The 139514-nt window shown below is 56.2% G+C and overlaps 2 protein-coding genes and 2 long non-coding RNA genes across 11 annotated transcripts in view; 1 reads left to right on the top strand and 3 right to left on the bottom strand.

Moving 5' to 3' along the window:
* Positions 1-50707, bottom strand: part of SLC9A5 (solute carrier family 9 member A5) — a 56777-nt gene extending 6070 nt beyond the window's left edge. For 2 of the 7 annotated variants that reach the window (XM_043526354.1, XM_043526357.1), the window contains exons 1-14: positions 50511-50707; positions 40152-40454; positions 30787-30950; positions 29929-30007; positions 26011-26188; positions 14972-15192; positions 14534-14736; positions 11938-12027; positions 11697-11767; positions 8743-8872; positions 7921-8009; positions 6179-6305; positions 4030-4200; positions 585-653 (exon numbers count right to left, since the gene is read on the bottom strand). In XM_043526354.1, coding sequence (XP_043382289.1) covers positions 585-653; positions 4030-4200; positions 6179-6305; positions 7921-8009; positions 8743-8872; positions 11697-11767; positions 11938-12027; positions 14534-14736; positions 14972-15192; positions 26011-26188; positions 29929-30007; positions 30787-30950; positions 40152-40454; positions 50511-50664 — 2049 coding nt within the window. In that variant the 5' untranslated portion in view covers positions 50665-50707. Of the gene's footprint in view, positions 1-576; positions 654-4029; positions 4201-6178; positions 6306-7920; positions 8010-8742; positions 8873-11696; positions 11768-11937; positions 12028-14533; positions 14737-14971; positions 15193-26010; positions 26189-29928; positions 30008-30786; positions 30951-40151; positions 40455-50510 lie in introns of all 7 variants that reach the window. The other 5 variants (XR_006285240.1, XR_006285241.1, XM_037878080.2 and 2 more) reach the window with 5 other exon arrangements.
* A 22063-nt stretch (positions 50708-72770) lies between these two features.
* LOC119563690 lies at positions 72771-75323 on the bottom strand. The gene is made up of 2 exons (XR_005222219.1): positions 75208-75323; positions 72771-73974 (listed from the first exon to the last, which is right to left on the bottom strand). It is a non-coding gene; the product is annotated as an uncharacterized LOC119563690 (long non-coding RNA).
* A 147-nt stretch (positions 75324-75470) lies between these two features.
* Positions 75471-137931, top strand: FHOD1 (formin homology 2 domain containing 1). 2 transcript variants are annotated; one of them, XM_037877676.2, is made up of 23 exons: positions 75471-75691; positions 98402-98508; positions 99291-99355; positions 108729-108796; positions 110385-110490; positions 111784-111878; positions 114077-114188; positions 117472-117566; positions 117831-117974; positions 118890-119119; positions 119621-119728; positions 125710-125843; positions 126513-126629; positions 127261-128102; positions 129332-129484; positions 131212-131394; positions 131908-132027; positions 133093-133254; positions 133470-133660; positions 134079-134271; positions 134359-134521; positions 136222-136398; positions 136911-137931. In XM_037877676.2, the coding sequence occupies exons 1-23, from the start codon at positions 75515-75517 to the stop codon at positions 136991-136993; spliced, it is 3825 nt and encodes a 1274-aa protein (XP_037733604.1). In that variant the 5' UTR covers positions 75471-75514; the 3' UTR covers positions 136994-137931. The 2 variants fall into 2 exon arrangements, with proteins under 2 accessions (XP_037733604.1, XP_043382099.1); XM_043526164.1 differs by having other exon boundaries at positions 75472-75691; positions 125710-125836; positions 126509-126629.
* Positions 81068-83504, bottom strand: LOC122462540. The gene is made up of 2 exons (XR_006285152.1): positions 82756-83504; positions 81068-82066 (listed from the first exon to the last, which is right to left on the bottom strand). It is a non-coding gene; the product is annotated as an uncharacterized LOC122462540 (long non-coding RNA).
* Positions 137932-139514: the final 1583 nt, after the last annotated feature.

The raw sequence follows: 139514 nt of genomic DNA, 5'->3' as shown, positions 1-139514 counted from the left end.
TCTGGGGTTGGAGGGACAGAGTCTGCTGTAGCCACCGCCTGGTCAATTGCAGCACAGTGCCCAGGGTGCCAGGGCCAAACCTGACTTCACACCCCCTGGCACTTTCTGGCTGGGATTTGGGGGCCTTACACCCCCACCCTGCCCTAGATGGGATGTGACAGCACCACCGCCAGCCACTGGAAATGCCCAGTGAGGCAAGCATCCCCGGACCAGCTTCTAACACTGTCCCTGCTGAGGAGCCCCACTCTCCAGGGGAGCAGCCCGCCTCCCGCCCACTGCTCCCTCCCAGCTTGAGCTGTGCCAGTCTGCTCGGGCACATCGACTCCTGCTCTCCAGAGACGAGAGCTGGCAGGAGGCTGGGCATGGGGACAGGAGGCTACAGGGATAGCAGGGAAGGGGGCATGTTGCTTTCCTGTAGGCTCCTATTCTTACCGGTCCCTTAAGGCCCTTCCTCCTGGGAACACATTGTGCCAAAAATCAGAGGCACCACGTTCCAGGGACCGATCCTAGTGGCACAAAAAGCCCACTGCCCTCCCCATGCCCGGCTCTCCCATGCCCCCCTGCTGCCCCTAGGCCTTACCCGTCTGCTGCCAGGTAACGCTTCTGGGTGGCTTTCCGTTGGGCAGCTCGGTATTTGCCACACTCTTCTTCTGCTAATGACGAGAAAAGGTCTTGGGTCAGATCCCTGCTCGGGAGCCTGGGCTGAGTCCCCCATTCCCTGAGTCACTGCAGAGCCATGCTGCCCACGCGGCGCTCAGCAACTCGCCAGGGGCACCACTCCCAAGCCGCCCAGAGTCGGCTCTAGAGCATACACAATGCTCATGCACTCCCCCCACACCACAACACTCACGTGTATGCACGCGCACACAGACAGCCCTCCCGTACTAGTGCGCAAACACATGCACACGTTTAGCCCTTAGGGGTCAGATTCTCAGCACCACTCTAGCCCCTTTGCCGTGCTCCGGTGACGTGAACAGGCTGGAAGGGCAGTTTAATTGGCTGTGATGAAATACACCCCTGTGTTCACACCCTATGCGCTGTTGTAACAATCATAAAATATCATCTGGAAACTCATAGTTTGCTGATCAGCACTGTCCTGATAAAAGGTGTGTGGCGACACTGTATATAAAGGGGTAAGACCCCCCTGTATGATGTTATTAGCACATGTTCCAAACCCCACAACTCCCAGGAGAAGTCGGCAAACAGGTCTGTCCGAAACAAAGGAAGCGTGTGTGCCTTAATTTGAATTTAAGCCGTAAACAGAGTCATCAAGCAGGAAGGGAAGACAAAGGAAGCTCAAACAGGTGACAACAACCAGCAGGGAACATCCTTCCACATAGACTCTTTGTCTCCTGGCTCTCAGCTGGAAATGCTTTTCAAAGAGGGACTAAAAAAAAGGAGGGGCAAACCCCCAAGGCTCCCCTCTCTCTCTCCCTGCCCATCTCATTCTCTGTCCCTGAGAAGACAAAGGGAGCAGCCTGCTGGACTCTAGGGGATAGGTCCTGACTCAAAGAGTTTGGTCAGTAATGCTGTTGGAAGCATGTGGTGAGAAACTTTCCTTGAATCTAATGTAGTTTGTTAAGTTAGGCACTAGGAAGAGTTTTATCTGTTTTTTCTTGTAACCATTTCTGACTTTTATGCCTCATTGCTTGTACTCACTTAGAATCTCTTTGTAGTTAATACGCTTGTTTTATTGTCTTATCTAAACCAGTGAGGTTAAATTGAAGTATCTGGGTAACTCCATTTAAGATAATAAGCTGGTATATTAGTCCCTTTAGGGAATAATGGAATTGACATATCTGGACTGTCCAGGAGAGGGCTGGGCAGTACAGAATGTACATTTCTGGGGGGAAGTCCAGGACTGGGAGTGAGCTGGGGTCACCCTGCGGCAGAACCAAGGCTGGTGAGAGACAGGGCGTGACTGGCAGGCTGCAGTTACACACCGACACATCTGGGAGTGACCTGAATGCTGGCAGGCTGCTTCTGAGCAGCCCAGGTTGGGAGCTATGACAGTAAGGCATTGCAAGGCACCCCAGACTACAAGGCAGGGGGGACACAAACCCCCCACTTGTTGGGACTGTACCCCAGCATGTCACACTGGCCTCCTGAGGGTCCCCCTGTTTCTAAAAGTTAAAAGCTTCCGTGGAAGGCAAAGTGGACTCTGTGTGCCACTCTGAACTGAGAGTCACTGCAAAATTCAAAGCCATTTAGGCGTCACTGAAGCAAATTGCAGGTGATAAAGACGTGACAACTGATAAAGATCAATTAATTGCCAACGTCGTTAACTATTCATGGTAAATAGGCCCAATGGCCTGTGATGGGATGTTAGATGGGATGGGATCTGAGTTACTACAGAGAATTCTTTCCTGGGTATCTGGCTGGTGCATCTTGCCCATATGCTCAGGGTTCAGCTGATCGCCATATTTGGGGTCGGGAAGGAATTTTCCTCCAGGGCAGATTGGCAGAGGCCCTGGGGGTTTTTGGCCTTCCTCTGCAGCGTGGGGCACGGGTCACTTGCTGGAGGATTCTCCACACCTTGAAGTCTTTAAACCATGATTTGAGGACTTCAATAGCTCAGACCTAGGTGAGAGGTTTATCGCAGGAGTGGGTCAGTGAGCTTCGGTGGCCTGCATTGTGCAGGAGGTCAGGCTAGATGATCATAATGGTCCTTTCTGACCTTAGTATCTATGAATCACACCCCGCGACTGTGGCACTGCTCCCACCTGATGTGGGTTTGGTTAAAGGACTGAGAGCTGCTATTACTGGAGAATCACATGCACAGGTGCTGGAACTAAGAGTGCTGGGGGCACTGCCGCACCCCCTGGCTTGAAGTGGTTTCCATCATATACAGGGTGTACAGTTTGGTTCAATGGCTCTCAGCATACCCACGACACATTGTTCCAGCCTTCCTGGTTACATGCGACTGTAAGGTCATGCGTCATCCCAGAACTAGAGCCTGATTACGCCCCGTGCATTGATGAGTCATTCTTGAGCTAGGCTCCAGCCAATCCACCACCCCAGAGCTAGTCTGGTGACTCTCAGGGCACGTATATGAGCCCGAGACACGGCAGCTCAGTCTGATCCACTTCATTTCATGGCTTGGAACTCTCCCCTGCCTGACAGTGGTACAGACACCACAAGCCATAGCCTGCTCCAGCCCCTGCCCCATCCCTGCTCCAAGTCCTTCTCCAGCCTTGCTCCATCCCTACTCAGGACTTCTGATTCTGGCTTTGACCCTCTGGCTCTGACCACTAAGCCGGACCATCTCCATCATGGTTTCTGACAGCAACAGCATGTAATACAAACACTGGAGAAGAGAACCCTGCTTGGACTGTGCCTCTCACTCCTCCAGGCAGCCCTGAGGCCGAGAGGAAGACGATGCCATGCTGGAGTTGGCGAAGGGTAGAAGGCAGAAGCTTATTTGTGTCACTTCCAGGGCTGTTTCCGCTGAGGGGATGTGAAACGGACTTGGAGCTTTACAGGAGGGACAGGAATTGGGCAGTACACACCATGAGGGTGTCTTTCCAGGAGAGGACACAGGGTGAGTGCACTGGCTGGCTTTGTGCATGGATCTCATTGCCACAGATGCACCATCCGCTTCCTGGTCCATCGGAACAGATTTGCTGGGACTAGGGGCGCTGGACATTTGAAGAAGGGGTCCCACAAGGTCACTAGAACCGTAGGAAACCATGTGACATATAACTCTCCTCATCAAAGGCCAGATTCATGGATGGAGCCGCTCCGCCTGGTACCCTGTTTAAATGCCTGGCTTGGCAGACGGGCCAGCCCAGAGCAGCAGGCTCAAAGCACCAGAGCCCGGATCCCCCGCCATGCGGGGCTGTCCCCAGGGCCTGTCTGCCATGTCGGCAGGTTGCCTGCTGTCCCGTGTGCTCTGGCTAACACAAGGCTGGTTTCCACTCTGCTGCCAGCCAGGGGACAGTGGCTGGTGGGGCTCCATCTAGCAGAGGGAGGTTGGCCCACTCAAGACACATAAGGCAGGTGGGGCAGCACCACCCATGGGGAACTCACCTTTTTCCTGCCATCTTTCTTCAGCCTGGCCTTGCTCTTCGCGGAGCAGACGTTGTGCTTCGTGGACTTGAAGGTTTCCAGCCGTCTCTTCATGTTCTGCTGGAATATCTCCTTGTCCTGCCGCTCTTGTGTGCTTGGGGAGATGAAGTGGCGGCTGTAGCTGGCCTTGTACTAGCCGAGGGAGGAGCAAAGAAACAGAGATGGACCCCGCTCTGGGGAGCTGGCGTGAGTCATTCATTCTGGGGCCGTGCACTGCTCGTCCATCCCCACCCCCTCAGGGCGTCTGCCAAGCTGTGGCTGGCTTCTCCACAGGCCTAGCGCCATGTGCCCCTCAGGCCCGGCCCATGGCTTCCACCCAGCCACATGGCACCATCCCAGTGACGGAGGAGAGGAGAGGACAGGGGTGGCAAAGGCACAACAAGCTCTTCAGGCTGCCCTGCTCAGCGAGTGCTCACGCCCCACGGGACGAGATGGGCAAAGAGAAACCAGCCCCACGGGTTGCAATGGGAGCTGTGTGCCTAAACCCCCTTGGCAGCTTTGAAACGCTCAGCTGTTGACGTCTTCAGAACTCAGGCACGTTCGTAAAGTTGGGGCAAAGTTAATGCATCTTGGCGGCAGCGGGGCCTAGGCCCAGCAGCCCGGGGAGAGCTTGCGTTGCTGAGAGCGGGCAGGGCCCCCGGAGATGCACCACACGGGTTTTGTGTCCACGATGCAAGCTGGGAGGTGCCGGGCAGTGACAGCAGGGGCATGTGGGTCTGTGCATGCGCCATAGCCTGCAGTGCATGTGGGCACCATAGCCTGCTGACAGCGGGGTGTGGGGGTGTTTGCGTCTGTCTGTCTGGGCATGCACTTTAGCCCCATGTCCGGTCACGGTGTGGCACTGCCTGCCATACTCTGCAATTCCTAAGGGCCGGCTGCGCTGGGGCATTCCTCCCTCCAGAGCGGGGTGACTGGGGGCATCTGTCAAGGCGGCGAGCCCCTAGCTGGGGTACACACACTCACACGAGCTAGCGCACCAAGAGGAGCCGTGTGGACGTTGTGGCTCGGGTCGGAGCACCAGCCGGAACCTGCACTCACCACCCTTGGGGCAGGACAGCGGTGCCCCTGGGGCGGATTTCTAGTCAGAGCCAGAATCTGTAGTGCCAAAAGTGGGAATTTGATGGGACCAGATGGCTCTCTGGAGCCATGGCCCCACAGCTGGGAGCAGGCCGCCACCCCGACGTACCGACCTCTGCCAATGCCTGTCTGCACAGCGGCCCCCGGCTAACGCAGCAGAGGGGAACGTGGGGGGAGCGGGGCCTTTCCCCACAGCCAAAGAGGCCAAACGCTGGCTGTAACTTTGGAAACTGCTGGCTCCGCACGGCCCCAGACATGCGGCTAGCCTAGGCCCCTGGGGAAGGGGCAGCCCCAGCAGACCTCTCCCCCCACCCCTGTTAGTAGCAGCAAGCTGCTCCCTGGACATGGAGAGGCCCACAGCTCAGAGGGGTTTGAGAGATGCCAGTTGGGAGGAAGCCCCTGGACAATCTAACGAGGGGCCTAGTGACTTGTACTGGGTTTGGAGCCCTTAAGAACGACCAGCAGGTGGGACTGATGCAACCGCTCATGCTTAGGATGGGGCCAGCTACGGCCAGGCTTCTCCCATGTCGGTCCCGGTCCCTCCCCTTGTCCCCTGCTAGCCTGCCCCAGGCCGATGCGGCCGCTCCGGGCACTACACAGGGCCTCTCCCTGGTTTATTGTTTTGCTCTGTTTCCCCTGTCCCAGGGATACCGGCCTAATGGTTACTCAGCCTCCCCTGCCTGTTTAACTCAGTGCCGTACCATCGTCCTGGGCACAGACACACGAGCTGTGGGCGTGAAGCCCTGTCCATCTCAGTGCTCAGCAAACTCCCGGGGCTCCGGGGCCAGGCGATTCTGAACAGTTCTGCTCACCACAGCCCTGGGAAGGACACGTACAGGGGCCAGGCTGGTGCATACAGCGAGTGCTCGCCCAGCACTGGGCCAGCGCCATGCTCTGGTGGGAAGAGCCGTGGGAGCAGAGGATACCAGGAGTGGGTAGGGCTGGTTGCTATGTCCCCCCAGTGTTTTCTACGGCTCATTACGGCTCCTGTCGATGCTGCAGCATGGTGGTGACGGGGCCCAGGAACGCTCACCCTCCTGCGTGGTTTGTAGAGGCTCCCGCATAACACATGGTGCATCACGGCATCTTCCTTATCCCTCCTGCTCCTCACGGTGTCGATGACCTGCAGATCCAGACACGCGCCGCTGCCGCTTTCCCTCCTGCAAGGGAGACACGGGCAGAGCGCTCAGCGCCAGCCGCTGGGGCGGGGCGCGGTCAGTCTGCCAGGGCCGAGGCAGTGGGTGAGTCCTGGGCGTCTCCGGGCCTGAGCCATCACAGCGCACGGCCTGGGCATCGGCACAGCCCCGCAGCGCTCCCTGCACCCTTGGGCGCCGCACTCTGCTCTCCAGCGCCCCCGCTGGCCAGTGCTCAGAGTTAGGCTCGGCCCCTCCGCAGGGAGGAAGCAGGTGTGCGGGTGCGTGCAGGGTGCCCGCGGGCATGTGGTGGGTGCCTGTGCGCACAGCCAGGGGGCACATCCGGGGCTCCTACACACTCAGGGCCAGGGCTCCTCAGACTGGCCACTCACCGCAGAGAGAAGCAATTCCCTGACTCACGGGTACCTAGCTCAGCTCTGCCTAGGCCAGCCGACAACTGTCCCCATGCGCCAGCTCCTGGCCTCTCTGGTGCCACCCAGCCTGCCCCGTCCCTCGCAGTGCAGGGAGCAATCCCCTCCGCTCTCCCCCCAGCTCCACTCCTGCCTGCCCCACCCCTCCCCTCCCCTCCTCCCCCCACTCAGCCTCTAGGGGCAGACGTGGGGCCAGAGAGCAACACTGCTCTGATGAACCTTGTCAGAGCCCAACCCCACTCCTTGCTCCAGCTGGAGCCCTGCGTCTCCCATGCTCCCCTTACCTCCCCAGTCGCCCCTCATCCCCCTGCCCCACACTCCTCCCATTGCCCCGCTGAACACACCTCCCCCAGCCCCTCTTCCAGGGAAATATCCTTCAACACCAAGGAGTGGAGAGGAGCCAGGAATGGAGTGGGCCTGTGCGGGAGAGCATCAGGGAGGAGTGGGGCTGCGTAGGGGGCCAGGGAAGGGCCAGGGCTGCGCGAGGGGCCAGGCAGGTGTAGCAGAGATCAGCGCTGGCTGACAGCGTGAACACACTGTCTGCACTTCCTCAAAACATGTTGGGAATTCACACGCCAAAAACTTCGTTCGCTTAGAGACGCTCCCATTTCCTACCCTTGCAGAGCACTAAACCACCAGGAAGTCACCAGTTAAGGCAGCTTCACCTGCAGCAACCTCGGCTCATGGGCCTGACCCCTGAACGCACTGGCAAGGGACAAGGGACACGGCGATTGCCCACAAGCGCTGGAGAAACCCAACCAGAACTCCAGCCTCCCCTTCTCCCTATACCGCTAACCATGTGCCGGCCTCAGCCCTGGCTGGTGGCTGGAGGCAGGTGGGGTGCGGGATGGAGCTAGCTAGCGGTGGAGCAGAGCAGCCAGAGTGCGTGTGAGCCTGGGGGAGGCGTCGGAGCAGTCAGTGGGGCCCAGCAGTAAGCGATGGAGTGAAGCCGTGTAAAGGTCACTACAGATCCTAACGCATTGCCTGCGGTCACCGCAGCACTCAATGCCCCAGAGGCGGCAGCAGATCTGCCGCCCTGGGGGGGGACACGTCAGCTGCAGCCTGGACTGTTTGCAGGTGCACAGAAGGCCCTGGGACGGCAGGTTAAGGAGGGCGCCATTGCTCCCAGCAGCCACCCCTCTGCAGAGCCAGGGGCAGGAGGACCGGGAGCTCCCGGGACAGGACAGCAGCCCCATCGCCAGCACACTCACAGGAGGTTTGTGACCGACGACTCCGACATGGAGGTCCTGCTGGGCATGGAGGGCAGCGTGAGCCTCGAGGCGGAGAGCACGTGGCCACCCTAAGTGGAGCGAGAGACCAGAGCAGCGTAAAAGCCCTCGCCTGTGCTCAGGCAGATCCCCCCACAGAGCTGAGATGGGAGGTGCCAGGATTCGGCTGGCACATTGTGTCCCTTGCCGGCCCCCAAGCCCCCAGCTACCCTCTGCTGGCACCACCTGCCCCTCTACCCGACTTGGGTGCTGGGCAGAGCTGTCTGCCAGGGGGATTAGCCCCCCACTGACCCCACCTGGGGGCTGGGCAGAGCTGTCTGCCAGGAGCAATTGCTCCGTGCCCTCAAAGATATTTGGCAGTTTGTGTTCTTTACTATTGACGGGCCACTCAGGGGCAGCGCCCGGGGGCCCCGGCCAGGGCGGAAGCATGCCCCGGAATGGGCCTGGACGGGGGGGCAGTGCATGGGGAGTCCCGGGCAGGGGGGCAGTGCCCAGGGGAAGTCTCACTAGCACTGCTTTCTACCCCTGGCCCCAGGCTTTAACGGGCTGGCAGCTGTCCCTAGGGGAACTGCTCTGGCCTGACAAGCTGCGACTCCCAGGGCTCTGGCTGGGGGTGGGCTGCCAGCCCGGGAGGACTGGTAGCCGGGGTAGAGCTGCTCCCTGTGCCTGGCGGGGAAGTGCCCCCAGCAGGGTCGGTTCATCCAGGAGAGCTGCAGGGGTCAGCCCCGCCATTCCCCAGCGGAGCTGCGATCTAGCTGCCCCCCGGGCAGGGCCTGCCGTAGCTGCTGGGGGCTGCTCTGGTACCTGATCCACAAAGCTGATGGCATCGCGGATATTCAGCTTGCAATAAACGTCCCAGATTTCGTCTTTGAGCTGATAGGCCGATTTCCGCATCAGGAGCTGGCTCAGGTACCTCTTGTCAAACTGCTCCCATCTGGCACAAGAGGGACGAGGGGGTGGTGTGAGCTCCCGTGCACGGGATGGCAGGGATCTCAGGCCAGCCCCCTCATCCCAGCGCAGCTGGGATTCCAGCCAAAGGGGCAGGGTAACAAGGCATCTCCTCTACCGTTCAGCCACGTGCCCAGGACACAGATAAAGCAGTAACCGAGCTGGGGGCGGGGGGAGGGAGGGATGAGACTATTCCATGGGGGTGGGGGCAATGCTCATTCAGGGGCAGTGAGGGGATGGGGTGGGGAAGGGAGCAGCCCCTACTTAGCCCCGGCAGTCGCTGGTACGAGGAAGCAGCTGTGCAGCCACTGGGGGGAGGAAGATCTGGCCGCTAGAGGGCGATGCTGGCTGGGAGCTGGGGGAGTGGCCCCCCATGCTGAGAGCACCATGGCTCCGTACGGCAGGCAGTGGGGAGGCTGCCGGGGGCCTGGCCTGAGCTGGCGAGGGGCAGGAGGGCAGGGAGAGTATCCTGTGGGAGGGGGCGGGTGGCAGGAGGGGACCCCGCAGGGACTGGGCAGGCACTCCCTGCCTGGAACCCGTCCCCATCAGAAAATGGGCTTAGGGATGTGGTGCCTCATGGGAGCTGTAGCTCCAGAGCCCTTGTGCCCCACGTCATCCCGGGGGCTCATGCCTGGCTGGACTCCATCTCCCATGGAGCCCCGCGGTCTCTCCCGCAGCCAAGCTGCCACGGCACATCGTGGACTCTCACAAAGCACGGCAGAGGCCCAAGACGGGCATGACGTTGCACTCCATAAGCTTTCTGAAAATATGGTTCTAAGTGTGAATATGACGTAACTGGAATACGCATTATGTAAAAGGTCTCTTGCAAGGTATCATTACAAAGCTTATAATCTACTGAGTGTGGTCATCCTATTTGTATGAACGTGTCATTCTTGTATCTGAAACTAGAAATATGTAGCGTAACTCAGGGGTCCTATTGTAACTATGCAAAGCGTGGGCCATTAATGGTGGTTTAGAATCCTGATGGCTCCCATTGACTAGGAGAATTGACTGTAAATGGCTCTGTTTACCTGCAAGCCTGCCTGTGTACGTGTAGGCCAGCCTGTGGGTAATGAAGAATGAGGTCTTACAGTGACATGTGACTATGTCACTTGATACTGGAATCCATCTTAAACCTGGTGCTTTTCTATTTAGAAGGAGGGGTGGGGTCCCGAAAAGACAAAGGATTCCCGCCTTGTGCCAAAGCTATAAAAGAAGGTCGAGCAGGACAAAGGGGGTCCCAGTCATGAGAAAGCCCCTGCTTACCACCTAATATGCCTGCTGGAACTAACAAGGACTATACCAGGGGAAAGGATTGGGCCCAGACTAGGAAGGAGTCTAGTCTGTGAAAGAAGCTTCTTAGAACATCTCTAAGGGTGAGATTTACCTGTATTCAGTTTCTTAAATGTATTAGGCTTAGACTTGTATGTTTTGTTTTATTTTGCTTGGTAACTTACTTTGTTCGGTCTGTTATTACTTGGAACCACTTAAATCCTACTTTTTATACTTAATAAAATCACTTTTGTTTATTAGTAAACCCAGAGTAAGCGATTAATACCTGGGGGAGCAAACAGCTGTGCATCTCTCTCTCAGTGTTATAGAGGGTGGACAATTTATGAGTTTACCCTGTATAAGCTTTATACAGAGTAAAACGGATTTATTTGGGGTTTGGATCCCATTGGGAACTGGGTGTCTGGAGATAGGTGACCTGCTGAGCTGTTTTTAGTTAAAGTCTGCAGCTTTGGGGGCGTGGACCAGACCTGGGTCTGTGTCTGCAGGTGGCTAGCGTGTCTGGCTCAACAGGGCAGGGTTCTGGAGTCCCAAGCTGGCAGGGAAAACAGGCTCAGAGGCAATTTCAGCACGTCAGGTGACAGTCCCAAGGGGGTCTCTGGGACCGAACCCATCACAACTGGCCCTTCCCACTGGCCTGGCCTGGCGCTGAGAGAGGAGGACACCACAGATTTAAAGGCATGCTGAGCAATCCCGTCTTGCACGTTCCCCGCCCCATAGTCACAGTCCAAGAAGCTGGGAGATCAGGGTGAGTGTCAGGGTTGGGGGCTGGGTGGGCAGGGAGATGAGGCAGTCAGGGTTGAGGCTGGGGCCGGGGTGCGTGGAGAGATGAAGTTGGGGTGGGGGTGGGTGGGAATATTGAGGGTGTCGGGGATTGGGGCGGGGGTGGACAGGGAGATGAGGGTGTCAGGGGTTGGGCGGGGAGATGAGGATGTAAGGGGTGGGGATGGGCGGGGAGATGAGGGGTTGTGTGGGGTGACGAAGAGGTTGGAGCTGGGGTGGGGTGGGCAGAGGCGAGCAGTTTGGGGTCAGGTTCAGAGCGGATGGGGAGATGAGGGGGTTGGGTGACATGCGATGGGAGGTGGCTGAGGTGGGTGAGGGCGAGCCCCCCCCAGGCAGGTGCCATTCACTCTCGGGATGTGATCACGGGGAAGGGAAGGCCCGAGACCCGCTGGGATGCACCGGTCCCCTCAGTCCGAGGGAGCAGGGCCTGTGGCGGGGCCCTGGGGCAGAGAGCAGCACTGGGCCTGCCTGCCACACACCAGCCTCACGTTGCTCCTCTCAAGCCTGCCCAGAGCGAGGGGCCCCCTTCCAAGCCCCTGTAGGGCACCGGGGTCCCCACTCAGTGCCCCACAGCTGGCACGTTTGCCCTGTGCACAGGCCCCAGGGAAACACACAGGGCCAGGGCGCAACGAGGGGAGGCAGACTCCCGCCAGGGGGCGAGCCAGGCATGGCGGGGGGCCAGGAGCGGGCGAGGGTGCAGGGGGGGGGGGGTGGCTCCAGCACACGTGGGCACTCACTTGTCTCGCCAGTAACGGTAACCGTGGTGACCGACCACGTCCTCCACCGCTGCCAGAATGTGGTCAAAGGCCTTGGAAAGAGAAAACACAGTGAGTGGGGGGGGGGGGCCTGGGGCAGAGTCCAAGCTGGCGCCCCATCCCTGCTGGAAATTGCCCCTGTCAAAAGGAGAGCCCTGGGCAGGGCCTGTGGCACGCAGGGCCGGGGAGACGCTGGCCCTCCCGGCTTGGCCCCACTACCTACGTGCTCGTGCAGTTCCTCGTTCAGCGTCGGCTTGTGATGGTCACTCCGCTTCACCTTCAGCCACTTGACCAGCGGCTTGATGGTCAGACCCTGAAACGGCAGAGCAGGGCTGTCAGTGGGGGAGCGTCCCCAGCCCCAACTCCCCCCAGCAAGGGGAGTCTGCCCCAGCCTGGGCGGCACCTACCCTGGGCCTTTGCCACTCTGCTCTCCCCTCTTCTGAGCGCTTGCCTGGGGGAGCCCGCCAAGCCATCCGCCCCAGTGCACAGGCAGACCGGGCTGCTGGGCCAAGATACAGCAGGAGAAAGGAGGTGCTGCCCCAGGGGCCTTGGCACCAGGAGATATGTGCCTGCAGCGTACCAGGGCCTCGATGCCTCTCGCACGCTGCTGTCAATCAGAAGTGGCTCCGGTGCCATCCAAGGGACACTGGGGGCAGGGAGAGGTGAATTGGGCTGTATGGCGGCACAGGGAGGTGTTAAAATCGGGACTTCAGTATGAGCTGATGAGCTGAGCTCCTTCAGAAGCTGCCTGCTACAAGCAAAGCTGACAGATGCCTGGTTTCTGGGGCAGGGAAGAAGCCCTTGTTAGAGTGGCTGCTGGTGCCGAGCAGGGGAGGGGACACTTGGGACCGGCAGCCCCCAGCCAGGTGATTAGCTACCAGCCGGAGCAGTGAACCACCCAGTCATTCAAAAAATAAAATCATGGACAACTGCAGAGGAAGCAGAGTCCAGGGCACACAGCAGAGCAATGCTCGAGCCAAGGGAAGGGGAAACCCAAGCAATTCCCCCCTGTATGGCTAGACATGATGGAACAAACATGAATCACAAAACTTGCTGGGGCTAAATCCATCCCTGGGGCAATTCCAGCAAAGACAGGAGAGTCACACCAGGGTGGACCTGACCCATTGACTTCAACGTGATCAGGACCGGTCTCCTCAGGAATCACAGAACCACAGGCAGTGAGCAGCGCGGGTGTATAAAGAACAGATGTCTTGCCAGCCAGGCTCGGTTGCTGGCTTTGGAGCGGGGCTGACAGCCAGGCTGCCCCTCTACGGCCTTCAGGAGGCTGCAGCGGGCAGAGAGCAGCACAGGGCAGGACACACCCAGCCTGGCACGGCTGGGGCGGGCAGAGAGCAGCACAGGGCAGGACAGGGCACACCCAGCCTGGCACGGCTGGGGTGGGCAGAGAGCAGCACAGGGCAGGGAAGGGCACACCCGGCCTGCCCAGGGACTTCCACAGGGCTTTGCCTCGCCAGCACTTTAGCGAGGTCACAGTGCCACCTAGTGGCCACGCCTGAGTCTCACCCTGGGGACCGTGGGGCGGGAGAAGCGCAGGGCCCATGTAGCTGTTCCCTGCACGTGCCGGTCGACAGGCTCCAGTCTGGCCTGCTCACAACTAACCCACCCTACGTCACACGTGTGTGCCAGCGGCCCCTGCTCGTGCTGCAGGGTCTGACACCCAACTCCTAGGCGCAGGCCTGAGCAGCCGGAGAACGAGGGCCACGCACTAGTACTCACGAGCAGCACCAGGGGAGACACCGTAGGCACCCTGCGAGCACTGCTGCCCAGCGGCCGTCCGGGTGGGCGGCAGGGCCCCACGGACTCACCCTCTGCTGCACTGACACTGGGCAGGGGGCCAGAGCCTGCGCTGGGAAAGCAGAGGGGGCTGGAGTCAGCAGGGGGCCCTGGCCAGCAGTGGGGCCAGTACTCACAGGTGCATCTTTCCACTCCCCTCCTGACGCTGGCTCTCGAGCGGGGCCCCACCTGTGCAGGCTCTGTCTGGCAGGGCAAGTGGACGGGGCTGTGTGGCCTGGAGCTGGGCTGAAGGGGCAGGGGCAGGAAGGGGCTGTGTCTGGCAGGGGGGTCAGCGCTTGCAGGGGGTAGCCTCCCCGGTCGCAGAGTCTCTGCCAACGTCCCCAGCAACAAAAAATACCCCTGGCGAATGTAGGTGAGTCCTGCTTCTTATTCCTGATGATTATAATAATACTGGGTTGGCGACCCTACCTAGAAAACTTGGAGCAGCTTCTCCTTAGGCTGAACTCAGGGGAAGTGACAGGCATCAGGAGCAGAGCGAGGGGTGGGGAACACAGGAGGGGGGCAGGCACGGCCAGGCAGCTCCCCTTTAGCAGCTGAATGCTTTTTGCTCCCTCTCCTGCCGCCCCCTGGCTCTGTGCGCCAGGGCTAGTGCGTGTGCCCAGCCTGCGTGCCGGGACCAGCGGGGTGAGCTGGCAGGTGCCAAGCAGAGCCGGCAGGAGCCAGGCAGGAGGGGATCTCCCAGCCCCTCTCTCTAAGGCATGTTTTGTCTAAGAGGGAGAAGCAGCTGCCCCACCCAGAGAATTGCTATGGGCCCTGCGATGCCCCCGAGGGGGCAGGGCTCTCTGCCCCATATCCCAGCACCCCCTTGCTCCAGTCCTGCTGCCCCAGAGGATTGGAGTCCTGGAGTGCTACCTCCAGCCTCCTCCACCCCAGGCCTTGTACCGCCCCATGACCTGCCTCCAATGCCAGCCCCCTGCAGCCGGGCAGGAGCACCATAGCTAGCCCTGCTCTCCGGCACAGAGCCAGCCTGAGGTCTGAGGCCAGCCGGGCCCTGCCATGCTGACCTGCACAAGGACGGTGAAGAAGACCACCACGATGGTCGTTGCCACGAAGTAGTCCTTGGCTCGGACCTTTGCTCCGTCCAGCAGGATGACCAGGGCAAAGGCGACGGCCCCCCGCAGGCCCCCATACGACATCACCACCTGGTCGATACGGTCCAGTGGGGTGAGGCGGAAGCAGTTGAGCACCCAGGTCTGGAGGATGACACCTGGGGGAGAGATGCAGATGAGGGGTGGCCGCAGGAGAAGTGGCCTGGCCTGGGTGCGTGATCTGCAGGATGCAGCCAAGGGCAGGGCTCTTACAAACCCTCTGCAAGCTCCCCCAAGTCCCACCCGGCAGATTGCCCCACGAGCCAGGAGGGGGCTCTGCACATCCCAGGGAGCTAACAGCCCCCAGCGAGGGGCTGAGAGCTGCAGACAGCACAGGACAGGAGAGCGACTGACCCACGGCCCGGAAGAGCAGGATGAAGAGCAGGGTGCCCAGCACCAGCGCCGTGTCCCACGCCCACTTGGAGGTGTCCACGGCGGAGATGCCCAGGAACATGAAGATGACGGTCTCGGAGCTGCTGGCCAGCGTTTTCATGGTGTACTTGACAGTGGTGCGGGACTTCCGGGAGATGTTGGCTTCCACATATTTCTTACAGCAGATCCCACAGAAGGTGACCCTGGAGGGCGGCAAGAGCTCGGGATAGACACAGACAGGGCCACCCCGCTCCCTTTGCACTGGCAGGCGAGTGCCAGAGGCCCTGTACGCTCACCACAGTGGGACCCACCTCTCCTGGGTCCTCCACCTGCTGCTCTCACTCAGCTGACTAGAGGGGCCGAGTCTGCATGTGCAGCACGGGGACCAGCCTTTCCCCACTGGGCGGCCCCAGCCATCACTTGGGCGGTGCTCCTGCCCCACGTGGCGGCCCACAGAGCCCTGTGCCATGCGACAGTCACACCCGTCTCATGTCCAGCTCCAAGGTGCTGCCGTCCGGCATCGTGTGGCTGCCTCCGTGCCCTGGCAGACACAGGCCCGGCCATGGGATCTAGAGACAGGGCATACAGCACCTGCAGTGTGTCACTGACAGCGTCAGCGACTCGCCAGGCGCCCAGTGCAGAGCTCTGAGGCCCACGCCCGCAGAGTAGGACAGCAAGAGCCCACCAGCACGCCTGGGTTCGCAAACTGCCCGTAGTTCTCCACATACCATGCACCAGACGCGCCAGCTACCACAGCAGCTCTGCTCTCTGGGCTCTGAGAATGGACAGAGTCAGCCTCACCCGACACCACCCTCTGCCTGCCCCCAGCTGCTGGAGCTCCAGTCTCAGGCCCTAAAGCCAGGCTGGGCAGAACTGGCTTCTTCCTAAAGCCCCCCCCCACCCCCTGTTTCCCCAGGAGCACTGCCTGCCTTCCCCTGCCCTGCCATGGGGAGAGCCCCTCCTAGCCCCGGAAGGGCCAGCACTCCTGCTTAGAGCAGCACATCAGTGGCAGCCACAAACGGCTCTTCCTCCTTCAGCCGCAGCTTTCTCCAGGCTCTGCTGGGCTGAGGCTGCTACACCCGCCACGGCCCTTATGTGGTTCTTCCTATGCATGGCCCTGGAGTTCCTGCTCGCGGCCAGCGACTGAACAAAGTGAGAGGGAAGCATCCAGCTCAGTCCCCTGGGGCACTTGGCTCCGGGATGTTACCTGACATGGGCTGGGGCAACAGGCCATGGCAGAAGGGGGCAAGAGACCACCGTACATGGACCCCTCGTGGACAGCAGCACCCCTGGGCAGTGCCTCCGACAGGCAAGTCTCTGGGTCCAGGGCAGTTCCGTTTGGTCTGAGCTGGTCAATCCAGGCGCAGAACAACGTCTCCGAGCGAGCCCTGACGCCAGTTATCTCCGCGCTGCAACTGTTACCGCCTTGGGCTGCTCGTCGAAACACCGCCGGTGGGTGGATCCGCCCAGGGACGGAGCTCTCCTGGGGCAGCAGTCCGGGCAATTTACCAGGAGACGAGAACCGTGTCAGCACCTCTAAGCAGCTCCGGGCTGGCCCCCGCTGTCTGCCCTTGCCCTGACGTCCCTCCCCCGCAGCCTCTCCTCTTTCCCGCTGGGGGGGTGCTAAGAGGCTCCCAGAGCGGGAGCAGGGAGCCTGCCACTACGGGGGGCGAAGCTCTGTCCCAATGCTGCCATTTCTGCTCCTTCGGCCAAGTCCCCGGGACAGAGAGTCCCTGGGAAAGGCCCTTTCCCGAGTGACAGGAATCTAGGGCGGAACATACAAAATCAAACCAGTCTGGCCTCAGAACCCCACCCAGTGACCAGGAGATCACAGTAATAATGTATGCGATCCAATGCCCGGCTCCAGGCCAACAGCTTTGCAGCCCATGGGTAACAGCAGCTCCTGGGGCACCGGGTTCTGGTTCCACCCACAACTCAGTTCCTAGGAAAGGGCCTGACTTCCCAGCTCACCCCAACGACTCGCCTGGGGCCGGGGTATCTCAGACGGAGCGTGTGGGGAGAGAGGTGGAGACACTGAATGCAAAGGGAGCCTGGGAGTCCCAGCGTCTCTTCCGGGTTCAGGGTGTTGCTGTCTCAGGCAAGGCCGACAGCAAGGACTGAACTCCAGCCACCTATGGGGTGGGGGGTCCATGCAGAGCAGTTGTTGCTGCCCCTTTCCACACATCCCGGGGTGTGGGGAGAGGCGCCATCTGGAATTCGACCAGGGTGAATATTTCCTAGCCACTGACTGGTCCATTTACAATCTCAGGGGCCTCACTGGTGGGAGCTGGGAGGTTTTGTGGTGATGGGATGGGGCTGAAGTTTCTTCTCTCCCACTGGTTAGTGTGTCAGAACTACAGCGAGCTGAGCTCAAGGTTTTCAGGGCCATGGCTATAGGCAGGGTCTCCCCCCGGGAGAGCTCAGGTAGCAGAGCAGCCAGGGCCTGGAGAGTCAGCGCCGGAGGGGAAAGCTAGAGAGTGGTGGAGATCAGCTCCTGGAATGAGCGAAGAACCTTGGTGGGGTGCAACCCCTGGAGATCCCCTTACAAGCAATTAACCCGTCTATTGGGTGACGGGATCAGAGCCATTGTCTGGCCTGGCTGAGCAGGTCGCACAGGATGGAATTAACCCTTGGTGCTACAAAGAGCTGGGCACACTCCAACAATCAACAGAGATGCAGGATATTCATAGCACTCATACAGACATCTGCCCTGCTCTTCACAGGAGACCTTAGACTGAGAGCTCAGAGACTGCAGGTCGTGGCAGGGGAGGAAAGATCACTGGGGTCTGGGCTGCGGGTGGGGATCAAGGAGCAGTGTGAACAGGAGGGCGGGGGCCGCGGGTGGGGATCAAGGAGCAGTGTGACCAGGAGGGCGGGGGGCTGCGGGTGGGGATCGAGGAGCGATGTGAAGGGGAGGGGGCCGCGGGTGGGGATCGAGGAGCAGTGTGAACAGGAGGGCGGGGGCCGCAGGTGGGGATCGAGGAGCGACGTGAAGGGGAGGGGGCCGCGGGTGGGGATCGAGGAGCAGTGTGACCAGGAGGGCGGGGGGCCGCGGGTGGCGATCGAGGAGCAGTGTGACCAGGAGGGCGGGGGGCCGCGGGTGGCGATCGAGGAGCAGTGTGACCAGGAGGGCGGGGGGCCGCGGGTGGCGATCGAGGAGCAGTGTGACCAGGAGGACGGGGGCCGCGGGTGGGGATCGAGGAGCAGTGTGACCAGGAGGGCGGGGGGCTGCGGGTGGGGATCGAGGAGCGACGTGAAGGGGAGGGGGCTGCGGGTGGGGATCGAGGAGCAGTGTGACCAGGAGGGCGGGGGCCGCAGGTGGGGATTGAGGAGCAGTGTGACCAGGAGGGCGGGGGCCGCAGGTGGGGATCGAGGAGCGACGTGAAGGGGAGGGGGCCGCGGGTGGGGATCGAGGAGCAGTGTGACCAGGAGGGCGGGGGGCTGCGGGTGGGGATCGAGGAGCGATGTGAAGGGGAGGGGGCCGCGGGTGGGGATCGAGGAGCAGTGTGAACAGGAGGGCGGGGGCCGCAGGTGGGGATCGAGGAGCGACGTGAAGGGGAGGGGGCCGCGGGTGGGGATCGAGGAGCAGTGTGACGAGGAGGGCGGGGGGCCGCGGGTGGCGATCGAGGAGCAGTGTGACCAGGAGGGCGGGGGGCCGCGGGTGGCGATCGAGGAGCAGTGTGACCAGGAGGGCGGGGGGCCGCGGGTGGCGATCGAGGAGCAGTGTGACCAGGAGGGCAGGGGCTGCGGGTGGGGATCGAGGAGCGATGTGAAGGGGAGGGGGCCGCGGGTGGGGATCGAGGAGCAGTGTGACCAGGAGGACGGGGGCCGCGGGTGGGGATCGAGGAGCAGTGTGACCAGGAGGACGGGGGCCGCGGGTGGGGATCGAGGAGCAGTGTGACCAGGAGGGCGGGGGGCCGCGGGTGGCGATCGAGGAGCAGTGTGACCAGGAGGACGGGGGCCGCGGGTGGGGATCGAGGAGCAGTGTGACCAGGAGGGCGGGGGGCTGCGGGTGGGGATCGAGGAGCGACGTGAGGGGAGGGGGCTGCGGGTGGGGATCGAGGAGCAGTATGACCAGGAGGGCAGGGGGCTGCGGGTGGGGATCGAGGAGCGACGTGAAGGGGAGGGGGCCACGGGTGGGGATCGAGGAGCGACGTGAAGGGGAGGGGGCTGCGGGTGGGGATCGAGGAGCAGTGTGACCAGGAGGGCGGGGGCCGCAGGTGGGGATTGAGGAGCAGTGTGAACAGGAGGGCGGGGGGCTGCGGGTGGGGATCGAGGAGCGACGTGAAGGGGAGGGGGCCACGGGTGGGGATCGAGGAGCAGTGTGAACAAGAGGGCGGGGGGCCGCGGGTGGCGATCGAGGAGCAACGTGAAGGGGAGGGGGCCATGGGTGGGGATCGAGGAGCAACGTGAAGGGGAGGGGGCCGCGGGTGGGGATCGAGGAGCGACGTGAAGGGGAGGGGGCCGCGGGTGGGGATCGAGGAGCGACGTGAAGGGGAGGGGGCCGCGGGTGGGGATCGAGGAGCAGTGTGACCAGGAGGGCGGGGGCCGCAGGTGGGGATCGAGGAGCGACGTGAAGGGGAGGGGGCCGCGGGTGGCGATCGAGGAGCAGTGTGACCAGGAGGGCGGGGGGCCGCCGGTGGGGATCGAGGAGCAGTGTGAACAGGAGGGCGGGGGGCCGCGGGTGGGGATCGAGGAGCAGTGTGACCAGGAGGGCGGGGGGCCAAGGGTGGGGATCGAGGAGCAGTGTGACCAGGAGGGCGGGGGGCTGCGGGTGGGGATCGAGGAGCAACGTGAAGGGGAGCGGGCCACGGGTGGGGATCGAGGAGCGACGTGAAGGGGAGGGGGCCGCGGGTGGGGATCGAGGAGCAGTGTGACCAGGAGGGCGGGGGCCGCAGGTGGGGATCGAGGAGCGACGTGAAGGGGAGGGGGCCGCGGGTGGCGATCGAGGAGCAGTGTGACCAGGAGGGCGGGGGGGCCGCGGGTGGGGATCGAGGAGCAGTGTGACCAGGAGGGCGGGGGGCCGTGGGTGGGGATCGAGGAGCAGTGTGACCAGGAGGGCGGGGGGCCGCGGGTGGGGATCGAGGAGCAGTGTGACCAGGAGGGCGGGGGGCTGCGGGTGGGGATCGAGGAGCAGTGTGACCAGGAGGGCGGGGGGCTGCGGGTGGGGATCGAGGAGCAGTGTGACCGGGAGGGTGGGGGGCCGCGGGTGGGGATCGAGGAGCAGTGTGAACAGGAGGGCAGGGGGCCACGGGTGGGGATCGAGGAGCAGTGTGAACAGGAGGGCGGGGGGCTGCGGGTGGGGATCGAGGAGCGACGTGAAGGGGAGGGGGCCGCGGGTGGGGATCGAGGAGCAGTGTGAACAGGAGGGCGGGGGGCTGCGGGTGGGGATCGAGGAGCAGTGTGAACAGGAGGGCGGGGGCCGCAGGTGCGGATCGAGGAGCGACGTGAAGGGGAGGGGGCCGCGGGTGGCGATCGAGGAGCAGTGTGAACAGGAGGGCGGAGGCTGCAGGTGGGGATCGAGGAGCAGTGTGAACAGGAGGGCGGGGGCCGTGGGTGGGGATCAAGGAGCAACGTGAAGGGGAGGGGGCCGCGGGTGGGGATCGAGGAGCAGTGTGAACAGGAGGGCGGGGGCCGCAGGTGGGGATCGAGGAGCGACGTGAAGGGGAGGGGGCCGCGGGTGGGGATCGAGGAGCAGTGTGACCAGGAGGGCGGGGGGCCGCGGGTGGCGATCGAGGAGCAGTGTGACCAGGAGGGCGGGGGGCCGCGGGTGGCGATCGAGGAGCAGTGTGACCAGGAGGGCGGGGGGCCGCGGGTGGCGATCGAGGAGCAGTGTGACCAGGAGGACGGGGGCCGCGGGTGGCGATCGAGGAGCAGTGTGACCAGGAGGGCGGGGGGCTGCGGGTGGGGATCGAGGAGCGACGTGAAGGGGAGGGGGCTGCGGGTGGGGATCGAGGAGCAGTGTGACCAGGAGGACGGGGGCCGCGGGTGGGGATCGAGGAGCAGTGTGACCAGGAGGGCGGGGGGCTGCGGGTGGGGATCGAGGAGCGACGTGAAGGGGAGGGGGCTGCGGGTGGGGATCGAGGAGCAGTGTGACCAGGAGGGCAGGGGGCTGCGGGTGGGGATCGAGGAGCGACGTGAAGGGGAGGGGGCCGCGGGTGGGGATCGAGGAGCGACGTGAAGGGGAGGGGGCTGCGGGTGGGGATCGAGGAGCAGTGTGACCAGGAGGGCGGGGGCCGCAGGTGGGGATTGAGGAGCAGTGTGAACAGGAGGGCGGGGGGCTGCGGGTGGGGATCGAGGAGCGACGTGAAGGGGAGGGGGCCACGGGTGGGGATCGAGGAGCAGTGTGAACAAGAGGGCGGGGGGCCGCGGGTGGCGATCGAGGAGCAACGTGAAGGGGAGGGGGCCATGGGTGGGGATCGAGGAGCAACGTGAAGGGGAGGGGGCCGCGGGTGGGGATCGAGGAGCGACGTGAAGGGGAGGGGGCCGCGGGTGGGGATCGAGGAGCGACGTGAAGGGGAGGGGGCCGCGGGTGGGGATCGAGGAGCAGTGTGACCAGGAGGGCGGGGGCCGCAGGTGGGGATCGAGGAGCGACGTGAAGGGGAGGGGGCCGCGGGTGGCGATCGAGGAGCAGTGTGACCAGGAGGGCGGGGGGCCGCGGGTGGGGATCGAGGAGCAGTGTGAACAGGAGGGCGGGGGGCCGCGGGTGGGGATCGAGGAGCAGTGTGACCAGGAGGGCGGGGGGCCAAGGGTGGGGATCGAGGAGCAGTGTGACCAGGAGGGCGGGGGGCTGCGGGTGGGGATCGAGGAGCAACGTGAAGGGGAGCGGGCCACGGGTGGGGATCGAGGAGCGACGTGAAGGGGAGGGGGCCGCGGGTGGGGATCGAGGAGCAGTGTGACCAGGAGGGCGGGGGGCCGCAGGTGGGGATCGAGGAGCGACGTGAAGGGGAGGGGGCCGCGGGTGGCGATCGAGGAGCAGTGTGACCAGGAGGGCGGGGGGCCGCGGGTGGGGATCGAGGAGCAGTGTGACCAGGAGGGCGGGGGGCCGCGGGTGGCGATCGAGGAGCAGTGTGACCAGGAGGGCGGGGGGCTGCGGGTGGGGATCGAGGAGCAGTGTGACCAGGAGGGCGGGGGGCTGCGGGTGGGGATCGAGGAGCAGTGTGACCAGGAGGGTGGGGGGCCGCGGGTGGGGATCGAGGAGCAGTGTGACCGGGAGGGCGGGGGCTGCGGGTGGGGATCGAGGAGCAGTGTGAACAGGAGGGCAGGGGGCCACGGGTGGGGATCGAGGAGCAGTGTGAACAGGAGGGCGGGGGGCTGCGGGTGGGGATCGAGGAGCAGTGTGAACAGGAGGGCGGGGGCCGCAGGTGGGGATCGAGGAGCGACGTGAAGGGGAGGGGGCCGCGGGTGGCGATCGAGGAGCAGTGTGAACAGGAGGGCGGAGGCTGCAGGTGGGGATCGAGGAGCAGTGTGAACAGGAGGGCGGGGGCCGTGGGTGGGGATCAAGGAGCGACGTGAAGGGGAGGGGGCCGCGGGTGGGGATCGAGGAGCAGTGTGAACAGGAGGGCGGGGGCCGCAGGTGGGGATCGAGGAGCGACGTGAAGGGGAGGGGGCCGCGGGTGGGGATCGAGGAGCAGTGTGACCAGGAGGGCGGGGGGCCGCGGGTGGCGATCGAGGAGCAGTGTGACCAGGAGGGCGGGGGGCCGCGGGTGGCGATCGAGGAGCAGTGTGACCAGGAGGGCGGGGGGCCGCGGGTGGCGATCGAGGAGCGACGTGAAGGGGAGGGGGCCGCAGGTGGGGATCGAGGAGCAGTGTGACCAGGAGGGCGGGGGGCCAAGGGTGGGGATCGAGGAGCGACGTGAAGGGGAGGGGGCCGCGGCTGGGGATCGAGGAGCAGTGTGACCAGGAGGGCGGGGGGCCGCGGGTGGCGATCGAGGAGCAGTGTGACCAGGAGGGCGGGGGGCCGTGGGTGGGGATCGAGGAGCAGTGTGACCAGGAGGGCGGGGGGCCGTGGGTGGGGATCGAGGAGCAGTGTGAACAGGAGGGCGGGGGCCGCGGGTGGGGATCGAGGAGCGACGTGAAGGGGAGGGGGCCGCAGGTGGGGATCAAGGAGCAGTGTGACCAGGAGGGCGGGGGCCGCGGGTGGGGATCGAGGAGCAGTGTGAACAGGAGGGCGGGGGGCTGCGGGTGGGGATCGAGGAGCAGTGTGACCAGGAGGGCGGGGGGCTGCGGGTGGGGATCGAGGAGCAGTGTGACCAGGAGGGCGGGGGCCGCAGGTGGGGATCGAGGAGCGACGTGAAGGGGAGGGGGCCGCAGGTGGGGATCAAGGAGCAGTGTGAACAGGAGGACGGGGGCCGCAGGTGGGGATCGAGGAGCAGTGTGAACAGGAGGGCGGGGGCTGCGGGTGGGGATCAAGGAGCAGTGTGACCAGGAGGGCGGGGGGCCGCGGGTGGCGATCGAGGAGCAGTGTGACCAGGAGGGCGGGGGGCCGCGGGTGGCGATCGAGGAGCAGTGTGACCAGGAGGGCGGGGGGCCGCGGGTGGGGATCGAGGAGCAGTGTGACCAGGAGGGCGGGGGCCGCAGGTGGGGATCGAGGAGCGACGTGAAGGGGAGGGGGCCGCGGGTGGCGATCGAGGAGCAGTGTGACCAGGAGGGCGGGGGGCCGCGGGTGGGGATCGAGGAGCAGTGTGAACAGGAGGGCGGGGGGCCGCGGGTGGGGATCGAGGAGCAGTGTGACCAGGAGGGCGGGGGGCCAAGGGTGGGGATCGAGGAGCAGTGTGACCAGGAGGGCGGGGGGCTGCGGGTGGGGATCGAGGAGCAACGTGAAGGGGAGCGGGCCACGGGTGGGGATCGAGGAGCGACGTGAAGGGGAGGGGGCCGCGGGTGGGGATCGAGGAGCAGTGTGACCAGGAGGGCGGGGGCCGCAGGTGGGGATCGAGGAGCGACGTGAAGGGGAGGGGGCCGCGGGTGGCGATCGAGGAGCAGTGTGACCAGGAGGGCGGGGGGCCGCGGGTGGGGATCGAGGAGCAGTGTGACCAGGAGGGCGGGGGGCCGCGGGTGGCGATCGAGGAGCAGTGTGACCAGGAGGGCGGGGGGCTGCGGGTGGGGATCGAGGAGCAGTGTGACCAGGAGGGCGGGGGGCTGCGGGTGGGGATCGAGGAGCAGTGTGACCAGGAGGGTGGGGGGCCGCGGGTGGGGATCGAGGAGCAGTGTGACCGGGAGGGCGGGGGCTGCGGGTGGGGATCGAGGAGCAGTGTGAACAGGAGGGCAGGGGGCCACGGGTGGGGATCGAGGAGCAGTGTGAACAGGAGGGCGGGGGGCTGCGGGTGGGGATCGAGGAGCAGTGTGAACAGGAGGGCGGGGGCCGCAGGTGGGGATCGAGGAGCGACGTGAAGGGGAGGGGGCCGCGGGTGGCGATCGAGGAGCAGTGTGAACAGGAGGGCGGAGGCTGCAGGTGGGGATCGAGGAGCAGTGTGAACAGGAGGGCGGGGGCCGTGGGTGGGGATCAAGGAGCGACGTGAAGGGGAGGGGGCCGCGGGTGGGGATCGAGGAGCAGTGTGAACAGGAGGGCGGGGGCCGCAGGTGGGGATCGAGGAGCGACGTGAAGGGGAGGGGGCCGCGGGTGGGGATCGAGGAGCAGTGTGACCAGGAGGGCGGGGGGCCGCGGGTGGCGATCGAGGAGCAGTGTGACCAGGAGGGCGGGGGGCCGCGGGTGGGGATCGAGGAGCAGTGTGACCAGGAGGGCGGGGGGCCGCGGGTGGCGATCGAGGAGCGACGTGAAGGGGAGGGGGCCGCAGGTGGGGATCGAGGAGCAGTGTGACCAGGAGGGCGGGGGGCCAAGGGTGGGGATCGAGGAGCGACGTGAAGGGGAGGGGGCCGCGGCTGGGGATCGAGGAGCAGTGTGACCAGGAGGGCGGGGGGCCGCGGGTGGCGATCGAGGAGCAGTGTGACCAGGAGGGCGGGGGGGCCGTGGGTGGGGATCGAGGAGCAGTGTGACCAGGAGGGCGGGGGGCCGCGGGTGGGGATCGAGGAGCAGTGTGAACAGGAGGGCGGGGGCCGCGGGTGGGGATCGAGGAGCGACGTGAAGGGGAGGGGGCCGCAGGTGGGGATCAAGGAGCAGTGTGACCAGGAGGGCGGGGGCCGCGGGTGGGGATCGAGGAGCAGTGTGAACAGGAGGGCGGGGGGCTGCGGGTGGGGATCGAGGAGCAGTGTGACCAGGAGGGCGGGGGGCTGCGGGTGGGGATCGAGGAGCAGTGTGACCAGGAGGGCGGGGGGCTGCGGGTGGGGATCGAGGAGCAGTGTGACCAGGAGGGCGGGGGCCGCAGGTGGGGATCGAGGAGCGACGTGAAGGGGAGGGGGCCGCAGGTGGGGATCAAGGAGCAGTGTGAACAGGAGGACGGGGGCCGCAGGTGGGGATCGAGGAGCAGTGTGAACAGGAGGGCGGGGGCTGCGGGTGGGGATCGAGGAGCAGTGTGACCAGGAGGGTGGGGAGCTGCGGGTGGGGATCGAGGAGCAGTGTGACCAGGAGGGCGGGGGGCCGCGGGTGGGGATCGAGGAGCAACGTGAAGGGGAGGGGCCGTGGGTGGGGATCGAGGAGCAGTGTGAACAGGAGGGCGGGGGGCCGCGGGTGGGGATCGAGGAGCAGTGTGACCAGGAGGGCGGGGGGCCGCGGGTGGGGATCGAGGAGCAGTGTGACCAGGAGGGCGGGGGGCCGCGGGTGGGGATCGAGGAGCAGTGTGACCAGGAGGGCGGGGGGCCGCGGGTGGGGATCGAGGAGCAGTGTGACCAGGAGGGCGGGGGCCGCAGGTGGGGATCGAGGAGCGACGTGAAGGGGAGGGGCCGTGGGTGGGGATCGAGGAGCAGTGTGACCAGGAGGGCAGGGGCTGCGGGGAACCTGCTCCCACAAGGATGCCCCACGCCAATCGCACAGGGCCCAGCACCCCTCCCGCACCGGCCGGGGGGGCCGGCCCTCACCCAGGGCAGAGCCCTGCGAGGGCTGGATGTGCGAAGCGTGGGGTACTCACGCGAGGATGGAGGAGAGCGAGACCATCTCGGCGGCGAGGTACGCCATGTACGCCAGCAGGAAGACGAAGAGCGGCTCGATGATGCGCACGCGCTTGGTGAACCTGGTGATCAGGGCCAGCAGGAAGGCGAAGAGCAGCCCCACGGCGGCACCCCCGAGGCTCACCACGAAGAAGGAAGCTGGGGGGCACAAGAGCAGACCCCCAGGGAGCGAGTCGTGCCGGCTGCAGCCTGGCTCTAGGCGGCAGGGTGCTCGGCAGCCGTGAGCCCTGCAGAAGGCAGCTTGTATCTCCCACCAGAGGCAGCCTCTCTCCTGCTGCTGGGGACCTGCCGGCTGGGCCTGCCTCCGGAGAGACCTCTCCCGGGGACGGCTGCGCCCCAAAAGCGGCGAACCGGGCTCACCCCGCAGCCGGGTCGCGCGGCACGGGGGGCTGCTCTTTCTTCCTCACTGACAAATAAACGCCCTTCGGAGGAAATCCCGCCCCAGCGGCGCAGAGCCCGTTAAAAATGCAGTGACAGAGGCGGGGCGAGGGCGGGGCCTTGGGAGAGGGGGTGGGGCAGAGGCAGGAAGAGGCGGAGCGAGGGCGGGACCTCGGGAGAGGGGGCGGGGCAGAGGCAGGAAAAGGCAGAGCGAGGGAGGGGGCCTTGGGAGAGGAGCAGGGGCAGGAAGAGGCGGAGCAGGGGCAGGGCCTTGGGGGAGGGGGCGGAGCAGGGGCAGGAAGAGGCGGAGCGAGGGCGGGGCCTCGGGAGAGGGGGCGGGGTAGAGGCAGGAAGAGGCGGAGCAAGGGCGGAGCCTGGGGGAGGAGCAGGGGCAGGAAGAGGCAGAGCAGGGGCGGGGCCTTGGGGGAGGGGGCGGAGCAGGGGCAGGAAGAGGCGGAGCAAGGGCGGGGGCCTCGGGTGGGCTGGGGATGGAGCACCCCCAGGAAAAACTAAAAGTCAGCACCTGTGTCTCCGACTCTCTCCCACTCGGAGCCGTGCGTGCCCCGCGGCGTGCCGGCCCGGCACAGATATGGAAAGCCGGCGCACGCAGCGTCGTGAAATGGGGAGCAGGGAGCAGCCCTCTCTCAGGCCAGAGACCGAGGCGTGGGCCTCCTCAAGGGACACAGTCCTGAGACGCAGCAGCGTCTGCTGAGGAGGCCTCCAGCCGAGACAAAGGAGCCCCTCTGGGAATGTCCCGGCACTGCCGGGCGTGGCAGAGTGAGAGATATTGGACAGTCCACTGGGAGTGAGGCGTTCACCTCCTGATTCAAAACGGGGTGGGGGGGGCTGCGGCCCCTCCCCAGGATCAAAGGCAGCCACCAGGCCCCGGGGAACAAAAAGCAAAACCTTCTCCTGTGTTTTTCCTGGGGGCCACCCACTGCAGCCTCCACCCCCACTCCATCCCCTAGCAGCCAAACCTCCTGCTTGCCCCCCGGGCAGCTACACAGACAGCACACAGGGGCAAACTGAACGTTTAGGGACAGCAAAAATCAATGGAATTGACCAGGGGGGTCGGTGCTGCATAAGGTCACACACCCAGATATATCCCAAGGTGCTAAGCTATTAATTGTTTAACAGACTGTAAAAGGCAGCTAGAGGCTGAACGGGGCGCCTTTTATTAGCCTTTGTAAATATCCAACTCTGACGTTTCACTCCATATTCTTTATGAAAATATGCTTATGATATGAATATGACATAACTGAGATGTACTTTATGCAAGATGGGTCTTGTAAGATATCATTGGAAAGGGTTATGATTTACTGAATGTGATTATCCAATGTGCACACCTGTATCATTTCTGTATCTGAAGTTAGGAATATTGACTATGTATCTGTATTTCAACTATGCCACTTTGGGTGACGCTCATTGCCAACAATTCAGGTACCACAATGGAAAAGCCAGACAGGGCGGATGGCTCATCAGCGAGGACAATGGACTGGGAAAAGCTCGGCCTTCCTGCCAATGCTCTGTACTGCCACTGATTCATGAATGCTGTGATCCTACAGAGTCAGGTGATCTTGTCACCTGATACTAAACATTACCTGGGACTTCTTGTAACTTTTCACCGGAAGGGGAGGGGGGTCAAGTTTGGGAAACAAAGGATTCCCGCCTTATGTAAATCCTATTTAAGGGTGGGGAGGAAGGCAAAAGGGACTCCTCCTCTGCATGGCCTGTCTGCCCAAGAAGAAAGACTGCTAAAGCTACCTGAAGGGAAGGCAAGGGGTCCAGTCTGAAAAGGAATATAACTGGAACTCTGAACCAAAGAAACTTTGCAACCTGCCTAAAATAACATTTAGGGTGAGAATGTACATTTTGTAACCTGTTCCTTAAGTATATTGAGCTTAGCTTGCGTATTTTGCTTTATTTGGTCAGTAATCTGCTTGGTTCTGTCTGTTATCTCTTATATTCACTTAAAATTCACCTTTTGTAGTTAATAAACTTATTTCTTGTTTATAATATAACCCAGTTCCTGTAATTTCTAATGGGGAGGGGGGCAAGAAGGCGTGCACATCGCTCTTCACTTTGCGGAAAAGGGCAAATTTTATGAGCTTGTGCTGTACAAATATTTCTATACAGTGCAAGACAGTAGTATTTGGGGTTTGTCTCCCAAAATGGGTGGGCACGTGAGTGCTGGGGGAGCCCTCTCACACAGAGCTGACTTCAGTCTGCCTCTGCAGCGGGGTGTGGCCCTACCTGTGTGTGTGCTGCAAGAGGCCGGAGAGCCTAATTCAGCAAAGCAGTGAGAGGGAACCCAGACTGATTGAGCAGGGGAGGCTCAGTTAAACCCCAGCACATCAGGTGGCATCCCAGAAGGGGAGTCCAACCCGTCACACCAACCAATCAAAACAAGCCTCCACCTATGGCTGGAGACCAGAGGCTAATGTTTGCTGTTGTATGATCTGTGAAACGAGACATGGGCACATGCTACAAGCTGGCCCCTCGCAGCCAGATGCTCAGGAGTGGGTTGGGACTGGCCTCGTAACCTCAGGCGGCTCATTTCCTGACCAGAGCCCTTAGCCATGCAAGCCTGGTTAAGATGCGTTGGGCTTGTATAAAATCATAGAATCAAAGAACTGGAAGGGACCTCGAGAGGTCATCTAGTCCAGTCCCCTGCACTCTTGGCAGGACTAAGTATTATCTAGACCATCCCTGACGGGTGTTTGTCCAACGTGCTCTTAAAAATCCCCAATGATGGAGATTCCACAACCTCCCAAGGTAATTTATTCCAGTGCTTAACCACCCTGACCGTTAGGAAGTTTCCTGGGCTTTTGGTCCCTATCCCCTGTCTGTCTCTGTCTGGCTGTTGTCACAGACCTCCTCAGGGGCGGGGCTGCCTATGGGGCAAGCGGCCTGCACATCGGGGTGCTGTCAGACACAGCCAGCCAGCACTAACATCTGGCCAGGTCTATGCACAAAGCGAACAGTTAGCAGACTGCACCCTGGCAGTCTCCCATGGAGCTGGCAATGGCACCTGAGATCCGCTTCTACAGCCTCCATTTAGACTCACTCCACTCACCCCGTTTTTGGCTTACAGCCACGAAAGCTGGGAGAGAGCTCTTGGGTCACACCTCTCCTGTCTCTGCCAGCCGGCCACGGCTGCTCAAAGTACGTGGTCCCGTCCAGTTCGCACATCCCAAGCGATGGGACTTCCAGCCCCTCCCCTGGGAAACCAGTCCACCGCAGTCCCTTCCAATGGCATGGCATCTGCCCAGCTCACCAGCCTGCCCGTCCTGGGGACGTGACGCATGCTGTCAAAGCAGCTGCCCTCCTGTCACTGGCCCAGGGCTGTACGGAGGGCACTTGCCTGCACTTGCCAGCCAGTCTGGTCTCCCCAGTGGGGGAAGCTGGCAGCCATGCCTGCTCTACACACCTTCCAGCAGAGAAAGAGCAGGCCCGGGGACAGCACGGCTAACAGAGAGAGGGGCTGGAGACACACTCACCGACACCCTTCAGGTAGTCCGTGGCCTGGACATGCGCAGGGCCCATCTCCACAAAGGAGTTAAACACTTTGTACAGCACCTGCAAGACAAAGCAACAGGGTTAGCCCAACGCCTGGGCCCGATGGACCAATAGCCCCTTCTTGACATTAGCCTGCGCTATCCTGGGCAATGTGAGGATGTGTTTCTCCTTTTGGGAATGGGATACCTGGCCCTGCAGACCCCACCTCGTGGGTGGGTGAGAAGCAGTGAGGCTGCAGACACTATGCTCTCCAAGTGCCGGGCTTCCCGGGTGAAGGGCCAGAGTGGGAGTGTAGGTCTCCTGCTTCCACCCACTCTGGGTCTGCCAGGGGAGACTGCCCAGCTAGTCCTGTGCTGGGCTCTCCTGAGCACACACCGTGAAGTACCAGGGGGTGGTGCAAACGCCTTTAGCTTGTCTCTTGACCCAGCTATGAAGCCACATTGTTCGGGTGACCGGCTGGCCCGTTACCCACCCTGCTCCTACTGTATCCTATCTCCAGGCACTTTGGAGGCTCCCTTGCTCCACCCCCACGGCAGGGCAGGTCTATCAGGGAGATGGCAAACCCCCGAGCTGGGTGCAGTCCTATGCCCTGGAAGACAGGAAGTCCCACAAAGGAGTGGGCTTGGGACACGCAGACGGCAGAGACCACAGAGAGTGGGGGAGCATGTCCTTTCTGGGCCTTGGGGCCAGGGACTTTCTGCGCCAACCAGCAGCTCTAGGACTAGAGGATAAGCTCCTGCTAGCTGCCAGCTGCAGCATAGATGTCTCAGGCCTGCAGCCAGAGAAAGCAAGACCCGCCTCTCCCCTGCCCCAAGCACCGAGCCCTGGGCGGTGCTCACCACGGTGACGGCGTCGTTCAGCAGGGACTCCCCGAACACGATGATGAAGAGGGTCTCGTTGATGTGGACTTCCTCGAAGACGGCCAGCACGGCCACAGGGTCCACAGCTGAGATGAGGCTGCCGAAGAGCAGGAAGTCCATCAGGCCAGCTTCCACGCCCTTGTCTGCCAGGACAGAAGCACACCGCTCAGCACACCGCGGGAGGGGGCGTGGACTGGGCCTCAGTCTCCTGTATCTCCAGCAGCACCCGCCTCACACCGCCAAGGGGAAGCGGATGAGGCTCCACGCCCTAAGGGCTCAGCCAGACCCACCAGGGAGCGAGAGAGGCAAAGGAGGGAGCCCACGGGGCGCTGCACAGAGCTCGGGCAAGTGCCTGCACTGGGGAGGCTACTACCACGGCACACAGAGCAAGGCCAGCCTGGCAGGCCCTGATAAACAACCAGCCTCGGGTCTGCTCCGTGGTGACCATGGAGTGGGCAGGAGACACCACGTGTCTGTCTCTGCATATCACGGCCGCCAGGGCACAATGCGGGGCCCCTGCTGTCGGCAGCAGCTCTGCCAGAGGGCTCAGAAGGGACCCGCCCTGTTCCTAGAAAAATTCTCCAGCCTACATTTTGTCTGCTTGGTCTCTGTTCTGAATAAGCAGGACCCAGGCCACTCCAAGAGGAAATCTGCAGATCTTGAGTACGCTCAGTACTAACATAGGGTGAAAAGTGCAGTTAATTGGCAGACTGCCCAAGAATGCTAAGATGGTGCCCTGGCAAAAGGCCCAGTAGGTGAGTGGATCGGCAGAATCATAACTCTGAAGTCAACAGCAACAGTGAGCCTGTGCAGAATGAAATGGGGGACAGAAAGGTCAAGCAGCCTCAGCCTGAACTGACATGGGCCGGTGTGGGGCTGCTTCTTCCGGTAGCTGAAGATGAGGTGATGTGGGTTAGAACAGTATAACTTTTATTAAGATAATGTTGAAGTAAAAAAAAATCAGTACAGAGTTTAAGCATAGAAGTTTCTGGTTATCAGGGAATAACGTACAGATTATCAAGGGGTGCGAAATTCGGTTTAGGAACGGGTGGCGTAAGGAATACATAATCTGCAATCTCCCTGATTGGGGGTAAAAGGTTAACGGGTCAAAGCACAGACACTGAGATATGGGGTGTATGTTGTCCATATAATTTCTATGTTCTGGTGTGGAGTATAATGAGTGGATACGATGATGGGGATGGATCTACCCTCATTTGGTGGAATTTAATGTTCAGTGAGTTTATGGTTCCAGTTCATACGGTCCAATGGAAAAAGTCTCTCAGTCCCTCTCCCACAGTTGATGCACGATATCGTTCCGGCTCACACCTCCTGGTACTGTCGGTGGCCGGTGATGTGTTCGATGTAGATGTCCCTGGACCATCGGATGGTGTCCGAGACCTTGAGGCGCCGCACGAACCGTGCGTAGCGTCGACCGATCCCACAGGTCCACAGCACCGTGCTGACAGGTAGCCAGTGAGTCAGGAGCTGGCGAGGAGAGCGGTCGGGAGAAGACGGACTGAGAGTGGGGAGCCAGCAAGAACAACTGCTGGAAAGGAGTTAGAAGAGCAGCTGCTGGGAAAGAGAGAGTGGAGAGCGGGCAAAGAAGTCGAAGGAGCCTCTGAAGAAATTTTGTAGCAGAGCGAGAGAAGCTGCCGAAACCGTTCGAACCAAGGGGCAACAACTACGAACAGCGAAACGGAGCTGAGGGAGAGTGACTTTGCAACACTAACAGCAGCTACAGAGTTGTGAAGAGAGAGTCAGCGAGGAGTCCGGTGGCATACAGACGAACACGGCTACCCCTCTAATACCTGAAGGGCGAGGGACAGCTTAAAATCCTGAGGAGAACCCTGTTGGGAGAAGCTGCTTCAGCAGCAAGAAGCAGCAACTAAAGAAAGATGCCAAAGGATTTATAAAATACGTTAGTTTTGTTATAACTATAGCGTAGGGTAGGATTTTGTATGCGTGTGTGGGCACGCACGCTAATAAGAATGCATAAGATATTGTTATGAATTTAAATTTACTTATGTAAAATCTAAAATATAATTGAAGAACTGCTGTCAGTGGTTGGTTACAGACTGGCCATTTGTAGAAAAGTGCTTCGCTTACAATCATTTAATCTGTACGCTGTTGTGGTCTGGATGCTCTTTTAACTTGCAATAAGGGATTTGTGTCTTATTTAGGACTTTAGATTATATTGTATTAGGGATTATTAGTTACAAGAATACTCCTGTGTCAATCACTCTGTCAGAAGGTTAGAGCCATGTCCTTCAAGTGTTTCCTTAACAACTCTGGAGACCCAGACCCCAGGAAGAGCAAATTGAGGAGGTTATTTTAGGGGCACCCCAGAGCCTAAATTTCAGGGTAACACCCTGGCAGAGCTGCTAGGAGCTACCCTTGACTGTGGGGCTCCCTCTCTTCCACATCACCACCCCCCCTTGTCTGCCCATCCACACTTGCTGAGATGCTGGAGTCTAGATGGGGTTCTGCTAGCAGTGCTGGGACCCCAACAGCTCCCTGCAGGAGGGCCAGGGCTGGAGATCATCTCTTCCCCCCCGAGCCTGGGGAGGATACCCGAGGAGGGGGTTGTGAGGCGGTTGTGGGCTGAGGAAAAGAGAGAATGTATGTGTGAAAACCTTGCCCTGGGGGCCAGGGAGTGGCACTGGCTTGTCCTGAGGGAGCAGCAGCCTCTAAGAGTCACCGAGTAGCAGGGAGTGGGGGAGGACTAGCTCTGGGATGGCGATGGCTCAGCCTGAGCAGTGACTGCCAGCCAATGCATCAGCCAGGTGCGGGATGTGCTGCAGCTGCCGGGGCTGTAACGGGCAGAGCACAGACAGTGGCCACCCAGGGGCTCAGAGGCACACGGGGATGAGGGGTCGGATAAGAGGAACTTCTCCACTAAAATGCCTGGGCTCCCCAATGGTGGGTGTGAACCTCATGGAGCCTCTGGCTGCAGAACCATGCCGGACCTCATGGAGCCTCCGGCTGCAGGACCATGCCGGGAGTATGCAGCACCCCTGCCCTTGCCCAGTTTTATTCCTTTCTCATTCCCTGGTTTGTTGTTCATTGAACCCCCAGATCACTTCACAGTGTCAGAGGTGCTGAGCGAGAAGGAGCCTGCGGTCAGTTTGAGGTTCACTTCTGGGCTTGAAATGAAAAGCAGAGGCAAGGGGAGCACACGGAGCAGCAAACAGAACAAAGGCCTTTGCGTGTATTTTGTGAACACAGTAGAAGCTTGACTAGGTTAAGAAGGGGAAAAAGCCAAACATGGATGACTTGCAAGCTCCACAACTTGCCAGGCAACATTGCAGACAACAGGAAAAAATTCCAGCAGAGGTTTGAATTGTATTTAGCAGCAATTGGGGAAGAGGAGAAAAATGATAAAGTGAAATCATCAATCTTTTTGCATGTTGTTGGGGAGGCAGCATTGGATATTTATAACAACTTTACATTTGAGGACGATGAAAGAATGAAGTAAAATACTCACTATTTGAGGAGCATTTTGTGATATTCTATACTTGGGGGAGCACCCTGCAATTCCCATATTCCTCATTTATATACAATTGTATGCCATGCGAGGTATCAGGGGAAAGTTTATGATCTGCTGAAAGTCATTGTTCTATCTAAATGTGTGTATCATTAGTGCATATAAAGTTATGAGATTGTGTTGTATGGGTGTCACTAAAACATGCTGCCAGTTGGGGAATCGGGCAGATATCAGCTCCCCAGAGATAAGAGCAAGGAAAGTAACCAACACCTGGGCAGGTGTCAAACAACCATCAACAGCCACTGTCCAGCAAGGGAGCTACAATGCAATCAATGACTCACCTGCATGAGGCCATACCAGGGGAATCGCTCAACCTTGCCTGGGGATTCAGCAATACCCCCCAGACATGCCAGGATTTGTGTTCTCCAAGCACATGAACTCAGGGTATAAAACAGAACACAGTGGCCTCACACTTCGCCTTTCCTTCCCTCCCCCCCCCCCCCCCCACACCTATGCTGCAAGCAACAATGACATTGAAAAGACTGAAGACTCCAACAGAGGACACTGGCCCAAGTTTCAGGTATGAAATGCAATATCCAGTGGGGTGAGAAAAACGGCTTAATCTAGATGTTGCCCAGTCTAATAGGGCTGAGAGTTTAGACTGTGTGCTTATATTTTCTTTTCTTTTGGTAACCACGTTGACTTTTTGCTATCACTTATAATCACTTAAAATGTATCTTTTGTAGTCAATAAATCTGTTTTATTGTTTATTTTTACCAGTGAGTTGCTGAAGCGTTTGGTAAATCTGCTCAGGTATATCCACTTTCCATTGATGAAGTGGTGAACCAATTAATAAACTTGCACTGCTCGTCTTGAGCAGTGGAAGACGGTACAATTGGAGGGTGCAAGCTGGGGGGGAATGGGCTGGTGCCTTTCTCTGTGTGATTCATGAGTGGCTCTGGGAGCATTCATGCAATCTAGCTGGGTGTAGGGCTCCACATCCGGTTGTGCTGAGTGATAACAGCGCCTAGAAGGGTTTGCTGCTTGTCACTAGCAATGCATTGTGAGAGACAGCCCAGGTTGGAGAGTCAAGGGGGCACAGTGGTTCCATGGTCCCAGGTTGCACCCCGGGGATCCCGTCACATATTGCATGCCAAAGAGGAATGAGACCTTTGAGACAGACAAATTTTATACGTGCATGAAAAACTGATGACACCGGAGAGCAATATGTCATAGAATTAAGGAGCATCACTAAAACCTGTGACTTTGGTGAGCTGACAGATTTTCTGGTCAGAGATAGAATCATTTGTGGCGTTACAGACACTGGGTTAAGAGAGAGACTGCTCTGTGAAGATTTAACTTTAGAAAAAGCTCTCCAGATAGGCAGGGCAGCAGAAACTGTGAACGGACAAGCCAAAGAGCTGAATTCACCAGAAAGGGTTATCGGTGTAGTAAGTACAAAAGAATATAGCCAGAAAAGGTCACATCAAAGTGTAAGCACAGTCAGGATGAGCTCTACCCTGACATCTGGTGGCGAGTCGTGGTGGGTTGTGGAAAAGACCTTCAGGGGCTGATCTCATTTGCATAGGCACACCCACCCTGCCTAGATGGTCACTTTGGCTGCTGTAGGAGCCCCAGTTTCTCTGTTACTGGGGCAGGAATATACTGTTATTAACCTGATTATGTGAATCAAGGACAGTGGAACTGTACTCGGCCTTTTGTTATGATGGAGGGACTCACCAACAACTAAGCAGCACTCGCTAGGCAAGGGACATGGGTTCCAAAACCCAGTGAATGGAGAGAAGCTGGGGACAGGTATTAATGCCTGGTGGTATGGACCCCCTGGTGAGGGTCCTACATGCCAATTGCACCTTCTCCTCTCTCCACTGTGGAATATCAGAGCTAGTTTTGATTCCAATAGGAGTCTAAATACAGGCTACTAAGCTGAAATCACTTTGGACCAATGGTGCACCAGCACTGAGGCTCCCCTACTACAAGCTGAAATCACTAAAGAGCTAAAATTACTAAGAGCTGAAATCACTGAGTGTTGTGTTAAGTAGTGGGGGGACCTGAAGCTATATTGCGGAGCAGTTCATGGGATGGTTGGTGGAACGGAGTGGCTGCCAGAGCAGAGCGATTTGTGGGATGGCTGGTGGAGCAGAGCAGAGCCCCACGCAGAGGTGGGGCAACTGGCTTCAGACCATGTAAGGTGCCCCTTAACCCCCCCATTTCCACCCAGGTTGGGAGGTAAAGCTCTGCAGATAAACTTTTGAACTCTGGGGCTGCACTGACCAGGGACAGAGACTTTTGGGTTGTTGGACTTTTGGGACTTTAGGTGACTTTTGGGTTGCTGGACTCAAGAACCAAAGGCCCAAATTTGCTTGGGGTGGGTTTTTGCTCATGGGTTCTGTTATGAATCCTGTTGGTGGTGTTTCCCCAACATAATGCCACATTGTTTCTCTCTGTTATTAAAAGGCTTTTGCTGCATTCAGACTCTGTGCTTGCGAGAGGGGAAGTATTGCCTCTTAGAGGTGCCCGCGGGGGTGGTATATATTTGTCCCAGGTCACTGGGTGGGCGCTCGAGCCGGTTTTGCATTGTGTTATTGGAATGGAACCCCTAGATACTGAACCTGGCCCTTGTTGCTGCCAACTCTGACGGGCAGAAGGGTTACAAAAGCGTGGAACCACTCGCTATGAAAACCACTGCTGGGGGGAGACTGGGTATAGACAGCTACGTGGAAAGTTGTGATTCACAGCATGGCCCCAAACAGTGTGTTGCCTTTGGGAAACTCTGTCATAAATGTGGGGAAAATAATCATTTTGCAAAATGCTGCAGATCCCAAAAGCAGAAAAGTGAAGTGCGTTAAGTTGAAGACAGCCTGGTTGAGGTCTTTTACACAGATGTGCTGGGATCTAGCAAGCCTGATGAGAGGGACTGGATACTGCCCATGACAGCGAATGAAACAATTATTCCACTGAAACTGGACACAGGAGCTCAGGTCACTATTCTGTCTGAACCGGATTATGAGAGACTGAAGAGAAGACCAAACTGGGACCACCAAGCAAAGTAACTGGTTATTCTGGAACAAATAGACCAGTAAAGGGGAGGTGCACTGCTCGAGTCAACCATGAAAACAAGCACATACAGGCTCCTGTTCATTGTAGTGCCAAAGGAGGTGACATCAATTTTAGGCCTGGCTGCCTCTGAAAAACTCCATCTGGTAAAACAGGTGCTCTCCCTACAAGATCATACTGACCTCGGCTACAAGGCACTCTTTTGGGAATATCACGATCTGTTCCAACGGTTGGATTGTTGCAGGGTGAACATACAATCCGGATAAACAAGCAGGTCCCTCCAGGTATCCATCCATGTAGAAAGGTGCCATTTGCACTCCAAGATAAACTCAAGGCTGAGAGCAATGCAAGTAATACAAAAAATGGAGGAGCCAGCAGAATGTGTGCGCTCCCTAGTCACTGTGGAGAAAAGTAGCGGCCAGCTACACGTATGCTTAGATCGGCGAGACTTCAACAAGCGGTGCGGTGGGGGGAGAAGAACATTTCAAACTGCCAACCGGAGAAGAGATTATGGCAAATGCTAAATATTTCAGCACATTGGATGCCTCCTCAGGATTTTGGCAGCTAAAATTAACTGAAGAAAGATCAAAACTATGCATATTGAATACCCCATTTGGAAGATACAGATTCTTATGCCTACCCATCAGCGTAGCTTCAGCACCAGAAGTGGACCACAAGACCATACATCTGATTCATGAACATATTAATGGTGTCAACACCTCAATGGATAACATCATCATCTGGGGCTCAAACAAGAGGAGCGTGATTGCAGACTTTGGGAAGTCTTGGCTCCCACTAGAGCTGCAAACTTGAAATGAAATGGGTAGAAATGTCTTTTAGGAGTTACAGAACTGACATTGGTTGGAGAGATCATTTCCAATGAATGTGTAAAACCTGATAAAAGGAAGATTTCAGCCACTGAAACGATGCCACATTCCCAGTCAAAGAAAGATGTCCAACAATTCCTGGAAATGGTTAATTCACTTGGAAAATTCATAATCTATCTAGCTACAAAAGCAGTGGCTTTGAGGAAACTCCCAGAAAATAAAAATGAACAATATTGGGGTGCAGAACAGGAGGAATCATGGGAAGGTTTGAAACAACTGATACAAGAACCAGTGTTGAAGTGCTACACACCAAGCAGGCCTATTAAAATTTCAGCAGATGCTTCACAATCTGGGTTAGGTGCACTGATTTTACAAAAATATGTTGGCAACCTGTGGCGTAAAGTAAATTCCCAGAGCTAACAAAAACCTGCAACAAATAAGAGGGGAAACGGAGAAAGATGAATCATTGGGGACCCTTAAAGAAGTGATCATTAAAGAGTGGCCTAAAGAAATAAGCAGTTCCTTCCACGTATAAGAGACTATTGGAACTGAAGACGTGCTCGCTGTGATAGATGGGGTGATTTTCAAGGGCAGCAAGGCTGTAATTCCAGTGAGGCTCTGGAAAGAAATGCTACAGAAGATCCATGAGGGTCACTGAGAAGTGCAAACAATGAGCATGAGAGGTGTTATGTTGACCTCAGATCAATCACATCACTACTGTAGTAGGAAACTGCTTTTCATGCTTGAAATACAAGCCATGCCATCAGGCAGAGCCACTGAGACCTCATCCAGTTCCCCAGAGGCCTTAGGAGAAGTTAGGCACTGACCGATTTACCTGGCAAACAAAGGATTATTTAATAGTCAAAGATTATTATTCGCTGTATCCAGAAATTTGCACTGCACAGTAATAGCAGTAGTGAGTCAGTGATAGGTGGCATGAAGGGAATCTTCTCCAGACGTGGAATTCCAGGTGGAGTCTTTAGTGATAATGGCCTGCAATTTTCCAGGGCAAATTTTAGGCAATTTGCCATAGATTGGGATTTTCATCACAAAACATCCAGTCCAAATTACCCCAATCGAATGGATTTGTGGAAAGGTCTCGACGGACAGTAGAGAACTTTATGACAGACTTTTGGCAGTGGGGGTGATTTGCATAAAGCGTGACTGGTTTACAGACTGCACCCCTGCAGCACGGCTCTTCTCCAGCTCAGCTGCTAATGGGAAGGAGGCTCAGATCTAATTTATCAATCACTGATAACGTGCTGAAATCTCATGAGAATAAACCACACAGAAGATTAAAGGAAATCAGAAGAGAGAGCAGAAACATTATTTTGACCAAAGGGCCCACAATCTCCCACCTCTTAACCCAGGAAACAGGGCATGCCTGAGGAATCACACCTCTATTACGTGGGGCCAAAGGGACAGCTGCATCCAAGGTCTTCCGTAGACCAGACAGACCAAGGGGATGCATTTTGCCATAATGGAAGGGACTAAGAGTAATCCCAAAAAGCTCCAAAGCATTGACAGGAGCTGCAGACTCTGGCATTTCCCAACTGCCTGGCCGTTTCTCATCAACGGACAGACGAGAAACTGGCAAGGCGCAAGAGAACTCAGCCTCTAATGAAAGGCTGATCCTTAGAAAGGGATCCTTAGTGAGAGGGTGCCTCATAAGGGCCAGTATTATGAATATAGGAATTGTGAGGCATGCTTGCGAAGCACGGGGGTCAAGAATGCAGTGTAGGTGCATGTGCAGTTCACCACAGACTCACTCATGGGTTTTTTAAATTCCTTTGTCATTCCCCGGCATGTGGTTTAATGAACACCCAGATCATTCCAGACCTCCCTGGGATGAGTGGGAGAGATGTCCAGTTCAGTTACCATCCAACTCCGGCTGCCCTGCCACCAGCCCCACACGTTGCGAGAGGGGCAGACGTCCCCGGGGGACCCAGCTCACTTACCCATCAGCCCCGCTTGCTTCACGCCCCAGAGGGCCGCTCCGGTGGTGAAGGAATTCCACAGCGTGCCAATCACCGCGTAGGTCAGGATTGCCCCGAGATTGTCAAAGAACAGCCGGCTAGGCATGAAATAGCCCGAGTCCAGGACGATGGGGGGAAGGAGGAAGAGGAAGAACAGGCTGGGCTCCAGCTGGTACTCAGCTCTCTTAGCGATGGCCAGAACAATGCCCCCGAGGCCCAGCCCCAGCAGGATGAGGAGGCAGCTCTCCGGGACCACGGACGTCACCTTCCTGGACAGCTGGAACACTGCAGTGTAGACAGGGAACAGGGCATCACTGCGGGGCCTGCAGCCGGGCAGAAGGCCCCAAGGCCCAGCTTACAACGCTCTGGGAGTGTGCCACCATCCCCAATGCACTGACACTGCAATAGGGCTTCCTCAAAGGACTACATGGGGTCCAGGAGAATGAGGGAAGATCCCAGCCTGCCCCAGGGCCACGTACACACGGCCCAGCCGGGCACCGGTGTCCCAGGACATCCCAGCCTTCTCCAGGGCCACGTACACACGGCCCAGCCGGGCACCAGTGTCCCAGGACATCCCAGCTGCCTCAGGGCCACGTACACACGGCCCAGCCGGGCACTGGTGTACATCCCAGCTGCCCCAGGGCTCAGCTGCACACGGGTGTCCTGGCTCTCTATGCAGCTGGCTACAAGGCGCTCCTAGTTCAGGCTCTAAAGAAGCAGAGACGTTTAAGTCCCTCGGTTCTTTCAGACCCTTGTCTGTCGTGCTGAAAGTCAGTGGGGTGTTTATTATCTGACTTCTGGGTTCAATCAATTTCCGGTTAACACAGAGAAATTCATTTGCTGTTATTTTCTTCTAAATTGTCACCTTTGGTATTGTATAGAAAACGAAGAATCAATCGATTAGTCTTTCTCATTTTCCTGCAGGCAGCCCCCGTTCACCCCAGTCCTGCAGCCCAGACACCTCCCTGAGGAACGGTCAGAGGGACTAACGCCCCCTTCGCTCTCCTAGCAGCAACAAGAGCCTTCTCTGCAGCGGCCTCAGCCAGCAGAGAGGACAGCGTCGGACCACTTGCTGCAGAACACACATGATCGAATCCCCAGACAGAGGCGTGCAGCTTTCCCGCATAGTGACTTATCTGCAAAAAGTGCAACATGCAGACAGGTGCCAGCGTGGCACTGGATTGAGAGGGTTTTTTAAAGTGTTTTATTCCATTTAGGGTCTTGGACTGAATCTTAAATGGCTACCAAATGGGATTGTTGGGCAAACGGCTCATACTGCCACACCAATCCGTCAGCTGTGTGACAAAGGCAAAGAGCGTGCACACAGCAACGCCGGGCAGGACAGAAGGGTCTCCTTAGTGTCCCCTTTCTAGCAGGCCCTCAAGGCCCTGACTAATGCTGGCCCATCGCCTCCCCCTCCCAATGCTGGGCATGCCCCTCATGTTGTCTCCCACACAGCTGGCATACCCGGCCTTCACCCTCCCTGCACCTGCATTGCTCCCAGAAACCCTCCGCTGTGGCAACACCCACAAGGAGTGAGTCAGACATGTATTTATACCCAGAGAATGATGCTGTGTGCTGGCCTGGCTGAGGGGCCGCGTGATCTCCCTGCGGTGTCTCCGGCCCTGCTCTCACTACCTCTCTGCACTGGGCCAGTGCCCCCTCAGGGCAGCACGTCTGAAATGCCCTTGGGTGCTTCTGGGGGTGTGGGGGTGACCTGCCCTCTGACTGTATTGTCAGGTCCTGGCACTGGGAAATACGAAGTGCTGTGAATGGTGAGCGAGAGTTAACGGGGCACTGACCTCACCAGCGGATATTCTGCACACGGCTCTCCTCTCCCCGCTCAGGTAAACATGCCCGAAGCCCCACTCGCCTCGCTGGTGTGCGGTGCCAGGACTTAGAACATGCGACTGACCCTTCTGCGGGGCACCATGGAGCCGCCGACAGAGCCAGGAGGAAAAACTGACCCCAGCGTGAGGGCTTGAAGGCTCTTTCCTGCCGACTCCGAACGCCAGGTAGGCGACTCCACAGCAGTTCCATGGAGGGCTGCAGCTTGCTCCCCCACAGCAAGCACGACAGGAAGGCTGGCCATAGACATCTCAGAAAGAGGAACGCAAACCAAAGCAGGTGTGGAGGAACGGGTGTGCCAGGCTGGTCACGCCCGGGCCTCTGGCTCAGTGCACACCCTGCAGCTGGGCCCTGGGAGCAGCCAGTGACCGCAAATGCCTCAGGGAGAGACATGAGGTGCATGTGGCCCAGTCCTGAAGTTACCAGCACAAGCTCTGAGAAGAGGAGGAAGGAGAAAGATGAAGGCCCCAGCCAGCCCTTCCACTGAACACCCGCAGGATCAGTATCTAGCGCCCTTTGCACCCAGGGCACAAACCCCAGGCAAAGAGCCATATTCCAAAGGGGAACACGACCTGTCTTTTCCATTTTTTTCATGTACACTCTCCTCCTCCAACCGCACTCGCGCCCCCAGCTCCCGAGGCTGACAACGGCTAGCTGTTTGCACGGTGAGGAGCTGGGCCGGTCTGACAGTCCGCAGCGCAGTTTGAGAGCGGAGAGGGATTTCACTGCTCAGTCCGAATGCTCCTCCCCGCAGCAGTGGTCGTGCCCCGAGAGCAGCCCTCAGGCTAAGCCACAGCCCTACAAGTCTCACCAGGTGAAAGGGCCATTCTGAGCCCCGGCAGCCCCATGTCTGCAGGTCGCTTCCACTAGCTCCAACACCCAGACGGGCCAAAGGGCCCCGTGTGCGTGTGCAGGCCCGGTAAGGTGCCGTACTCAGCTCACTGCAGGAGACAGAATCCGCTTCCCACAGGAAGAGAACTCTGTGGCGCATCCCCGAGGAGCTTAGGGGTTCCACCCTCAGGCGGGGGATCAGAGCTGTGGGAAATCCAGCTCCTCCCGGCTCCCCCGTCCCCACCCCCAGTCCTCTCAGCAATGCCAGGAGTCCCATCCTGCCTGAGCATGAGGGAGCGGGAAGCGCTGCTGCTAACAGGACATGGCTTCCCCTCCCGGGGCAGACACTAACCTTAGCAGAGAGCTCTGCTCTGTTCAGGGTTCATTCCACGCCACCCCATGCCCCCCCGTCCCCTTTATCCTGGCGTCATGTTAAGTGCCTCAGGCGGCGAATAGGGGGGACCGAGAGGCATGGAAATGATGAAGTGAGATGTCCCAGATGATCCTGGCAAGCGACCCGCACCTCACGCCGCAGGGGAAGGTGAAACCTCCCCAGGACACTGCCAATCTGACCCGGCGGAAATTCCTTCCCGACCCCAGTATGGTGGTCAGCTAGACCCCGAGGTGGCAGCTGCGGAGCCAGGAGCCTAGAATGGGGCAGCGCTTGCTCACGGTGGGGGCGCTGGGTAAGGCGGCACAGCGGCTAAAGCCGCCTGGCACAGTCGGGATGGCTAAGGAAAGGGCAGGGGAGCAAGGGGACAGTCTGAGCCGCTCTCGCCAGCAGCCGTCTGCTGATTTCTTGGAGGCGCCAGGGAGGGGGTGGGGCTGAGGAGGGCTGGGATGGAGGCGAGACCTGGGTGCCATGGACTAGCTCAGAGAAGGCATGGCCTGACCGGGCGGGCGTGAAAGAACGAGCAAAGAGACTTGTGGGAGAGGTGAACAAATGGGCAGCCGGGGCTAGTATTACTGGAGAGATCCCGGACCACGTGATAAGAGAGAAAGGGGATGAGTAGAGAGGAGCAGAGATGGGCAGGGCCCACAAGGGGAGGATGAAAAGCTTGACCCTGAATCAGAGGCGGATTAAGGTCTCCTGGGGCTCCCAGTGCCGGAAACACGGCCCTGCCCCACCCCTTCCCCCGTGTCCCCGCCCCCGTTCCACCCCTTCCCCCGTGGCCCCGCCTCTGTCCCACCCCTTCCCCCCGTGGCCCCGCCCCCAGTCCACCCCTACCTCCGTGGCCCCGCCCCCGCCCAGTTCCGCTCCTTTCTCTGCAGCCCTGCCCTCCACTTGCTCCTTTCAACCACCGCCCCCTGTCACTGCTGCAGCCCCGAGACCAGAGAAACTCTATGCCCCCACCACGGCCCCGGGCCGTGGCAGGAAGGGAGAGCTCATCCAGCCCAGGGGCCGTGGCAGGAAGCGAGAGCTCCTCCAGCCCAGGGGCCGTGGCAGGCGGAGATTTTTCCGGGGGCCCCAAATTGGCCAGGGCCCCTGGGCACAGGCCCCATGGGCCCATGCGGTAATCCGCCACTGCCCTGATGAGGACTGGGGGCAGTGACACGGTCAGATCAAGGGGCAAGCGCCTCAGGGAGGCATCATGAAGGCTGCAGGGGAGGAGGCGGCAGAGGAGCGGTGCATCCTGGACACATCCGAGAGGCGCTGGCTCAGTCTCTCTAGCTGAGAATAGCTCAGAGCAGCCAGGGACCGAGAGCAAAGGCCGCCCACTCAACCAGGAGGTGCAGTTCCCGGGGGGGCTGCAGCAGCAACGTGACAGGCGGTGAGGGCACCAGCTATTTGGGGATCACGCTGGTTGGAACATGACCAAACCCACCGCCAGCCTTGTCTTGGGTTTTTGCCCCTTTCTCCCCCAAACCCATTTCTCCTGCCCCTGCTATGACTCTTGTCTCCATGACTGCCGTTCTCTCTCTCCTGCACACAGGGTACCCTGCCTTTGCTCCATTTCCTTCCCAGCCCTCTCTCCTTCTGGTCTCCTTCCCTTCCATCCCTGAGACCCTCCTCCATTTCCCCAGGCCAGGGTCAGTGTCCCCAGAAGGTCCAGGCACTCCCTGGCACAAACCCAGCACTGGCTTGGCTCTGCGCCCTGGGCTGCCCACTGACGTAGGGCGCGGAGTAAATGTACTAGCCAAGTTCATGAAAGGATAATATGCCATTACTCACCTCCGGCATGGACAAAGCACCAGCCACGGCCCAGCAGCTGGCACAGAGCACTCAGTGAGGGGACATGGATGAAACCAGCTGCCAGGTGAGGCTCTCCCCAACTTCTAGAGCCCAGGGGCTTTGCAGTCACACAAGTCAGGACCAAAGGGAGCCACGGGCCAGGGCTAGAGCGGGTTGTCTCTGGACAGGGGGAGTTTAGTTGCAGTGCAGACACAAGCTCATCTAGACAAGCCCGGAGAAGGCCACAGCAAGGCAAGAGAGTTGGAAAAGGCTAAGCAAAAAGCTACCAGCATAAAGTGGAAGAACGTGACAGTTTCCTGCAGCCAAGGGCACCCGCCCCTCTCTGCCCTGGGCTCATGGGAAATACATTTTGGCATCCGGCTCCCCAGAGGACAGCTCTGGCCAGGAGACAGCCCTTCCTTCTGTGGCTGCCTGTGACGGCCACACAGCGGTCGTGGGCTCTCCCTGGCACTAACTGGGGGCCTCACAGCAGCTTCCGCTAATGCAGACTGTGGTGCCCACTTCCGGAGTGGGGCTAGCTGGCAAGGGCACAGTAGGCCTGCACTGCCAGGGAGCTCCTGGGTGCCAGCTACTACCTACAAAGCCCGAACATGTATGCTCGCCATCCCATGGAGTAGCCTGCAGGAATCGAGACTTGCTGTGGGGGCAGACCATGCCCTCTTTTCGCTCTCCTCAGTGCGGGAGGAACTGGGTACCAGCTCCTCAAGCACGTGAATGGTTGTTGCCTTACCACACGCTGTGCACCATGTGGTTGGATACTCCCTCCACGAGTGCCACAAAAACACCCACAACCTGTACAAACCAATGCAGAAATGCAAACTCCTTTGTAGTCATGGTGCAGCGATCAGGGGAGGGCGGAGAGCTCTAATTTTACACACATAAAGCAGGAATCTGAGAATTAAGGTTCCCACAGCAACTGTAACTTGGCCACCCATGAATTAACTTCAGCGCCTAACCATCACAGACAGCATTCAAAATACCATGCAGCAAGGCCGATTTGCAGTTGCTATGAGAGCATTGCTGATATGAAACCACAGAAAAACCTCTGAAAAACTCCTACACCAAGGGAATAATAAGTGCCATCTTAATCAGCGACGTGCTCAAATGCCCGTGTGTGACTGCTTGGCCTTGCACAGAAAGCTGGCCTTCAGAGATGAAGGACAGGACAACCAGGAGAATGTTTATTCATTGTGAAAAACCCTTTGATTTTGTGCGACCTTGCCATAGAAATAATTGCAATCCTCCACTGTGGACAGACATGACAATTATGCATCACTCCCAGAAAACTTCGGACAAGGAGCTCCTGCAACTTAAAAGTCTCTGAATGGAGCACTGGCTTCAGCCTGAGCTCTGGCACCTCCAACAAAGTGTTGGAACAGGATGAAAATTCTCCACTGGACACAAAGGTGGTTGTCCTGACAAGGATGACCCTTCTCCTCACAGATTTTGGTCTGTTCTTTTGCCTCTACAATTTTAAGCATCCCAGGAGCATGGCAATGAGAAGCAGTCCTGCTGGTCCCAGAATGGACCTCAGAAATTTCCCAAGTGGTCACCAGCGAGGAGCTAGCTTATAGACCAAGAAGTAATAAGACTTCCCCACACAGGCAGGTTCAGTGGTTAGACGCCAGTTTACAAGAGACTGCCTTTCAGTGAATTCCGGTGCTTGTGAAACGGACCTTCGGCTAGAGGAGCAGGGATCTGTGTGGGCTCTACCCACTGCAATAACTAACTGTTTGGGGAGAAGACCTCTCGCTGTCAGTAGCACTCCAGCTAACACACACCAGGCAAGGGGGCCCCTTTACAGCGTCTCGAGTTGAGTACTTTTGAAAACAGGACTCTCCCTCTCCACCAGCCATGGTGGACGTTGAACCCTTGCGTAGCTAACTTGACATCATCAACTGGGGGGAACTCAGCAACAACTTCTGTCAGCTCAGAATCCCCCCACCCCCACCCCAAGGGAAGAGCAGAAGAACTAGCTGGCTGTTTGCTCACACTTCTCATGCAGGGCCCCCCCTTAGCAGATTTAAGACCCAGACACGTGCCTGACAAACACGCAGCCAAGGGATCCAGTTCTCTCCCTGGTTAGCAGAGCTCCAATTCTGCGGGGCACGCGAGAGCCAGCAGCTGGGTAAGAGTGTTTGTCATGACTCCAGTGCTGCCCTTCAGGGCCCTGCAGCCACTCCTCTTGAGCATCAGGAAGGCCTCCCTGCTAGCAGAGCTAAGAGCCACCACATGGACCACAATCGTACCCACCCTGCCGACAAGAGCTGCTAGCACAGGGGTCCCCAACGCGGTGCCCGCCGGGGCATTTTTGTGCGCCCGCAGGACACCCCACCGCCGAAATGCCGCCGAGAAGCATTGCCGTTTCTCAGCGGTATTTCAGTGGCGGGGTGTCTGGCGTCCGCCAGTTTTCTGGGAATAGCAATATGCTATTCCCACAAGAAAGGTTGGGGACCACTGTGCTAGCACATGCAGGCAGCACCAACCCCCCTCCAGAGGCAGTTGCCCCCACCAGGGAGCACTAGCTGCTCCGATCCAGAGACACTCAGGCCCCTTCTAGCTTCTCTCCTCTCATTCTACCTCAGTCACGTGGAAATAGGACTCAGACCAGGGACAGGGAAGACTCAGTGGAGCCTGGTGTCACAATTTCAGGGCAGCTACATCTGTATTCCCCATCTGGGATCCCTTGAGGGCAGCCGCTTAAGGTTTCCAGCCCCCAGCTGCCCCCTCTCTTGGGCAGAGACCCGCAGGGGTTTTAAGGCTGCACAGCTCCCTGCATTACACTGCGATATCCCCAGCAAGCCAGACTGCTCAAACAGATGCTTTGCTGTCTCTCGGAGGACTACAAGTAGCGTATTGCGAGCAATCACAAGTCACCGTGCAGCCCCTTCTCAGCAAACACATCTACTCTTAAGGGGAAAGCATTACAGAGAAACCACATACAAATAATAAATGAACCAACAAGCATGCTAAAAGCTTAGCAGAGGTCACCCTGCAGTCTTGTGGGGTCCTAGTAAGTCAGGGCCTTCCAACCCTTCCCAGGAAGGATTGGGACCCCCTTGGACAGAAGGTCCTGTCCGGTTGCTGGATCAGAAGCAGGTCCTGAGTCAGTTTAAACTCGGGCTATTGATCCAAAAGTCCTTTCTTTGTCTGTTTGCCTCTGGAGAATCCAGTCTGAAGCAGTATGTGAGCCCGTCCAGGAAGGTGGTACTTTTCGGGTGCGTTACAACCTGGCTGTTTTGCCTTAATCACCAGCCACCGGGTTTAGTCCCTGGAGGAGCTGTGCTAGCCCTGCCCCATGAATCAGAACACAATCACCCAGAAACCATTCGTGTTACACAATGGACCCCAGAGACACGGCAAGGGGTCGCCCCATCTGTCACCCCTGTAAGGCGACTTCACCGTCGATAAAGCAATAGCCTGACGAGCTGTTCCCTGGCTAAGTGCGTTTGAGCTCTGCAGGCTGAGGGCAGGTCTGGGCTCCACCATTGCTGAAGAGAACAGAACCTACTGTCATTTCCCTGGTACCGCAAAAACAAAACCACGTCCTTACTCAGATCTGGGAGCGACTGACTAGCAGCCCCACGCTCACCCTCCAGATGTGCCCCAGCACATTGTCACCCTGCCCGAGGGCCTGTTTCACCAACACCTGCCCTCCCTTACCATGCCCAAGGGGTTGGGACCCCCAGCTCCTCCTCGCCCAGTGCAGCAAGCGCTTCCCCTCAACCAATTCCTCTGTGCGTGCTGGGGTCACCTCTTGCCTGGATTATCATGATCTTCCTCTCTCGGGCCACTCTGCTTCTCGCCTCCACCTCGCTCACTTTATGCAGAATGTGGCTATAAGAATCCCCGTCCTCTCCCGCCCTCCAGCCAGGTCAGCACTACAGCCGCTGGAAAGTTTCCACCAGAATATCTCTCCCCCGGAAAACACCCAGGCAATGATACATATGGATCAATGTCTAATTTTTTGACAAGAACTTATGAGAGGGTTTTAATTTGGTCATTTCAATATTTCTGATTCGGGACAAAAGGAAATTGCAGAATATCAGAACAGAAATTCTGAGCTTCAACCAGCTCTAGTCACCACCTTCTCGTGTCCCTCCATGACCTTGTCTCACTCTCACCGTCCTCATCCTTATGGCTCTCTAGAATTTCTCTGCTGTGCCAAAGTCTCTACTCCTCACCCAGGACTAGGCATGTGGTGCTCTCCCTTCCGTGCCTGCCAGAGTACACGGGGGAAATGTCTTCCTAACCCTCGCCAAGCAGAGCCCGTTTTCTGGTGTGAGGCATCAAGGTTTATATCGCTCAGATATTTCTATCCTATCTCATGTCATTGTGGATGTTCATTAACCCTCTTTGAATCCCTCGAAGTTCTTGGCGTCAATGACATCTTGTGGCAGTGAGTTCCACAGCTGGGAACTGTGTAAAAATGTTAACAGCTTTAATTTGGTGCCTTTGAATTTCATTGGGTGATTTGTTCCAGGATGATGAGAAAGGTGCTCCTGTTCACCCTGAGAGACCTCCTCTAGGTTATCCATGCCTCTGCGTATAGACCAGTCATAGACCCTTTTGTTCATCTGTCACCTAAACTCTATTGCCCTAATCTATTTAATCTCCCTTCCGCAGAAATCTTCATTTGCCACTAATCACTAGAGCCCTGCAAATCTGCAGATATCTGCGGACCATGTATGAGGATCGGATGCAGATACAGATTTTGTAACCGCGCTGGGCTCTACTAATCACGTTTACTGCCCTTCTCTGGGCCCCCCTAGTCGGCTGTACCCTACCTGAGGCAAGGGGACCAGAATTGTTGGAGGTTACCGCTTGTGCTCGGGAGCACCCACAATGCGCTTGGCCCTGACAGGAGGACCCAGCCCTGGCCTGACCAGCTTGCAGTCTGAGCACACACCGAGCAAGGGGAGAGAGGACAGGGCACTGCCTGTATCCTGGCATTATGATCTAAACCGGATTATTCTCCAGCTCCCCCTTTTCCAATCCCACACCCCACTGTTACAGGAGAAAACAGTGGGGGGTCCTGTCCGCCCTCCCCCCATAATGGGCTTGCAACCCCCTGCCAGCTGCTGGTCACCCCCGGGTTGGAAGCCCAGCTCCATCCCCTCTTCATGCGTTCCCCTGTCGGCACCCTGCCCAGCGGCCAGCCCCAGAGGAGCTCAGCGCTCGGTGTCCCTGGGGTGCCTGCCGAGCTCCGCCGGCTCTGGGCGGGGAGAGGCACCGGCAGTGCGGGGTGGGGGCCGACCCGCTCCGGGCTCCGCACTGGGCTCCCCCCGCAGCCGCCCGGTGCCGCCTTCCCCGGGACTCCTGGGTCCTTGCGCGGCCAGGCGCGGAGCCCGGGCTCTCCGGGGGGGCGGCCCCGGGCCGGGGCGAGGCCGCAGGAGAGAAGCGGCCGGGATCGGGGGCAGGGCCATGCACCCCGGGCCGGTCCTGGGCTGGACCCCGCGGGGACTCACCGATCTTGGCCAGGCTGGCCACCAGGATCCAGCCCGCCACCAGGCAGGGCGCCTGCACCTCCCGCCACTGCCAGCGGAGCAGCGGCGAGCCCGGGGCCGGCCCCGGCGAGCTCCCGGGGGCAGGGGCCAGCGCGGGGCCCGTGGGGGGCTGCATCGCGCCCGCTCCGCTCGCCGGGCTCCGCCGGGCTGCGCCGTCCCCGGCCCCGGGAGAGAGCGGGAGGGGACGTCACGGGCACGTGCGGCGGGACCGCCCCCAGCCCCCCCCGGCTCCCGAACCCCCAGCTGCACCCCTCCCCCCGCCCCAGCCCCTCAACCCCCCTCCCCCCCCGGCCCCAGCTCCTCAACCCCCCCAGCCCCCCCCGGCTCCCGAACCCCCAGCATCACCCCTCCCCCCGGCCCCAGCTCCTCATCCCCCCCTGCCCCCCCCCGGCCCCAGATCCTCAACCCCCCCTGCCCCCCCCCCGGCTCCCGAACCCCCCAGCTGCACCCCTCCCCCTCCACCCGCGCGACCCCAGCTCCTCAACCCCCCCAGCTCCCCCCCGGCTCCCGAACCCCCAGCTGCACCCCTCCCCCCGCCCCAGCCCCTCAACCCCCCCAGCCCCCCCCCGGCTCCCGAACCCCCAGCTGCACCCCTCCCCCCGGCCCCAGCCCCTCAACCCCCCTCCCGGCCCCAGCTCCTCAACCCCCCCAGCCCCCCCCGGCTCCCGAACCCCCAGCATCACCCCTCCCCCCGGCCCCAGCTCCTCATCCCCCCCTGCCCCCCCCCGGCCCCAGATCCTCAACCCCCCCAGCCCCCCCCCGGCTCCCGAACCCCCCAGCTGCACCCCTCCCCCTCCACCCGCGCGGCCCCAGCTCCTCAAACCCCCCAGCTCCCCCCCGGCTCCCGAACCCCCAGCTGCACCCCTCCCCCCTGCCCCAGCCCCTCAACCCCCCTGCCCCCCCCGGCTCCCGAACCCCCAGCTGCACTCCTCCACCCCCCGGCCCCAGCTCCTCAACCCCCCCAGCCCCCCATCTGCCCCCGAACCCCCCAGCATCACCCCTCCACCCCCGGCCCCAGCTCCTCCACCCCCCCTGGCTCCCGAACCCCCCAGGTGCACCCCTCCCCCCCGGCCCCAGCCTCTCAACCCCCCCAGCCACCCCTCCCCCCACGGCCCCAGCCCCTCAACCCCCCCCAGCCCCGCACCTGCCCCCCAACCCCCCAGCATCACCCCTCCCCCCCCGGCCCCAGCCCCTCAACCCCCCCACCTGCCCCCGAACCCCCCAGCTGCACCCCTCCCCCTCCACCCCCACAACCACAGCCCCTCAACCCCCCCAACCCCCCACCTGCCCCCGAACCCCCCAGCTGCACCCCTCCCCTCCACCCCCCCAACCGCAGCTCCTCAACCCCCCAGCCCCCCAGCTGCCCCCAAACCCCCCAGCTGCACCCCTCCCCCCAGGCCCCAGCTCCTCAACCCCCCCAGCCCCCCACCTGCCCCCAAACCCCCCAGCTGCACCCCTCCCCCCCCGCCCCAGCTCCTCAACCCCCCCCAGCCCCCGAACCCCCCATCTTCACCCCTCCCCCCGGCCCCAGCTCCTCAACTCCCCCAGCCCCCCCACCTGCCCCCAAACCCCCCAGCTGCAACCCTCCCCCCCTGCCCCAGCTCCTCAACCCCCCCCCCAGCATTTATCAACACTGAATTTCATCTGTCATTTTATGGCCCAGTCACCAAGTTTTGAGGGATCCTTTTGTAGCTCTTCGCAGTCTGCCTGGGACTTAACTATCTTGAGTAGTTTTGTATCATCTGCAAATTTTGCCACCTCACTGTTTGCCCTTTTTTCCAGATCATTTATGAATATATTGAATAGGTGAATAGGACTGATCCCAGTACAGACCCCTGGAGGATACCACTACTTACCATTCTACTTATCCATTCTGAAAACTGACCATTTATTCCTACCCTTTGTTTCCTATCTTTTAACCAGTTACCAACCCATAAGAGCACCTTCCCTCTTATCCCATGACAGCTTACTTTGCTTAAGAGCCTTTGGTGAGGGACCTTGTCAAAGGCTTTCTGACAAATCTAAGTACACTATGTCCACTGGATCCCCCTTGTCCGCATGCTTGTTGACCCCCTCAAAGAATTCTAGTAGATTGGTGAGGCGTGATTTCCCTTTACAAAAACCATGCTGAGTCTTCCCCAACAAATTATGTTCATCTCTGTGTCTGACAATTTTGTTCTTTTCTATAGTTTCAATGCGTTTGCCCAGTACTGAAGTCAGGCTTACCGGCCTGTAATTGCTGGGATCTCCTCTGGAGCCCTTTTTAAATATTGGCATCACATTAGCTACCCTCCAGTCATTTGGCACAGAAGCTGATTTAAATGATAGGTTACTGACTACAGTTAGTAGTTCTGCAATTTCACATTTGAGTTCCTTGAGGGGGCTCAGTGGTTTGAGCATTAGCCTGCTAACCCCAGGGTTGCGAGTTCAGTCCTTGAGGGGGCCGTTTAGGGATCTGGGGCAAAAACTGGGGGATTATCCTGCTTTGAGCAGGGGGTTGGACTAGATAACCTCCTGAGGTCTCTTCCAACCCTGATATTCTATGATTCCTTCAGAACTCTTGGGTGAATCCCATCTGATCCTGGTGACTTATTACTGTTTAGTTTATCAATTTGTTCCCAAACCTCCTCTAATGACACCTCAATCTGGGACAGTTCCTCAGATTTGTCACCTATAAAGAATGGCTCAGGTTTGGGAATCTCCCTCACATCCTCAGCCATGGAGGCCGATGCAAAGAATTCATGTAGTTTCTCAGCCATGGCCTTATTGTCCTTCAGTGCTCCTTTAGCACCTCGATCATCCAGTGGCCCCACTGGTTGTTTAGCAGCTTCCTGCTTCTGATGGACTTAAAAAAAATGTTTTGCTCTTACTTTTTGAGTCTTTGGCTAGCTGTTCTTCAAATTATTTTTGACCTTCCTAATTATATTTTTTACACTTCATTTGCCAGAATTTATGCTCCTTTCTATTTTCCTCACTAGGATTTAACTTCCACTTTTTAAAGGATGCCTTTTTGCCTCTCACTGCTTCTTTTACTTTGTTGTTTAGCCACGGTGGCACTTTTTTGGTTCCCTTACTATGTTTTTTAATATGGGATATATATTTAAGTTGAGCTTCTATTATTGGGTCTTTAAAAAGCTTCCCTGCAGCTTGCAGGGATTTCACTTTATGTGCTGTACCTTTGAATTTCTGTTTAACTAACTTCCTCATTTTTGTGTAGTTCCCCTTTCTGAAATGAAATGCTACAGTGTTGGGCTACCATGGTGTTTTCCCCACCACAGGGATGTTAAATTTAATTATATTATGGTCACTATGACCAAGCGGTCCAGCTATATTCACCTCTAGGACCAGATCCTGTGCGCCACATAGGACTAAATCAAGAATTGCCTCTCCTCTGGTGGGTTCCAGGACTAGCTGCTCCAAGAAGCAGTCATTTAAAGTGTCAAGAAACTTTATCTCTGCATCCCGTCCTGAGGTGACGTACCCAGTCAGTATGGGGCTAGTTGAAATCCCCCATTATTACTGGGTTTTTTATTTTAATAGCCTCTCTAATCTCTCAGAGCATTTCACAGTCACCATCACCATCCTGGTCAGGTGGTCGGTAGTATATCCCTACTGCTATATTCTTATTATTAGAGCATGGAATCACTATCCATAGAGATTCTATGGTACAGTTTGGTTCACTTAAGAGTTTTACTTTGTTTGATTCTACGCTTTCTTTCACATCTAGTGCCACTCGCCCACCAGCACAATCTGTTCTGTCCTTCTGATATATTTTGTACCCTGGTATTACTGTGTCCCATTGATTATTCTCATTCCACCAAGTTTCTGTGATGCCTATTATATCAATCTCCTCATCCAATACGAGGCACTCTAGGTCACCCATCTTATTATTTAGACTCCTAGCACTGGTATATAAACACTTTAAAAACTTGTCACTTTTTATCTGTCTGCCATTACATGATGTAATTGAATGGGACTTTTTGAATTTGACTCTTTCTCATCAGATCCTACCCGTATTTTATTATCTTCCATCCTCTCCTCCTTATTAGGACATAGAGAATCTCCATTAGTAGATCCTACCCTAAGGGATGTCTCTGACCGAACCACGTGCACCTCCGCACCTGTCGGCTTCCCCCAGCCCTTAGTTTAAAAACTGCTCTACGACCCTTTAAATGTTAAGTGCCAGCAATCTGGTTCCATTTTGGTTTAGGTGGAGCCCATCCTTCCTATACAGGCTCCCCCTTCCCCAAAAGTTTCCCCAGTTCCTAATAAATCTAAACCCCTACTCGTCTCACCCACGCATTGAGACCCTGCAGTTCTGGCTGTCTAACTGGCCCTGCGTGTGGAACTGGGAGCATTTCAGAGAATGCTACCATGGAGGTCCTGGATTTCAGTCTCTTTCCTAGCAGCCTAAATTTGGCCTCCAGGACGTCTCTCCTACCCTTCCCTACGTCATTGATACCTACATGTATTACAACCACCGGCTCCTCCCCAGCACTGCACATAAGTCTACCTAGATGCCTCGAGAGATCTGCAACCTTCGCACCAGGCAGGCAAGTCACCACACGGTTCTCCCGGACATCACAAACCCAGCTATCTATGTTTCTAATGATCAAATTGCCCATTACTAATACCCGTCTCTTCCTACTAACTGGAGTTTCCTCCTCCAGAGAGGTATCCTCAGTGTGAGAGGATACCACAACATCATCTGGAAGGAGGGTTCCAACTATGGGATCATTTTCCTCTGCTCCAGTTGGATGCTCTCTTTCCCTGAGACTTTCATCCTCCTCAACAGCACAGCGGCTGCCAGACCTGGGGTGGAACCATTCTACTGTGTCCCGGAAAGTCTCCTCTGTGTACCTCTCTGTCTCCCTCAGCTCAGCCACTCTGGTCTCCAAAGCCCGTACCATGGTCTCTGCGGGCCAGAAGCTCCTTGCACCGAATGCACACATACGCCACCCACCCACAGGGCAGGTAATCAGACATGCTGCATTCGGTGCAATAAACTGGAAAGCCCCCATTCTGTTGCTGGACTTCTGCCTGCATTCTCTTTTTACTCCTGAAGCTCATTCCTTTGTTGTTGTTGTTTTTAATCAGCGGGTGGTTTTGGCTTTAAGTTTACAGATAGCCCCTTCTCCGACTTCCCCTTTGAACTCCCTCGCAAAACTCCCATTAGCTGCTCCTGTTCGCTAGCTCCCTAGGCCACCCACATACCAGGCCCCAGCGTAGAGGGCATACCTGGGGCTGGGGAAGAAGAGGGAAGGGGCATAGCCAGGATGCACTGCACTCCAAATATTCACAGCTACCCACGGCTCCTAGACCAAGGCAGAAATTTAAGGCCCTAAGGCTCCTCTAACTTACACCAAAGCCAGGTAAACACCGAGTGTCCCTGGGATATGGGGAGCACATGCCCAGAGGTGGCTTAAAGCTTGGTGCCGGGAGAGAAGAGCTGAGAATCAGGACCCAGGTCTCTATAGCTTTCAGACAGTCTTTGTGAGTGCCAGCTGCTGACTTCGCAAGGTGCTTTATCTCCTCTTGTGTCTGGGAACAGGACCCTTTGGAGGAGAGAAAGAAAGGACAGCTCTCTCCTCCGGCTTGCTACCCTCGGCCTTTCAAGCAGGTTATTGCCCCTGTGATGTGCCAGACAGCTTAGCAGTGTGACAAGACTGACAGTGGATGACACTCTTCTGCTGGGATGCTGGTCAGGGAAGTTCCTGGGTTCTCTTTGCTCCCTGATTAGGCCCGATTCACTCCACTGATCAGAGGGAGCAGCAGAAATTTAACAGAAGCTGCCACCTCCCTGCCAGTTTACTCTTTTCAGGAAAAGGAAGTGTTACCCCACGGTACCTCTTCCTGTGAATCACAGTACCTGTTCCTGTGCAATGAGGCGTGACCCATACCACAGCTGGCTGGGGTCAGGGGGAACGAAAAGCCCACCCAACTGTAGTGCAACGTTGCGAGTGCCCATGATCCTGCTGCAGGGCACAGGTAAGGCTCACACCTTGAATCACTTTTACAAACGCATTGTCAGTTCCTGCGGCCTGACCTTACACTTCGTGACCTGGGACCAGGCAGCATCGCCTTCACCGGGGAGAGCACGCATTTGGATCTGTTTTTCTACTTTTTTAATTGTTTCACGCATCAGACCCGAGCAATGGCAAGAGGCTTTGCGGAAGACCTTTCTTGCCAGCGTGATGTATGATGCTTCCCTGCACACAGTGGCTCCAGCCGCCATGGGCCCCTCGACCAGTTCTGAAAAAGAAAAGGTTTGCAGACCCTCCCCCCCGCCCCAACCTGTTTATTACTGTGTCATTTTAATATGTGCTCACAACTCGTCACCATGCTGTGACCAATCACATCTGAAGTGATGCTAGCATGAGTTAGCATCTTCCCATCCCGCCGTGGAGGTGCCGGGGTGCACCTTGTTTCTTGCCTTCTCAAGCCAATGTAAAAGGGTCTCTTAACATGCCCACTTTCCCCATCTCTTTTCGTTTTGGATGTTCCACATGCTTCAACAGACTTCCCAGTTTCTTCAAGAGTTTACAGAGAAATGGCTGAGAGATGCTGTGATGGGGCGTTCACCCCGTACTTGCCCTGAAAGGGTTAAGGCAGATTGATAAGGGGGGGGGGGGTAATTAACCCAGCAGGCCAGAGCTGAGAGGAATTAGGGGGCTAAGCAATCCCCTGACTGAAGGAGGCAGCCCAGCTGGAGAGGAATGAGCTGTGTTGGGTTTATAAGAACAGGACATGGGTGGCAGAAGGGGGCTGATGGGAAAGGCTGCAGTCACTCCTTAGGAGAAGGGAGGTCTGTTTGGAGGTTACAGGACAAGTAGTCCTTCGTTATGCCCTGGGAGGGGGGAGTTAGGAGGCTGGCAAACCTGGAGAGGGCTCAGGGAAAATGGTAAGGTCTAGAAGGGAACAGACCTTGACTGCTGGCTAGAGGGTCCCTGAGCTGAAACCTAGAGGGCAGGCCTGGGTCCCCCCGTCAGCCACTGAGTAGTGATCTGACGGGAGGGCTGAGGCAGCAGAAGCTTGTGGCTTGAGAGAGGGCTGCAGACGAGGTGGAGAGAGATGGCGTACAACTGTGGGAAGGGGAGTCGACCTGGTGAGGCAGTCCCCAGAACGGCCAGGAGGCGGCGCTGTCCTAGCAGTAAGTGGCATACTCCTGTCACAGACACCACATCTCGCAGCAGCTTCTCATTAATGACTCCATGGATTACAACAGCTGGTGATGCTGATAAACAATAAGAGGAGAAAACTGTGTGTGGCAGGGCTGGCCTTACCATGAGGCGAACTGAGGAGGATGCCTCAGGGGCCAGACTGGGGGGGAGTGGGGGTGGGACATGCCACGAGGACCCAGAGTGTAGAAAATGGTGTCTGCAGCTGGTGCATCTGTATCCTCTCCGCTCGAGACGCACAGAGATGGGGGAGTGCTGGGCTGGAGGGAGGAGGGCACAAGAGACAGAACAGGCAAGCAGGAGAAAAGGGGAGCGGGAACAACAGAAAGCAGCAGGCGCTGCAGGGAGAGAGAGGAGGAGGAGCCTCTTATGTCCCTCTCTAGCCCCCCAGGAGCCTGGTCTGTTAACCCCAGCTTCTCAGGGAGCTTCCTGTGTCCTGCTGCTTCCCTGGACCCACTTGAGGAGAACAGGCCGTCAACTGGAGTAGTAGGAGCCAGTTAGGCCCTAAGACGCTCATATATTCCCTCACTCAGGCCCTGCTACCAGCCTGCTTATTTGTCCTCTTCAGCTGAGTGTTGAGAGCCACTCTAGTTGGCACAGAACAGCAGCCATGAGTGAAAGAAGAAAACGCCCCTCTGGGGCAGCATTCAGAAAAAGAAAGAAAGCAAAGGAAGCTTTTCTATCTAATCAGGAAGGAGCTCTCCTGAGATACATTGACACAAATGTTCACGGTGAGCCTTCCGGCCCCAGTGAGGATGTGAGTGGTGAGGAGAGGCCTGATCTTCCAGTCAGTCAGAGTGCAGGTGACCTGGCAGCTGCTGCAGCATCCATATCTCCATCTCAAGTGGATGTAGCCATGCACATTCCTGAAGAAAAGTGTAGATCAGAGAAGAGGGTGGTGGAGGCGCAAGAAACAGCTGCTGCTGAGTTTAGTTCCTTAAGTCTAGAGGATCCAGGACTGTGGACCCACTTGAGCAGTAGCCTGAGGGACTTCCTTGTACTGCATGGGCCACAGCAAGTGAAAAACTTCATGTTCCCCAAAGACAATGAAAATAGAAGATTCCATCCAACACATTACTGGCGTGAAATCCCCAATGGTGACAAAGTGGAGAAGCCATGGCTTATGTACTCAAAAACCCAGAATACTGCAAACTGTTTTTGTTGCAAACTCTGCCAGTCTAATGTTCCAGCCACATTGGGTTCTACAGGAACAAAGGACTGGAAAAATCTGGCGTGCCATGAGAAGGCAGCAGATCACCAGACAGCATTCCACAGGTGGAAAGAGCTTGAGATGAGACTACGGTTAAAGGCCACCATAGATGATCAGCATCAAGAGAAGATTGCATCAGTGTCTCTTTACTGGCAAAACGTTCTGAAAAGGCTCGTTGCATTTGAGAATGCTTGCGACCCAAAACCTAGCCCTGCGTGGCACTGCAGATCAGCTGTATGTGCCAAACCATGGAAACGTCCTTAAAACTGTGGAGCTGATGGCTGAGGTTGATGCTGTTCTCCAGGAGCATCTAAGAAGAGTCACCACCCAAGTCGTGGTACACACACCACTACCTTGGAAAAACAATTCAAAATGAGATCATACGGTTACTGGCAACAAAAGTCAAACAGAAGATTGTGGCAGATCTGAAGTTGGCAAGCTATAATCTGTTATTCTGGACTGACATTAATGGTGCGTTTTGTAACAACAACAGAACTGAGTGAAAATGTCCCTGCAATGGTGACTGTCAGAGAGCATTTTCTAGAGTTTATTGACATTGATGATACTACAGGAGCTGGTATGACAAATGTGCTTCTTAAAAAGCTGGAAGATACGGGAATTGAGATAGCTGACATGAGAGGTCAGGGCTATGATAATGGTGCCAACATGAGAGGAAAGAACAGAGGAGTGCAGAAACGGATCCGAGAGTTAAACCCTCGAGCTTTTTTTGTCCCATGCAGTTCTCATTCATTGAACTTGGTGGTCAGTGATGCAGCAACAGCTTCTAGAGAGGCTGCTGAATTTTTTAATGTAATTCAAAGCATCTATGTATTTTTCTCTGCATCAACTCGTCGATGGCAAATTTTGAAGCAACATCTGGGAACATCCTCTCTGACACTGAAACCACTGAGTGCTACACGATGGGAAAGTCAAGTGGAGGCGATAAAGCCTATCAAACACCAAATTGGGAAGATAGATGATGCCATAATTGCCATGATGGAGGAGAATGCTATGACAGGAACTGTTCATGGGAGAACAGTGGCAGAGGGAAATGGAATCACAAGAAACATACATAACTTCACATTTCTGTGTGGCTTAGTGCTGTGGCATGACATACTATTTGAAATAAATGTTGTAAGCAAGAGACTCCAAGGTGTTGACCTTGATATATCTGGAGCAATGGAACAACTGGACTAAGGAAAGTCATATCTACAGTCTTACCGGTCAGATGGGGGATTTCAAAACCTTCTGAAGAGTGCACAGAAGTTGGCAGAGGAACTTCACACTGAAGCTATTTTCCTACCCATTCAAGAATACAAGAGTCACCGAAGAAGACGACATTTTGATTACGAGGCACGGGATAATCCCATAAGAGTCCCCAAACAACAATTCAAAGTTGAATTCTTTAACCAGGTGCTAGATTGTGCAATACAGTCAGCTGAAGAACGTTTCATGCAGCTCAAGGAACACAGCAGTATATTTGGGATGTTGTAGAATATTCCAAAACTCCTCACTATACCTGAAGAAGACCTACACCAGCAATGCAGGGCACTAGAGACAGTGTTGACACATGATGACATGCGTGATATTGATGCGAGTGATTTAGGTGATGAACTGAAAGCCCTTTAAAGGTACATTTCAGCAGGATCAACTCCAAAGGCTGTTCTGGAATATATGTGCACAAATAAGATGACCACCTCTTTCCAAAATGCTTTTGTTGCTCTGCGCATACTTCTAACACTTCCTGTAACAGTTTCCAGTGGAGAACGCAGCTTCTCCAAGCTGAAGTTAATAAAAACACTTCTACGCACCACAATGACACAGGAGAGGCTAGTCGGCCTTGTAACCATCTCAATAGAGCATGAGCTGGCCCAGACTGTGAACCTTGAGCAGGAAGCAGTTCAAATCTTTGCAACCAAGAAGGCAGGGAAAGCACCACTTTGATTATTCAAACAGATAAAAATGTCAGTGTTTACTGTGCAGACAAGAAACGTCACATTTGCTGTTCAGGCGTTTGAAAGTGAAGTGTTACTTAACATTTTTGAACAAGGCATTTTAAGTTTAGTTCTCCTTTATTGGGGTAGGTAGCAGAGCAATACCATGGGAGGAGTAGAACAGGAAGAAGGCAGAATTTAGACCTTTCAAAGTTTTGGCCCAAGCGAGGGGGCATAGGGGCATCATTTGAGCTCCCCGCCTCAGGTGCCAAAATGTCGTGGGCCGGCCCTGGTGTGTGGTGTAGTCGTTTGCCATGTTTTTGAATGGAATATTTGAGGCTGTTTTGCAGAGGGTATGTTGAAATGACTGACAACAGTTTGAACCATAGGTGTGGTTGGCCTGTATCTTTATTTGGTTTTGATGGCAACCAATGCAGAGTATCCCTTGCACTCAAGTCATGGCTGTCAGGGGCTCCAGCACAGCATGCCCCCAGTCAACGCCACACTTCTCAACAGACTGTTTTCAAAGATGTAAACATCTGCCAAGATTCAAGTGGCAAAGATTCCCTAGTAAGAAATCGACTGAACTGTCACATTCCTACCTTCCATACATCAACCACTGAGCAACTTTCCGCACTCATCTAACGGCAGAGCGATGAAGTGGCTACATTTTGTTCTAGCCTTGAACGGTTTGATGTTTTCTAATGTTCTTTTGTTCTGCGAGAAGCCCCATTATTGATAAAGGAAGGAGGTCAAATTACTGTCGCCTTTTCTCCCAACATTGCTGACGTCATGTCATTAGCCAGCAAAACCTGCTTTCACAGGCTAGATAAGATGCTTCCAAAGCTTTTGAATGGTCATTGCCAAAAATACAGGCAGATTTTACAGTGTGTTTTATACACCACAGCACTGCAAGCTTGCTCTGCAGAAGTGGTTGGTGGCTCTCTGATAGCACTGAAACCATTCTGCTGCAAGCTTCATCTGCAGCAGTAACAGACGTGCCTCACTGCTCTATGGACTCATCAGAGCCATGGTGCTGCGAGCTTCCTCTGCAGCAGTGACAGATGTGCTCAGCAGCTGTGGAGTCGTGCCAGGGTGCCGGTCACGGGATAGGCAGGTTTCAGTATTTCACCTTTTCTGGCCTGGAAAAAAACTGTACTAATCAGCTGGTCTCTACTTTTAACAAAGCAGCAGCAGCCCTCATTCTTTAAAGAATTGCTTGGTTAATTTTCAGCCAACCGATTGGCAGATTTTCCTCTGAAATCTTGACGGTTCAGGGGAAAGTAGCTTTTTCCTGTGACACGCTAGTGCTAATGAGCTTGTACATTGGGCAATGTTTCCAGAGATGCTGAGTGGCTACTGCCATCAACAGGAGCTGTGGGCAGCTGCATCTCTGGAAATCAGACTCTGGGTCTTCCCCAGCCAGGCACAACCAAACCTCTCCCATAGTCGGTCTCTGCAGCTGGCCTGAAAGAGAGGTGGCTTATTCTTAGTGATGGGCTCTGGTGTTTACATCTTGCATGAAGTAACTGGTTCTAATCTGGGGATGGGAGGTGGACAGTGATGACCAAGCAGGCAGGGCAGTATTTGGGTAACACCAGGAGAGCAGAGGATGCTATTGTTTGACACTACATGGAATAGAGTTTACAAAACAAAGCCAGTGAGGGCCCCAAGGAATGACCACTGCAGCCAGGCTGACCTAATTGGGACCAGAGTGAAGGGGGCCTGTCACAGGGTATTAGGGGGCTTATTCCTTCACCCACTTACTTCCCTGGTCCTTCTCGCATGAACAGAGAGCAGCAATACCCGAAGTTCAAAGGTGCAAACAGTTTGATGTTTATTGGGGTGAACTTCCAGCAAACATGATTCCAGTTTCCTTCCTTAGTGTCCTCCTTCCCAGCTCTGACACCACAGAGCCTTACACCTGTGTCCCTGTTCCCATTCCTGCCCTTAGCCAAACATGATTCCAATTTCCCCACCCCCATTCCCTGTTCCCATTTCCCCCTTTAGCAAAACATGATTCCAATTTCCTTACCTCCATTCCCTGTTCCCATCTCACCCACCCACACACCCACCCACTTCCTGATTGACTGCAGACTATATAGCAAAACTTGAGTTCTGCTTAGCTATACCTTAACCAATCATTTTCCTGAAATTTAACTAACCAATCCTAACATATTGTAACATGATTATGTAACCAATTATATCCCACCACCTTAATTAGTTTACACCCAGCAAAATTAATTATACAGCAGACAGGAACAATCACAGAACCAGACAGAGATTATACAGACAAACAATAGCAAAGTGGGAACTATAATGACAAAACAATACAGAAGCGTGGATTTCACATCCCAGCTATTGATAAGTGAGTTCTTGCCAGACAGGATGCTATCAAACTAAGTTTCCTTTTACATCTTCTAGGCACTTCCCTTTCTCTGGAGGTGACAGGCATTATCAGGACAGGATTGTATCCTAACAGCCCAGTAGCACCTTCTTTCAATGTGACTAGTTTGGAATGTGAGGATGTGACCGGTCACTTCCCAGCTTATGGCTGCCTCTGCTGCTTAGCCAAAGGCCTTAGCCTAAGCACAGGGCCTCAGGCTGTCACAGTAAGAGAAGGCCCTTACACAGGCAGACAGCGATTTTGATTCTTTCTTTTATACCTCTATAACTAGCCAAGTGATAAGAATACACCTAAATTCTTAGAGTATAGGCCTTTACAGACAGGCCTGAATATCTATATCCTAACACAGGGTAGCTGAGAGGGGGGTCAGGCACCCAGCCAAACTGTGACAGGGTCCCAGCAACCTCAGAGTGAGGGATACGCAGGCTGACTCAGTAACCGGCTCTGCACTGGCCTCAGGGTGAATCAGGCCCACAGACCCCAAGTTGAGTTTGCAGGGCTGGTTGTCAGATCCCCACCGGCACACCGCGCACAGGGGACCCAGAAAAGCACCGAGTTCCACAGTGCCACTGCTACAAAGACCCTTCGTGGAGTAGAAGTAAGAACTCTGCTCGGGCAGCACGTGCCCAACCCTCAGGCACGAGGAAGACGAGAGCTGGGATATGGCATATGCTTAAAGTGTGGCCCCCCCCTATTGCCCTGTATGGGGTTAGACAGCCCTCCAGAGTATGTGAGATACAACCTCACAATGCTCTGCCCTCAGTCTTCAGGCTACTCTCACCTAGAATGAAACTTAAACTGTAGCTGCTCCATTTCCCAGGCCTGAAGAAGAGCTCTGTGTAAGCTCCAAAGCTTGTTCTCTCACCAGCAGAATTTGGTCCGATAGAAGATGTCACCTCCCCTACCTTGTCTCTCCAATATCCTGGGACCAGCCCTGCTACAACGTGACTGCACCATTCATTATTTAACAGAGACAGCTCAAGGAGGAAGAGCTGTTTGGGGACAAACAGGCCAAGGCTGAATGACGAACACTGCAGATGAATGGATAGTAGGTCTGTGCACACTGAACCGTGGAATGCAGCCACTCCTCTCTGCTGTTACACTATTACCACAGTCGTTTGTACAACAGGACCCTCCACCTGGGCTGGGGGGCAGCCTCGCAATAAGTCTTGTGAAACTTTCCAGTGGCATGTCACAGCCCCCCCAGTGACCAGCCAGCCAATTACAGGAGCCCAGCAAGGTGGGGGTGTGTGTGGGTGTGTCAAGGTTTCCTGTGCCAAGTAGCAAGGGGATTAATTTGCAGAGGATTCTTTGCAGGGGGAGAAGGGCAGCTGCTGAGCTCCATTCTCGGTCTCTGAGGCTGTTGTGTTGCCAGCTGGCCCGAGGCTGTCAGCTTCCAGCCCAGCAGCCGCAAGACACGCCCGGTCTCTGCAGACGAGGCAGGACACAGATGTGTGGAAGCATCTAGTTACCTTGGTAATGTGCAAAGGTGCAGGGCTGTGGGCTTGTTCACCTGCCACAGGCCCCATTGATAGGTCGTTTATCTCCTCTGCTCCTTGTCCCTAGCAATGAGGTGCTGCTTCGTTCCCCTGTAGTCAGTGGCACTGGCCCAAGGCCTCTGGTCACTATAATCATCCCTCCATCTTTCGAGGCTGCTCCTGGAGCTGCCCTGGGGGCCATTAACTCCCCGGTCTCCCCTTGCCGTGGGACGTGCCTGCCTTGCAGCCCCCTGCTAGAGAAACCCATCACTGCAGGCATGCCTCACCTCAGTCCCCTCAGCCTTCTGCACGCAGGCTGGGGCTGCCGCCATGGCCAGGGATGTTGTTAGTGTAGGTCTGTGGGTGCAATTGCCCCCACAGAAATCAGACCCCGATTAACCAGTGTGCACTTGCACAGGGCCCCCATCTCAGGTTTGGCCCAGCTGTCCCTCTGTCATGCTGGAGGGGCATCCGGGCCAAATTTGAGTGAGTGGCACTGGAACCCGGTGCACAGGGTCACAGCGCTGCTCAGGTTTGGCACCTGCCATCGATAGCATGGGAAGCAATGGGACCAGGCCCAGATCCCACCATCGCTGGCATCATCACACCTGGTGACCCGCCAGGCCGAGAGCCAGGAGGTCGGAGTGGGACCAGAGGGACCCCTTCCATTGGCAGCAGGGCTAGAGCTCAGGGAGAGGCGGCACCAGGCACAGGCCCCATCCGAAGTTGTGCACAGGGCAAATCCCCCTCATCACTGCAGCGAGGGCAGCAATCCCACAGGCCTGGGCCTGCTCTGACTGAAAGGGGCCAGGACATAGGCAGTTTTGCCTAGTAGTCACTGCTAGGCTACGGTCTGCCCACTGGGGACAAGAGTCACTGGGCCAGAGTAGAAGGAATCGCCAGGCCAGGTCCCCCAAACGAGAGTCGGAGTCAGGCTGGGGTCAGAGAGCAGAGGCAGTACTGGGCTAGAATCGAGGTTGAAGTCAGGCTGGGAAGTCTGGCATTGCAGCAGGGCAAGTCAGTGCGGCTGCCCAGACAACTTCCTGGGGCAACCCCTGGGGTTAAGTAGGGACACGTGGCCAATCAGAGGGCTGCAGGATACTATCACTCTGGGTCTCTTGGCAGGTATTTCCTGTGGCACCTACTCTCCACAGTGCTCCCCGGGCTTTCCTGGTAGCACTGTGGGGATATCAGTTGCCCCAAGCTCTGCACACCTGGGTTCCAGTCCTTGGGTCCAATCCTGACCTCTAACGTTGCACCCATTGACTCAGGAAGCTACATCCACCTGTGGTTTAGCCTTCCAGCTAGGTCAATAATTAAAACTTCCCTCCCTCTGGAATAACAAAGTCTAACCCCACAAAGAGTTCTTTCATCCCGCTTGGGCTCCTCTACAGCCCGCCTTCTGGGCTCCTATGATGGAATGTACCCCTGTATTCACATGCTACTGTCATAATCTTTGTACAAAGTATGCCTTGGGAGGTATCATTTGAAATCTAATAACTTGCGGGTCAGTTACATCATGGTGAAATGTATGTAACTTTATATGTGAAGTTATGAACATAAGCTGAAAACATGACTGACGTGTGTTTACCAGACAGGTCTAGGAAGTGGGTGAACCTGTTTCTCAAAGACCAAGGACAAGTCCAGCCAGGTGTTAACAAAGCTGGTGGGCCATTGTCTACCCCAGGGATTGGCAACCTTTGGCACGCGGCCCACCAGGGAAAGCCGCTGGGCCGGTTTGTTTACCTGCAGCGTCTGCAGGTTCGGCCGATCGCAGCTCCCACTGGCCGCGGTTCGCTGTCCGCAGCCAATGGGGGCTGCAGGAAGGGTGGCCAGCTCATCCCTCGGCCCGCGCCGCTTCCCACAGCCCCCACTGGCTGGGAATGGCGAACCGTGGCCAGTGGGAGCTGCAGTCGGCCAAACCTGCGGACACTGCAGGAAAACAAACCGGCCCGGCCCGCCAGCGGCTTTCCCTGGTGGGCCACGTGCCAAAGTTTGCCGATCCAGGGTCTATCCAGTGGCTATTCTTTGACAAGGAAAGGGGGCAGGAACAAAGAGATGTGTTCTTAGCAAACAACAGCATAACACCTCTTCCCCACCAGACTCCATATCTCCTTGCTCTCAGCTGGAGAGAACTTTTTCTAGGGGTCACTCTCAGGAAAATGCATTTCAAAGGGTGACTGAACTATAAAAGTGAGTGGCAAAAACATCCCAAGTTCTCTCTCCCCGTCTCTCTCTTTCACCTTAAAAAGAAAAGGAGTACTAGTGGCACCTTAGAGACCAACCAATTTATTTGAGCATAAGCTTTCGTGAGCTACAGCTCACTTCATCGGATGCATTCACCTTAGGGGACCAAAAAAACCACAACCAATTGTTGGACATTGGGAACAGATCCTGGCCTGAGAGCTTGGTCAGCAATATTACTGGAACATGTGGTAAGGGACTTCACCTTGAATCAAGTCTAAGTTGTTAAGTTTAGAAAGCCTTTTATCTTTGTTTTTCTTGTAACCATTTCTGACTTCAATGCCTCATTACTTGTGCTCACTTAAAACCTCTCTCTTTGTAGTGAAATAAACTTGTTTTATGCTTTAATCAAAACTAACTCAGCATTGTGAACTGTGTGGGCAACTCTATTTAAAATGGCAAGCTGGTCTATCTTGATTCCCTTTGAGGGCCAACAGACCTAATATATCTCACCTGTCCAGGGGAGGGCTGGACAGTGCTAAACACACATTTTGGGGGAAAGATCCAGGGCTAGGAGTGTGTTGGGGTCCCTCTATAAGTAGTAACCCAGGCTGGTGGAAGCCAGAGTGTGACTGGTGTGTGCTGACAGGCTGCTGTGGTCAGAGCTGCTGGATCAGGGCTGTGGCTAGACACACATGCTCAGGGCGTGATCTGCTTGCTGGCAGGCTGATTGAGAGAGACGCAAGCTGGAAGCTACACCAGCAAAGCATTGTGAGGCACCTAAGGTTATAGGGCACGGATTACACCCCAGAATGTCATAGTTCCCTTTAAGTCTCTTTGCTTTGGGATTGAACGCTGACTACTTGGCTACTTCCCTGGAGTTTCCTGCTTGTTCTAGAACCTACTTCAGGGCTTTCCACAGGAACCCAGCTCAGTCCTTGCTATTCTTCCCTCAATCTGATTTTTCTCTTGCTTTTAAAAGGCCCGGGTGTTTTATCAGGCTGTCACCTGACCCCAGTTAGGCTGGGAGGGTGCTAATTATTCCACAAGTGGGGCTGATGGAAAAAGGATGGCTAGTCCAGGCCTCCTGGCCCTGCACTGGTAAAATAAGCATATCACATTGCGTACTGTCTCCCCATTTCCCATACTCACCTAGCAGCTGTGAAGAAGGGGATGCAGAGTGTTCTTCATTTTTTCTTTGGTAGATCTTGTGTGGTGCTCATTATTGACACTGTTAGGAATTCACTGACAAAAACAGCATTACTGCAGCGTTAAATTTGTCCAGTGGCATCTCGTGCCCTTCCAGAACATTGAGCTACTAAGATGATCAGGGGAATGAAAGGCCTGTCTTATGAAAGGAGACTGGAAGAGCTTGGCTTGTTCAGCCTAGCCAAAGGAAGGCTGAGAGGGATCGATTGCTGAGAGGGGATCAGATTACTCCCTGACGTATTCACAGAGAACAAACACCAGGGAGCGAGAACTATTGAAGCTAAAGGACAATGCTGGCACGAGAACAAATGGTTATAAACTGGTCCTGGCCAAATTCAGTCTGGGAATTAGAAGATTTTTAACCATCAGAAGAGTGCAGTTCTGGAACTGCCTCCCCACAGAAGTTGTGGGGCAAACAATGTAATTAGTCTTAAGAGGAAGCAGGACAAGTTTATGAGTAAAAAGAAAAGGAGGACTTGTGACACCTTAGAGACTAACAAATGTATTTGAGCATAAACTTTCATGAGCTACAGCTCACTTCATCAGATGCAAATTTATGAGTGTGATTGAATGACAGGGTTGCTTGTGATGGGTGTGTGTGGGTCTGGTTTATATCTTATGTTCTTAAAAGCTCATGCTTCAGGATTCCAGCTGGCCACTGGCTGGAGTCAGGAAGGGATTCCCCATCCAATGTAATATGGCCGGGGGGGGGGGTTGATCTACTTTTTCTGAAGCCTATGAGATGGATGGGGCTGGAGATGGGACATTGGAGAGTGTGGGCCAGGCTCTGAGGCGGCAAACATTCTCTCTCTCAGGTGCTTGGCTGGCTCTTCTTCACATGCACAGGGTCTAACTGCCATATTATCCCCATACACTTTGTTATAGTGGGATGGGAATAATGATCATGCTTTCAAGTTTTTGGCATGTGTAGTTACCAACAGGACCAGTGAAAGAAACCTCAGCTGTGGTCTATGTCCCAAAAACTTAAGGATGGGAGAGAAGACTGGTGTGACTCTCTCCTTCTCCACCCCTCCCTCACCAGCCCCAGCAACATATAGCCCCAGCAACCTATAGCCCCCCCCACACACACACCATGTCCAGTTCACCCTCCCCTTTCCCTCCCATTCAGTACTTAGCAATTTGGTAGAATCTGAATGTCAAGAAAAGCTGTTTTATTTAGGGGGCTATATTCTGGGAACATCTCACTCACAAAGCCCCAAATTTGGATCACTAACCCTACCCTGCACCCCTATGAACCACAGCAGATTTCAAGATAAGCTGAGGAAGCATTCCAACTTTAGAACACTTGGAAGAATAGACCGTTAAACAGAAAAGTCTTCTCCATCTTAACTGTATCACAGCTGGTGCTCCACTCTAATACTGTATTAAATTAATTATCGGCAAGGGTTGTGCTATATCCAGATCCCCAGCACAGGCCAATCCTGAAAGCATAGGGGGCTCTGGGAGGCATGAAGTGGCCCATTCATCTCAATGGTATGGTCTCCCTTGAATGAGAACAAGTGGAGAGCAATACAGCCTGAAAAAGAGCTCTGAGATATGTGAGCTGCTCCATTAATCTCAGTGCATGCCCTTATTCACCCCACCCCCTGGGGCCAGTGCTTGAAAGCCTGTGAGATGCCTGTCCTCATCTTCTGACCCCAGTCTCAGCAGTGTGTTCTTGGTGCATGTTCCCAGCATGCCTGTTCTCAGCTCCCCCTGCAGAGAGGAAGGGCTTCCCCCTTTGCCAGATCACATGGGTGACAGGGACATGGGCTCAGATGCTTTCAGAAGGAAGAGGGCCCTCAAATCCTGGCTCACAGAGAAAAGGGCTTACACCCTCCCAGAGGGACAGGGGATCAGATCCCACATTGAGGGGTGGTCAGGGAAAGTGGCTTAGACACTCCTAGAGGGACAGGAGTCCCCAGGCCCACATGACCCAGGGGGAAGGGAGAGGGCTCAGATAATCTCAGAAGGACAGGGACCCACTGATACCTGCTCATATGAGGGGCGGGAAGGGAGAGGGGAATGGACCATGAGAATGGCAAGGCCCCCAGATCCCTGATGGTGGGGGTATGGAAAGGGGCTTAGATACCTACATGGGAGGAGTACTGCTGCTCTGCTGTAATTCTAAAACACTGACTATTTTCAATTATTTCTACAATATTCCAAGTGAATACTTTAGTTGAATAGTACACCCTACTGTCCTACATTAGCAGGAGCCTTAACGTGTGAGAACTGCTGCAGTGGAACAGACCAACAGCTCACCCGGTTAAGTATCTTGTTGCCCATGTTGGAAGTGCGAGGGGAAGGTGGAAACCTCTCTCTAAATGAATCCATTCAGTATCAGACTGTTTGGGGAGATTTCTTCCTGATGCTGGTGCTGAGCAGCTCATTCCCTGACTCAGGAAGGTTGACAAGAGATACAACCCTAGTATTCCTTTAGCTTTAGGAGACAGACCTCCAGGCATCCTTCCAGAAAGGCCAGACAGGCTCCTTGTCATTCCTTAGTCCCACCAACCTCAGCATCTTCTCATAGATCCTGATTCTCCAGCAGCTCTATTTACTCAGCACCCTTTGGTTTTCCTTAATCACAAGGCTTTTGAGGGCTGCTTGCTACTTCTGTTCCACTTTGAGCTCTGTCCAAGCAGACTCTGTCTTAGCCACTGTAAAGGAATGCTAATCTGTATTATACTGTTCAACCACTAGGTAGCACTGTATGCACTATATCTCATTTAAACCAGCCTCACCGCACCTGGCAGAACATTAAAGGAATGTATGAACACAGCTGGAGTGTATAAGCAAGCTCTGTAGCCAGTCCACAGCTGGTAGAGGAGCATGACAGGAGTCAGAAGTGAACTAAGAACAGAAACAGATGGAAAACAGCAAAGGTTGCAGATAGAAGGAACAGGATGCAGGATCTCATCAACATGCCACTCTTCAATGCCCTAGAGAACGTCAGCTTTGACAAACCTTCACGATAGACAGGCTCGAAGCAGTATTTTGCAAGTTTTTGAATTGCAATCAAATGCCACAAAAAAAAAAAAAACTGGTGATATACAGGTATCTAAAGTATGCTATGGGGAAGCAAGGCAGAACATATCTTTAAATCCTTTGACTTTACTGAAGACAGCCACAAAGACAACTATGAAAGGGCTCTGGCTATGTTTGATGCATACTTTATACCTCAGAGAAATGTGCTTTAATGAAAGAGCATGTTTTCACCAAAGAATTCAAGAACCAGGGGGAAATGTTGAATGTTTTATAAGAGCTCTGCACGCACTGGCTAAACACTGTAATTTTTGGGAATGCAAAACATGAAAATATCAGAGATGGGCTGGTTATTGGGTTAACAGATAAACCCGAAGCTACCCGACAAACCTAAAACTAGCTAAAAGTCATTATTATAAAACCCCTAAAGCAACGAGAGAGAACTCTCAGGCCAAGAGGGATAAATTCCAGCCTACATTCACAAAGTGTAGAAAAAGTCATATCCCAAGAGATGATGCATGACCAGTCAGAGGTACATGGTGTAATAAATGCCTGTAATATAGACATTTTGCAGCGGTTTGCCCCACCAAAGCAGTCAGGGAGTTGACTCATATTACAGACGAGCAAGAGCCACTGTTTCTAGGATCTATCACTTGTGATGATAGAGCCTGACTGGAGAGTGAACTTGAATATTCACGACAAGACTATAAACTTTAAAACTGACTCAGGAGCTGATGTCATAGTCCTCTCAGATGGGACTTACCATCACCTTCAACCCCTCCCAGAGCTGAAGTCACCTGACACAGCTCTGACTAGCCCTGGAGGTATTCTGAATTGCATGGGGCAGTTCACCAAACAGCTTACAAAGACAAAAGCTTTGAATTCAGATTGTATGTGATCAAAGGACCAGAGACCAACACCCTATGATGGGCCTAGTGAGAAAGGTAGAAGAACTCAATGGAATATTTGGCGATACTGGACTTTTGACAGGAGATCCAGCACAAATAACCTTGAGACAATGCTGCAACATATAGTGTACATAAACCTCACATGATTGCTCTTCCACTACTTCATAAGTGGAAACTGCATTAAAGAGAATAGAACGATTGGCATAATTGAGAAAACTGCAGAGCCAAAAGCATGATGTGCCCCAATGGTACCAGTTATAACAAAAAATGAAAAAATATGAATCCGTGTGGATCTTAAAGATAATGAAGGAGTTGTAGGGAAAAAAAATCCTCTTGACACTAGATGACTTGTTCCCCAAAGTGAAAAGAGATACAGTATTCTCCAAGCTGGATGCCTCAAAGGGATTCTAGCAAATTCCTTTAACCACAGAAAGTGCTAAACTAACTCCATTTATCACACCCCTTGGGAGATTTTACATTTGAGGATTACCAGTGCACCTGAAATTTTCCAAAGACAGATGGCAGAACAATTAATGATCACAGGAAGCCACAGAATCTCCTTCGTGCCCTCTAGCGCGTCTTGCACCATCCAGACTTCTGTGATAAATGATTATTAAACCAAGAATCATATACATTAGGTTCTTCCAGTTCCAAAGAACCAGACACACACTCCAGGTCAACACATACTTTAGATTTCACCGAAACCTATGCTGGTAGCCAATTCATTAGTAACTAAAACCTAAAGGTTTATTAATATACAAAAAAGGAAGAGTTATTAAGAGGTTAAAATTAATCATATACATTACAGGTGGTTTCACAGTTTGCAGATCAGGTAAATAGCAGTGATGTTAAATCTGCCAGTTTGAAATAAGTCTCTCTGGTTCATCCCAAATATTGGGGTCCTCAGTCCATTGTTCTAAACTCTTCTTTGTTAGAAATCATAATCCAGAAATGTGGAGCAGGAAAGAGGCTAAGAAGTGATGTCACAGTCTCCACTTTTATATCCTCAGCCTATGTGCATGGAAAGTTACTAGCACAAACATGAAGTCTCGGATCACATGTCCTTACATGCCATTGCTGAGTCATGGGTCATCAGTGTCAGCCTGCCTTCTGAGACGTCCTCAGGAGGGCTCACTGAAGAGTTTATTCTCCTTATGGGCCATCAACACATGGCTGACTAGCCTTGATGCAAATCTGTCTTGTGGGTGATATCCAGGAACACAATACATTTGAGATACAAACACATAGCAAATCTTCATAACTTCAGAGACCATGATGACACAGGGATTTAAATAGGAAAATAATACTTAGCACCTCATAACATTTTCATCGATACCTTACAAGGCATACTTGTATAAGACTGATCACAATTGTGCACCAGTGGTGATACCGTAGTGTAAACATGGTCATTTTTCTTTATATACAATGTCACAACCATCTCAGACAAGCCCAAGCAAAGACTGGAAGTTATGGGATGGAAGCACTTGGTATACAGAGATTTCTTACAGAGATGTCAGAAGCAAGATCTGAACAGCTGGTTCTGAGGCAAACTTTGTCTTTATAGGCAAGTGTGTAATGAACAAGCTGGTGTGTATATGCATGTACCTCTCGTAGTTCCCCTGGCTGTCATGGGCCCTGCACTGCTAACAGATAGCAGAGATTCTCTGTAGCTCACGAAAGCTTATGCTCAAATAAATTGGTTAGTCTCTAAGGTGCCACAAGTACTCCTTTTCTTTCCGTCAGCTCAGGCATCAGGGCCCTGTGCTTTGGTGCAGTTGATGGGGATTTTGCCCCAGCCACAGCTGTGAAGCTCTCCAAGTCTGTTGTGCGCAGCACAGGGGCACATGGCGGTTCCAACTGGCTGTGGAACTGGCATAAGAGAGCTGTACCTCCCCGAGTTACTCCTTCGCCATCCCAATGCTCAGTGATCTGTTCAATGCAGAGAAAAGGTTGTTACAAAAACTGAAATTTGCAATCCATGTGAGAGCGACAGGGGCCATCATTTCATCCGCTGCTGTGAAAAATGTGCATTGCCAGACCCCTCCACTGGAATTCCAGCCTGGGAATCCCCAGGTCCATGTTGCTGAGCACATGTGAGAGCTGGGGTGCGCTCGCTGCCATGTGGGGCTCTAGGATGCCTTTCCTCCTTGCCACCACCCCATGCAGTTGTGTCAGGATCAAAGGTTTGTCAACAGCCAAGGGGCAGAAATCAGCCTTGTGTGTGCCAAAGGCCCCAGGATTGCACCGACCCTGTGAGTGGCCTGAGCAGTGCCCTGTGGGTGTGTCAGTGCCATGTTCAGCCAGGCCTCGCAAGAGCCACGGCTGTGCCCTCAGCACGCTGGCTCCTCAACAGAGAAACGCTGGCCAGCGAGGAGTCTGTTTAAATTCCAAACAGCCTCTAGTGGGTACATCTGGTGATTAGCAACTTTCAGGAGAGCCTTAGCCCCAGGTGCCCCTCTCTCCTACGGCCGGGAAGGGCCGGGCCCCAGGCTGGCGACACGGTTCGGCCAGGACTCAGCCCTGTACACAGGTTAGGGACCCGGGCAGAGCCAGTGGCGCATGGCGAGACAACGGGTCGGGGGAGGCAACAGCTCCATGCTGAGCTAACCGCCCACACAGTCCCTTATGGCGCAGATCCATACAGCAGCGAGCACATTTCATGTATGCTCCATCACGTGACCCCACTGGTGCACCCCTTACCTCCTAGTGCCTATGGTGATGCTCACCTACCCCTTTCTCCCCTAACCCCTGTGCCTCCTCCCACCTCCCCACACCCCTCCTCCCCCTGCCCCCTTCTCCCCCTCCCACGCCCCCTTCCCCTCCTCCTCTCCCCCTGCGCCCCCCCTCCCCTGAGCGCGTGCCCCCCCTCCCCTGAGCGCGTGCCCCCCCTCCCCTGCGCCCCCTCCCCTCTCCCGCGCCCCGCTTCCCCCGCTCCCTCCTCTCCCTCTGCACCCCCGCTTCCGATGCCCCCTCCCCCTCCCCAGCCCCCCGTGTCCCCCCCCGCGCCCCCTCCGGAGCCCCGCCCCCCCTCTCCCGCACCCCGCCCCCTCCTCTCCTCTCCCTCTGCACCGCCGCTTCCGATGCCCCCTCCCCTCACTCCTGTGCCCCCCTTTCCGCGCTCCCCTGCGCGCCCCCAGGCACTTGGGGCGGCTGGTCCCCTACCTCCAGCAGCCGCACGTAGCTCGCCGGGCCCGGCTCCCCCTTCCCCCCGCCGGCCGGCGCTCCGAGCCCGCCCCGGCCCGGGGGGTGCGCCTGAGGCCGCTGGGCCCCGCCCCCCGCCCCGCAGCGCTGGCCAATCGGCTGCTCTGTAGTGGCCGGTCGCCGCGGTTACCGGCGAGCGATTGGCCGGGGGCCGTAGCCCCGCCCCCGGCCGGACGCGGCGCGGGCGGGGCAGGGGGCTCGGCCGGGCCCGGCGGCCGGCGCGCGGCCAGTGGCGGCGGGCGGGCGCGCGGGGAGCAGCGCGGCGCCCATGGCGGCCGGGCCCGGCGCCGCGCTCTGCCGCGTGCAGTACCTGGACGACCGCGACCCCTTCGCCTGCGCCAGCTTCCCGGAGCCGCGCCGCGCGCCCGCCCACCCGCTGCTGCAGGCGCTGCCGCTGGGGGCGCAGCTGCCCGCCCTGCACCGCCTGCTGGGCGCGCCCCTGCCGGTGAGCCGCGGCCGCGGGCCACCTGGGGCGGGGCGGGGTCCGTGCGGCGGGGGGGGCCCAGGTGGAGTCGGGAGGGGCTGGGCTGGAGGAAGCGGGGGTACGGTCTGCACTGGGGGGCTGCACAGAGGAGGGGCTGGGGCAGTGGGGCCCGCATGAGGTCGGGGGGCTGGGCTGGAGTAAGCGGGGGTAGGGGCTGCACTGGGGGGCTGCACAGAGGGGGGGCTGGGGCAGTGGGGCCCGCATGAGGTCGGGGGGCTGGGCTGGAGGAAGCGGGGGTAGGGGCTGCACTGGGGGGCTGCACAGAGGGGGGGCTGGGGCAGTGGGGCCCGTATGAGGTCGGGGGGGCTGGGCTGGAGGAAGCGGGGGTAGGGGCTGCACTGGGGGGCTGCACAGAGGAGGGGCTGGGGCAGTGGGGCCTGCATGAGGTCGGGGGGCTGGGCTGGAGGAAGCGGGGGTAGGGGCTGCACTGGGGGGCTGCACAGAGGAGGGGCTGGGGCAGTGGGGCCCGCATGAGGTCGGGGGGGCTGGGCTGGAGGAAGCGGGGGTAGGGGCTGCACTGGGGGGCTGCACAGAGGAGGGGCTGGGGCAGTGGGGCCTGCATGAGGTCGGGGGGCTGGGCTGGAGGAAGCGGGGTACTGGCAGGCCCCGGGGGGGCTTGGTGAAGAGGGCTGGGCTGGGCAGGGGGAAGTGAGATGGTGTGGGGGGGCCTGCAAAGGATCGAGGGGGTGCTGGGCTGGAGGGACCGGGGTAGTGGCGGGGCCTGCATGGAGGGAGGGGCGCTGCACGGCTCGGGGTGGGTTCTGTGTGGTGGGAAGGAAGTGGGGTCAGGGCAGGTCCTACGAATGGGCTGGGCTTGGTCGGTGAGAACATCCCTATTTTGCTGCCTCTGGCCCGTCCTTCGGCCCTCAGGGAAGGGTTTACAGAGTGTGTCGGCCGCACTGGCCGGCGTACGTTTTCCCCATCCCCACGTCGCTAGGCTGGCGCAGGTTCGTGCCGAGGCTCTTGGCAGGAGCAGGCCTTGGAACTGAGCCATTGCAGCGAGTTGTTTGGGCGGTACTGGGAGGGACCAGGGGCTGGGCCAGTGAGGATGGGGTGTAGGGATTTGTGCCCTGACCGCTAGGAGCTGTCTCCTAATTTATGGAGGAGTTGGTTGGTGTGTCCTTTGGTTGGTTCGAAACCTTTAGTCAGGTGAAATCCGTTCAGACTGGATTTCTCGTGGAGATCTGGCAGCGTCGGGCAACTGTACTGGTAGACTTACAACTGGGAGACATTGCTCCTCAGCGTCCAAACTCAAATCCTTTCGATAAACCCCCCTATGCACACACAGAATGGAAACGGTCAGCATAAGGTCTTGTATTTAAACATAGCCTATAGCTTGCTGGTTAGGGCCTGTGTCCGCTATTCCTGTGTAGCATAAATCAGGAACACACTGCTGGAGGAACATTTAACAACCACAGGTTTAGCTGTGTTCTGAAACGTCCTCTCCAGTAGCACAGGGCCCCCAACACCAAGCTGATGCATTGACTGAGAACTGACTTGAAGGAAACAGTGATGTCTTCTGAGTCACCACCACTGCTTCCTGTAACATCTGGAGTTTATATAAGGCTGCTTGTACAGTGAGGATTGGGAAGCTGATAACTAGAGTCTGTTAACAGTGACTGAACAGGCAAAATTAAAGGTTTCAGAGTAGCAGCCGTGTTAGTCTGTATTCGCAAAAAGAAAAGGAGGACTTGTGGCACCTTAGAGACTAACCAGTTTATTTGAGCATAAGCTTTCGTGAGCTACAGCACACTTCATAGGATGCATGCAGTGGAAAATACAGTGGGGAGATTTATATACATAGAGAACATGAAACAGTGGGTGTTACCATACGCATTGTGATCACTTAAGGTGAGCTATTACCAGCAGGAGTGTGTGGGGGGGAAAACCTTTTGTAGTGATAATCAAGATGGGCCATTTCCAGCAGTTGACAAGAACGTCTGAGGAACAAGAAAAGGAGTACTTGTGTCACTTTAGAGACTAACCAATCTATTTGAGCATAAGCTTTCGTGAGCTACAGCTCACTTCATCGGATGCATACTGTGGAAAGTACAGAAGATCTTTTTATACACACAAACCATGAAAAAATGGATGTTTACCACTACAAAAGGTTTTCTCTCCCCCCACCCAACTGGAAATGGCCCAACTTGATTATCATACACATTGTAAGGAGAGTGATCACTTTAGATAAGCTATTACCAGCAGGAGAGTGGGGTGGGGGGAGAAAAAACCTTTTGTAGTGGTAAACATCCATTTTTTCATGGTTTGTATGTATAAAAAGATCTTCTGTACTTTCCACAGTATGCATCCGATGAAGTGAGCTGTAGCTAATGAAAGCTTATGCTCAAATAAATTGGTTAGTCTCTAAGGTGCCACAAGTACTCCTCTTCTTTTTGCGAATACAGACTAACACGGCTGTTACTCTGAAACCTGTCTGAGGAACAGTGAGGGGTGGAGGGGGGGAATAAACATGGGGAAATAGTTTTACTTTGTGTAATGATCCATCCACTCCTAGTCTCTATTAAGCCTAAGTTAATTGTATCCAGTTTGCAAATTAATTCCAATTCAGCAGTCTCTCCTTGGAGTCTGTTTTTGAAGTTTTTTAGTTGAAGAATTGCAACTTTTAGGTCTGTAATCGAGTGACCAGAGAGATTGAAGCATTCTCCAACTGGTTTTTGAATGTTATAATTCTTGATGTCTGATTTGTGTCCATTTATTCTTTTACGTAGAGACTGTCCAGTTTGACCAATGTACATGGCAGAGGGGCATTGCTGGCACATGATGGCATATATCACATTGGTAGATGTGCAGGTGAACGAGCCTCTGATAGTGTGGTTGATATGATTAGGCCCTATGATGGTGTCCCCTGAATAGATATGTGGACACAGTTGGCAACGGGCTTGATGCATAGTGTCGGACTTTCTCAGCCGCTGCATCAGAGAAAAGTTTGGTCTTTGTATTCAAAGTGAACAGTGACATCGACCACCAGGGCTGTTTCATCTTTGACAAAAACGATGTCTGGTTTTCGTAGTTCCTTATTGGCAGTGGACAGATGTGGTTCTTGATAAATTGTCCACTTAAGTTTACAGGCTTCTGGTGTGAGTATTCCGCTATTCATGGTGCCACAGTAGCTCTTAAATGCAGTCTGGAAAATCAGAACTGGTGTAACGAAGAGTGAGACTGAGCAGGACTTCTGGGCTGTCCTCACTCTCTTGAATAGTGCCCTGCCATTTTTAGCTTTCCCCTGGGCACAAGTGGGAGGAAACTCCTCGGAATTATCCTGCTTCTCACAGTGCAGCACCCTTTGACTATTCTTCAGTGTCAGCTGTGAGGATGAGTGTCAGCTCCTCTTTTTTTTCACATGCATCCTTAGCCATGTTGGTGCGTTAGCTGACTCATCTGGAGTTTCTGTCCTGTTGATGGGATGACAAGACCCCTGAACTGCTGGCTAATGAGGCATGAGTGTTAACTCTCCTCACGGTAGATAGCTTGACAAAGGATTGCATGTTTCTCTGAATAACCTAGGTATTCTATGGTATGTTTCCTACAAAGTGCATCCCAAAATGGTCCAGCGCTGGATGAGGCAAAACATTGAGGATAGGCAAAAAGTAGAGTCACAGCTTCGGAAATGACCCAGGAAGCCAAAGCATGAGGCAGAGGGATATAGTAATGCAGTCAGAGTAGACAGGAGCTGCAGAGGAGGTGGTCTTGGACCGGCATCGACAAGGTTGTGTGTGGTCACAGAGCTGGCTGGTGCAAAGGGGAAGGATCTGGGTGGAGAGAAGAGAGGAGGTTTATGAAGTCTTCTATGGAGGGTTTGTAAATCAAGGCAAGACTGGCCCCTGTAAGGAATGGGAACCAGCAGATGGGGTTGACGTGGTCATGCTTTGAATGTATGAGGAAATGGCAGCAGTATTCTGGAGAGCAGGAATGCTATGTGGGGGAGTGGCAGTAAGTAGATACGCCGTCCGATGGTCCAGGGACATCTATATCGAACACCTCACTGGCCACCGACCGTGCCAGGAGACAGTACCAGGAGAAACAGAACGACATCATGCATCAACTATGAGAAAGGGACCGAGAGTCTTTTTCCATTGGACCATATGAACTGGAATCATAAACTCACTGAACATTAAATCTCACCAAATGAGGGTAATTCCATCCTCCTCATCGTATCCACTCATTATACTCCACACCTGAACATAGCCATTATATGAACAACGTACCCCCATATCTCAATGTCTGTGCTTTGACCCATTAACCTTTTACCCCCAATCAGGGATATTACAGATTATGTATTCCTTACGCCATCCGATCCTAAACCGAACTGCATGCCCCTTGATAATCTGTACCTCATTCCCTGATAACCAGAAACTTCTATGCTTAAACTCTGTACCGTTTTCTTTTTATTTTAACATCATCTTAATAAAATTATTAAATAAGACAAAAGGTGCTGAAGGCCTAGTTGAGCTGTTGTCAGAGGTGGAGTTGGGGATAAGCAGATTTGCAAGCTAACAGTGACTGGCATATGTATGCACATTGAGGCTTCAGGGCAGGGGTTTCTGGAGTGATTATCTGGGCCCTTCTGCAATGCAGGCTAAAATTAACTGGAAATTGTCTGGTTTCCTTCCTGGCACTCTTAAATGGGTTATCCGGGAGGAAGTGGACAGGTGCTTAGAATGTTCTCTGCTTCAGTGGGAGCAGGGCCCTGAACATGGCAGAAGGCTTTGTGCTTTTAGTGTGCAGTTATCCAGTCCAGCACTGTTCAGAGATTCCAAGGCCAGAAGGAATCATTCTAGTCATCTGGTCTGACCTTCTGTAAACAGGCCTACTGCTGGTCTGTGGGAATGAGCTGCTGGAATCTCAAATTGTCCAGCACACCATAGTTTCCATGTCCCATGGTATCTGTATAATTTGACAGGTTTCAGAGTAGCAGCCGTGTTAGTCTGTATCCGCAAAAAGAAAAGGAGGACTTGTGGCACCTTAGAGTCTATTTGAGCATAAGCTTTCGTGAGCTACAGCTCACTTCATTGGATGCATCCGATGAAGTGAGCTGTAGCTCACGAAAGCTTATGCTCAGATAAATTTGTTAGTCTCTAAGGTGCCACAAGTCCTCCTTTTCTTTTTGTATAATTTGACTAATTCTGATCTTTGGTCTGCCTCGTCTGGGCCTGGCTGCTGTAGCATTCTTCTGTTGAGGCACATTATGGCATGTGACGTGGTGTGCTACCCTGCCTTGTGTGTCTGCTGATTTAGAGAGAAATCAAATGGGTAAGAATTAAAGAACTTCAATTTTCCATAGGTCAGAGTGCAAAAGGAAATCTAGGGAAAGCTAGCTGTAGTGGAAAGATGGTAAACGTTTAATATCCATTGCATACAAGTGTCTATTCAGGGGAAACAAAGATGTAACACAAAGGCTTAATGGCTGCAGTGCTGAAACCCCTGAGGCAGTGTTGCTTAACAGCCTGCTAGGAGCACCTAGGTAAGGCCCTTTGTTTTCAGCTTTTATTTTAAAATTTCCTGATAATTTATCAGCGTTTGTTTAAAAACAAATTAAAAATGAGTGAAAATCGGTTAAAAAAAGAACTTCACAGTATTATGGGTAAATACTGGGGGACAGGAGGACAAAAAACAACAACAACAGAGAAATGTAAGAATACTTCTGACCCCGCTGACTGCTCTGGAAGATGAGGTAGCAGCTCAGTAACCTGGGTGGCCTCGATTAGTGAGCTACTGTCTCCTTCCAAAGTGGGGAGCTGGGTTCGGGGAGGTCTGGCACTTTGTTTTGTATTTAAGTGGTTCAAAATTCCAGTGAAAATCAGTAAAAGCTGCATGATAGCCTTTGTAAAACCTGGGACATTTCTGGTAAATGCCCCACATGGAAGGGGGTTAACATGCAGGTTCAGGTAGCGTGAACAGAAAACTCTGTAACTCAAAACAGGAGACCACTTACGCTGTCCTATTCTGTACTGCTGCCCCACTTGGCAGCAGGGAGCTGTTTACCTTCTGTTAACAAAGAAACTGCTTTGTGAGGCCAGCAGACCTAGTTATCCAGGTGAAACTTATTAACCAACAACCTGCTTTTCCAAGGGCAGTGAACAGCTAAGCATGTAGTGCCTCGTCTGCACTGCGTTGCCTTTACTTGTTGGGGAGACGCGTGCAGTTGTCTGATCCAGAGCACAGAAAGGCGGAGACGGCATTAAGTGTCTGCTAGCTTTAAGCAGTCCCATCCGCAGTGGCACCACCATGTTTTTGTGAGGAATCCTTCCTTGGGATGGATGATTGTACCATGTCTTCTCAATGTCATTGGTGTGTCTTATCAACGTATTCAAAACCCTGGGGTGAAGATGAAAAAAAACATATTCAGTAAAACATCCCATAAATCCTCATGAAATCTGAGAGGTGAACTAAAGAAATAATTCTGGGAAGCGTAAATAAGTGAGGGATGGAAAACAGGGAAATTAAATGGAATCCAGCAGAAAACGATAACTGCTGATCTACTGGTGATTCTAGGCTTGCAAAGGTATGGTGGGCCACCAGAATAGCTTCCTGCTGCCAGAACTAGCAGTGACTTGGCATCCCAGTTAGAGGCTGGAGGGAGGTCTCAGTCCTCTTTTTCTGGACGCTACCCATCTTATTTGTGGGAAAAGGTTCAGGACTGGAGACGAGCAAACTGTCCCATTGCAATGTGACATTGGCTAAGGACAAAGGAATGCATCACAATGATGCATTGTTCAAAAACCAGCCAAACGCTCAAGCAGCACTAGGATAGCAAAATGCACATAAAGGCCAGTGAAGTGGGAGGGGGAGGGGAACCCTGCAAGGTGCAGAGTTTGGGATCAATTCAGATAAACACCCAGGCTTTAAATACTTATCTGAACTGTATTTGAAGCTCCATCTCTCAGTCAAGCTGGATGGCCATTCCTCTTCTTTCCCCATAATGCCTGGAACCATTCCAATGGAGTTTGACTTCCCCTGCACTTTTTACCTTGGGGTGGGGGGAGGAGGATTGGGTTTTCACTCACCTCCAATCTCATGTGGGCGGACAGCAAGCCTACTCTCCTCTCCACTGTTTTTGTGGCACTTCCACCATCTCTTCCCTTCAAAGGTTTCCTTTTCTCGCTCCTTCCACTCCAATTGCTGGTTATTTTTGTTTCCCCTGGAGGACCAGATTGCCTTCCTCCTGTGGCTCTAGGGTAGTTTACCTGTTGCTCCAGGGCCAGATGATACTCTTCTCCCACCCCAGGGATGGAGCAGTGCTTCTCCGATTTTGCCTGCCTTGCAGCCAGGCCGAGTGTGGGAGGCGTGCAAGGGAGGAGCAGAAGCAGTGCAAGATGCGCTCAGTCAGTTGCTCCAAAGGAGAAGAGGACTCGGCCTGCTGCCCACCACCGCAGCAGCCAGCGGTAGAGGTGAGGGGAGCTTCTCAATGCAGGAGGCCGGAGTATGCAGGCAGGAAGCATGGGCCAGATACATTTGGCTCCCACATGAGCTTGGGAGCCTTGGCGTGTGTGGATAACAGAACTTGTTGTTAAACCTTCCTCTGAACCAGACGCGTGCCCTTTCAGCCACATCTTCGTTTTTCTTGGACTGAACTAGCAGTGTCATGTCATGCGATATTTTTTCAAGGGTGACCAAGTGGAGTTAATTTGGGAACAAACAACAAAAGCGATGCCTAACGAAGCAAACAGATCTCTGGCACGGGTTTTCCTCTCTGAGCCGGACTCTGTGTGTAATAAGATCTTTTATGTTGGACTGGAGGGGATGTTATAACGGGTGTGGCAGGAGAGATTTCGAGAAGGGACGTAAATCTAAGTGGGGTAAGGAAGACTTGGGAGCCTGTCAAGGCGCATTAGGCTTTTGTAGAAAAATATCCCACAGGACCCTGGCAGTGATACTCTTCCCTTTGTCACATTGCCTGAAATGTTGTCCCTGTTGAGCTATCTTCCATGGTTTCAAGTTTCATGTGCGATAGCCCATTGTCCTTAGCAAACTCTGGAGGGTGGTAGGACTCTGCTCCGTGATTGGGGTCAACTCGCGGGCGCCTCCTCATGGCCAGGCGTGGCAGCTCGCTCTCTCTGTTGGGGTCTCCTGCAGGTGGCTGCTCCGGCTCTCCAGCCAGGTCACTTTAAAGCCTCCCCCTTCTGGGCAGTCTGTGAACAAAAAGCAAGGGGAATTAACCCAAATAACCTGAGTTAGCCAGGGAGAGAGGGGTACGCCTCCCTCTCGGGACGTAGGGGGATCTGGCCCTCCCTGTCAGGCAGTGGTCGTCTGGGAAGCTCCTGCCTTCCCTCGGCCCTTTCCTCAGGGGCTGACGGTCTGTTCTTTCCCTGCTCTTCCCATGGCAGCTGTTCTGCTCCCCTTTTACCTCCCCTGGCCCATCCAGCCTGTGCCGGCCTGGCAGGTGTGGCGGGGTGGGCCTGGCTCAGCCCAGAGCAGCTCCTTAACCCCTTGTTGACCAGTGTGGGGTTTGCATGCCCCATCACAGATTGCAACCCCCCTTTTTACCATATGCTGCCTTCACGTACTCCAGTCTTCTTAGTGTGCCCACGGGAGTTTGTACGCCCAGGGTGGATTCTTGAGCCCTACTAGCTTCCAGTGTTCTGTCATTTGAGATCTTTAAGTCCTTACAGGCTGCAGGCTTGGCCTGGAAGAGCCATCATTTGTAGAGTGGCATCTTTTTGGCAAGAAAGCATCAGGGAGAGGGTGGCCCTGGGGCACTCTCCACCTTGCCTTGGAGGACAACCAGCGTTCTAAAGTGCTGGTTTGGGTCTTATCTTTAATACCATTCTGGGTGCAACACATCCCCTCTGAGCAAGAAGTATTGAAACCTCCAGTAGACTAAGCCTGTTTAATTTATTCACAGCCAAATTTCTGGGTCTCCTTTAAAAGCCTGTCTGCATTAGAGAAACGTGCACCGGTGTCATTACATCAATATCTTTACCCCAATGTAGACTCTCAGCACCAGTGTAAAGTGGGGCTCACGCCGCTAATTTATCAGATTAAGTTGCCCAGAGGTGTCCCTGGGGAAATAGCGGGTACTAAGCATTCCTCCTCTACATTGCAGCAAAACTGGGCTATCCAGCCCCCTAGCACAAGCATTGTGGTACTGTCTTTTCACCCAAATGTAGTCCGGCTTGTACTTATCCTCTTTCAGAGACTGCTGTTGGGGAGGCAGCTGACACAGCTTAGAAGAGGAGGTTTGGGCACCCGTGTCTTGAAAACAGAAGCCGAGCTAGGGTCTGTGTATAAATCACAGATATAAACTGGATACCGAATAAGGGTCCTGTGTATTTAGACTGAAGTATGTAAGCAGGTCTGTCATTCTGATTCAGCAAATGCAAGCAAGTTGTCAACACCACCACTTGTTCCCATCTGTCAGACAGCAAAGGATAAGTTACAATAACTAGTGATGCCAGAAAAAAATACCGTGGAAATGCACCAGTGTGACAATCTTAGGAGCTCTCTACTGGTGTCTGGTATTTACAGCCTTCTTTTTAAAAAACAAATGTCTAGCCTTTCTGCTTGGGTAGAAAACCACTGTGACATAAACCAGTGCAGTGCCTTCTGACTCTGCAGGTGCACAGAATAAAACAAAGCCACTGCCATCCCATTCGTCTCAGCAGGGAGTGAGTTCTGAAACCTAATAATGGCAGCTTAAATGCCAATATTTTAAACTATTTAGTGGTGGTTGGTCATAGCAGAAACATCCACTTGGATGCAGGGATTTCTTCAGAACCTGCCGGGGTGGCCAGGCACCTCACACATGGAGCAAAGGTTGTGTTCTTTGTCTCTGTCCTGCGAGCCAAGTGCTTGTGGGCATTGCTACTCTGCAATCACGGCATGGCAGACTTTGGGGATATGTCAAGTGATATGTCAGAGTGTCTTTAAATGCACTGCGGGGGTTGAAAAATAAGAGCACTGGTGGGGTCATTAATAGCACGGAAGAGCTGGAAATTATTGCTAGTTACTGAAACAAATCACAGGAGGTGGAAGTGACTTCTTCACATCTGTGCAGGATAAAAAGAATATTAATGGTATGTCCATGGAGTGTGCCTTTGTGTGATAGCGAACAAGCCAAAGGAGACCAGAATTATGGTGGAAAGCAAGTATCTAGACAGAAGTGAGCAAGGCAGAGGGTAAAGACAAGGTGATGTTCTTGGTGCTAGGAGGAGTAAATGGGTGAATCATTACCTTTAATAAGTTTTGGTAATGGAAAAGTACCCGGTGCTCAGAAAACAGTGACTGTTGTTCCAGTGTTCAGGAAGAGGCTGTAGGAATACCTGTATTAGGAAAAGGTTTTTAAATATTTGGGATATTGTAGCTTACGGCTACATTTGGAAAAGTACAAGCTAATAGGTATGAGTCAGCTTGGATTTGTGAAAGGCAGTTCATGTCCCAAATTGCTGTCTAAAATAACTATCCTCCTGAGGTTTCTGTTCCTAGATTCCACTATATACCCCTGATACTTGTAAGAAGCTTGTTCAGATCCCTTACACACATGGTTCCAGGTTTATTTGGGGAGAGGAAAAAGAGCAGAATTAGTCATACGTTACATCGGGACTGCATCCAGCCTGGAACGCTGGGTCTGCCCGATGGGCTGCAATCGCTGTGCATGCACCACAGTTAGGCACGAGCAGTTGGCTTTTCCTCCTGGGCCACCGAAATAGGGTAAAGAGCAAACACTTGAGCTAAAAACACCCTTGTTGTTTGGGACTGCTTAGAAAAGTTATGCCTCAATTTCCGTGTCCCATATAACTCTCCCCTTCACAGCACTGATTAACTGGGGACAGAATAAAATGACATTTTCCCAAATTTGGGGCCTTGTATACAAGAGAAAGTTGTGTCAGTTTAACTAAAATGTGTGTGTTTTTTTTTTTTTTTTTTTTTAAATGCTTTAGGTAAACTGGTGCTAGCCCCTGCATGGGCACTCTTAATTCAGTTTAACAGTGGCTGATTTTCGTTTGGCTTATGTCTAGTCAATATTTCCTTTCAGAGTTTTACAGTTAGCAAAAGTGTGCTTGGAAATGCTTGCCCCAGCCACTTAGAGCTTCCTGGTGGGAGAAGGCAGCACCATTGTCCACCGTGGAGTTTCCAGGGACAATTGGGGACACTTGAACCCCATAATCTCTACTATTGCTCTCCCTAGTAAGACACCTGTGTGTTTACAAAGTGTTAATATCCATTTGGGAAGGCGGCTGTCACTTTAAACTACCCAGGCCATCCTGTCAGACTGGTGAAAGGGCCATGGTCAGAGCTTCAGCCCTAGGACTGATCTTCCTGTATGCATCACTTGGCAGAGTCTGTGCAGTTCCCACACCCTGAGTGTCAGGTTTCAGCTATTGGGGTGGAGAGTTGGGGTTTAAAACAAGCAGGGAAGTTCTTGTATTCCCTGTAGCTTGGCTGTGTTTAACATGCAGCATCCTGTCTGTGCTCACTCTGGAGTGAAGTCTGCGTTCATCTCTGCAGAAATAACAGGCAGGGCGAGTAGCTTCATTAAGTTCTGAAACCTTTCTCTCATGGCCGACTGGAAACTTGGAGTTCCATCTGCAGCTGCTGTGGGAAGACAGCGGGAGGGCTGGCTGGGAGAGGAGGCCTCACCATCCTGCACTGAGCTGCTTCTCTTGTTGCTATCCATATCACCAGGGCTTCAGACCCTTTATCTCCATCTCTGTTGCTGCTGACTGTAACCTTTGGTCTCCCAGCTCTCATGATCAGCTAACTGTTCCCAGGCCCCTGCTGCCTGTAGCCTGTATCTGGGGATGCGTGAACATCTTTGGATATCACCTTAACCTAGTGAGCCGATCAGTGACCCGTCGCTCCCTATCTGCCTCCCAGAAGAGGTTAGAAGATAATTCCCCTGCCAGGATGTGTGACACTGAAGCCAGTTCAGTATTCCCTTGAATCCACGTTTAAAGTGACAGGCTATTTTAAGATTATTTCACAGCTATGAGTTCTTAACAGATTTAAACTGAGCTCTCACACTGACTCAGAGTAGAGACCTGGTTCTGTCCCAGGGACTCCTCTCCCCGTTACAGCAGTGGCCCTCACCTGACTGCTTCCAGCAACAGTATCTGGACTTCAGTATTTCTGGTCGGGGCTTTTGCTGTGAGTGCGTCCCAGAGCCTTGTTTGGGTGGAAGGAAAGGAACCAAACCTAGACCCTGCTGTTTTCACTGCCCTTTCATGCAGGAATTCCCTATCATGGGAACTGCCTGTAAAGGGTTCCCAGGGCAATGCAGCTCGTGAGCCGACTGGAACAGCATGTCCCTGTCCCCAAGGGTTAGCACTAGGAGACAGCAAGTGCCTGGGGTAGAATCCAAACCACGAACGCTGCGGGTGGAACTGCATTCCTGCCGCGCTCACATGAGAAACTGGCATCCGAGTTCCTGCAGCAGCCAGGAGGGCTTGGCCTCCCCAATAGGCTGGTCCATGTAATTAAGCCCCCTGAAGCAGGCATGGACATGGATGCTGACCTGCCTGCGATTTAGCTGTTAACACACTGCAGGGCTGCTAGCGGGGCTTGAGCACTCCTGGGAAGAATGGGGGGGGCGGGGGGGGCTTCCCCTGCTTACTCTGTGTCAGACGACTCCTGGGAGAGGGATGAGTTCCATGTTTAGTTACAGCCCACGGGCTGGGATGCGAACCTGGAGTCACGTACACCCCACCGTCTCCAGCACAACTCCCATAGTGACAGGAAGAGGTTTGCACAGAGATCGAGAGGCGAATATGGCCTTTATGTAGGAAGTAAATCTCTTCATTGGCATGTCTCTGCTCAGCACCTCATTGTCATATTCTGCATCGGTCAGTGAGAAATGCCTGGCTTAGGGTGACCCGCTATTTCTGTCCTCTATTTCTCTTTGGCCCTCCTCCCCCTCCTGCCTTTCTCAGTTACACTCCTTCTGCCCTGGCTTTGTGTCTCAGCATTTCCTTTCATGCAGCAGCTCCCAATTTCCACCCCTCCCTTCTCCCCTGGGTTTCACTCCCAACCCCTTCTCCAGTCCCTTCTCCGCTAACTTGATCAGCAAAGAACTAATTAATGCGGACATTTAATAGGTCCTCTCCAGGCATGAGAGTTACCACCCTTGTGAGACGCTAGAGAGTTGTACCGCTGAGTCACTGATTCAGACAGACAGTACGGCTTTGGGTACGCTGGGTTCCCATTTGAATGAGTGTATACATGCTTTCTGCATAACCAGGAAGGTTATGCCTTGTTAAGTGAAAGCTGAGATTCTGCAGAATCTGCATGTCGTGTGAGCCACACCAGTATTTCAGTGCGTCAGGTGACCATGGATTAGATACCCGATGTAGAGTGAAGCCAACGCTACTTGGTTAATAGTAACGATCTTATAGCACGTTGTAAAGCATTTGGGGATCCCCTAGGGATGCAAAGTGGCGTATAAACCACAATAAGAATCCAATCAGCGCCCAGTAGTAACGCAGCAATATTGCCAGTCCCACATAGTCACGGACCATTAGTCAGGCCTTAGAAATTATGAGATTGACTTAAAAGTCACAAGACCTTTAACAATGATACATTTTGGGCTGCTTTCTTTGGCCTCTGGTTTTGAGCCTTTGAGTCACTCTGGAGTCATATTTTCAAGCTTTTCTCTGCAAAGAGGAGGGCAAGGAACTTACTTGCATTTTTAAATGAAAACTGAGATTGTCGTGTCATCATCTGTAATCACTCCTGGAGCTGGGGCTTAATTAAAATAACAAATATTACAAGGATTGTGACAAAATGCCAGAGTTGGCAGCACTGCAGTTTAGGTTGGAACAAATCAGTTTGAACCGATTGGTGGAATTGAAGTTGGCAGAAGGCCCCATCATTTGCAGTGGAATTTGAGAAGTACCGGGGGCACACCCCAGAAGTGTTCAGATGTATAGTTTTACATCACTCTAGCACTACATGAATGCATCAGTTCACAGGAGAGGAGAACAACAACTCTTGACTCTCCACCACCATGTCCTTTCACGCCCGCGTGATCCTTGGCATTACCTCCCCAGGTACTGACCCAGCCTGATTCCTTTCAGCGGAGGGAATGGCTGCGTCGCAGCTTGCAGCCAGTGGCTGCTGTTGACAGGTTACCAGATGTGACTCCTAGCCCAAGAGGGGAATGAGTGCTCCCCGTGTGCAGATATTGTTGGGGTCTGCCAGTTGGAACGTAGTCCCCAAAGAAGGGGATCAGTACTCATGAGTTCCAGCTCCTAGTCTTGTGCCCCATCCACTAGGCCATGCTTCTTCCCCTGCTCCTCCCCCACCCCCAGCTACGGGAAGCATGTTTTGGCAGAGGGCCCGTGATCCCAACTCTAGCTACATACTTCAGACAGGGTGGTGAAAAGAACAGCCATTGTTGATAGAATCATAGAGAGAGAGGGCTGCAGGAGATCTTGAGAGGTCATCTCGTCCAGCCTCCTGCGATGAAACAGGACCAAGTAAACTTAGACCATCCCCGACAGGTTTTTTCGACCTGTTCTTAAAAGCCTCCAATGACGAGGACTCCACAACCTCTCTTGGAAGCCTATTCCAGTGCTTAATTGCCCTTAGAGTTAGATGGTCTTTCCTAGTATCTAACCCTGGCTGCAAATGAAACCCATTACTTCTTGTCCTACCTTCAGGGAACATGGAGAACAATTGATCACCATCCTCTTTGTAACAGTTCTTAACATGCTGTTATTAGGTCCCCTCTCAGTCCTCTTTTCTCAAGACTAAACATGTCCAGTGTCTTTAACTTTTCCTCATAGGTTTGGTTACCTAAACCTTTTATCATTTTTGTTGCTCTCATCTGGACTCTCTCCACTTTGTCTACCTCTTACCTAAAGCATGGTGCCCAGAATTGGACGCAGTACTCCAGCTGAGGCCTCACAGTGCCGCATAGAGCAGGAGAGTGACTTCTCGTGTCTCACTCCTGTTTCATAGATACTAAGGTCAGAAGGGACCATTATGATCATCTAGTCCGACCTCCTGTACAACGTAGGCCACAGAATCTCACCCACCCACTCCTGCAAAAAACCTCTCACCTATGTCTGAGCTATTGAAGTCCTCAAATTGTGGTTTAAAGACTTCAAGGAGCAGAGAATCCTCCAGCAAGTGACCCGTGCCCCATGCTACAGAGGAAGGCGAAAAACCTCCAGGGCCTCTTCCAATCTGCCCTGGAGGAAAATTCCTTCCCAACCCCAAATATGGCGATCAGCTAAACCCTGAGCATATGGGCAAGATTCACCAGCCAGATACCCAGGAAAGAATTTTCTGTAGTAACTCAGATCCCACCCCATCTAACATCCCATCACAAGCCATTGGGCCTATTTACCACGAATATTTAAAGATCAATTAATTGCCAAAATCATGTTATCCCTCCATATCTTCTCCTCCATAAACTTATCAAGTTTAATCTTAAAGCCAGACAAGTCATTTGCCCCCACTGCTTCCCTTGGAAGGCTATTCCAAAACTTCACTCCTCTGATGATGAGAAACGTTCGTCTAATTTCAAGTCTAAACTTCCCACTGACCAGTTTATATCCATTTGTTCTTGTGTCCACATTGGTACTAAGCTTAAATAATTCCACTCCGTCTCCGGTATTTATCCCTCTGATATATTTATAGAGAGCAATCATATCTCCCCTCAACCTTCTTTTGGTTAGGCTAAACAAGCCAAGCTCCTTGAGTCTCCTTTCATAAGACAAGTTTTCCATTCCTCAGATCATCCTAGTAGCCCTTCTCTGTACCTGTTCCAGTTTGAATTCATCCTTCTTAAACATGGGAGACCAGAACTGCACGCAGTATTCCAGGTGAGGTCTCACCAGTGCCTTGTATAATGGTACTAAAACCTCCTTATCTCTACTGGAAATACCTCGCCTCATGCATCCCAAGACCACATTAGCTTTTTTCACAGCCATATCACATTGGCAGCTCATAGTCATCCTATGATCAACCAATACTCCAAGGTCCTTCTCCACCTCCGTTACTTCTAATTGATGCGTCCCCAGCTTATAACTAAAATTCTTGTTATTAATCCCTAAATGCCCATACATTTCTCGCTATTAAATTTCATCCTATTACTATTACTCCAGTTTACAAGGTCATCCAGATCCTCCTGTATGATATCCCAGTCCTTCTCTAAATTGGCATTACCTCCCAGCTTTGTATCATCCGCAAACTTTATTAGCACACTCCCACTTTTTGTGCCGAGGTCAGTAATAAAAAGATTAAATAAGATTGGTCCCAAAACTGATCCCTGAGGAACTCCACTAGTAACCTCCCTCCAGCCTGACAGTTCACCTTTCAGTAGGACCCGCTGTAGTCTCCCTGTTAACCAATTCCTTATTCACCTTTCACTGTTTGTATTGATCCCCATCTTTTCCAATTTAACTAATAACTCCCCATGTGGCACGGTATCAAACACCTTACTGAAATCTAGGTAAATTAGATCCACCGCGTTTCCTTTGTCTAAAAAATCTGTTACTTTCTCAAAGAAGGAGATCAGGTTGGTTTGGCACGATCTACCTTTTGTAAAACCGTGTTGTATTTAGTCCCATTTACCATTGACTTCAATGTCCTTAACTACTATCTCCTTCAAATTTTTTTCCAAGACCTTGCATACTACAGATGTCAAACTAACAGGCCTGTAGTTACCCGGATCACGTTTTTTCCCTTTTTTAAAAATAGGAACTATGTTAGCACTTCTCCAATCATATGGTACAACCCCTGAGTTTACAGATGCATTAAAAATTCTTGCTAGTGGGCTTGCAATTTCATGTGCCAATTCCTTTAATATTCTTGGATGAAGATTATCTGGGCCCCCCGATTTAGTCCCATTAAGCTGTTTTGAGTTTTGCTTCTGCCTCAGATATGGTAATATCTACCTCCATAGCCTCATTCCCATTTGTCACGCTACAATTATCCCTAAGATCCTCTTTAGCCTTATTAAAGACTGAGGCAAAGTATTTGTTTAGATATTGGGCCATGCCTAGATTATCCTTGACCTCCACTCCATCCTCAGTGTTTAGCGGTCCCACTTCTTCTTTCTTTGTTTTCTTCTTATTTATATGACTATAGAACCTGTTACTATTGGTTTTAATTCCCTTTGCAAGGTCCAACTCTACTTGACTTTTAGCCTTTCTCACTTTATCCCTACATGTTCTGACCTCAATAAGGTAGCTTTCCTTGCTGATCCTTCCCATCTTCCACTCCCTGTATGCTTTCTGCTTTTCCTTAATCACCTCTCTGAGATGCTTGCTCATCCAGCTTGGTCTACAACTCCTGCCTATGAATTTTTCTTCCTTTCTTGGGATGCAGGCTTCTGATAGCTTCTTCAGCTTTCACTTAAAGGAATCCCAGGCCTCCTCTGCATTTAGATCCATAAGTTAATACTCCTCAGAACAGAGGTGGGCAAACTACGGCCCGTGGGACCCTCCTGGCCGGGGAGGTTCACCCCTGGCCCCTCCCCCACTGTCCCCCCTTCCCCGCAGCCTCACCTCGCCACCGGCACAATGCTCGGGGTGGGGGGCTGGGAACTCCTGGGGCAGTGCAGCTGCAGAGGCCAGCCTGACCCGGTCTCTGTGCTGCGGCATGGCCAAGGGGGCAGGGAGCAGGGGGCCTGGATAGAGGGCAGGGGAGTTCGGGGTGGTGGTCAGGGGGCGGGGGTGTGGATAGGGGTCTGGCGGTCAGAGGGCGGGGAACAGGGGGGTTGAATGGGGGCAGGGGTTCCGTGGGGCAGTCAGGAAGGAGGGGGGCATTGGATGGGGCGGCGGGGGGGCAGTCAGGGGTAGAGGTTCCAGGGGCAGTCAGTGGACAGGGAGAAGGGGTGATTGGATGGGGCAGGGGTCCCGTGGGGGCAGTCAGGAATGAGAGGAGGGGTTGGATGGGGTAGTGGGGGGCAGTTGGGGCGGGGGTCCGGAGGCAGTCAGGGGACAGGGAGCAGGGAGGTGTGGATGGGGCAGGGGTCCCGAGGGGGGCTGTCAGGGAACAGGGGGGGTTGGATGGGGCAGGAGTCGGGGGGGCAGATAGGAGGTGGGGGCCGGGCCACTACCCCTTCCCCTAACTGGCCCTCCATACAATTTCCAAAACCCTATGCAGCCCTCAGGCCAAAAAGTTTGCCCGCCCCTGCCTCAGAATGATGTTAGCCTTTTTTGTAACTGCATCATATTGTTGACTCGTTCAATTTGTGATCCACTCTGACTAAGGCTACAATTATGTCATGGCGGCCACGGAATCCGTGACTTCCATTGACCTCCATGTCATTTTCTGCCCTGGGGCTGGAGCTCCCAGCCAGTCTCACCCACTCAGCTCCCAGCCTGGTGTGGGGACTCCGCAGCTGCCCAGCCCTGGTGGGCAGCTGGGGGGATCCGGGAGCCCCAGCAGCAGTGAGTGCTGAACCCACCTACCCCTTTTGCCAGGGATATTTTTAGTGAAAATCAGAGACAGGTCACGGGCTTCTCTGAATGTTTGTTTATTGCCTGTTACCTGTTGTCATAGCTATAAAGGGAAGGGTAACCACCTTTCTTTATTCAGTGCTATAAAATCCCTCCTGGCCAGAGGCAAAACCCTTTCACCTGTAAAGGGTTAAGAAGCTAAGGTAACCTCGCTGGCACCTGACCCAAAATGACCAATGAGGGGACAAGATACTTTCAAATCTGGAGGGGGGAGGAACAAAGGGTTCTGTCTGTCTGTGTGATGCTTTTGCCGGGAACAGATCAGAAATGCAAGCCTTCCAACTCCTGTTAAGTTAGTAATTAATCTAGCTAGAAAATGCATTAGATTTTCTTTTGTTTAATGGCTGGTAAAATAAGCTGTGCAGGAGGGAATGGATATTCCTGTTTTTGTGTCTTTTTGTAACTTAAGGTTTTGCCGAGAGGGATTCTCTATGTTTTGAATCTAATTACCCTGTAAGGTATTTACCATCCTGATTTTACAGAGGTGATTCTTTTACCTTTCCTTTAATTAAAATTCCTCGTTTAAGAACCTGATTGATTTTTCATTGTTCTTAAGATCCAAGGGTTTGGGTCTGTGTTCACCTGTACCAACTGGTGAGGATTATCATCAAGCCTTCCCCAGGGATTGGGGGGATATTTTAGGGGAAGATGTCTTCAAGTGGTCTCTTTCCCTGTTCTTTGTTTAAAACGCTTGGTGGTGGCAGCATACTGTTCAAGGACAAGGCAAAGTTTGTACCTTGGGGAAGTTTTTAACCTCAGCTGGTAAGAATCAGCTTAGGGGGTCTTTCATGCAGGTCCCCACATCTGTACCCTAGAGTTCAGAGTGGGGAGGGAACCTTGACACCTGTCCATGACTTACTAAAAATATCCATGATAAAAACTTAGTCTTAACTATGACCCTTAGATCCTTTTAAGCAGTACTACCACCCAGTTAGTTATTCCCTATTTTATTTTTCCTTCCTAAGTGTAGTACTTTGCACTTGTCTTTATTGACTTTCATCTTGGTTGGAACTGAGATGCAGCCATAGATTTGCCAGCCTTATGTAGGGTCATAATATAGATTAGTAGGTGTGAGGGACCAGTGTGATCAACTAGTCTGACCTCCTGTATAGCACCGGCCAGAGAATGTCACCCAGTGTTCCTGCAACCAGTCCATAATGTGCAGCTGATCTAGGGTAGGTTATGTTCAGAGAGACATCCAGTCGTGATTGAAATATCGATGGAACCACTGAGGTAGCTTGTGTCTTTGCTCTTTTTGCCACACTGCCAATAGGAAGGAAGAAGGTGAGCATGACCGGGTCCCAAATAAGCATTTAGAGCAAATGTGCCAAGGCTAGCTCCATACTTAGTGTCGCTCTGGCTAGGTTCTGGCGGTGTCTGCTGCCCACCACAGAGAGCACCGCTGGAGGGCTCTTGGAGCATTTAAAGAGATACCTACCTCATTCCTGTATACTACTGGCTAGAAAAGACGCATTAAAACTGTCTGCTTTTTTAACGGGACCAGTGAACTGGGTTGGCAAGTCCTTCTCATAGTGATGACACTAACAAAGAATCAAACAGACGTGATTTGGCTTGTGACTTGGCATAGCAAGCTACCAAGGCCAGTAGGCCCTGCCTTCCAAAGGCCCAGCACGAGGGCATGTAGCTGGATCTGTGGCATGTGGGGCTGGGCTTGCAGAGGGTCCGCTCCCTGATGTCACTGCAGAGTGAACCTTCCAGACCACGAGAAGGAGCTGTGATGTGGGATTTCCTGTCCGAAAAGAGCCGGGATTCCAGGTTACACCCAATCCCTGCAGCTCCCCTGTTACCCATGGATTGATTTCGGTGTGTCAGCTGAAATGGATGTTTGCCAACGGTTACTGGTTGAAATCAAATGCTGCCAAGCCTACCTGTGTGTGCCGGAGCCAGAGCCCAGTGTGCTCTGCCTCCTGCTTCCCCTCGGTCGCCTGACGGTATCCCAGAAGGAAGTGACTTGTATGTCACAATGTGGAGAGCTGGGTTTGAACACTCCCCTTTCTATGGAGGGTGCTTTGCCCACCCCAGCAAGGGTCTCTGTGACACGCCCTGACCCCAGAGCAAGAGTTCCTGTCACACACACACCGATACAGAATTCAGAACACAGGAGTGAGATGAGAAGCTGGGCCGAGGGTGAAGATGGTTCCAGCTGCGTGAGGTGGGCTGTGGGAGTCGGAGGCAGAGGCAGCGTCTGGGCAAGCGGCTCTAATCCTAGGCTGAACTGGCCGGGAGCTGCCCTTTTCCCTGGCACTGTTCAGTAACGGAGCCTCCTTACGGTGGCTTTTCTGACTCTCAGACTTTCCTCCACAGGGCTGAGATCGCCAGTCCCTGCTTGGCACTCTCCCCATTGCCCTGCTGGAAGGGGGCATCCTCTCTTGGGGGGGGGGGGGGGGGGGGGGGGGGGAGGTTCTTACCGCTGTCCACTGCAGAGCCTACCTGGCTTGAGGCCAGGGCCACGTGCCCGATCCCCTGGAGTGGTTGCATTGTGACTCAGGAATGGCTGACCCTGTCGGGGTTGTGCTCCCCTGCTTGGAGCCCTTTATTTTGGGTTGTGAATACTGCACAGCCTGGAGGCTGTGGTTTTCATGACTGGCAGGAAGCGGCCAGGCAGCGATGAGTCAGCGTGCCGGCTTTGTCAGGATCATGGTGGTGGGTGAGTCACCAGTGCCTGTGTGTACTGAGGGTGTGTCCACATGTCCCTTTGCCATGAGTCCAGGCTGCAGCTGGCTGCATCTCTAGGGTGTGCGTTGGAGGGATGGGTCGGGGAGAACTGCTAGCACCTAGTCGCTATTTTAGGTGCTGGCATGGTGTCCTCTTCTCTCATCTCACCCCCACTGATGAATTGTCCCTCCCCCACTGCTCCCCTCTATAGGTTGTCTTTATTCCCCGCCCCCTTTCCTTGGGGACTCCTTTTGGGCCTCTTTCCTCACCTGCTCAGTCAGTGGGCTCTGTAGCTCCTTGCTCAAGTGCTGTAGAGATGAGGGTACCAGTGCATTTCACCCAGCTGCCAGCACAGGATTGTGATCTAGCAACGGAAGCAGTGACTCGGAAATAGATCGGGGGGAAGGGTAGATAATCAGCTGAACATGAGCTCCCCATGGGATGCTGTGAGCAAAAGAGATAATGCGATCCTGGGATGCATCAACAGGGGAATGGTGAGTAGGAGCAGAGAGGTGATTTTACCTCTGTATTCGGTGCTGCTACCACTGCTGGAATCCCGTGCCCAGTTCTGGGGTCCACAATTCAAGACAAATGCTGATAAATTGAAGGGGGTTCAGAGAAAAGCCACAAAGAATGATAAAAGGATTAGAAAACCTGCCTTATAATGATAGACTCAAGGAGCTCAATCGATGTAGTTTAACAAAGCGAAGGTTAAGGGGTAACTTGATCCCAGTCTGAGTTCCTACGTGGAGAACAAATAGTTAATAATGGGCTCTTCAGTCTAGCAGAGAAAGGTCTAACACGATCCAATGGCTGGGTGTTGAATCTAGACAAATTCAGACGGGAAATAGGGCGTAAGTTTTTAACTGCGAGGGCAATTAACTATTGGAACAATTTACCAAGGGCTGTGGTGGATTCTCCATCACTGACCATTTTTAAATCAGGACTGGCTGTTTTTCTAAAGCATCTGCTCTAGGAATGATTTCGGGGCAGGTCTCTGGCTTGTGCTGTACAGGAGGTCAGACTAGATGGTCGCAGAGGTCCCTTCTGGCCTTGGAATCTCTGAATCTGGTGAGGGGAAGAGAGGACAGGAATGTGGAGAAGTGGCCTGTGGAACCCCAGCCCCCGAGCCTGGGGGATGGGACGGGACTGAATGCTATTGCTGAGGGGACGCAGAACGGGAGTTTCTGGACTCGTGGGTGACTCGCACTCTGGCCCCCTAGAGCTGAACTAAAGTGCCTCAGTTAAATCTTCAGCGAGCCATTCCCAAGGCACCTCACGGCCGTGCAAACCCCACAAAAGGGGATGGCAGCAGCTGGGTGTGAGGGAATGGCTAGGAAGTTGCATGGTTGAGAGGCGGGGGGAGGTGGTCTGGGAGTCAGGACTCCTGGGTTCTACTCCTATAGCCCTGCTGCTGACTAGCTATTTGTCCTGTACAAGTGTACAGTGGCAGAATAGTTATTGGGGTGCCTAACACTGACCCTGCTCCCCACAACCTCACTATGCATTCCTCCCTCCCATTAGCAAGCACCATCACTGATCTATGGGGGGGCCCTTGTGTTTGCAGCTGGCAGACTGTACGCTGCAGGTCTCACCATCTGGACAGTACCTGGATCTTGATCTGTCCCTGCTGGAGCAGAAGGATGAGCTGGAAGGCTTCTACGAGGAGATCAGGTGAGTTGCTGGAGTCGCAGATATACCTGTCAGAACCGAGTCAGTGGGACATGAATCGCTGTTTCCACTCAGGAGGCTGCCCAGCCAGACGACATGACCCTGCTTCCCCCACCTTTGCCTTCTCCAGATGTCCCCATGTGCTCTGCTCCTGTAAAACACACGGAGTGAGACTCTGGTGCAGGTCCCTCTTCTGCCTGCTCACCAGGCTGGAGCAGACAGGTGAGGGGCCTGCGGGAGAGCAAGAATGCCTGGAATTGGGGCTGGGGCTTGTAGAGTCACTTGGAGGATTGACTCCTTTGCCAGCTACTTCCTGGATGTTAAACAGAGCCCGTGGGCCGAGAGCCCTGTGACAGACCAGTTTTGGTCAAACTCTAGGGCAGTCTTTAGGGAGTGAGGGACCTTGGACTTGAGGTGCCGCAGCAGAGCTGTGGGGAGAGATCAGGCCTGGAAAGCAGGAGCAGCCGCAGATCAGGACGAAAGTACACTCACAGAGGTGTGTGGAGGCCACAGGACAGTGCACTAAAGAACTGCCCCTCTCCCACCCCTCCTCCCCCTGTAACTGCATCAATTTGGTTTCCTGAGGGTGGCTGTGATGATCGTTAGTGGAGTGAAGGTGCTAGGGCTGGAGCTCTGGTGCTGAGTGTGGATGCAGGCTGATGCCCATTGGTTGGCGTCGGTCTGGGCCTTGCTGACTTGCAGGGGCTGCAAGCAGGCCCTGGCTGCCCGCAAATGAGGCTATTGGTGACATTCGCGGTGACTTACCTGCATTCCTCTCATTCCAGCAAAGGGAGGCGGCCAACTCTGATCCTGCGCACGCAGCTCTCCGTCCGAGTCCATGCCATCCTCGGTGAGTCCCTGATAGCCAAGGGCTCTGGGCCCAGCCCCTTCTGTATTCCCCAGGGCCTTTGCCCTTAACTGGCCCAAGGCCACTCGAGCCAGGAGCACTGTGACATGGGGCTGTGTGGGGCTTGGCTAATCTGGCCCGTGGGTCAATTGCTGAGTGCTCCTGGGGGCTGGCTCCTGACTCCCTTTCCCATGAACCTCTGAGCTCCAATGTTCTCTCTGACTTCATCTCTGTCTGCCATGTCTGGGTTTTCCCGCCCCTGTCACTGCCACGGCTAGAGATGAGGAACTGGGCGAGGGGGGGCAGACTCTGAGGTGGCATGAAGCATTCTCTCTCAGATGCTTGGCTGGCTGGTTCCTGCTCGCATGCTCAGCGTCTAGCTGGTTGCTACCACATCGGGGGTCAGGAAGGAATTTCCCCGGGTCAGATTGGGAGTGACCTGGGGAGGTTTCGCCTTCCCCTGTGGCGTGGGGTGTGGGTCACTTGCCAGGATCATCTGGGACATCTCACTTCATCCTTTCCCTGCCATGGCAGGGGCCTCAGGCACCTAGGTCCTTCCTGTTCTCTCCTTGTGGCACGTAATAACCTGGTCTCCTGTGGGCTGTGATACTTGGGTTGCTGGGTTCAGTGCGTGGGTGCTGGTGGCCTGTGCTGTATAGGAGATCAGACTGGAAGACCTGGCCTTAAATTCTGACTCGGGTCAATGTTCCTCACGTGGCTCTTGGGGCTGAAGGGGTTAATTGTTTTCAGCACGAAGAGCCCAAGCACAGTGTTTTTGCCTGTGATACTGAAAACATGCCGCTACAAATATTTCGGGTCGCTTAGGCAAGCTCTAAATATAGACTTGGAAAGTACAAACAACTGTCTCCTGTGGCCAAGTACCCCGACAGAGGGTCAGGCATCCAGTGCTGGGAACCAGCATGGCTCCTCAGAACTGGGAGTCTCCCCGTTCCTGAGCTTGGTGGGGGGATAACAAATATCGCACAGGGGGTGCTGTGTTAGCGAGACCTCGAGCGGCCGCCCCTTTGCTGCAGCCTGGGGCTCTCCTGCTAGCAGCCCAAGGGGACATGGGGTGTGCTGCTCACTCTGCATGGGTCCAGCTGCTAAAATGCATTCAGTCCTTTCCTTGCATCGCTCTTCCACGTGGCCAACTGCTGCATCTGCCCCGGGATGCAATGTGGGAGGGGAGGTAGGCCTGCACTGGGAAGACTTGAGCCCCGGCTCTAACCTGCTGTTCTCTGCAATAGGAGCCCAGGTGATAACCGCTGAGTAGGTTACCAAGGAGCTCTGTCAGCCTAGACCAGCCTTTCCCAAACGGCGGGTCCCAATCCATCGGTGGATCCCGGAAGGGTTGAGTGGGGTTGCACGTACCCTGAAGGCGCTTTTGCTTCCCCTGAGGAGTCTTTACCTGGACAGCGGGCCCAGGCCTGGGAAGGTGGAGCATCCCCCTCTGTCTTTGTGCCTGTAGAGTCTACCCTCTCCCGTCTGAGGTCAGGGCTCTGCTGTCTGTTGGGGCTTCCCAGGCTCTGGCCAGGTTAGGGTCTGCTCTGCTTTGTGTCTCTGGTGCTCTGACATTCCAGCAGCTGGAGGGGGCAAAGGTCACCTGAACTGCAAGTTAACCAAAAGTCCTAATCAGCGTTCCTGAAATCTTCTCGGAAGGCTGCAGCTTGCCTCATTAGAGCTTCTGCCCAAGCCGCCTCGGGATGCTGTAGAGATCAGCTGCATTATGCTTTAATAAGTACTTGTTAGACAGCAGGAATCAAGAGGAAACCAGCTGTATAGCTATAAAACCCCCAGCTGCATACACTATGCTGCAGGACATCAGTCCGACACCATGTCATGGGTGCACTGAAACAGCAGCATTCGCAAGTCAGCTCTGACAGCGATCAAGTGCAGGATTCCAATCTGCGCTGGGCAGAGGCATTCATCTTGGCCAAACCAAACACGTGAGCTGCACTGCTCTGGTGCAGCCATCCCTGTGGTCAGCGAGAGAGGAGTGTTAGCTAGAACCCTTGCTCCCTCCAGCTACAGTTTGCAGAGGAACCTTCAGGGTCAGGGCATCAGAATCTTCCTTTCTTTAGCTGGAAACTGGACTTGTGACCTAGATGTGTCAGGCATGCAATGTGCAAATCAGGCTGCTTACAGAGCAAAAACGAGGCTTGCTGCTGTCTTTGCACACAGACTTGCTGCGGGCTGGCTGCTGGAGCCTGCTGCAGGCAGACGGTGCGTGGCTGCTGTAGGGTTCCTAAACTACTTTCGGACACTGATTCATTTGCCCTCTCTTGCCCTCTTCCTGACTCGCCTTTGAAGTCTGCAGCACATCCGCTGTAATCCGATTGTTGATGAAACCTTATTTACCTGGATACATTGTGGTGTGTTTGTTGCTCTTTGGGGGAGACCTGTGACATGCAAACTATCTCCCAGACCTACCAGATGGGCTCTGGCGGAGACACCATTGAATTGGCCTTCTCTGGCTGCTGCTAGCAAGGGTTATTTGCGTGGTGTCTGCAGCAGGCTTGGTGCTGCCGGCACAGGAAGTCGCGTTCATTTTTTCTGTCCCTGACACATGCGGAAGGATGTGTCTGAACACCAAGTGTCTCCTTCACGTTCCTGCAGAAAGATGAGATTTGCCCACAGCTCTAACCCAGCAGGCCTGGCGAGAGAACATGCTAACTCTTGGATTAGTGGGGGTCCCCCTAAATTTGGTAAACTTTTATTTTGCCAGCTTGGGCAGTGGCATGACCTGACTGTCTTCTCGGTGTCTCCAGACCTTCGTCCCTGGCATCTCCCTTGCTTCCAAGTTTTCCATTAGATCAGCAGGCATGGCATGGCCCCCACCTCCTAAGACTGCTGGGGAATGCAGCATTTCCATTAGCTCCTGGTTGCTGGGCAGTCAGCTGTGAGGCAGGCCCTCTCCCCATAAGCTTTCTGCAGCCTCTTTTTATTCCCTGAGGTTGTGCTTGTCGAGTCACCATGTTTGCTGCACGGCTGGAGCCCCTCCATAGAAGGGTGCCGTTGCCTTTAATGGTACTCGGCCCCTCTGAGCTAGCAGCAGACCCCTCGGCTCTCACTGGCATGTGGCTGTGGCCCCATTCATTTAAATAAGAGCTTTCCGGCAGGGGCTAGCTTCAGACCTAAAAATTAGTAAGGAAGCCCCCACAGAGAAAGGATGGAGTCCTGGCACAAAATAAAAATGGATTCTCCATTAAGGGGCTGTTAGGTGACTGGCAGCTGCTCAGAGCTGGGGGATTTGGAGTGGGCAGGTCTGAGGTCGCTGTTGGGTGCAGGCTTCGATGCTCGTTGGCGGGGATGGGGATGGGTGAAGTTTGGTGCTAGCCCTACGCTGTTTGCTTACAGTAGCAGGGACGTAGCTGCCCTGGTGGCCCGTGGTGAAATAAAGCTGTTCCCCCCAGAAAGACCAAGGTTACCGATCCGTGGGTAGCGCCGTCCCCTCCGACTGAACCCTGACCTACGCAGGACACGGCAGGCTGCCTGCCATATGCAAGCCCGCAGGGTGACCCTCCCTCCTATCCCCATACCCAGGGGTGCGGGAGGGGATGGGGGAGTGTGTGGACACGGGCCCTGCAGAACCTCTCGCTCAGTCCCCTCCGACTCCACCCATGTCAAGCCCGAGCAGGCCTAGCCGTCTGGTAGTTGCTGCTTCAAGATGATGCAGTGAGCCGTAGCTCACAAAAGCTTATGCTCAGATAAACTGGTTAGTCTCTAAGGTGCCACAAGTCCTCCTTTTCTTTTTGCGAATACAGACTAACACGGCTGCTACTCTGAAAGATGATGTATGTAAACCCCGCCCAGCTCTCTAGCCCCTCTTACGCCCTGCTGGGTATGTGACGGAAGCAGGCCTGGCTCTGGGGGGAGGGGAGGAGGAAAGGCTGGTTCTCAGTGTCAACAGATTTGGGCTGTTTTCTGTTCCCCTTTATTGCTCCCTCTGTGCTGTTTGAACTCCTCCTGTGGCCCAGGGCAGTGCTGCTCCCCTGTCCCTGGAGGCCCCTGCAAGTTGAGCCCTCTTGTGCACAGGGTGTGGTCAGGGCTGTCCTTAGGGTTTATAAAAAGGAGGACTTGTGGCACCTTAGAGAGGTGCATACTGATGAAGTGAGCTGTAGCTCAGGAAAGCTTATGCTCAAATAAATTGGTTAGTCTCTAAGGTGCCACAAGTCCTCCTTTTCTTTTTGCGGATACAGACTAACACGGCTGCTACTCTGAAACTTAGGGTTTATGGGGCCCTGTGCAGTATTATGAAACGGGTGCCCCTATGCCCGGTGGCAGCCCAGGCTTGCATGCGTATTTTAGATAAGGGTGGACTTTTGAAGGATTTATTTAAAAAACGATATGTCTGAAGATCCAAGCATTTAAGCCTAAAGATGAATACTCAGATTGTGCATCTACAAATCTGTGCAAGGATTTTTTAGAGATGTGATTTTTATCATCTTCACCAACACACTAATCAAATATTTTTAAAGCAAATATTTAACTAAAGTCCTGTAGGCTAACATGTTCTGAGTAAATATGACAGTAATGCACAACTGGTTTTGTCAGTAACTTCAGACAGTATATACCTGGGGGTTGGCAAATGCCTGTTAAATGGCTTCATTACCACTTGAATGGCTCTCAGTGGTTTCAATGTTGTGCTAATCGGTCTGGCAGTCTGGAACGCTTTTTCCCTTTTAAGTACTAGATCCCTTCCGGAGGAAGACTCGGGAGGCTGCAGCAGCCAGCTATGGTGCGAGCCTGCAGGAAGGGTCAGAACAGGGATAGGAAAAGGTGGACGGGTGGACACTAAGACCCAGGGGTGCCCCAAATGCTGCGTATGCCTAAGGATGGCCCTGGGTGTGGTGCAGGGGGGAGATAGATGCTTTCTGCCAATGCATGTTACCTTGGACATACCTGTCTGCCATCACCTGACCCAACCCCCAGTGTGTCCAGAACTAGCCGGGGTTCCTCCCACTCTGACTGACTCCAGGGAGGAGACATTTCACCTAGGTCCCTAGTTTGTCTCACAGCTGTGTAATGACAGTAGCGGGTCTCAGAGGGAGAAGGGGCCAGGGGTGGGAAAGTCGCCTCTTGGGGGTGAGAATCAGAGGACTCTTGCTCAGAAAGGGCTATCCGGGGCGCTCTCTTGCAGGGACTCTAGAAGAACGGGGTGAAGGGGAGTGCTCCTTCCTCTTGGAGTGTGGAAAGCACTGTCCAGGAATTGCTCCATAGGACATGCAGATCTGCATCTGTTGTTCCTGTGTTCTGATCTCCATAAGACATTGAGCCTTGTGCCACTGATCTGTCCCTCTGGGAGCTAAGAGGGATAATCAGATCTCATGCTGCAGGACATCAGCTGATTGTGCCAAGGGTCAGGAAGAAATCTGCCCCATGTACAGAACTATACAGCTTGCCAGGTGCGGCAGGAGAGGTTTTCACCTTTCTTGGACACATCAGTCGCCGATCGCTCTTGGAGGTGGGATAGCGGACCAAACGGAGCAGTGTCTGACATGACGTGGCGGATCCGGTGCTGCCTGGATTTACGTGTCTGCACTTTCCACCTGTGTCCCGCAACAATGACATGGACCCTCTATGTTGAGAGCAGACTAGTGCTTGATTTTCTGCAGTGCCTTCCATCTGCGGGAGTGGGCAAAGTGCTTTGCCCCGCAGAGACTGTGCCGGCAAAGCGCTTGTGCTGGGCAGGCTGGCCCCTGGCACAGCCCGAGACACTAAGCCCTGACGTGTGCGGTCAGTCGGGATTCTGCCATTGTGTCCCAGGAGTGTCACCTTTCACCTGGATGGAAAGAGCCTCCAAGTCTGTCCTAGGAATGGCCCTCAGACTGCCACAGGGGGAAGCCAGTGGGGGCGAGCTACCTTGGGCTCCTGGCCAGGGGAGAGAAAGAGGCCATGCTTCTCATCGGAGTTCCTGTTTCTTCTCTGCGTAGGAAGCCAGGGGAGATATTTATAGCCTTGTTATGCAAAAAGAAAAAAAGAAAGAAAACAGGAAATTGGCAAGTTCCAGATAACCCGCCATTGCCGGGCTGTAGCTGCTCCCTGGCTGCCAGGAACGTGTCTGCTTCCCCCAGACCCCAAGGCTGACAGCAGGCCCTGGGGGGCCACAGGCTCCTCTTAGTGCTCGGGGGAAGAGCCACAGCAGGGGCTGCCTGCAGCCAGGGGCTCCAGGAGCTTAGCTGGGCCTTCCCAAACAGAGCAAACTCGCCTGAGGGCTGAGACTGAGCAGGGACCTTTCAGCCCCAGGAGACTTTTCCACACTTACTCCAGCTGAAAGTGGCGGCTGAGACTGGAGAGAGGTAGCTCTTGTCTTAGCACCCCTGCAGTTCCCTGGTTGGGAGCCGAGGGGGAGGATGTGCACTGCTATGGGGCAGATGGGGCAATATGTCGCTCAAGTGCAGCTTGCGGCTGGGGGAAGGATCTTGGACTCTGCCTTAGAGCCCTGCGCAGGACTATTGTTTTTAATCCCAGTCCCGGGTTGTTTCTTGCATTTTTATGCCTCTCCCACCTGCAAAAATCTTAGATCCCTCAAGAGAGACAGATTCCCCCCATGCGACTAAAGAAAAGTCCATTAACATATTACAGGGGTGGCCAAACTGTGGCTCGCGAGCCGGATGCGGCCCTTTTACAGTTAAGGTGCAGAGCCCCCCATTCTCCACCTAGCGGACTGAGGGGGAGGCTCAGGGCTTCTGCTCTGAAGCTGGGTGGTGGGGCTAGGGGCTTCTGCCAAAGACGACTGGTGCCTGCTGAGAGCGGCGGGTACAATTTAAAGGTTTGCCCCCCCCCCAACAGCTTGATTCACCCCCCCCCCCCCAACAGCTTGATTCACCCCCCCCCCCCCCCCCCAGCACCCTCCCATTACCCGCAGCAGCCGTGCAAGGAGGAGGCCTGGCGACACCATGTGACTGAGTAGGACCAGCAAACCTTGGCAAAAATCTGGGGGGGGGGCACGTGACCCCACATGCCCCTCCGCCATGTGTCATCTTCGGCTTCTGCCCCGTGGCTTTAGGCCTGCAGGGAGCTGAAGCCCCGATACCTGGCTGGCACCTCCCATGGGGCTGAAGCCTCGAGACCCCGCCTCCCAGCGTGGCTGAAGTCCCGAGCCCTGGCAGGCACCTCCCATGGGGCTGAGGCCCCCAAGCCACGGCAGGCGTGGCCCAGCTCTTGAAGTTCTGAAGATTGCCGTATGCAGCTCGGGCGGCCAGTAACTTTGGCCACCCCTGACATATCGTCAATATAAACGGAATTCAGACACGATTTTTACCACGCAAAGAGTAAAACAAATCTTGCTTTACACCATGTTAAAAAAAATACTTCAACTCCTGTTATGTTAGACATCAAATCTCTTAAATTTCATCAAATCTCGCTTAAATTTAAGTATTAAAACCTTTATTTAAAAGAAAAGGAACGAAAAACGTGCTTTACGTCGCTGCAATTCTGTGTATGACAAACTGCTGCTGTGTATTTCCCACCGAATGTCAAAACAGATTGCACCACCGTTGTGCCTTCACGGTACAGGTGTTTTTAAAGGTTATACTCATTAAGTTTCAGAGTAGCAGCCGTGTTGGTCTGTATTCGCAAAAAGAGAAGGAGGACGTAGTCACTAAGGTGCCGCAAGTCCTCCTGTTCTTTTTGCGAATCATTAAGTTGTTTAAAAAATGTTGTAAACTGCGTAAGCATCGCTTTTAGAACTCTGAAACATACCTTTCCAGTTAGTTGTCTGTCAGGGTTATTACTGCTTTTTGGGAAACGTTTAATGGAAAAACTGCTCACAGCCTAGGGTTTTTGATAGTTTGAGCCTCTTTTTAAAATTTATTTCTAAGTGATTAAATTAAAATGCAGGTGTACTGGAGTGGAGTCTGTGGGGCTGGAGCCCAGGGAGTGGGTACAGGGAACGCAGGGCTCAGGGGAGGTGGTGGCTCTGGAGCTTATGGGGACAATTCAGTTCTTAGGTGGTTGTGATGTCGGGTGTTTTCTGGCTGCGGGCCCTTGCCGGGGGGAGAGCACAGCGTAGCTTCTCCTTGCACACCCTCTCAGCTATGGGGTGGAGGGCACTGTCTGCACAAGCCACTCTGTAAGCTGTCGGGGGGGGGGCACCGTCAGACTCCTCAGCAGGAGTGCGGTGTCTGCATCAGTCTCCTCAAAGCATCCACTGCAGCTGGCAGGCTCAGGAAGTGCTTGTTAGCCCTGGTTTTCCGATTGGGTCATTTCCTACGTACGGTGTCTAGCTCTGTCCTGCTGCCCTGGGCTGGCACTTAGCTCATCCCGTTCGTGTCTGGCTGCCCCCGGAAGCAGGGTGGGTGGTCTCGTGGTGGTGCTTGGCCTGAGTGTGTGTCGTTCTGCACGGGTTCTCGCATGGCAGGTGCTACCCTGACTCCAGAGGGCTGCAGCCTACACAGAGCAGAGCACCTCCCTTACCGGGGCGTGGGAAATGGACCGGCTCAGGGAGTGGGACACAGGCCTTGCGCCGTGGGACGGAGAATGGGATCCGGAGCCTTCCACTGGCGGGAACTGGTTCCAAGCCGGCCCCAGCTGGGTCACTTGAAGGTTCTTGAGCCCTGTGCTAACGGGAGGCCTGCGATGCCCTGGGGGCGCCCCTCCTGGTGCGAATGGCACTGCCTAGGGTTCAGACTCGGCACAAACCCGCTGGGCCGGGAGATGAGGGGTTACCACAGCATGAGACCTCAGCAGGGAGAGGCTAAGGAACCTGGCCCCATCCCCTCCCCACCTTCTTCCTGCTGCAGCACCCTGGGGCCCAGCCGGTGGGCTTCTCTTGCCACCACCCCGGGGGGAGGAGATGGGTGCATGGGACCCCTTGGGAGTCAGCTGAGGGGCGCCTGCCTGTGCTGGGGGGGCTCTGGGTTCTGCAAACAGGAGGAACCGGCCGTTGTGGTAGGTGGCAGGCGCGGGGCTAGGCCAGGAAGCAGGGCTGTCCTGCTGGGCAGAGCTGGGCAGCCTCCCAGCTGGAGCCCTCGAAGCCACATTGCAGCACGGGTGCCCCTCGGCCCCTGGCTGGTTCAGTCCCGGGCATAGCGGCCTCTGGCCTGCACGTAAGTATGAGCAGCCAGCTTCGCAGGCGCAGTGCCCCAGCCCGTCTGTGTCACACCCCTTCCTTGCGGGGTGGATGTCTACAGCTTTGATCCCTGCCCCAAGGTGAAAGTCACGTCAATGGCACCAGCCGCCCTCCGTCCCCTCTCAAAGGGAGAGAGAGCCCTGCTGAGCCCTGGCTCGGCGTGGGGCCTGGCCAGCGTGTGCTCTCCCCCTCTGCTCCGGCTGCAGCAGGGAGGGTTCGTGGTTTTCCCCATTGCTGGGGGATGCTCCAGGGTCCATGTCCGCACCCCCCGTAATGCAGCAGCTGCGTCTCCTTCCTTTCCAGAGAAGCTGTACAACTCTCAGGGGCCGGAGCTGAGGCGCTCCCTCTTCTCCCTCAAGCAGCTCTTTCAGGTACGTTCCCCGAGCCACACTGTGGGGCACCGTCCCACCGCGCAGCCCAGTGACCTCAGGCCCTGTGGGCCTGTGCCCAGGGCCATGTGTGGTGCAGGGCTCCACGGGGGCAGCTGGTCATTCTGGGGCAGCATGGGGGGCCTGTGGCATTAGGGGATGCTGGGGGATCCCATCAGACGAGCCCCCCCAGCTGCTGGTTTGAGTGATAAATGCCCCCATGTATCCTGCCTTTCCGAATGCCCGATTCCTGGTGTCCCCAATTCCACAGCGAGGGAGCTGCAGGGCATAGTGCCTGGGGAGTGGGGGCTCTGGCAGTATGGGTTTGTTAACCCAGCCCCTGCCCCCAGGGTGGCTGCAGATTTGGGCTGGTGCCTTGAACCCCACCTGTCAATGCCTGCAGCACCCCACTGTCCCACTGCTTCTCACCCAGCAGTAACCAGTGGGGTACAGCGTAGGCACCGCCAGCACTGGTCCCTTCTCCCCCCACCCACAGGGTATAGCTAAGCTCCTTTGTTTTCCGTTTTAAGTCGATTTTTACTGAAAAATTCCCACATTTTACAAAAAGTCGTATTCATTTTTTTCTGATTTTCACCCTACTTTTGTATCATTCAAATGTATAAAAAATAACTTGTTTTATTAGGAAAATACACATCTTATTAAATGTATTGTATTACGATAATACATTAGTCTGTGTGTATATGCAAAGCTGCCTGGTGAAGGAAGGCTCTGTATTAGTCTAGAAGATACACACAATAAACAAACAGGCAAGTTCTGAAGTGCGTGTGCGTCTGTATGTACTGATGAATCTCATGCCCACCACGTACACATTTCAAGCTGTTAGCAGATAATGGTTTAAAGATTTGACATGCTAAAATGGGAAGAAAACAGAAATCTGTATCAGAACATGGTTCAGAAGATAAGGAAGTATTAGAAAATAATAAATAAAAAACAAAACAAAAACAGGAGAAAAGGGCGACGTTGAGTGTATGCGCTGCAAATGGTGTGGCTCAATGTCTAAATGTAAATATTTATAGGCTAATAGTTCTAAGTCTACACCAGTAAACTGTTTATTCAGAGCAAAAGTTTTATTTAGGGATTAGAGATATTGTTTTCTTAAACTCCGAGGTGGCACTGTGTTCTGAGTTCGGTCTTCGTTCTGCAGCAAACCACATTGATGAATGGAATTCAAAGCATTCATCTGCTGAATACTTTTTTCCGGTCTTTCTGTCTACCAAAATAAACCCTGATATTTACCCAGAAAAACGAATAGGTTTTTTTGCACTGATTTTCACCTGATTTTGTAAATTCCCGAGAAAAATTAAATAAAATAAAAACTGAGAACATAGGGCCCTAGGTACAACACAGCCACAGCCGGCATTGGCCCCTTGTCGGACCACACCACCCCTAGCTGTCGGGTATGGGCAGCCCTTGGGCTCTCCTTCTCTATCAGTCTTGCCCTGTCTGCTCCATCCCTGCCTTAGTGGGGGTACGACTAGGGCCTGTTTGAGCCTCCTGTCCCCCTGGAGCCGTGATTGTGGGGTCTGGACCCCTGCGGGCGGATCAGTGTGATCTCTGGTTTGTGCTGCAGGAGGATAAAGACCTGGTGCCAGAGTTCGTGAACTTGGAGGGGCTGACATGCTTAATCAAAGTGGGGGCCGAGGCCGACCAGAACTACCAGAACTACATCCTGCGAGGTTGGTGACAGGACTGGCCCTCTGGCCTGCCCCCCGGTAGGGCCCAGATCCACCCGCCTGCCTATCTGGAGCCCTCTGGTTTGGAGGGAGGGGAGATTTTGGGCCTTGAGCCCCCAATGGCCCAGAGACACACACACTGGGTGTGGGAGTCCCAGCTGGAGAGGGAGGACTGCTCAGGGGAGGTGGCAGGCACTGTAAGCTCTGTCCCTCTCTGAGCCGCGCCTCTGCACCAGGCCCTGCCTGCGGGTGAGCTCTGACCAGGAGCTGTGCGAGACGGCCCTCTGCACTGCCTGGCAAGGCGGGTGCTGAGCCTTGCCTCTGACTGCTTGTGACCGGGGTCCTAGTGGGGGCCAGCTGTGGTCACTCAGAGTGAATGGAATAGGACAGACAATCCCCAAAAAGCTGGTGGATATTCCAATACTTAGATTACCAAGCCAGCATAAAACAGCTGCTTTATTACCTCACTGGTTACTCAGAAGTCCAAACAACACAGTTCCCTTAAAGTGATCAAGCCTCAGGCCTCCATCCAGGTACCCACGTCAAATATGATGATTTCTGAAAAACTTATTTCATCGTATAAAAGAAAAGGGTCTACCAATCCTGAAGGATCGGACACATCACCTTCCAGCTTACTGAATGTTTCAGATCTTACCCAAATACACGCTCCAGACAATTCTTATTAACTACACTAAAATTTATTAAAACACAGAAGAGAGAGAGTATGGTTAAAAGATCAATATACAGACAGACTTGAGCTCAATTCATTGAGGATCAGATTCATAGCAGAGATGGTGAGCTTCGCAGTTGCAAAGAGTTCCTCTAGAATTCAGTTCATAGGTTACAATCCAATGTCCAAATCTCATATTCAGGGCGTAACAGTATAACTGGGACCTCAGTCTTGCGACGCAGACTTCCCTGATGAAGTCTAAGCAGATCTGAGATGAGAGAATCAGGACCTTAGGATCTTTTATACAATTTCATGTCCCCTTTGGCAAGTTCAGAGTTCCTCAAGGAGCAAAAGGTAATTAGGATGACACAGGACATTTCAAAGAGAGATGAATACCGAGATACCTGTGTTTACAATTCAGTTAAATGCTAGGATCTTCTTTTGATCTCTGAATTATCAGAATACAACATAGACAGGGACGGTTGATTACATTGTCCACCCTACTCATACACATGTAAATACCCAAAACCACAAACCTGATCTCCTCACTGTCTTTTGAGGGTTATTTGTTTTGCAGGATGTTTACCCCTGTCTAGCCATGTGTCACACTGCTCTTTCCCTCACAGCGCTGAGCCAGATCATGCTGTTTGTGGACGGGATGTTGGGCGTGATCGCGCACAACGAGACCGTACAGTGGCTCTACACGCTCTGCGGAAGCATGGTGAGTGACACCCAGAGCACACCCCGCGATTGCTGCCTACTCCCAGCCTCCACTCCCTCTGCTTTATTGCAGCTGGGATTTGTCCGGGGGAGGGCTTTCCGTGCACTGGCCTTGCACTTTCCATGCGGAGCGTGCTAGGGGGTGGGGCTGCTGAGTGCTTTTGCACTCCCTGCCCTGAATCCTCTCCGCGTGGGTAACCTGCCTGCTCGCTCACCCCCAGTGCCAGGCCTGTGCCTCGCTCCCTGTCCAACTGGGCTCTGCACACGCTCGCTGAGGGCAGGTTAAGCAGCGCTCTGCCCCGGGCCATGTTTGGTGGATTATTATCTAGATACCTGTAGAGCTCAGACCTTGTGCTGTGGGGGCTGTGTGCACATGTATTCCAGAGCAGTCCTCCTTTGAGCGATGGTCCCTAGGTGTGTTCCACATGTGGGCACGCGTGCGCCATGCACCTGAGTCCGGCATTTCTTCAAAGCAGTGTCCATAGACTCGCCTCGTGCTCCCGACCGACGATACAAGAGGCAGTGCAGGTCGACACCTCTCCAGTTCCTTCTTACTGCCGCAGGGCCTGAGTCCCAGGATTCAAGAACTGCGTCTCCTGCCCTCGCTCCTTCTCCATCAGCGATGAGCATCACTGGTGCCTGTGCTGCCTGGATGAGGCACGTATCTCTGCCAAGTGTAGGATCTGTAAATCCTTCCTGCCCAGAACTGGAGGCCTAAGAGCTCCGACTGAAGAAGCTCCTGATGGAGGAGGCTATGCGGCCCCGCGGTGACCCGGGCGTCATTGTCGGTACCAGCTCATCTATGCAAAGACCATCTGGCTACGTCAGACAAACTGGGCCCTTCAGGGACTTCTACTGGAACTCCTTGGATTCCGGGTCCTACGGAGACCTTTGTAACGTCGGAGGGTATCTTCCTCCCCTACCTGCAGTCTCCACTCCTGACCCAAAGCAGGAAGGATTCTACTAGACGCTGCTACCTGGCTAAATGGTGGCCATTTTAGCGTCCCCACCAGCATGCGCTTGATACTGTGGACACTCGATTTATCCATGGCAGGAAGGTTGTGGGGACAAGCCATATCCTCACCAAGGGTTTCTAAGTCAGTTTCAGAATGCATCTTAGAATGCTACAACATATCAAAGTTTCCCCCTCCTGGGTGTATCACACCTTGCTCCGTGTGGGCACAAGCTGCCTCCCCAGCATCCTTATTGGACGTCTGCAGGGTGGCGACGTGGATTTCAGTCTACGCTTTCACTTCGCGCTGTGTGCAAACTGTCAGCAAGAGTGGAGGCTGCCAGCTTCCTCGCACCCTCCTCCGGTCTGAGTCCTGCTTGACAGTCACCCACATGTGCAATACACCTAGAGACCAGCCCTCGAACTAGTAGTGTCGGTTACTTACTGTAACTGGAGCTTCTTTGAGCAGCGTGGTCCCTATCTGTATTCCACCCCCGCACTCCGTCCCCTCTGCTTTGCATCCGGCCGGAGCAGCATCGACCTGCCCTTCCTCTTACGCCCTGGGTCGGGAGCGCGAGGAGAATTACTGCACACGTGTGGGTCAACGGCCAGGGCTTTGAAGACGTTCCGGACTCGGGTGCGTGGCACTCGCGTACCCACATGTGGGATACCGATGGGGACCCCATGTCTCGAAGAACCTCCAGTTACAGCCAGTAACTTCCATTACCCCAGTTGGCGTGTTTGAAGACGTGCCCAGGAGGGCTCGCTGGCACTCGGTGCGTTTCCTACCTGCCTAAAGGGGTCCTGGTAAAGGGGGTCCCTTTGGGGGCCTTTCTCATTGAGCCAGAAGCTGTAGAGCCGCCCGCATGTCCTGCTGCGAGTGGAGTTTGACACTTCAGGGACAAAATGTGCCCAGCCGCAGGCAGACGTGCGCTGTGAACAAGGTGGCCTCCCCCGGTGCACCTGGCAGAGCTGCCTGGCCTGACAGAGACGCGGCAAGGACTAGAAGTGCGAGCTCGGTCTGGGGGCTGCCTCTGCTTCGGCCGGCACCAGCCCTCAGAGTCTGTTCTCTGTGCAGCACAGCTTGCTGGCTGAAGTGTGGCCCTGATCCTGACCAGGAGTGGCCCGTCCGGCACCAAGAGCATTGTGTGCTAGGACCTGACCTCTCCCCTCGGCACTGAGGACCAGGGCAGCTGCTGTGAGCTCCTCACACCCCACCCCTTTAATACGCCCCTCTGCCTCCCCAGTACCGCCTGGTGGTGAAAACTGCGCTGAAGCTGCTGCTGGTGTTTGTGGAGTATACGGAGTCCAATGCCCAGCTCCTCATCCAGGCTGTCAACACGGTGGAGCAGGCTAGAGGTGAGCACGGCAACCCCCCCCCGGTGCCTGGGGGGAGCTGGCTGGCAGGCTGTGAGCTGCAGTGCGCAAACACTCGGGATTGAAATAGGGGTGCCCTGGATGGGTCCCCTCATCGGGTCCCCCCGCAGGCCCCCCTTTCACAGTAACAGCACACACTCCCGTCAGACTCGGTCGCACTCAGGCCCTGCACACTGCCCAGATCAGCACTGGGGGCCATGCTGGGCGCACAGGGCATTGCTGGTAACTGAACCCTCATGCTCCTGAGGCAGGGATTTGGGTGCATGCGGTTCAAAAGGCTCGGCTATAAACGTCCTATCGTGCTGCACGCCAGCTGAGCTGGTAGAGGAGCCCAGGGCACCCCCAGGAGCCCCAGCTGGCCGCACGGCTCTGTGCTTCAGATGGTAACTTGCTGCCCTCCCACCGTGCCCTCCCTGTCCTCAGCCCGGTCTGCTGCCCTGTCTCAGGGTGCTCTCTGCTAATGCCCCGGCCTGCGAGCTCCCCATCCAGCCTGAGCCTTGGCATGCCCGGGAGCTGGGTTGTTCATTGAGAAGATAGCTGCCACGGGACAGGAAACCTGCCACCTTAACTCTCCAGCCTCCTGCCTGCGTGCCATGAGAGCCGTCTGTTCCCGGGGCACGCCACTTTCTCCAGCAACGCGCACCCATGCTGCTGCTGCAGCTGGCCCCCGCCCTGGCGAGCTGTGCCCAGGCTCTGGGTAGGACTGTGAGCCCCAAGGAGAGCGGGATGGTCCTGTGGGAGGGAAGAGACGCCCAGTCGCATCCTGCAGAGGGTGACTGGCCAGGGATGCCCCAGGCTAGGGGCAGTGTCTCAGGCTGGAAAGGAAGCTGCCAGTGCTCTGTGGGATTTACGGGCAGACCCACTGTACTGGGAGGAAGAGGGTGTGCGGGTCTCTCCGGGTGGCCTGGGTCCTGATCTCGGGGCCCTGCCTGAGCCTGGTGCTCCGGCTCAGAGAGCCGCTGGGCAGTGCTGGCCTGCGTGTGGTGCTACAGCGACCTCTGGTGGCAGGTCAGGGTATTGAAGTGTCTGTCCTAGTGGTGAGTGCCCTGCGATCCGCGCCAGGACGTGAGCCGCCACACTGCACAGCCAGGCTCCGTTACCCGGTCCGCACTGGTGCCGCACTCGCCTGTGTGGCCCTGGGACTTCTGGGGCACGTCCCAGGCTGCTTTGTGCTGCGGAGAGCGGAGATGTTCCGTCCCAGGGAATTGTGGGGGAACTTGTCTGTCCTGGGCACGTGGGAGGAATTGTGGGAAAGCAGCGGAGGACTGTCAGCTGTCGAGTGGCTGAGCCTGGGTCCTCTCTGTGAAGTGGGCCTGTGACCAGCTCGAGCGAAGGCAGAATTTGAGCTCTAGCTACAGCTGCAGCCAGGCCAGCTAGCCTGGGTTTAAAGCACCAGCACACTGAAGCGAGCGGGGGATGAGAGGGGGCATCTCCCGGGTCGGAGCCCAGGTTAACTCTGCCGTGAAGTTGGAGAAGGAGGGGAGTAAAGCTCATGTAGGGATCCTCCTTCTGCATGAGGTATCGCCATGGTGCAGGCTGTGCTGGGCCTCTGGTAACAGGTGGTGCTTGGGCGCCTCCGTCACACCAGGGCCGTGCATGCCCTGAAGGGGGCAGATGGGGTGCAGGGCCATCCCAGAGAACACCTCGCTCTGGACTGGCTGTCAGAGAGCCAGGTTCCAGCCTGGTGCGTCATGCTGCCTTGGGCGGGCCTGCTGCAGGGGCTGGCAGCTCCCAGGGGGCTCGCGGCCATTCTCGGGCCAGCCCCACGGAGAGCATGCTGCAGTGCCAAGCTGGGTGTCTCTGCTGCCGTTCCCCCTTGGTCCGCTGGGCACTCTGTACTCGTCTGCGCGAGACGCTGGGGAGGAAAGCCGAGCCCTTGAGGCCAGGGTCCAGGGCGCGGGGTGGAGGCTGCCGTGGCAGCAGCAGCCTCCCGCACAGACGGAGCCCTGAGCATGGAGAATAGCTCCCAAAGCTGCCCTGCGCTCTCGGAGGGGAAGGAGCGGAGCAGTGCCGCTCCAGGCCCACGCTCCGCAGCAGCGAGGTCTGTGAGCTCCCAGCGCTGTGAGAGCGGGGAGGGCGGGCGTCAGCTTGAGGAACCTGGCTGGAATAGGAGAGCTTCTCCCTCTGTTACACGTGTGCCCCTGGGCTCCCCGTCATGGAGCTGTAGGAGTGATATAGCACCCCAGCTTTTAATCAGTCCCTAGGAGTAACCCCCTCCGTGTGCCAGACCCCCAGGGGTCCCTGCAAGGCAGGACACGCAGCCTCAGTGGCTTCCCCCATGAGCTCTGCCTGGCAATGCCAGCTGAGATAGATGCCTGGTCAGAGACTTGCACCCTCCTCAGCGTTCGAAGCACCTCAGCCAGTGTTTGCAGTGACACCAGGCAGCCGGGTCTATGGTCATGCAGAAGACAGCACGGGGAAGCCCTTAGGTTAGCAGAGAGAAGCAGAGGTTAAGATGTAGTCCATCCTGGCCGGCCCTGGGCCTCCCTTGAGCCATGCTGCTCTGGGAACCATCTTGGTTTCCTTCCTCCTTCTCTGTTCCTTTTTGTCTCAGTCCCAGGTGAGAGCCCAGTTCTTAGCAGCCCCTGCTGCCACCTCCTCCCATTGTCCACCTGCTGCAGGACCTCGCAGAGTGCACCTGTGCGCCAGCCAGCCAAGCCGAGAGCCTCCCACTGACAGGGGTCGATGGTTCAGTCACTGGGGTTTCCATTGTCTCTGTCAGATCTTCCACTGATGTGGGTTGATCCCAGCCAGGCCTTAGTGACCCCATTCTTATCACCCCAGACAGCTCCCTGCTGTCTGCTGTGCATTACACTCAGCACACAGTAGTACAAAGCACAGAGGGAAACTGAGGCACACAAGACTCATAAAAGTATTACCAGAATTCCCACATTCGTCACTCTCCCCAGCACGTGGTGCATGGTGTGCTGGCTGGACCAGTGGGCCCAGCTACTGACCTCACATGGCATTAAGCCCCACTCGGAGGCTCTCGGTGGATGTGTTAACATAGGAACCTCTTTCGGCGCTCCCACCTCCCAGGGCACAAGCAGGCTGTAGCTCTGAGTCCTGGGTCTCAGGTGACAAAACTCTCCATGGGACCCACAGTGCTGTGTAATAAGCTGGAGGGGGCAGAGCCTTGTGCGGGGAGTGGGGAGTCCAGAAGTGGCTGATCTGGTTGGCTGGACTGCGGGGCCCACCGGTCACGAGGAGGAAGCCTGCCCTGCTCGGGGACCCTGTTTGCCAGGCTTGTGGTGCTGTTTCCTAGATGCATATCCATGGTCCAACCTGGTTGCAATCTTAGAGGAGCGCAATGGGGCTGACACGGAGCTGCTGGTGTTTGCGATGACGCTTATCAACAAGGTCAGTACCGCGGGGCAGAGCGGCCGCAGCCTGGCACATCCTGCCAACGCCCTGGCTGCTCGGAGGGAAAAGAACAAGCAGCTGGCGGCTGTGGGGTGGGGTGGAGCATGTTCCTGGGAGTGGCCCCCGTGTTGCTCCTCCCCCCCACCCTTCACCTGTGCAGTCCTGCTCTGGCACCTGGGCTGGGGGGTGTGGGCAAGAGGCCTGCCAGCCCCTGCGGCGCGGCGCGGGCTGGCCTGACTGCGTCCCCTCGGTGTCGCTCAGACGCTGGCGGCCCTCCCGGACCAGGACTCGTTCTACGATGTGACGGACTGCCTGGAGCAGCAGGGGATGGAGCGCATTGTACAGCGCCACATGCGCGGCAAAGGCCTGGATCCGGACGTGAAGCAGCAGTTTGCAGTCTACGAAGTGAGTGCATTTCCCCTCCCCCCATGGGCAGCAGCCCCCTGCCCCTCCGACGTGCTGCCCCTTGAGAGCTCCTCCTCCCCTGCCCTCGGGTGCAGGCCAGGGGCTTGGAAGGACCCCCCCCCCCTTACGCTGAGGGTTCTGGGATTGCCCTGGCCACACCTACCGGAGCATCCTGCCTGCAGGGAAATGCCCTGGAGGTTGGACAGGAAGGTGAGGGCCTGCCAGGTGCTGATACGCAGATGCTCCAGCCGCACCGGGGCTGGGCAGGTCACTGGGCTGTTGGGACAGGCCTAGCACTGCCGACCCCCAGCATGCCCAAGGCTCCAAGCACTTAGGCTCCTGAATGGCCTGGCGGAAATCTCACTGCTTCCCGGTGAGCCTGGGGTCGCTGCCCCACACAGCAATGGTGTATCTCCCCCCAGCCAGGCATGATGCCAGCCCCCTCCCCAGCCTGCAGAGGGGATGGAGAAGGTCTCTGGGTCACAGAGGGGTTGTGCTGGGGCAGCCGTCGCTGAACTCTCCCCTGTGTCACACTCGGCATCCCGTGGCTAGACGTCCATTGCCCTGCAGCGAGGCTGACGAGTGCTAGGGGCGCTCACGCCTCTTGGAGCCGTTGGTTCAGGCTGTCAGCAGGCTCGGGCAGAGGAGGCAGCCTTGGCTCACACGTGTTTGAAGCTGGGAGGTTATTTCCGTAGCCATGAGGGCTAAAAGTCTGCCGTGTGGTTAAAAGGAGAGCGTCAGCGCCGTGGAGACGGTGTAGGTCAGATGGGCAGAGGCAGCCAGGGGCAGGCAGGCAACACCTGCACCCGGTGGGCAGAGGGAGCCCCATGACAGCGTGGGGTAACAGGGCCCGACAGCACTGGGGGGCAGCCCAGTGTGTCCTGGCACGCTCTGCCCAGGCACTGCTCTCCGCAGAGCTCGCTCAAACACGAAGACGGAGTCGAAGAGCTGCCGCCGGGGGCACGCAAGGAGCGGAGGAAAACAGACGAGAACCGGCGGGGCCGGCGCTCCCTGGGTGGCAACGTGGATGCTGGAGCCGGTGCAAGCTCCCCAAGCCCAGCCGTGGAGGACAACAAGCTGCCTGAGCCCTCCAGCCCCCCGAGGGAGCCCACTGCCGAGGTGGTGCTGGACAGCAGCCCAGCTCCGTGAGTACCGGGCGTCCAGCAGGGATAGGCAGGCTGGTCAGTCGCTGGGCTGGGTGCGGTGTGCAGGAACCAAGCTGGGTTCTGGTGCCCACCGCGAGGCCTTGGGTGTTTGGTGCAGGACTGTTCTGCGCTGATGGAGGGCGTGGTGGTCCTGCAGAGGCTGGGGCACAGCTGAGGCAGTGGGCTAGGCATGCCCAGCCAGGGATCTGCTCCATCTCCCGCTCCTCAGGGCTGGCTTAGCCAGGCTGGACCTGCAGGGCTCCTGTCCGGGCGCTTGGCCTGTGGGCACCCTGGATGAAGTGTCTGCGGCGAGGCCCCGAGTCTCCGTGTGCGCCCCCTGCAGGTGAATGATGGGGTGCTGTGTGTGATTCATTGAAACGTAACAGCAAGAGCCCCTCTCGGCACGTGCCAGGCTGCGCGCCTCGCTGGCCCACCCCGCACGGCTGCTAAGGGGAGCTGGCTCGTGGGGCCTAGATTGAGTCTGCGCTGCTGCCGTTTCAGGCCCCGCTTCGAGAGTGTTTACAACAGCACGTCCAACGTGCGGCTCTCTGCGCTGGCCTCCCCGGAGGAGAGGGAGCACCCCAGCCTGGGGGAGAGGAGCGTTTTCAAGTGAGTTGCCTCAACTTGGCGGGAACTGAGGAGCGTGTGCTGGCCCTGGGGAACCCTTCCTGCTGGGGCACGGCGTGAGACAGGCCTGGGGGAGGCTCAGGGCAGGTCTACGGGAGCGTGACTCTGAGGGGGGGCCTGAGGGACTGAGGCAAGGAGGCACCTGGCAGAGACACCTCTTCCCTCCCCATTCCCCTCCCCCCCGTCTCAGCAGAGATACCCCAGAGTGCGTCTACACAGTAAAATAAATAAATAAACCACCGCAGCAATGAGTCTGAGAGCCCAGATCAAGTAACTCCGGCTGGCGCTGTGGGGCTGAAAACAGCAGGGTGGATTTTCCCGCACGGGCTTTGAGACGCTTGCCGGGTCTCAGACTGGGCGCCAGGGGTTTCCTTTCCAGTGTCGATGTCCCCGCAGTGACCTGAGCTGGGGCCTGTCCATGGTCTCAGGTGCTCTTGAGAGTGTTTCAGGCTGTGGGTCGGTGGCGCTGCTTAGCCCCAGGACCCCTCCTGTGGGGGACCAGGGGAGCCCATCGACAGCCCATTCTTCTGGGGATGCCTGGGGCCCTGGCCTGCGCAAGAAGGGCTGTGTGCAACAGGAGAGGCCGGTGGGAGATCCCGAATGGTTCCTAGGGCTCGGGAGCCAGCCCCCCCTGTGGAGGAGCGGCGGTTCCTTGGGAGCTCCAGGTGACGATGGGAAGGGAGCGGCGTGGAGGGAAGCTGTCCTGGTGTACAGGAGGGTTGTGTAGCGGATGGGCTGGCAGGAGGGGGCCGCACTGCGCTAGAGGGACCCAGCCGGCACTGTCCACACTTGCGGGGGGGGCGCTCTAGAAATTGCTGTGCTGTGGAGTCAGCATGCTGACGTAACCCATGGAGAGAGCACGCTGGCGGGGGGGTCCCAGCTGTTGGTCTCTGGGCCCTGCTCAGCTGGGTGGAGGCGTCTGGTGGGTGATCAGTACCCTCCCAGAGGGGGAAAAGGGGAAGGCCCTCCAGCATGCAGCCAGCATCATCCCCCCGCAGAGTGGGGTCTCTGCGAATACCGGGATCCCAGCCAGCGCCATGGGAATGGCCTGCCCGCTCCTCTGCAGGTGCTGGCGGTGCCCCTAGGGCTCCGCTCAAGCAGCTCTCCCCCGTGGATGGGTGGCGTCTCTAGCTCCAGCTCTCACGCTCTCTGCTCCTTCTCTCGGCACTGATTCTCCTCTGCCTAAACTTTCTTTCCTTTTTCAGACTTCACCAAACTGCCCCTGTTTGGTAAGTGACACGGAGGCTGCGTGTGTGTGCATGTGACCCTTCCCGGCGTGCTGCTGGCTAGTTGCCTCTCCCTGCCTGCGGCTGCTCTGTCCAGGCTGCCTCTCCCTGCACTCCGTTAGTCTGGAGTGTGGGTGCTGCACTGGGGTTTGCTCGCACGAGGCTGAAGCTGCTGCTGCTTCCCGGCCTGGGTCTCCTCTAGTGCTGGCCACACGATTCTGTCCCCATTACATGCTTCGCGTTGCCGGGAAGCACTTCCTGCAACTCCTTCTCTGGGCTGGGATCTACATTCCACTCAGCAATCAAGGGTCCATCTTTCCTGATCACTGACCCCTGAGCCTGCTACACCAGGCATTATCCTAGGCCGGGGCCAGAGACCTTCTCTCGGGGCTGAGCTTGTCCGGACACCTCCACAGCGATGCAGGAACCCCACTGCTTGTCTCTGCAGCGCTTCCCCCCTCTGCTCCGTCCTCTCTCTGCAACACTGAGGGCCAGCGGAGCACCGTGCAGCCTGCTCCACTTCCCCTCGCCAGCATGCTGGTTCTTAGGCAGACGTAACCCCAGACGCAGTGCACAGAGCACGCAGAGAGCAACCAGCTAGTCCACTGCTGGGGAGTGCGGAGCGGCCTGGTGCAGGCCCATGTCTGAGTGAGACCTGAGCTGCTGCACTCTGACTGCTGGACTGGCAGCACCATCCTCGGGGTTGGGGTCTCTGTATAAGAGTCCCTCGTGCTGTTCATTTGGGCTGGCCCCTTGTTCTGCCTCTGGATGGAGAGGAGCGGGAAGCTGCCTGGTTATGGCCGGGTGCCCTTGAGGGTTCCAGCACCTGGTTCAGCAGCTGGGCCTGCCCCAGGGCATCACTAGAATCCGCTTTCCAGGGGCTGCTGTGCGTGGCTGGAGGCCGGCTGTGTTAACTGGCAGCTCGTTTGCTGTGGGTCCTAAACTGGGTGTGAAAATGGCTGTCCTCCAAAATGGCTGCCGGGACGCCCTCTGGAAGCATGGTGGGTGTGGGAAGGGTGGCAGCTCCCCCACACCTCCATGAGCCCTTGTGAACGACTGATCCGTGCATAGAACCCCATTTGTTGCCCCAGTGACCTTCGCCGTGGCTGCTCCTATAACCGGGGGGGGCCCTCTGCTGAGGGAGGGGGTGACTGGACTGATGGTGGCAGCCTGTTGAGTGACCAGCATGTGCTATGCCCAGGGGGCTGTTGGCTGGCCTAGGGGGCAGGAGGAGCACACAGGGTGCTGAGCCCCTCGTCTCTGAGTGCAAGTGGCAGTTTGTCCCACTGTTAGTGGATCTCGCTTCTCCAGACGGGAGCTCTCAGCAGAGCCTGGGAATGTACCCTGGGCTGGACAAGAGGCTATGCTCAGAGCAGTGGGAGGGAGCCCCAGTTGTGGTGGCAGATGGAGGATATGTCTACACTGCAGTGTTAGCCCAGGGTCAGTAGAACATGACGTAGCAGAGCTGGGATTTGCTAACCTAGGGCTTGTGTCTACACTCATTGGTAACCCCAGGTTAGGAAAGGTTGGGTCCCAAGCTGGGGCTCCAGTGACTTGACTGCATTATGCAGGCCCGAGTCCAACCACCCGTATCGCAGAATTCCTAGCACCCTCCCAGCATGTGACTGCTCTAGCCCTTTGGTCATGGTGCAGTGCTGGGAAAACTTGACTGTCCACCAAACTTGACGGCCAAGAAGACAAGGAAAGTCGGGACATGGGATGGTGGGATATTTTTGGCAGATGCCCAGAGCACGAGTCCAGTGGGGCTGCATCTACACTGCAAAGCAATAGGGCTCAGACCCTGGGTCCTGGCTTGGACTCTGCCCCCTTATGGGACCCTGGGTTTGCTCGGTTTGCGTGTAGGTGGAAGGCGGTTTCAGCTGGAGCCTGAGTTCAAACCTGGGGCTTACCTTGCAGTGTAGACATCCCCCTTAGGGTAAGTCCACACTGGAGCTGGGGGTGTGATTCCCAGGTCCCAGTGCTAGCTGTGATAGGCTAGCGTGCAAAAACTAGCGTAGCCATGACCGGCGGGAGGGGCTGTGTGCCCCAGTCCAGTGCCAGCCCAGATGCTCTGCACGTACCTGGGTAGCTTGCCCCTCACGCTGCTCGCCTCGCCCTGGCTCCGCTTCTGCTCCTAGCGCTCTAGCTGGGTCAGAACTGGGGCTGGTGTGACGTCTCCAGCCCAGACGTGCCCTTAGATGGATTGGCCTGGAGAGCGTTGGGGAGAGCCGGGGCTGGCAGCACAGGAGGGGCAGGGCCGTTTGCTCTGGGGCGTGCTTTCCCGTTTGCGCTCAGGCTCGGGGCTGTCCTGACACAGGGCGCCGGCTGAGTGGAGCTGAGAGGCGGCTGCCGTGTGGAAAGCATGCGGAAAGCATGGGCCGCGCCGCGCCGGGCAGCGGTGCTAACTGCTCTTTTCTCTCAGGCGAGAGGAGAGCCCCCCTTTGTGTGGGGACAAGCCCGTTCTGAGGAAGTTTGAGTAAGTACAGATGTGTGCTCATCTTCAGATGTGCCCTGGGTCCCGCTGGAGCCAGGCCTGGGCGCCCCCAAAGCAGAGCAGGGCTCGGGGTGGTGGTCTCTAGGGTAAATGTCACATGGGTCATGGAAGCTGGGGGCAGATTGGCTCCCACGCATCTGCCTCCCCCAGGTGTGTGTGGCTGCACTTCCCTTTGCTGAGCCGGGGGGCAGCGCCCGTCAGAGCCTGGCTTGGGCAGAGTGGTGCCAGGGCAGGGGCTGTATCCACCAGAGCAGAGAGGTTGGGCCGTGGGAAGAGGGGAGATTGGTTTCCTTGGCTACCTCCAGCGTGCTTTGTGGGTAACTCAGCCCCCACGGCGAGCACTAGACATACACTTCGTCCCAGCCCTAGGAGGACCCTCCAGCCCTGCCTAGTTCCTTAGAGCGCTCTAGCTTGGGAAGCCGCGAGCTTCAAGCCCAACGTGTGCTGGAAGATTTTAAGTGTTTCAACCTTTCTGAGTGTCTGGGCTTCCTGGGCAGTGCCAGAAGCCAGTGGCTTTCGGAGCTAGAACTCTACAAAGTTCGACAGGGGCCTTTACCTGTCTGAGGCGCCTGGCTGCAGACCTGAGTCTGTGAGAGCCTCTGCCGGGGAAGGTGCTTGCCTGGCGGGACTCCAGAGCTTTGGGGAGCCAGGCACCTGCCCCTGTAGTGGGCGAGCCGCACCGCAAGGGCTGGAGTACAGCGCTGGGAATAGATCGTATCCCTTCGCATTGCCTTTGAGGATCGCATCAGGCAGCTCTCGTGGTGCGAGCAGAAACCGACCTGCTGACTAGTAGGGAGAGCTGGTGCGGGCGTCCAGGCCAGCCGGGCACAGGCGCGGCGGCGAGGCCCCTGGGCCCTGTTGTGCCACCGGCTGCAGCCTTGCGGTGGCTTCCTTTCCGTGGCAGACGTCAGACTGTCATGAATTGCATCCGGCAGGGAGTCGATTGGTCAGGCCAGCAGCCCCTGGGCTGTTCATTTTGCCTGGCCACCCCGTTTCCCACTCGGCGTGTGCTGCAGAGGTTTCCCTAACAGCATAGGAGCCAGGCGTTGTCCGGGAAGCTGGAGACGATGGTCGCTGCTTTGGGCACCAGCGAGTCAGTTTGGGTCTGAGGGATGCACGCATTAGCTGGGTATCTCTTGCTAATACGATCAGCAGTAAAGTAGTTAACTCTGATCCCTAACGATGATGGTTTAATTGTTAGCCCTGCAGTGAGGGGAAGGGCTCTCTCCCCAGGCTGAGCGGCTGTTTCAGGCTGAGGGCAGACTGGGGAGACAGCAGTGCAGCTGCACCCGTTTCCCAGATCTCAGGGTGACGTCACGGCCACTAGGGCTGGCGGGGGCAGCTTCTTACCCTGAAAATGAAAGCTGGGTTCCTGGAGCGTCATTCTGCGGCGAGCGGCCTATTTCTCAGTCAGTTCTGAGGCTACAGGATCCCCCAGGCCCTGTGGGAACTGGCTCCCCTGTTTTCAGGTAGCCTGTGCCCTGGGTTTTGTTGCATTCCCAGCTACCCCCAAGGCTGAGAGTTAAAGCAAACCCATGTACTCAGGCACCTTAACTCTGGAGCCCTTCCCGTCTTCCCACTGGCCTCTCGCATGCCTGCTTTCCCCACGGCCAGAATGCGACCGCCTCTGGGCTGTCGGTGGCAGCTGTCAGCCGTACATAGCAGCCTGGCACGGTGCTGCACGTGGGGGGAGGGGAACAAAGGCAGCACGGTCTCAGCTGGGAACTGCAGTGTGACCCTGGCCCTGGGGATCACTCGAATCCCTAGGCAGGAAGACTGGACCGGCGTGTTGGCAGCTTTCAGGGGTGCTGCCCGTCGTGTGATGGGGCTGGGAGTGTCAGATGTGGCGAGTCCACTGGGCCTCAGAGGGGGCAGTGTGGTGATTTACAGGGTGTTTCAGAGCTGAGTGGGATGCCTGGGTTTTCTCTGCTCCGATGTGGGAAGAAGGAGCTGGGGACACCAGGGCTTCCTCATGCGCAGGAGCTTGGATGTCTGGCCATGCCGTCCTGGCGGCGGGAGGGGAAGGCTGCTGGACCTGGGTGGCTGTAGGCGGCTGCTGGCCTGAGACACCCATGGCTCTGCATACCGTATGGTGGGGTGCGTGCTCTGACTGAGGGGCAGAGGGTGCCCGGCATGCCAGCAGTCCTGTCCCGGGACACAGCTGCCCCTGCTAGACATGTGCACCGTGGTCCTGTGCCCTGCCTGCGTGTGGCTGGTCGCAGACATTGGACTCTCTTTTGCAGAGCTCGCTTCTTGGAAAACCTGGCTTCATCCCAAAAGGAGAGGCTGTCTGCGATGTCCAAGGGGCGGCTTGACATCCTCGCTGAAGCCATTCCAGGGGGCGGCCAGCTCAGCCTAGAGCCACCCCCAGCAGCAGGTACGCAGGTCCCGTGTGCCCGGTGAGTACCATGCAGCCCAGAGGGGCAGTGTGCCACCCCCAGCAGCAGGTACGCAGGTCCCGTGTGCCCGGTGAGTGCCATGCAGCCCAGAGGGGCAGTGTGCCACCCCCAGCCAGGCATTGCCACCTGAGAAGGCAGCAAACTTGTTGTCACTGCCTGGTCACTTCCAGCCCCTCCCTTCCCAAGTGACTGGGATCCAGGCTGCAAGGTCTCATCTCAGCCCCCTCCTTCCTGGGGCCTTTGAGCACGTGCGGGGCAGGGACCCAACTCCAATCCTGCTGTGGGCCTTGGCCCACTGCCACAATAGACATACTGGTTCCCTGCGGGGTGGGGGTGCTCCGGACAGCTTGCAGGACGGCAGGGCCATGGGCAAGACACACACAGACATGCAGCGCATGGCACCTCCATCCATGTCTGCGTAAGCAGCCGCCAGATGCAGGGAGCCCACTCTCCGCGAGAGGAGTGGGACCCGACCACTAGGAAACGCCCCACCATTGCGAGGACTACACACATGCACTGGGTATGTGCAGCCCTGGCGTGGGGTGTGTGACGACCCGGGCCACAGGGGCCAGCCCGCACTCCCTCCCTTGCCCATGCCCTGCCCGCAGGCGCCAGGCTGCCTAACGACTGCTGTGTCTGGGCTGCAGGGAGGCTGGCGCTGAGCGAGGAGAAGGAGCGAAATGAGACGGTGAACGAGCAGGAACCCCACGTGCCATCAGTTGGGATCGCTCCGGGGAGGGACGAGAAAGGAGACGGCATATCAGGCAAGGACCTTCCCTGGGACACCCTGTGGCCAGATGCTCCTGCAACCTCCATGACCCCCTGCTCCCCTCCCCAAAACACGCCTGCTTCTGTGACTAGGGACCCAACCCCCACACCACCTTGAACTGCCTGGCGCCTCCCAGAGCCCCCTGCCGCTCGCCATGGCTCTAGCCAAGCGGCTGCCTGTCCTGCCACCCCAGAGAGGCGCATCTAGTGCTGGGGGGAGCACTTTGCTGCAGCAGGAGTGCACTGACCTCGGGGGGGCCCAGGGCCAAGGCTGTGGCAGTCAGTGAGAGCCGGTAGCCGGGGGAGCGTAATGTAACTCCCTGGCTGCAGAGTTGAGCTCTCAGATTCAGAACAGCTGCCATGGAGGTGGCTGTCTGGCCTGAACTCTGCCTGGGGGCAGGTTTTCCATGATTCCTTCCCCGCCCCTTGTCCAGCGCTGGGCCTCGCAGTGCAGGAGACCTGTGCCTCTGAGCCGGGACAGTGTGCAGGGAGAGGCCGCCAGGCCAGCTATGGCCTGACGTCTAGGGAAGCAGAGGTGAAGAGTGCTGGGGTGCAGGGAGGCAGTGGCACCGTGCCCATGGGAGGGTGAATGCCCTGGACACGCTCTGTCCTCTGGTTCCTCCACAGAGCGCTGTGTCCCCCAGCGGGAGAGCACCGATCCCTGCAGCACCATCTCCTCTGACAAGAAGCTGATCCATGACATGCTGTTTGCCAAAAGCCAAGTGGCGCCGGAGCGGGACCTGCTCTTCCCTGAGGCGTCAGCCTCTGCCCAGAACCAACGAGTGGCTGGGGACCAGCCGAGCCAGGCAGAGCTGCAAGGTGGTCAGGACCTGGAGAACGCTGGGCCCCATGGCAAGGCCCCTGACAGACAGGTCTCTGGCGCCCGGACCCGGCTCCCGCGCACCCAGTCCAGCGTCGAGGCAGAAGCCAACGCTCAGAGCATGGGGCGGGCCCTCCTGAGCCCATTTAAAAAGGACTCTGAGTTCATGTGGGATCGTCTGGAGCCCGGCCCCATGCTGCTGAGGATCAAAGACCTGGACTTCTCAGACCTGGGGGAAGAGGAAGACTTTGATGCCTTCGAGCAAAAGGCAGTAGGAAATGACTCTTTCCATGTACCTCCCCCACCACCTCCTGGCACTGGAGCACTGGCTGTGGGAGGCCTCATGGCTCCCCCACCACCACCCCCTCCCCCCGGTTGCCCTCTGCCCCCACCACCCCCTGTTCCTGGCTGCCCACCCCCACCCCCTCCTGAGTTGCTGGGCTCCCCTGCGCCAGATGGCCGCTCCCCTGCCAAGAAGAAGAAGACGGTGAAGCTCTTCTGGAAGGAGCTGAAACACCACAGTTCCCACGCTGGGGCTGGCCGGTTTGGCCGGGGCACCGTGTGGGCATCCCTGGAGAGAGTAGAGATTGATGCGGCCAAGCTGGAGCATCTCTTTGAGTCCAGAGCGAAGGAAGTGCTGAGTTCCAAGGTACGCAGCAGGTCGGGGGCAGCAGGCCAGTCCTGGCGGCCTGCAGTGGGTGGTGGGGCACTGTGGGGTGTGGTCCGAGAGCTGGCTGCCATAGCATGCCCACTGAAGCAGTCCGCGCCCCTCTCCCTGCCGCTCTGTTGCTTAGAGAAGGTTATTACAACTATTTTGCTGTCTTCACTGAGCAGCAGGCAGGGCTCCCTGGGACTGGTGGGTGTCTCGAGCCCATAGAGGAATATTGCTGGAGCATGGGGGATGCCCCGTGTGGAGCAAAGGCCCTGGATTAGCTGAGTTTTATTTGTCACTCCCTTTCTTTTCGTGTCAAGAGGAGGGTGGTCCTGCTGGACTTACCGGAGCCTGGGGGGGTCACAGTCCTGGGCCTGCAGTCTGAGCGATGCTCAGACACTGCACCTCTGGAGTGGTTCTTTTAGTTTGGTGCATCGAACGTCGTAGGAAAGCACCCTCCTGGGTCATCGATCCAGTCCCTGCTGGCACACGCAGCCTGTGGACTAGTAGCCCTTTGGGAGGAAAGTGGAATGAATTCAGCTTCTCAGAGGAGCGTAATACACAACAAGAGGAGAGGATGAAATTCAGCCCTGCTGGAAGTGAGCTAGTGGATCCAGGCTGCCCTGCACAGCCAGATCCTGGCTCCGCAGGACCCATTACAGGAGAAGTTTCTGTAGCAGACAGTCTGTTTGGGGTGCATGCCGCTCTTTCTTGGTAACTGACCCCAGAGAGGGGATCCACTCCTCTTCCTCAGGGCCAGTCGAGCAAGAGAGCCTGGGCGCTTTAGTGTCCCCTCACTGGAGAGAGAAGGGGCCCAGTCTCTCCAGGTGCAGCTCGTTTTGCACCTGGCATGGCCAATGGCATCTCTGCCAACTTGAGCCAGAGGAGGTGCTGGAGACGCTGGCAATAGTGAAAATGCCACAGTTCTGCTGTGACCCCTACCAGCGTGCGAGGCTGTGCTCTGAAATGGCGGGTTCTGTGGGGTAATCTCCTCACCCGCGGGGGTCAGGAAAGGCCTTACTTCTCCTGGGGCTAGCACTGCAGGATGCCCTGGGTGCATGGGAGGGTGGGGAGGTGGAGCTGCCTTCGCCAGATCCTCTGTGTTGACACTGATGGGAATAGCTCGGGGGCCTGCTGGGGAAATGTGGCTGTTTCAGGGTAGCCCGTGCGCTCCTAACCTGCCTTTCAGCCCCTTTTCTTCTGTTTCCCATTGCCCCCCCCCGAAGAAGGCTGCTGACGGGAAGAAGTGCACGGTGGTCCTTGACCCCAAGAGAAGCAATGCCATTAACATCGGCCTGACGGTGCTGCCGCCCGTTCACATCATCAAGACGGCCATTCTCAGCTTCGACGAGTTTGCCATTAACAAAGAAGGAATTGAGGTGAGCTGCAGCGATTCCTCCCACGAGCCGTTTCTTGGTAGTAAATGTTTCCGAGTAAAGAGCAGATGAACTCCTGCCCCAGAAGGTCACCCTGCCCAAAGCCTGTCCCAGGCCGTACTGTGTTTCTCCTCAGCACCCCTGTGTGCGGGGCAGGGCTGTTGGCCCTGCCATGCACAGAGAGGCTAAGGGACTGGCCCAAGGCTGTCTGTGGCAGAGCAGGGCATTGAACCCGTGTCCATTAGTGCCCTGGCGCTGGACTGGCTCCTGTAGAGGCCAGCAGCACTCCCTGCCTGCAGTGTCCTCCGACAGCACTCCGGCTCTAGGCCTGTGTGTGCCACGCGGGTTTTCACGGAGCCTAGATTAGATCATCTAGTCTGACCAGGCAGAGCATTTCTGTGTGGTTCTGCCTGCCCCAGCACCCTCTGGAGCACAGCTCTTAGAAAGAGAGGCCCAGTCTTGATTTAAAGACTGCAAGGGACAGGGAATCTGCCTCAGAGCTAGGTCACCTGTTCCAGTGCTTCGTTATCTTCATTGCTAAAAAGGTACACCTGATTCTGGTCTGAATTCTGTTGGCCAGCTTCCAACCACTGGCTCTCCTTCGGTTTTTATTTGCTCGCTAAAGAGCCCTTGAGTGTCAGAAATCTTCTCCCCATTGGCCCAGGAAGCCACCCATCCAATATTCTGCTAGAGGAGCCTTAAATACCTTAAATAATTATCCTGTCATTCCTTAGGGACATGGGCAGGGTGGCTCCCAGGCCCAGTCCCCAGCTCGGGTTCCCCGTAGTGCATTTCCGACACGGGAGGAGATTTCTGGGGAGAAGCAGCTGCTGTTAGGAGCGTGGGAGCTGGCGCGTTGTCTTCCCCAGCCTATGGATGCTGCTATGTTGGAGAGTGAGAGTCCAGCACAGGCCCTGTGTTGTTCTTTCCTGACATCCCTGTGTGACAGTCGCTGCATCTAGATGGTGGATGGGCAGCCCCAGCATGGAGCTGGGTATTTGTGGTTTCCTTGCAAACAATGTCTACCCCAGGCTGGCTGACTAGTCTCTCCCAGTCCTTCTCCAGCTCCAGAGTTCATCACATCTCATTGCATTTTGGTTTTGCCCTGGGCTTGGTCCGTGGATGCCTGTGGTTTGGGGAGGATGAGTGGGTGTGTTTCTCTGGTTCCCCCACACACTCTGTCTTTTGCTGCCATGTGGCTTAGCTTTGCAGGAGGGGTGCTTGACTGATTGCTCCCTGGTTCCCCACTAACAACTAACAGTCCCTTGAAGGAGAGCCCTGCGTGCAAGCCCTTGTGAAGGCAGACTGGAGATGGCTGGAGAATGCTGTAAGACTGCATCCCCGTCCCCTTTGCTCACAGCAGTGCTCACTCCCAGCCAAGCCCCACTCCCGGCTCTGCTGGTCCTTGTGTTCCCTTCTGGCCAGAGCGAGCAGAAAAGCACCCATGCACCCCCAGGGTATCGGCACTCCAGAGAGTTACTCTGCTGAGACCAAGAGTGTGCAGGCCTGAAGGCTGTTTGGTTGTCCCATGCCCTATTGATGCTCATCCCGGTGTGGGGTGGGGAGGTGTCAGTACTCTCCCAGGTGGGCATAGCTAGTCCAATGAACCATGATGTGTGACCCTTTAAGGCTACCACTGAGACCAGCTTGACAAAGAACTACTGGCACTGCTCTCTGGGCAGCTAGACCTGACCTGCTGCCTCGGATGTGCGGCTCCTTGTGTCTTACAGAAAATCCTGAGCATGGTTCCCACCGACGAAGAGAAGCAGAAGATCCAGGAGGCGCAGCTCACCAATCCCGATGTCCCCCTGGGCTCAGCCGAGCAGTTCCTGCTCACCCTCTCCTCCATTAGCGAGCTCACGGCTCGGCTCCAGCTGTGGGCCTTCAAGCTGGACTATGAGAGCATGGAGCAGGTAATGGGGCAAACCCCAGCCCACTGACCGTTTCCCCGGCAAACCGGTTGGACCGTGAACATCCCTGACCTTTGGGTTTGGTAATGCAGATTCCCCTGGGCATTCCCACTGGATCTCTGCACCCCCCTGCCGTGCCTGGGGACCTCGGCCGCATACGTGTATCCTGTGGCACTTCAGTCCCTGCCTGGTTTGGATAAGGGCATGGTACAGCCACGCTCAGCAGCTGTAGGCCAAGGGCCCGGTCCTGCCCTGCAGGGGCCGGCGGCCTAGCTTTCCAGGCGCAGGGATTCCCCTGGCTCGGGTGAGTTCCGCGTCTTTCATGCTGAATCCAAGGCCAGTGAGCCCATGCGGCGCTGCCCTCTGTCCCAGGGTGGAGCGGAACCCGGGCTGGCCGTGGCTAGTCCCTGGCTTCCCGACAGAGTGGTGAGTGCTGCCGTGAGGTGGGATGTACGCGGGCTGGAGCTGGGCTTTGCTGATTTACCAGTCACAGCAGCTGCACCTTTTCCTGTTCAGGAGATCGCGGAGCCTCTGTTTGACCTGAAATTGGGGATGGAACAGCTGGCCAAAAACCAGACCTTCAGGTGTATCCTGGCTACTCTGCTGGCCATGGGGAACGTCCTCAACGGGTCCCAGGTGAGGGGTAGAGGGAGGGGCCTGGGGTCTCCTGCAGCTGCCAGCGCAGAGCTCCTGGGGGACGAGGTGGCTGCCAGCCGGGGCTTAGAAGGAGATGCAAAGTCCCCAGCTGATGGGAGTTCCCGGGCTGCCAGCGCAGCCGTGTGCCCAGACCTGCGGCTGTGCGTAAGAGAGCAGGCAATGCGTGCAGCAAGGAACTTAGCACCCAGGGCTAAGGTGCCAAGCTAGGTGGGAAATGCTGGGGGGGCCGGCTGCTGAGCGGGCCAGTGCATGGCAGCAGGGGGGCCTGCAGAGTCGCGCCCGGTGGGCTGATGGGGCTCACTGCGGGGGGCTGGTCTGTTGCTTTGCTGCAGAACACACCGAGATCTTGTCAAGTGAAAATCCATGCAGGGAGGTGTAAGGGAGAGCAGATCGGAGGATGGAGTCCGCTCAGTCGGACTGGAAGAAACTACTAAGGGGAATGGTTATCTGTGGAATGATGGTGCTAGGGCCCATCTGGGATTGTGCCAGGCGCTGTACGAACACATTGTGAGAGGCAAACCCTGCCCCCAAGAGCTCATGGGCTAAACAGACAAGGCGTGGGAGGGGAAACCGAGGCAGAGAGGGGATAGCCACGCAGCAGGTCGGCGGCTGTGCTCCCAGTCAGCACTGTACCCGCTGGACTACACACTGGTGTCCAGGGCAAACAAAGTGGGACTAGACTGTGTGCAAGGCGGCAGTGCCAAGCTGTGGGTGGTCCAGCTGGGATGCTGGGCCATTGCCGAGCTGGGAGGAAGGGGGTACAGAGAACGTCTGGAAGGATGTGGGGTGGGGTTAATCAGATCAAATAGCTTTAGCCTCCAGAGGAGCAAATGGTGTAGAGACAGTGCTGGTGCATTACCCCTGCCAGGGAAGGCCACGGGCCTGGGATTGCGGCTGTGAAACTCAGCCGGAGCTAGCACCGGAGCAAGTGGGAGCCCGGCTGGAGAGGCACGGGGCAGAATCAGCTGCTGGGAGAGGGCAGTTGACTCCAGGAAGCAGGGAGAGGTGACCCTGGCTCTGGCTGAGCCTGCGTTTGGGTTTCAGAGCCGGGGCTTCGAGCTGAGTTACCTGGAGAAGGTCTCGGAGGTGAAGGACACCGTGCACCGGCAGTCCCTGCTGCACCACCTGTGCTACACGGTGGTGGAGAGGTTCCCCCAAACCAGCGACCTCTACTCGGAGATCGCAGCCATCACCCGGTCAGCCAAGGTCAGACGCTTGTCGGAACCAGCAGATATTCCAGCTCCCCCGCCACTGCCCCCAGCCCTGCCGACCCAGGGAGCGACACCCGAGTTTGGCGAGGCTGCGTGGCTTCTGCAGGCCCTGGGGGGGACGGACGGACATGGGGGTCATGTGGGGACGCAGGGCAGCGAGGGGATCCCGAGCGCAGCACGGCCACGGGTGCATCTTCACTCCTTCCTCAGGTTGACTTTGACGAGCTGGCAGAAAGCCTGAACCAGCTGGAGCGACGGTGCAAAGCATCATGGGACAGCCTGAAGGCCATCACCAAGCACGAGACCAAACCGGGCCTGAAGAGCAAGCTGACGGACTTCCTGAAGGACAGCTCCCGGAAGATCCACGTTCTGAAGGTGGTGCACAGACGCGTACTCCACAGGTCGGTCTGCCTGCTGGGCGCAGATCCTCTGGTCCTTGTCAGGCTGCCCTGGCAGGGTGGGGGTCCAATGGGGGTGGGCGGAGCAGAATTTGGCAGGGGGGAAGGGGTGAACAGAGGTGACAGGGAAGAAGGCTGGGGGGGCGGGGAGCATTTGACTGGGGGGAGGGGAAATGTTCCTTATTCCCAGAGGAGTTGAGAGTGTTCCCAGCCCTGGGGGTGGGCAGGGAAGTGGAGGGGGGGGCTGGCAGAGCAGGAGGGGGGTGGGGTGGGGGAATCCGGGCTGGTTCTAAGACTCCCCCTCCCTTCTGGCAGTGGTTGTCAGGGTGGCCTGAGGCGGCTCCAGGTGCAGGAGGGACCGGGGCCGGGTCGCGGGCCCCCGTGTCCTCCCCTCGCCCCCAGCTGCTCCGTCTCTCAGCAGGTTCCGCTCCTTCCTGCTGTTCCTGGGCTACCCGCCTGCGGCCGCACGGGACACGAAGGCGACGGGGTTCTGCCGGCTCCTGCGGGAGTTCGCCCTGGAGTACCGCACCTGCCGAGAGCGCGTCCTGCAGCAGCAGCGCAAACGGGCCGCGCACCGCGAGAGGAACAAGACCCGGGGCCGGATGATCACGGAGGTACGGGGCTGCCCTGGAGGACGGGGGGCGTCTGCTGAGCCTGATGCCTTCCCCTCCCCTCATGCTGGCCGTCTCCTCTCTCCGCAGATGGAGCGATTCTCTGGCATGGCCAACAGCCCTGAGGCAAGCCCCTCTCCAGCCGTCGGGTCTGCCAGCCCGGAGCAGCGGGTGGATGCAGGCCACGAGACCATGAAGAGCGTGTTGAGCTCGGCTGCGGAGCCCCACAGCCGACGCAGCAGGGCCAGCCGAGGTAGGGGGTCCGGCCAGCCCGGTGACTCTGCACTTGCCCCGTGGCGGTGCCGAAGGGCGCGCCGGGCAGCCGCTGGCATGACCCTGGCTGCATCTCCACTTGTGGCTCTCTGTGCAGGCCCCAGGCAGCGGCTCAGCTGGGAGCGTGCCAGGGCCCCGCACTGTACAGAGCCCGGTTCCCCCGGGGCACTGGGCTGTGGGCGTGGATCCCGCCCCACGCAGCGGCTCAGCTGGGAGCGTGCCAGGGCCCCGCACTGTACAGAGCCCGGCTCCCCCAGGGCACTGGGCTGTGGGCGCGGATCCCACCCCACGCAGCGGGGAGCGTGCCAGGGCCCCGCACTGTACAGAGCCCGGCTCCCCCGGGGCACTGGGCTGTGGGCGCGGATCCCACCCCACGCAGCTGGGAGCGTGCCAGGGCCCCGCACTGTACAGAGCCCGGCTCCCTCAGGGCACTAGGCTGTGGGCGCGGATCCCACCCCACGCAGCTGGGAGTGTGCCAGGGCCCCGCATTGTACAGAACAGGGCCCGGCTCCCCCAGCGCACTGGGCTATGGGCGCGGATCCCACCCCGTTCCCCTGGCTCTCTGCTCAGCATGGTCTGTTCTGCAGCTGCTCCCGGGCCCTGCTGTATTTGTGGGGCCTCAGGCTCGTTCCTGCCCATGCCCCAGTGCCTCGGTGCTGGTCTGTGAGCAGCCAGGGACCCGCGGAGATGCTGTCTACAGGAACGAAAGGCTCTGTGACACGAACTGCCGAAACACCCCCTTCCAATGGAAGACGTGCCCCTGGGGGTCCTGCCATCCTGCACCCTCCACACAGCTTCTAGAGGACAGGTTGCTGGGGGCCCGGCTGGTCCTTCCTCTCTGGGGCACGACTCTGGGGCCCTGGCTGACTGCTGGCTCACTGCCCAGCTCAGCGCTGCTGGGCTGCCCCATTTGTGGGGATCGAGGAGATCGAGCTCGATTACTGCTGGGCCAGCTCCCTCTGCCTGCAGCGGGGCTCACTTAGGGAGAGGTGGGATGCAGGATGCTCCCCAGCCAGGTACGGCCCCACACCCCATGGGCCCCAGAGCACTGGCCTGAAGTCGGGGACACCACGCGGTCCAGTCCCCAGCTGCAGGGCCCCTGGGCATTTGGTGGGAGCATGGGGTGTGGGAGGGATAAACAGGTGGGGAGCCAGTGCGGGGACGGGTTGATGGGGTGCAGAGGAGAAGCTGTTGGGGGAAGGGATAGCTCAGTGGTTTGAGCATTGGCCTGCTAAACCCAGGGTTGTGAGTTCAATCCTTGAGGGGACCATTTAGGGATCTGGGGCAAAAATTGGGGCTTCGTCCTGCTTTGAGCAGGGGGTTGGACTAGATGACCCTCTGAGGTCCCTTCCAGCCCTGATATTCTATGATTCTGTGACTCTTGGGGATGACAAGCATTCGACAGTGGAGGGAGGAGGTGGTTGCTGCGGGGTTAGCTGATGGGTTTGGCTGTTGGGGGGTGGGGGGGCGGCAGTAGGGCAGCCATGGGGGAGACGTGGGAGCTGGCAGCTGCGGGAAGGGAAGCAGCCAAGTGGCCATGGGCAGATGCTCTGGCTGTAGCAGCCAGAGGTTTTGGCTGGGAGGGTGTGGCTGGGAGAAGGCTGAGCTTGGCAGCGGGATTGGCTGCCCCACACCAGCTGCTCCGATTCCCCGGCTGACATTCCTGTTCTCCCTGGGCAGGCATGGGCCGGTCAAGCCCCTCCGGCGGCTCCGTGCCCCAGGAGGACAGCTCTGGCTCCGCGGCTGATGCCTCGGACGAAATCATGGATCGCCTTGTGCAGTCTGTCACGCACAGCACCGGCCCGCGGCCGGGCGCCGCCAGGGAGCGCAAGAGGTCACGTGTCAGCCGGAAGTCCCGTAAGTGCCATCCCCAGGCCGAGCCTGCCATGGGGCCAGGACCGAGCCGTGCCATGACACTGCTGGGCAGGAGGAGCTCTGCCAGCCAGGGCGACTGCTGGGAAACTGGCGTCATGGTGTCTGGTCTGACCCACCGGGCCAACAGTCTTCACATGCAAAGCCTGCGGGAGGCAGAGCCAGGAGCTGTGCGGGGCCTGGTGTGGGCACTGCCCTGGTGCTGCTTTCAGCCCGTGCTGGGGAGCGTGCAGGGGGCAGACCCCAAGGCTCCCACCATTGGCCCCAGCTGGCTGGTGCTGAGGGGCCGCGCAGGCTGGAGGCTGTTCCACTCCTGCAGAGCACGGTGTGGCTGGCCCAGAGCCCGCAGAGCAGGCGGGGGCCCCTGGCGGCTGGGCTGAGCGTGTGGCCATGTCCCAGTTTGGGCTGGCTTGATAGAGCCTCCCCCTGTTGCTGTTCAGAGCAGGGATGTCCTGTGATGTCGGCAGCAGGGCCCTAATTCTTGCCTTTTCCCCCAGTGAGGCGGACTCTGAAGAGCGGCCTGAGTGATGACTTGGTGCAGGCCCTGGGCCTGGCGCAAACTCCCGGCTTGGAAGTGTGATGGTTGCCGTGGCCAGCGGAGCCTGCCTAGAGCCCGCAATGTCCCACTCCCAGAGCGAGCGGGGCTGTGAGCGCGCTGAGCGGGAGCCCGGCCGGCCCAGGACAGCGTTCTGCAGCCTGGAGGAAGGCACTTGCCGGGCAGGGCCAGTGCTTGGGGAGCCCCGAGCCCCTACCCCGGGGCTGCAGCCCAGCTCGCCTTGCACCACTGGAGCCCCTCTGAAGCTTCGCCTGCTGGTGCCATAGGATGGGCACTCCCACTACAGTGGCTATTGCTTCTCCCCACCTCCCCCATGGGTCTCCCTGCGTCCTGTCCCCCGCACCCTGCCGTCCATCCGTCCTGTTTTCCTGCCGTGGTGCCGTGCACTGAGCAGATTTGCTCTGGGGACACTGGCATTTGAGCCCTTTGCAGGTAGCTGGCGAGTGGGACCTTGTGCTGTGGGTTAGTTCGGCTGGGCCCTGCAAAGAGAAGCGCTGGCTGCAGCAGGGGCTTGGGCATGGCTGGGCTGCATGGCGCTGCCATCACAGCCGCTCCCAGTTCCCGGCCAGCCGCTCCTGGGTGCCACCCCATCTCCTTGGGTTTGCCTCCTGCCCCTCCTGCCTTTCCCCTTCAGGTCGCTGGATTCCAGGGCTTCTCCGAGACTTCCCAGGGTCGCGCTAGGAAGTGAGTAGCATTTCCCTGGTGGCTGACCCCTGCGTCCTCCCAGGGCTCCCGGCCCTTCCTGGGTGCTGGTGATGGGAGGCGGCTCTGGGCGGGGTCTGCGTGTGCACTAGCTGAGCAGTTCATGGAAGCCCCCGTCTCCTGGGGGAGTCGTACCCATTACAGTGAGTCGGGTTGCGTGTGTGCTGTAGTCGCCCTCTAGCAGCACGTGGGTTGTGAAGGGCCCAGTGTGGTCGCTGGGGACGGTGCCAATTGGACTGAATAAAGACGCCTGCTGTTCACTGCTGCTCCGCGGTCTCTTTTCAGTCCGGCCGGGCAGGAGCCCAGCTCTCCTCTTCCCTGCCCCTCCCAGCTGTGTCCAAAGCCAGCGGCCCACCGTGTGCAGGGAGCTCCTCCTCCCGCCCCTGTGTTTCGGTCCCTGGGCTCGTTGGCGTGGGTGCTATGGTGAGGTCCGGGGAGGGCAGGTGCTGCGACGAAGGGTGTGGGGAAGGCCAGGGCCAGTGGTGCCTGCTCCAAGCAAGCGGGGTGTGCAGCGTGTGGCACTGTCCCCCGCCCCCAGGAAAAGCCTCCTCCAGGCTGCCCCTGTTCCCTGCAGAGCCCGGCCTGGCACGGCAGAGGGGCTGGAGGTAGGTTCTGGGTGGCAGGCTCATAGCCTGACTCCTGGGCTCATTTGAATGGTTCTGTCAGGCCCCAGAGAGAGGGTCTGTCCCTGCCTCGCTGTCTGCTGGTCCCGGGGCCCGGTGATGCTCGGGAAGTGCAGTCGTTATCCCAGCAAGGCCAGGTGTTCTTCCCGTTTCCCCCGGCCAGCGGGGGGAGTGTGTGCAGCCCTCCAGCAGCCAGACCGCAAGGTTACGCGCACAGCCCAGCTGGAAACCATGGGGGGGTGAAGTCTGGTGAAGAGTTAGGGCCCTCCAATGCACCTGTCTGGGCCAGGCTGTGCCACTGAGGGGGGCCGGGGATCCTTCCTGACCCTTCTCCCACTGGTGACCAGCTGTGCACTGAAGCCCAAGGTGGGGAGACCCTTTCAGTTTTTACCTGAGTGCCTCAGTTGGTTGCTTGGGCAGGAGGCACCCACTGGGTAGCACTGCAAAATACAGAGGGAAACTGAGGCACACATAGAATTTATAAAAATATTTCAGAAAATTCCCACTGCCATACAGAGCAGGCCGAGCGTTCAGTCATAGGAAACAGAAGAGGGCGCTCGTGGACATGGAATGTAACTCGCAGCTCCAGGACAGTGACATAATTCTCAGGAACGTGTCCACAGGCTCTTTAATGCTCACAAGTGAGGCCCACAGTGCTACACCTCAGCTATAAGGCATCTCAGCTCCATCCCTGCTCAGACATCACGGAGGTGACCGTTGTATGCAGGAGAAAAGTAAAGGGGTTTGGCTGGGTGGCCTAGTGGGTCATGTCCTGGGAGTAAAAACACTGCATACAGTAAGGTAGCAGGGATGTACAGTGGAGGAACGCTTCCATGCTGGAAGCCGGGTAATAAACAAGGAATTAGGCTCAGTTATGAAAAGAAATTGGCTATGATTTTGACCCCTGCCCCTGGTGGGAGGAGTCACGTGACGGAGATGTTACAGTCACTGGATACACCCTGGGTCAGGAAGGACAGAGTGAGCAGAAGGGGCGTGGCCTGGACATCACAGATCCTGTCCCCTGCGCTAGTGACTGACCGTTCAGTTCAGAGGGGCAGGACTATTAACTGGATCAATGTTTTAATGATGTGTCACAAGGCAGGATACTGGGTCTGTTATAGAGACCAGTCGGACAAGGGAGCAGAATGAGCAGCTGCTTAAACATCCGCCCCAATGTGTAGAAAGAAAGACCGTGTTATTGGGGGGGGATTTCATTGTCC

The sequence above is a fragment of the Chelonia mydas genome, chromosome 12 (assembly GCF_015237465.2).
Source record: "Chelonia mydas isolate rCheMyd1 chromosome 12, rCheMyd1.pri.v2, whole genome shotgun sequence".
Taxonomy (NCBI): Eukaryota; Metazoa; Chordata; order Testudines; family Cheloniidae; genus Chelonia; species Chelonia mydas.
Note: the sequence above shows the minus strand (reverse complement) of the source record. Positions and strands in the feature narration are given on the sequence as shown.

What these genes read in the sequence shown, in the direction of transcription:
- FHOD1 (XM_037877676.2), top strand. Translation starts at nt 75,515, where the DNA reads ATGGCGGCCGGGCCCGGCGCCGCGCTCTGCCGCGTGCAGTACCTGGAC. An exon ending in AGAGCCACCCCCAGCAGCAG is followed by an intron (nt 125,844 to 126,512) that starts GTACGCAGGTCC and finishes TCTGGGCTGCAG; the next exon opens with GGAGGCTGGCGCTGAGCGAG. An exon ending in ACGTGTCAGCCGGAAGTCCC is followed by an intron (nt 136,399 to 136,910) that starts GTAAGTGCCATC and finishes CTTTTCCCCCAG; the next exon opens with TGAGGCGGACTCTGAAGAGC.